Source organism: Sus scrofa, chromosome 2 (genome assembly GCF_054392235.1).
Source record: "Sus scrofa isolate SSC_HxYL_T2T_F1_AM1 chromosome 2, Sscrofa_HxYL_maternal_Yorkshire_Landrace_v2.0, whole genome shotgun sequence".
Classification (NCBI taxonomy): Eukaryota; Metazoa; Chordata; class Mammalia; order Artiodactyla; family Suidae; genus Sus; species Sus scrofa.
The window spans coordinates 9,009,788-9,116,177 of record NC_139384.1 but is presented as its reverse complement, the minus strand read 5'-3'; the positions used below and the strand labels follow the sequence as shown (position 1 = coordinate 9,116,177).

General features: G+C 50.7%; 13 protein-coding genes and 1 non-coding gene across 48 annotated transcripts; 5 read left to right on the top strand and 9 right to left on the bottom strand.

Annotated features, from left to right (window-relative positions):
- Positions 1–1,177: 1,177 nt before the first annotated feature.
- Positions 1,178–18,869, bottom strand: GANAB (glucosidase II alpha subunit). 8 transcript variants are annotated; one of them, XR_014836466.1, is made up of 25 exons: positions 18,813–18,869; positions 15,398–15,502; positions 15,138–15,246; positions 14,761–14,888; positions 11,378–11,557; positions 10,843–10,908; positions 9,940–10,013; positions 9,680–9,763; positions 9,496–9,592; positions 9,083–9,263; positions 7,784–7,937; positions 7,340–7,575; positions 7,131–7,257; positions 6,951–7,030; positions 6,577–6,720; positions 6,380–6,476; positions 5,997–6,098; positions 5,577–5,820; positions 3,727–3,873; positions 3,554–3,652; positions 3,168–3,242; positions 2,876–2,989; positions 2,640–2,752; positions 2,371–2,471; positions 1,178–2,254 (listed from the first exon to the last, which is right to left on the bottom strand). XR_014836466.1 is itself a non-coding variant. In XM_085009646.1 (25 exons), exons 4-25 carry the CDS (start codon positions 14,847–14,849, stop codon positions 2,145–2,147), a joined length of 2,610 nt encoding a protein of 869 aa, XP_084865772.1. In that variant the 5' UTR covers positions 14,850–14,888; positions 15,138–15,246; positions 15,398–15,502; positions 18,708–18,869; the 3' UTR covers positions 1,178–2,144.
- A 236-nt stretch (positions 18,870–19,105) lies between these two features.
- INTS5 (integrator complex subunit 5) lies at positions 19,106–23,919 on the bottom strand. Of its 2 annotated transcripts, none has more exons than XM_085010856.1 (2): positions 23,370–23,919; positions 19,106–22,261 (listed from the first exon to the last, which is right to left on the bottom strand). In XM_085010856.1, exon 2 carries the CDS (start codon positions 21,886–21,888, stop codon positions 19,282–19,284), a length of 2,607 nt encoding a protein of 868 aa, XP_084866982.1. In that variant the 5' UTR covers positions 21,889–22,261; positions 23,370–23,919; the 3' UTR covers positions 19,106–19,281. The 2 variants fall into 2 exon arrangements, with proteins under 2 accessions (XP_084866982.1, XP_003353871.3); XM_003353823.5 differs by having other exon boundaries at positions 23,795–23,919.
- Positions 23,920–29,914: 5,995 nt separating this feature from the next.
- On the bottom strand, positions 29,915–35,676 carry C2H11orf98 (chromosome 2 C11orf98 homolog). The gene is made up of 4 exons (XM_013994207.3): positions 35,599–35,676; positions 35,320–35,444; positions 30,981–31,078; positions 29,915–30,896 (listed from the first exon to the last, which is right to left on the bottom strand). The coding sequence occupies exons 1-4, from the start codon at positions 35,635–35,637 to the stop codon at positions 30,787–30,789; spliced, it is 372 nt and encodes a 123-aa protein (XP_013849661.3). The 5' UTR covers positions 35,638–35,676; the 3' UTR covers positions 29,915–30,786.
- Positions 35,677–35,758: 82 nt separating this feature from the next.
- On the top strand, positions 35,759–40,434 carry CSKMT (citrate synthase lysine methyltransferase). The gene is made up of 3 exons (XM_021082916.2): positions 35,759–35,795; positions 36,085–36,401; positions 36,563–40,434. The coding sequence occupies exons 2-3, from the start codon at positions 36,335–36,337 to the stop codon at positions 37,216–37,218; spliced, it is 723 nt and encodes a 240-aa protein (XP_020938575.2). The 5' UTR covers positions 35,759–35,795; positions 36,085–36,334; the 3' UTR covers positions 37,219–40,434.
- Positions 35,860–36,008, top strand: LOC146405079 (small nucleolar RNA SNORA57). The gene has a single exon (XR_014839236.1). It is a non-coding gene; the product is annotated as a small nucleolar RNA SNORA57 (small nucleolar RNA).
- Positions 38,107–40,048, bottom strand: LBHD1 (LBH domain containing 1). Its single transcript, XM_085010291.1, is given in 6 exon segments — positions 38,107–38,143; positions 38,145–38,286; positions 38,289–38,318; positions 38,321–38,392; positions 39,693–39,754; positions 39,756–40,048. Coding segments are annotated over 6 exon segments (636 nt in total).
- Positions 40,435–41,400: 966 nt separating the features above from the next.
- Positions 41,401–45,166, top strand: UQCC3 (ubiquinol-cytochrome c reductase complex assembly factor 3). Of its 2 annotated transcripts, XR_014836895.1 has the most exons (3): positions 41,401–41,590; positions 41,670–43,481; positions 43,747–45,166. XR_014836895.1 is itself a non-coding variant. In XM_003353827.4 (2 exons), the coding sequence occupies exons 1-2, from the start codon at positions 41,471–41,473 to the stop codon at positions 41,817–41,819; spliced, it is 270 nt and encodes an 89-aa protein (XP_003353875.3). In that variant the 5' UTR covers positions 41,401–41,470; the 3' UTR covers positions 41,820–45,166. The 2 variants fall into 2 exon arrangements, 1 of the variants encoding a protein (XP_003353875.3); XM_003353827.4 differs by having other exon boundaries at positions 41,670–45,166.
- Positions 44,347–46,941, bottom strand: UBXN1 (UBX domain protein 1). The gene is made up of 10 exons (XM_005660790.4): positions 46,908–46,941; positions 46,722–46,809; positions 46,529–46,582; positions 46,332–46,438; positions 46,176–46,245; positions 45,757–45,948; positions 45,613–45,664; positions 45,375–45,494; positions 44,657–44,849; positions 44,347–44,485 (listed from the first exon to the last, which is right to left on the bottom strand). Exons 2-10 carry the CDS (start codon positions 46,778–46,780, stop codon positions 44,436–44,438), a joined length of 897 nt encoding a protein of 298 aa, XP_005660847.2. The 5' UTR covers positions 46,781–46,809; positions 46,908–46,941; the 3' UTR covers positions 44,347–44,435.
- A 4,288-nt stretch (positions 46,942–51,229) lies between these two features.
- LRRN4CL (LRRN4 C-terminal like) lies at positions 51,230–53,306 on the bottom strand. Of its 2 annotated transcripts, none has more exons than XM_085010896.1 (2): positions 53,211–53,306; positions 51,230–52,745 (listed from the first exon to the last, which is right to left on the bottom strand). In XM_085010896.1, the coding sequence occupies exon 2, from the start codon at positions 52,646–52,648 to the stop codon at positions 51,947–51,949; it is 702 nt and encodes a 233-aa protein (XP_084867022.1). In that variant the 5' UTR covers positions 52,649–52,745; positions 53,211–53,306; the 3' UTR covers positions 51,230–51,946. The 2 variants fall into 2 exon arrangements, with proteins under 2 accessions (XP_084867022.1, XP_003353868.3); XM_003353820.5 differs by having other exon boundaries at positions 51,230–52,653.
- Positions 53,307–53,994: 688 nt separating this feature from the next.
- BSCL2 (BSCL2 lipid droplet biogenesis associated, seipin) lies at positions 53,995–66,463 on the bottom strand. Of its 12 annotated transcripts, none has more exons than XM_085007917.1 (13): positions 66,383–66,463; positions 66,041–66,118; positions 63,981–64,199; positions 62,191–62,507; positions 59,886–59,967; positions 57,038–57,181; positions 55,863–55,997; positions 55,580–55,677; positions 55,011–55,152; positions 54,795–54,861; positions 54,532–54,612; positions 54,350–54,439; positions 53,995–54,232 (listed from the first exon to the last, which is right to left on the bottom strand). In XM_085007917.1, exons 3-13 carry the CDS (start codon positions 64,068–64,070, stop codon positions 54,090–54,092), a joined length of 1,389 nt encoding a protein of 462 aa, XP_084864043.1. In that variant the 5' UTR covers positions 64,071–64,199; positions 66,041–66,118; positions 66,383–66,463; the 3' UTR covers positions 53,995–54,089.
- Positions 64,579–66,094, top strand: GNG3 (G protein subunit gamma 3). The gene is given in 3 exon segments (NM_001435340.1): positions 64,579–64,817; positions 65,211–65,310; positions 65,571–66,094. Coding segments are annotated over 2 exon segments (228 nt in total). The 5' UTR covers positions 64,579–64,817; position 65,211; the 3' UTR covers positions 65,700–66,094.
- Positions 66,464–70,287: 3,824 nt separating the features above from the next.
- On the bottom strand, positions 70,288–84,812 carry HNRNPUL2 (heterogeneous nuclear ribonucleoprotein U like 2). Of its 2 annotated transcripts, XM_005660783.4 has the most exons (14): positions 84,234–84,812; positions 82,177–82,312; positions 81,813–81,889; positions 81,341–81,480; positions 80,116–80,206; positions 79,916–80,028; positions 79,429–79,692; positions 79,133–79,255; positions 78,635–78,763; positions 77,123–77,291; positions 74,625–74,825; positions 73,496–73,569; positions 73,125–73,232; positions 70,288–73,008 (listed from the first exon to the last, which is right to left on the bottom strand). In XM_005660783.4, the coding sequence occupies exons 1-14, from the start codon at positions 84,772–84,774 to the stop codon at positions 72,931–72,933; spliced, it is 2,244 nt and encodes a 747-aa protein (XP_005660840.3). In that variant the 5' UTR covers positions 84,775–84,812; the 3' UTR covers positions 70,288–72,930. The 2 variants fall into 2 exon arrangements, 1 of the variants encoding a protein (XP_005660840.3); XR_014836884.1 differs by lacking the exon at positions 73,496–73,569 and having other exon boundaries at positions 72,396–73,008.
- A 98-nt stretch (positions 84,813–84,910) lies between these two features.
- TTC9C (tetratricopeptide repeat domain 9C) lies at positions 84,911–95,020 on the top strand. 5 transcript variants are annotated; one of them, XM_085010903.1, is made up of 5 exons: positions 84,911–85,183; positions 85,392–85,469; positions 86,315–86,747; positions 91,262–91,444; positions 92,928–95,020. In XM_085010903.1, exons 3-5 carry the CDS (start codon positions 86,510–86,512, stop codon positions 93,020–93,022), a joined length of 516 nt encoding a protein of 171 aa, XP_084867029.1. In that variant the 5' UTR covers positions 84,911–85,183; positions 85,392–85,469; positions 86,315–86,509; the 3' UTR covers positions 93,023–95,020. The 5 variants fall into 5 exon arrangements, with proteins under 5 accessions (XP_084867029.1, XP_005660843.2, XP_005660844.2 ...); XM_005660786.4 differs by having other exon boundaries at positions 84,921–85,469; XM_005660787.4 differs by lacking the exons at positions 84,911–85,183; positions 85,392–85,469 and adding an exon at positions 85,786–85,898.
- ZBTB3 (zinc finger and BTB domain containing 3) lies at positions 94,194–101,428 on the bottom strand. Of its 9 annotated transcripts, none has more exons than XR_014836892.1 (3): positions 101,230–101,428; positions 96,701–100,951; positions 94,194–96,230 (listed from the first exon to the last, which is right to left on the bottom strand). XR_014836892.1 is itself a non-coding variant. In XM_085010892.1 (2 exons), the coding sequence occupies exon 2, from the start codon at positions 100,910–100,912 to the stop codon at positions 99,374–99,376; it is 1,539 nt and encodes a 512-aa protein (XP_084867018.1). In that variant the 5' UTR covers positions 100,913–100,951; positions 101,230–101,428; the 3' UTR covers positions 94,194–99,373. The 9 variants fall into 9 exon arrangements, 4 of the variants coding, with proteins under 4 accessions (XP_084867018.1, XP_003353866.3, XP_084867017.1 ...); XR_014836890.1 differs by having other exon boundaries at positions 101,292–101,428; XR_014836891.1 differs by having other exon boundaries at positions 101,389–101,428.
- Between the last annotated feature and the right edge of the window lie 4,962 nt (positions 101,429–106,390).

Genomic DNA, 106,390 nt, shown 5'->3' with positions numbered 1-106,390 from the left:
CCCGTGGCCGGCAGTTAGAAGCCAAGTAGGGTGCATGGGAGTGGCTTTGAGACCCTTCCCTTCATCTCCAGCCCTTGTGCGCAGATTTTCTCCACATATTCATTCATTCATCCATCAGTCACTGGCCGCAGCAACAGTAGCTCAATAAGTACTTGCTACACGAATGAGTGACATCTAGGGCCTGTCATGTACCAAGCCTGAGCTCTGGTCTCAATCTTCACTATAATCTTTTGGTATAGTCCCCATTTTATAGATAACTTCGGTTGCCCCAAATTATTTAATTCCCACTGTGCAATTTTCTACGTCCCTTCTAGATACCTGACTCCAGGATCTGTACTACTTCCTCTGACCGATTATTTTTAAACATGACAATAGGGGTGGGGGGGGGTGGCAAGGCAAAGAGCTAGCTCCCTGGAATTAACTGGAAGTATTACAAGCTAAAGAATTCTATGAATACATCCCCTAAGTCCTCATATGAATAAGCCATCCTGAGCATTTTCCCCCAAAACCAAAAAAATTAGTTTCTTGTATAATAATCTCTAAGACTTGCAGTCTACAGAATGGAGGAATTTTATTTCCTGTCACTAAAATACTAGGACTTTTTTTTTTTTTTTTTTTTTGTCTTCTTGCCTTTTCTAGGGCCACTCCCATGGCATATGGAGGTTCCCAGGCTAGAAGTCAAATCAGAGCTGTAGCCACCAGCCTACACCAGAGCCATAGCAACACAGAATCCAAACCACATCTGCAACCTACACCACAGCTCATGGCAACCGGAGTCCTTAACCCACTGAGCAAGGCCAGGGATCGAACCTGCAACCTCATGGTTCCTAGTCAGATTCGTTAACCACTGCGCCACAACAGGATCTCCAAAATATTAGGACAATTTTTAAAATGCTGCAAAGAGCAGCAGGCATTAGTGTGAGAACATCTGACATATAGCTATTTCTATTCAAGAGGGATCCCATCAACTTTGGTCTGCACTATTAACTAGGTGTAAAATCTGTTGACTTTGTGGGCTCCTCTATGAAAATACTGGCATCAAGCAAGCTGAAGAACGCTTGTACTCACTCATTTTACTGACTCAATAAGGCTTCTGCTGAAGCTAAATGAAAATGTCAGGCCCTAGGCTTTTAAGGGTCTGTGGTTCAGGCCAGAACTAGAATCCAGACAACAGTTATTTATGGTTTATCTCTTTTATTGTTTCTCCTTTTATCAAAACCTGTCACGGCTGGAGGCCAAGAGGAAGTAAAAAAAATTCCCACAAATATTCCCCCTCGCCCCCAGTTAGTCCTTGCCCACCCCACCCCCTACCCAGGGCTTTGGGCCACCCCTGGGCGCACATGATCATCTCTCCCCCACCCTCAGCCTTCTCCCAGCAATAAATACAGATGACCGTGATTCGATGAAACCACAACTGATTTCTCCATCTTGAATGCCCCTCAACGGGACAAAATTTTAGGAGGCAAGAGAAGTTTTGTTTATCCCCTCTCAGGGAGTGGAAACTTCCTTCCCCCAAAGGACAGGGGAGGTAGAACTGCCCCTGTCAGAACTGCAGCAGCTCTAGAAAGAAGCGGGGAGAGGAAAAGTTGGGAGCCAGGGAAGAGGACGTTTTCCAGCAACCTCACTCCTGTGATCCATTCATCCCTCATCAGGTAAGGGGTGGTCCCAGTGTATCGATGGGGCATTAAAAGGGAAGGGCTGACAGAGGAAGAAATAAAAGGAGGGAGAGCAGTTCGGTGGGGAGGGAAGGGGAAGGAGAAAAGCAGCCCTAAAGCTCACTGCCCTTATCTTCTTCCAAGAAATGGCATCAACACACAAGAGACATGAATGGAGAGGGTCTGGAGGAGATTCAGGGCCCCCAAAAGAAAGAAAAGAGGAGGGAAAGCAAGGGCCCTATGGTCCCCAGGTCTTCACAGGTGATTGTGCTCCAGTTCGAGCAACAGAGTACTGGGAGATGAAGGGAGATCTGGTGTCAGTGGGGTGGGAGAGATCAGGTCACAAAAGGAATTCAAGCCCAGGGACAGCCCTCTCACCCTGCCCAGACGTCGGCATAAGAAAGGTGAAGTCTGGGGAAGGTCAAACTCCAAGGCAGAAGGAAGTGTAACTCTCAATCACCACCGCACCCCATCCCAACATCCCATGGGTTATCGCAGGTGAATGCTCCAGTCGGATGCCACATTGACGCCAGGCTTGCGCAGGATCAACACAGAGGTCTCAGGGTCATGCTGGAAGGACAGGCGGCTTTCAGGAGATCCTGGTGGAGGAAGAAGAAAGAACGCCATAGTCGTAGCAACTACTTTCCCTCATCTATAGGCCACAACCCTGCCCCTGCTTTCCCCGCTGCCCTGCGGGGCCAGATCCCTCACTCACCTTTTGTCTGGAGTACCACAGTTGCTGGCTTTCCAGCCCCTATTATCACCACCCGCTCAATCCAGACAGGTGTCTCAAAGTGGCCTTTGGAGTCTGCTGAGCTGGAGAGAACAAAAATGGATACCCATCAGGGAAAAAAGATGTCAGAGCAGAAAGAAAAGAGGGAACAACAAGGTCACGATACAAGAAAAGAACACAATGGCTCTAAGCCTCCCTGAGGCCAGCCTTCTCCTTCAGAGGCTGCCAAGGAAGAAAGGGGACTGCCATACCTGGAGACAAGGGTGTTGCCAGAGAATGAGAATCGACGCAGCAGGAACTCATGGCCAGTCTGATAGTTGAATGTGTGCCCATCGTCGAGAAAGAGCTCTCCTTGGGCTGTACCCTGGGCAGGAAATGGGGTAGATGAGACCCTGAGCCCAAGGAGCAGTGAGGGGCACAGCCCCAAGGGACTGAATCCTAGGGAGGTAGGCAGACAGTCGCAGAGGCTCCCTGCCTGTGCGCTCACCTGGGGACTGAGTGCAACGAAGAGAGTGATGGGGTCGTCCTTCATGCAGTCTGAGGAACGCCGCACTCGCATCCATCGGGGCACAATGGTCCCTCCGCGCTGGAACACAGGGATCTAGGGCAAGAGCAGTGCGGGGATGAAGCAGCCCTGTTGCTCAATCCTGGGCCCTGCAGCACCTTTTGCTCCTGCATATCTGTGCCCCGCTTAGGAACTGGACTGCAAAGCATACACGCTCTCCCCCTCTGGAAACCTGCAGGCAGACGGAGCTGGCAGCGGGCCCAGGCATACTTACGCTGCTTAGAGTTACAGGCAGGTACAGGGTCTGCGGACCATGATACTTCTGGTAGCTGTGAACATCGTACCACACCTGTGGGTGGCAGGAAATACACCCGGTCACTCACCACACACAGGGCCCCCATTCTCTGTACCCTCACTAACCTCCACCACGTCTTTTTTCTTTTTAAGGGCCACACCCAAGGCATAGAGAAGTTCTGAGACCAGGGATCAAATCCGACCCACAGCTGCAACCTACACCACAGCAACATTGGATCCTTTACCCACTGTGCCAGGCTAGATATCAAACCCGTGCCTCAGTGGCAACCCGAGCCAGAGACACCAGACTCTTAATCCGTTGCACCACAGTGGGAACTCCCCCACCACGTCTTTTCCTTAACTCACCTCCCCTTGGCCCGGCAGATAGACCTGCACGCCATGTGCCTCAGAGTCCGTTACAGGGTGAACCAGCAGTGCATCCCCTGAAACACAGCAGAATCAACTCTGAACTGGGGAGATCAGTTTCCAGAGAGAGAGCCCCGAAGCACATGCTCCCTCGTACCACAGGCCTCACTCACTCCTTCCTCCCTGGGCATCCACAGACACATCTCCCACAGTGCCAGCTTCTTCCCACCACCAACTGTCCTCCCTGGTCCTCACCAAGCAGGAACTCGTCATCTATACTGAAGGTCGTCACGTCCTGAGGATAATGCACCCACAGGGCCCTAGAAAGGAAGCAGGACAAGAAAGGAAGACACTCACTGTTTTGGCAGAAGTCAAAGATGCTATTCCAGCAAGTGGCAATACGAACAGCACAAGGGTAGGAGTTCCCGTTGCGGCGCAGCGGAAACAAATCTGACTAGTATCCATGAGCACAGGGGTTCGATGCCTGGCCTCACTCAGTGGGTTAAGGATCCGGCATAGTTACTGTGAGCTATGGCATAAGTCACAGAAACGGCTCAGATCCCACACTGCTATAGCTGTGGCGTTCGCAGCTGTAGCTCCAACTGGACCCCTAGCCTAGGAACTTCCATATGCCCCAGATGCAGCCATCAAAAACAAACAAAAAAAGAGAACAGCACAAGGGGAACACCCAGCTAGACAGGGCTGGCAGCTAGACAGCTGTGGGCTTAAAGCCTGAGCTATGCAATCTAACCTTGGTCTAAACATTTAATTTCCTAACCCATCTCCCTGCCTCCTCCTCCCTGCCTGCCCCCTCTTGAAACTGTTTTGCACAGTGACCTTGCAGCAGCCACTGCATTATCCTGGCCTGAAAGGCCCTCCAGGATCAGATCGAACTTCCCATCCCAACGTATCTCTCCTTCTAGTTCCTGACCCCTGAGATGCTGTTTTTTTCCTACTCCTGGAACACAACAAACTCATTTCTGTTTCATAATTTTTTTTTTTTCTTTTTGTCTTTTGTCCTTTTAGGGCCGCACCCGTGGCATATGGAGGTTCCCAGGCTAGGGGGCCTAATTGGAGCTGTTGCTGCAGGCCTGTGCCAGAGCCATGGCAACACCAGATCCAAGCTGTGTCTGTGACCTACACCACAGCTCAGGGGAACACCGGATCCTTAACCCACTGAGCAAGGCCAGGGATCGAACCTGCAACCTCATGGTTCCTAGTCAGATTCGTTTCTGATGTGCCAGGACAGGAACCCATAATTTTTTTTTCATTTCATAATTTTTTCACCTGCAGTCTCCCCTCCTGGGAACATTCTTTCTTTAGATCACAAAAGTGTCTTACATATCAATCAGCCCTCATCTTTATTTATTTATTTGTTTGTTTTTCTTTTTGCCTTTTCTAAGGCTGCTTCCCGCGGCATATGGAGGTTCCCAGGCTAGGGGTCTGATCGGAGCTGCAGCTGCCAGCCTACACCAGAGCCACAGCAACGCAGGATCTGAGCCGCGTCTACAACCTACACCACAGCTCATGGCAATGCCAGATCCTAAACCCACTGAGCAAGGCCAGGGATCAAACCCGTAATCTCATGGTTCCTAGTCGGATTTGTTAACTACTGCTCCATGGCGGGAACTCCAGGCCTCATCTTTATATGGCCTGTTTGTGGAACCTAATTCCATTACCCTGTTCAATTTTTAAACAACTCGTCAGCGTTGGCAATATTCCTATTTACATATTTGTCTACACGTACATCTCTCTGTTTCCCTCCCAAGGGTAGGACACTTGTCTGACTTGTTTCGGGCTCTGGGGATGGTGATGAGTAATGCCTGGCATGTTAGTTATAAGCACTCAGTAACGTCTACTGCTATTCACCCCCACTGGTCTCTTTTTACTCTTATCTTGAAATCAGATTTCCCTTCGTTACAAGGCCCTGGCCAGTGAAGAGGCCCAGAGGTGGATGGGGACCAGTCCCCAGTGTCTCCCAGCCACCTGAGCCCACTGGACACAGACCAACTGAATGTCTCACCTCATGACAGGAACGCCTTCGCGATGGGCCTGATAGAAGAGAGTGTACCAGAAGGGCAATAAGGAGTATCTCTGGCCCAGGGCATCTCGGATCATGTCCTGGTACTGAGTCGGTAACAGCCACGGCTCTCGCCGACCAGTGTCCAAATGGGCATGTGCCCGGAAGAATGGCTGGTAAGCACCCATCTGGTACCAGCGCACAAGCAGCTCTGGCTCTGGATTTTTGAAGAAGCCACCCACATCCGCTGGAGAGGGGAGGGAGGAAACAGATTGCAAAAGAGGGTGAAGGAGGGCTGCTGCCTAAGGAGCCCCCCAAGGCTCCACCCTGGACTCTCAGCTGTCTGTTCATGCCTAGGTTTCATACCCTCTACCAGCCCCTCTCCCGCCAAACCAAGACCCCCCAACCCCCCCACCTCCTTACCTCCACAGAAGGAAAGTCCCACCAGCCCCAAGCTGAGACACATAGGGATAGAGATCTTCAAATGGTCCCATTCAGCAGTGTTGTCCCCAGTCCACACGGCTCCTAAGGAAGAAGACAGGGAGGGAGCTTGCAAACAGGGAAGGGGCGCCACCTTTTATAGAGCTGACCTCTCTGACCGGCCACATCTGCTCTGGGGTCCCGGGTCCTGCTGAAGACGGCAGAGTTCACAAGAGCACTTGGACAGGGACTGACCCTCCCACTCCTTGCCCCCTCTGAAGTGCACAGGTGGAAGAAGCGCACAACTCAGAGGATGGCTGCGGGGACACACTTCTCCAAGATCCAGGCCCGGGTCCCTTTGCCACGGCTCTTTCTCCAAATCTTACCAAAGCGCTGGGAGCCAGCGAAGAAAGCCCTGCTCAGGACAAAGGGCCGTTCTACACCCCCAGAGCGCAGCACCAGCCCGTCAGCAGTTGCCATGTGCTGCGTGGGAACAAGAGAAAAGAGGGATAGTGAGGAACAGGAGCCAGGTGTCACTGGTGCAAGTTCCCGGCCCTCAGTCCCTCCTCTCCCAGTCCCCTACCACGTAGAAGCCATAGATGTTGTGCAGGTCTCGGTGCTCCCAGCCCCCATAATGCTGGGCATCCTTGAGCATGGTGACCTCAGGGCCATTGAACACGGACGGTTCGTTCATGTCATTCCAGACATAGAGGTTGGAAGATGAGCCCTGAGAACACAAGGCAGAAAATGGGGACAGAGGACAGAGCGGAAGAAAACAAACAGCGTCAGAGAAGAGAGCTAGGAACCCAGAAAGACGCATTTCTCAGGGCCCTCCCAGGATCATCAAGGCCCCCTGATAGCGTCTAAGCAACCAGCCTAGCAGAGCTGACCAGCAGAGAAAGATTCCAGGAGGTAGAGTGGGAAAGACAGAGGCAGGTTCGGGAGGGGCTGCCATACCTCGTAATTCTCAAAGCGAAACATGTCAGCCCACCAGGCTCTCATCTTGGGATTGGTAAAATCAGGGTAACTAGCTGCACCTAGAAGTCAAGGATGGCTTTCAACCCCGATGGGCAAAATGGGCTTCATTTTTACCTCCCTGGTCTCCCACTAGCCTACCTCAGTTCTGGGTCCACCTACCTGGCCAGCACCAGCCCTCATAGTCAGAGCCATCCCGGGTTTTAACATACAGACCCAGGTTCTGCAACTCTTCATGTACGCGGTAGCTGGAGTCCACCTTGATATGAGGGTCCACAATGGCTACCAGCTGGGGACAAGGAACACGGGTGATCTCAGTTCTCCGGGGTTATCATGCCTAAGAAACCCCACTATGGCTGCAGTCTTCTTACCTTGCGCCTCTTAGAGGCCAAGTGCTCAAGCATGGTGCGGGGCTGGGGGAAGCGGCTGGGGTCCCAGGTGAAGTACCGCTTGCCATCAGCATGCTCGATGTCCAGCCAGATGAAATCACAGGGCAGGTTGTGATCATCAAAGCCCTGATTAACTTCCAGGACATCGGCCTCATCTCGATAGTTCCAGCGGCTCTGGTGGTAGCCGAGGGAGAAGAGCGGGGGCAATGCCTGGGTCCCTGCAGGTTCATTGAGGGGTGGGGGTCACAATGGGGTCAGGCTCAACCTGGGGCCGATGAGGGATGCCCAGAAATTAAAAGAGGTAGAAGGGTTTAGGGCGAGAGAATAGGGTGAGGCACAAGACTTCTGAAAATCCAGGCGCCCCTCTCGAGAAGACAAGGACCATAAAAGGAGGCTGCAGGCTGACAAGGTAGGGCCCCTGCATACCAGTGAGACTAGCGTACTGCCGGAAGACATCGAAGACGGAGGGCCCAAGGAGCAGGAAGACATCGATGATGCCGCTCTCCGACATCCAGCGAACATCTGTCTGTGGGGTCTCCCCAGAGCCCTGTAGGTAGTCCAGCATCTTCCCAAACAGGGTCTACAGAGGGGATCAGAAAGAGGTCTGATGCCACCCTCCTGCTTCCCACGCCAAACACAAAGCAGCAGTGTTCTCCCCAGAGTCTGCACATAGCTGGTTTCTTATTTTTTTTTTTTTTTCTTTTTTGGCCACCCTGCGACATATGGAGCTTCCCAGGCCAGGTATCAGATCCGAGCCACAGCTGCGACAACAACGGACCCTTAACCCACTGTGCCAAGGTGGGGATTGAACATGCATCCCAACCCTGCAGAGATGCCGCCTATCCCATTGTGCCACAGCAGGAACTCCACACACAGCCGAATTCTCTTTTTTTTTTTTTTGTCTTTTTAGGGTCGCACCCTCAGCATATGGAAGTTCCCAGGCTAGGAATCAAATTGGAGCTGCAGGTGCCGGCCTATGCCACAGCCACATGGAATCAGAGCCTTGTCTGCAAACTACACCACAGCTCACGGCCACACCAGATCCTTAACCCACTGATTGAGGCCAGGGACTGAACCTGCGTCCTCATGGATACTAGCCAGGTTTGTCACTGCTAAGCCACAACAGGAACTCCTTGCATTTCTCGTAGCACTTAGCACCACTGAACTCATCTTGCCCTTGGCCACGTGTTTAACCTCTGTCTTCCTGAGAGTGAGGGCCTTTCCCACCCCAATGAGCAATATATCCCCAGCATCTAGAAAAGGGTCTAGCTCCTAATGCACACTCAACTGCAAAGATGCTGATAATAAAAGCAGAACAGGAGGAGTTCCTGCCATGGCACAGTGGGTTAAGAATCCAACTGCAGTAGCTCAGGTTGCTATGGAGGTGTGGGTTCAATCCCTGGCCCGGTGCAGTGGGTTAAGGAACCCAGAGCTGCCACAGCTACAGCTCAAATTCAGTCCATACGCTGCTGGAGCAGCCATAAAATTTAAAAAAAAAAAAAAAGCAGCAGAGAGAGGAAATAGCTTCCCACGAGGGTGTGTCTGCTCGGAGTGACTGGAGAATTCCTATGCTGCTCCTAAAGCCAGGGCCCCTCTCTCGCCCAATCCCTGCAGTGCTGGAGGGCTACCCACCGAGGCTCACCAAAGCCAGTGCCCCACACACACCCATTTGTCTTGAGGCCTGACGACTCCCTCCTGTACTGTTCCCGGTACCTGTGCTCTCACCTTCCCTGCAGTGTTGGAGGATATGTCAACCCAGGTCTCTGCAGCGTTGAGCCAGAAGATGCCCAGGTCCCTGTGAGGGCTGTGTGCCAGGAGCACAGGCACGGAGCCGTACAGGGCCATGGGGTTGTACAGCTCATACTGGAACACGTCCAAATTGTAGAGGCGATATGGATCCCCACCCCTGCAGGCAGACAGACAGACTGGCCCCGGACCATGGCACGCACAGCCCCCACCCCGTAGACAAAAATGACCCCACTGCCTTTTCTCAAAGCAGAATTTTCTGATAGCCAAAGGTGCTCTGAGCATAGGAAGTGATCTGTGCTTGTCCGGAGTATCTGACCTGTGTGCACATCTCCCTCAGCCCTTCCGACCACTTCCCTCCCCCTACATCCAGATGTCACCATGGGACTCACTCAGTGACTTTTAGCCTCAGGCTGTCTGCATGCTCGGGGATCCCATACACATGTTCCATGCCTGGCAGAGAGAAATCCAAACCCACAGACGTGGGGCCTAGAAGGAAAGCAAAAGATGAGCTCCAGAGCTTCCGCTTGGCAAGGACTCCCTGCGCCCCTGCCCAAGGCTCTCCCAGCCCCTCACCATAGGGCTTGCTGTCAGAGTGAGTTTTGAATGTCTCTTCCCAGGCTCCTGGCTCATCTTTCTCTGCCTTCCCCTGGATCTCCTCTGGCTGAAAGGAGGAAAGGAGACCACTACCCGATCACACGCCCGTCCTCTCTCTTCCCTCGCCCGTTTTCTAAACCCCATCCCTGATGGCGAGACTAAGCTCGACTTTCTTGTGGGCCTTTCCCCTCCAACCTCCCAGCCAGCCCTGGGCTCCGGCCATGCCCTCTGCCCTCGACTTGCCTTGTCTCCATCCCCAGGTGCTTCCTCGGGCTGGGCCCCATCGCCCTCAGCTGGGTCTTTTGATCCTTGCCTGGAAGGTAGGAGAGCTGTCTGCTCCAATCCAGAGGGGGCAGGGACGAGGGGCTAGTGGAAGGAGGGGTGAGGGAATAGAGAGCCAAGGGTCCAAAGGAACGAAGGCATTGGAGGAAGGGACTGAATGTTAAAGCTTGGAGAGGGACCCCCCCCCCAGTGAGCAAGTACGTGTGCAAAGAACAGGGAGAGAAATGAGAAAGGGAAATGGGGAGTAACCGCCAACAGGAAATGCCTTCCAAATATGGGCCCAAATCACCAGCCCCTGCCAGCACGTCAGAGGAGACAGGCAGGCAAGTTCAAGGGCCTGGGTTCAGAATGCTAATCCTGGCCCTGTAGCCTCCACCACGACACTGTCGCCCCGACTTCCCTCACCGGGCCTCAGCCTCCTGGCCTGACACAGGGTTTTGCAGAGGTAAGTAGGTCATAAGCCTCTACGGATGGTCAGGCCTCTACAAACATTCCCAGGGACTCAAACAAGAGGTCCTGCCAAAGATACTTTTGAGGGCAGCTGGCAAGCAGCTCTGCCCAGAGCCCCAGTGCACCCCAGCTGAGAGCCAGGAACCTCAGCAATAGGCAGCATCTCTCCACCCCTCGGCAAAGCAAGAAGCTCCCTACATTCCTCAAGGACTTTCAGCATTTCATCTTCCCTCCCTGGGGGCGCTCCCAGCCAGGGAATGGGGAACAGGGACCAGAGACCATACAGCTGGAGAAAGAGGGGTGAGTGAAGGGGAGGACGTGGAAGGGTCCGGGGCACCTTCCCTGGGGGCCAGAAAGAAGGGCGGGTAAGGGCAGAGGGTCAGATACAGTACCAGTGGCCATGGATTTACCTAGAGAAAAGGTTCTTGATCTTATCCCAAATGCTACCGAGCGTGAGACTAACTTTATCCGAGAAACTGGGGCAGGAGGAGATGGGGAGGGAAGGGGAAAAGGAAGCACAAAACCAACACAAAAACAGAAACATAAAAGTGAGTTTCAGTCGACAAACTTCCAGAGATGGGGTGGGGGAAGAAATCAAAAATAAAAAACAAAACAAAACAAAACAAAAAAGGAAGAAAATAAATCTGGGAAATGTGATGGTGTGAGAGGGGGGGGAGAGGAAAAGGCAGACCCAGGCAGGCCTCCTAGAGGAGGCGCCCAGGGTACAGCTCAGGGGCAAAAGTGACTGCCTCCTGGTCTGTACAGGAAATGGAGAAAACGACCCAGGTCTGCTTCCTACCCTCCGTACAGTCAGCTTCTCCCAGCCCCCAGCCTCTACCTGGCTGTACTGCCACCCTCTCTCCTCCCAGGGACCCAATGCCAGGCCCTCCTACACCCCTAGGTTCTTCCACACAAGGTCCCCTTTGGTCCTGACCCCGTACTCACGAGACCCTGGGGGCCCTCTGGTGCTCAAAATTTAAGAGTCCTCGGGCATTGACACTGAGCAGAAGGCTGCGGTCCTCCAGCAGGTCCAGCCGGAATGGCCGCGCGGTCAAGATGATTTTATAGGGTCCCTCAGCCACGGTTACCTCCACGCTGTTGTCATCCTGGCCAGAGACAGAAAGCCTGAGAAAGAGATCAAAAGGGATATAAGGGAGTGCAAAGGGCCAGGAGCAGTCAGGACACTTCAGAAGAGGGCAGGATCTGCTACAATCCACACAGGCGGTGTGGTTAGAGTGCAGTAGAGACAAGATGGTCAAAGGAACCAAATGAAGAATCCGGAAACCCAAGTATACTGAGAACTTTGAAATGCAACAGGTGGCATGGCAGCTCAGCGACAATTCAATAATGGAGAGGAAAAACAGACTTTTCTGCACAGGAGAAAAGTGTGATCACATTCCCAACTCATACCTGATGCAAATATCAACTCCAGACAGATTACGATTTAAACTTTCAAATGAAACCTTTAGAAGAAAATATAAAGACATATTTTTCTGACTCTGAGGTAGAGAAGGATTATTAAAACACAACTTGGAAAAAACACTAATACCAGCAGGAAGGAGACTGAAATACCTGAAAACAAAAAATTCAGAACTTCAATTTGGGAATTCCCTTCGTGGCTCAGCGGTTAACGACTAGGATCCATGAGGAGGTGGGTTCGATTCCTGGACTCGCTCAGTGGGTTAAGGATCTGGCATTGCCATAAGCTGTGGTGTAGGTCACAGACGAGGCTCGGATCTGGCATCGCTGTGGCCATGGTGTAGGTCAGCAGCTACAGCTCCGATTCGACCCCTAGCCTGGGTACCTCCCTATGCCGTGGATGGCCCTGAAAAGCCAGAAAAAAAAAGAAAGAACTGCAATTTATTGAAAGATATTTTTAGGGTCATCAAAAACAAGAAAAGTCTGGGTGTTCCTGCTGTGGCATAGTAGGTTAAGGATCTGGCATTGCTGCAGCTGTGACGCAGGTCTCAGCTGTAGCTCAGATTCCATCCCTGGCCCAGCATCTGCCATATGCCACTGGGGAAGCCATAAAAAAAAAATAACAACAAACAAACCCCCACCCCTACCCCACCCCCACCCTTTTTTTCTTGAGGGCTGCACCCATGGCATATGGAGATTCCCAGGCTAGGGGTCTAATCAGAGCTATAGCCACTGGTCCACACCAGAGCCACAGCAACACCAGATCCAAGCTGCGTCTGCGACCTACACCAAAGCTCATGGCAATGCCAGCTCCTTAACCCACTGAGCAAGGCCAGGGATCGAACCTGAAACCTCATGGTTCCTAGTCAGCTCTGATTAGACCCCTAGCCTGGGAATCTCCATATGCCATGGGTGCAGCCCTCAAAAAAAAAAAAAAAGACAAGAAAAAAAGAAAGCTACAAGGATACGTTGTATAACACAGAGAATACAACCAATATTTTATAATTACTATAAATGCAGTATGATTTTTTTAAATTTATAAATCACTATATTGAACACCTGTAACATATGATACTGTACATCAATTATACTTCAATTTTTAAAAAATATGGACTGGGAGTTCCTTGGTGGTCTAGTGGTTAGGACTTTGCACTTTCATTACTGCGGCCCAGGTTTGATCCCTGGTCCAGGAATCGAGACTGCACATAATACAACTGCACATTGTGGCCAAAAAAAGTTTTTTTAATGTTATATTATACAGCAGTAAAAATGAACATCAAAGCTATATCCAACAGAGTTAAATACAGTTAAGTGAGAAAAGGAAATCCTGAAAGAACACATTCACTAAGATACTGTCCCTATAAAGCTCAAAAACTTATAAAACCACATAATTTATTGCTGAGGCACATGTACACAAGTATATATACGTATGCGTTTATATACACACACACAATGAAACTATAACAACAAAAAAAGAAGGGAATGAAAAACTTCAAAATAACAACCTCTCTGAAAGAGTTGGGTTATATATTTGGGTTGGGTGAAGGGTTTATCATGCTATTTTCTAAGTTAAAAACTTAACAGAGGGGAGTTCCCGTCGTGGCGCAGTGGTTAACGAATCCAACTAGGAACCATGAGGTTGCGGTTTCGATCCCTGCCCTTGCTCAGTGGGTTAAGGGTCCGGCGTTGCCGTGAGCTGTGGTGTAGGTTGCAGACACGGCTCGGATCCCGCGTTGCTGTGGCTCTGGCGTAGGCCAGCGAGTGCAGCTCCGATTCGACCCCCAGCCTGGGAACCTCCATATGCCATGGGAGCAGCCCAAAGAAATAGCAAAAAGACAAAAAAAAAAAAAAAAAAAAAAAAAACCTTAACAGAGGGAGTTCTCTGATGGTCTGCTGGTTAAGACTCTTGCGTTTTCACCCCTGGGGCCTTTGTTCAATCCCTGGTCTGGGAACTGAGACCCCACATCAAGCCATTGCAGACCACAGCCAAAAAAAACAAACCAAAAAACAACCCAAAAATCTTAAGAGGAGTTCTCACTGTGGCGCAATGGGACTGATGGCGTCTCAGGACACAAGTTCAGTCCCTGGCCCGGCACAGGGGGTTAAGGATCCAGCGTTGCCACAACTGAGGCTTAGGTTACAAGTGAGGCTGAGATTTGATCCCTGGCCCAGGAACTCCACATTGCCACGGAGCGGCCAAAAAAGAAAAAAAATCAAGAAAATTTAACAGAGAGCCAAGCATGAAATACTGCTGTGGAGCAACGGGTTAAAAATCTAACTGCAGCAACACAGGTCACTCACAGTGGTGGTGGGTGGTGCGGGTTTGATCCCGGGCCCTGTGCAGTGGGTTAAAGGATCCAGCGTTGCTACAGCTGAGGCTCGGATTCAATCCCTCACCAGGGAACTTTCCATATGCCGTGGTGCAGCCACTAAAAAACAAAACAAAACAAAAATAACAACAACAATGTGTCATGACCTAAGATTTTGAGCAATCCTATCCTGAATATCTGAGGAGAAAGAGAGGAGGGAGGGAGGATGGAAGGGAAGGGAAAAGACGGGAAAGGGGGAGGGGACAGGACAGAACTGGACAGGAAGGGAAGGGAGGAACAAACCACAGAGACACTGTGCTCCTGGAAGGCCAGCTCCAGGGCCTCGTGATTTCCTCTTGGATGGCCAGCACCTAGCCTCGGCCTGGAACAGAGGAGGAAGCAGTACCTGTTTGCTGAATGAAGAGAAAGGATGAAAGAGGAAACAAGTGAAAACAGAGAAGAGAGGAGGAAAGGCTGAGGAGAACAGCGAGGTGCTCGTCAGCCATCACCCCAGTGTGGAAAAGAAAGCGAGCCAGGACCCAGAGGCTTATCAGGAAGGAGAAAAGGGCCGTGGAGGTGTGCTTCTCAGGAAAAACCTACCGAGCGGTGGGGGGCTCAGCCACCAACACGTCTGGCACACGGTATCGGGGCCGTCGGGGCTCTAGTTCATCAATCCGGATCCGAGTCATGTTCTTTTGAAGCCCCTGGAGCTCCAGCACCAGCAACACCTGTGGGGACAGAGGTCTGGTCTGGAGAAAGGAAAGGGCCACACCATGGAATGCCCTCTGAAGCCATGTCCCTCCTGAAAGGTCACGTCTTTCTAGCCCTTTGCCTAAGGGATCTGAGATCTGAATGTCTCATAAAGTAGAAGTCTCAAGATCAGACGGCACAGAATGTCGGCTGCAGGTTCTCCCTTCCTGAATGATCCCTTAGCCATTGCCCCACCCCCACCAGTCTCTTCCTTTTTCGCCCCTGACCTTGGTGACTTCGTTGATTAGATGGATTGTGAGGGTATCAGGACCAAGCTGCAGAGAGTCCAGCAAGGCTCGGTATGGAGACTGGCCTGGCCGTATGCTTCGCTGCCTCCTGCCAAGTGAAATGATTGAGAAGGTAGTGGGAGGGTTCCCCAAAGCCCCTAGGTCCTTCTGTCAGCTGCAGTGACCCAGGCTACCTCATCTGCCGCAGACACCTCCCACATCACCCTACTTCCCAGTCGAGTCTCCCAGAAATATCATACTTGCAGAAGGAACTCTCTTCACAGGTCTTAAAGTTGCTTCTATCCACAGCAAGGGTAAGTCCCAGGCAGACCCCTAAACAAGCCAGTACCAAACCCGTCCAAGACCTAGGGGGAGAGGATAAAGAGGGAACAATCAGCACAGGGTCAGAAAGGGCCCCGCCTTCAGAGGTGAAGGTCTCTTCCCACCACAACCCTCAAAGGGGAGAAAGAGTCCCATTAACAAGAAAAGGTAGAGAGGACATGGGGTTAAGTGCCAGGCCTGAGGAGCTGGCTCACCCACACCTTCCCTTCAAAAGGCAGAGGAAGTGGACAAAGCATCTTTGGCCTTTAGAGGCCCTGGTATTGACTCAAGTTACATCAGCCTCTCAGAGGAAAGGAACAGTAACAGCCAGTCCCAGGGGAAGTGGTGGTACCATGTGTGTGGAACAGAGAAAGTAAGCCATGCCGTTCTGTGGGCAAGACAGTGGGTAGAGCTACAGCGAAACTGTTAAAGACGGATGCTCAGCTAGCCTGCTGGTCACAGTTCCTAGGGTCCTAACATCCCCACCACTCTATCTTTGTGACAAGAGTCACCATTATCCCCCTTACACTTGTAAAGAATAATCACACTTAACCTGTACTGAGTCCGAATACACCCCAGAGGCCTGGCTGATTTCTTCAGACCCCTAGTTTTCCACTCTGCCTATAGTTTTCAGTAGTGTCAATGCCCAGATCTCACCCAGAGATTCTGATCTAACTGGTCTGAAGTGGGATCTGAACATGAGTTTTTAAAAAGTTCCTCTAGGAGTTCCCTGGTGGCTCAGGGGGTTAGGGACCCGGTGTAGTCACTGCTGTGGCATGGGTTCCATCCCTGGCCTGAGTACTTCTGCATGCCACAGGCACAGCCAAAAAATAATTTTTTTTTTTTTTTTTGTCTTTTTGTCACCACACCCGTGGCATATGGAGGTTCCCAAGCTAGGGGTCTAATCAGAGCTGTAGCCGCTGGCCTATACCACAGCCACAGCCACGCCAGATTCAAGCCCTGTCTGCGACCTACACCACAGCTCATGGCAATGCCGGATGCTTAACCCACTGAGCAAGGCCAGGGATCAAACCCGCAACCTCATGGTTCCTAGTCAGATTGTTTCCACTGTGCCACAACGGGAACTCCCAAAAAATAAATTTAAAAAAGCTCCCTTAAACAACTCTAACAGGCAACCAGTGTTCAGAACCAATTCTTCATATGCACTCTTTTCTCTTTCTTTTTTTCTTTTGTCTTTTTGCCTTTTCTAGGGCCGCTCCCACGGCATAGGGAGGTTCCCAGGCTAGGGGTCGAATCCGAGCTGTAGCCGCCGGCCTACACCAGAGCCACAGCAACGCGGGATCCCGAGCCGCGTCTATAACCTACACCACAGCTCAAGGCAACACCGGATCCTTAACCCACTGAGCGAGGCCAGGGACCGAACTCGAAACCTCATGGTTCCTAGTCAGATTTGTTAACCACTGTGCCACGACGGGAACTCCTCTTTTTCTTTCACTGTTTTCTCAGTGAATGTAGGACGGGGGTTTTTCACAGATGGGAACACTGAGGCATAAAAGGTTCAATAACTCATCCAAGATTGAGGAGCCAGTGTGAGGTGACACTGGGGTTGAATCCAGTTCTGCCTGGCTCTGGGGCCCATGTACTTCATGACGTACAACACAGCGCACTAACCACCAGCAGCAGGGCCGTCCTCACTGCGGACCACCACCCCAAGTTTACCACAAACTCTCACTTCCCCAGCATACTATCAAATGCCAGACAAGGAACTAACAGGCTCATGAAACAAGTTAGTTTGGAGAATAGAGTCATCCATTCAGAGTAAATCCTAAACAGAGGTTCTCAAACTTTAGTGTCTGTTAAGGATTACATGCAGTGCTTATAAAGGAAGATTCCCAGGCCCCAAGGAATCTGCATTTTAAACACGTTCTCCCAGTGCCTGATGTAAGGAGGCAAGGAGCACACTCTGTGAGAGCGTTCCAGAGAGGGGCGAGAACACAAACACACAGGCTTCTTCTCAGCATTAAAACTTTGCTACCTGCTCATAGGGGAACCAGAGAGTAGGGCCTACTACACATATTGTATCCGGCTTTTATCTCGGTATCGGCTTGAACGCTAAAGGTAAAGAAAATGACCAGAGAGATCAGAAAACACAGTTAAGCTCTCCAGTTCCAGAAGAATGTGCAAGGCAAGCCAGGCCAGACAAAGTGAGGAAAACACTAAGCTCCGCAGTTTAATAGGCCAAGCAGGAACAAATAGTAGCAAAACCAGCAGAAGAAAGGTTACCAGAAAATTCGAAAGCAAGGCATGTGGCCCAAGTCCTGAGGAGTGACTGACTGCAGCATCACAGTGAGCCACTGACCCCTGTCTACCCGCTCAAAGCAGCAGTAATCAGATGCACAGTGAACTAAATACCCTCTGGAGTCCTATTTGCACAATCTATAAAATGGGTTTGGAGAGAAGCCAATGGGGATAGGATTTCTGTACGATTTTTCAGAAATGACCTGTTGGAAGGCCCTAGGAACTCAGGGATGCCTTGAACGCCCCTGAGCAAGAGGTGGTCACAAGCCAAAGTCAGGAATGAGTCGCAGGGCAAGGTGCACCCATTTATTGTTTCAGATCACAGGCTTCCAGAGAGTCGAATTTACCACACAAGTTTTTTCCACTGCGGCGGCCAGTGCACGCCTCTCCCACCCCAGTACATCTGTTAGGTCCTGGTAAATACTTTGTGGCGCTGGTGACTTTCTCGAACCATTTTTTCAGTACTATAAACTCGAGAACGCAGACCAAACCATTGTTGTGTTTGAGCAACATCATCCAGGCCGGCTGTGAACTTAACGGCATCCTGGCCCAGCCGTGCCCAACGACCGTGAACACCGAACAAGCCAGGGCTATTATCCACGTGAAGACAAGGGCAGGAGAGGGTCCGGGGCTCTCGGAGGGGAGGGCAAGAAGGGCAAGTGGGACTGCCGGCCGAGGTGCTTCCCGCCCGGCTGAGGGGCCAGAGGGCAGCAGGCTGCGTTCCCGGAGGCCGAGCCGCGTCTCGTCCCCCGCCCTGATGGCCCCGCGCAATGCAGGAAAGAGGCGGCAGCGTTAACTGCCGCAAGCTGCCAGGGGAGGGCGGCGGCAGAGAGCGGCCAAGGCCAAGAAGAGCGCACGGCTGCGGCCTTCTTGAGCGACCTGGCCGGAGCGGAGAGCCCAAGAAGCAACGGTCCCCAATGCCGCGAGGATCTACCGCGAGGAGACTGGGGGGCATGTGAGGCCGCCTCCAGAGAAATAAAGGGTCCTCACGAGGCCAGGGGCAGCAGTCTCAGGAGAACATACAGGAAGGAGAGATACAAGACTTAGGGGGTCTGGGGGCGTCCGGGGCGCGCTCCCGGGATCCGGGCTCCTCACCGCCTCCTACGCGCCGCCACTGCCGCTACCGCCGCCATCTTGTGCCGGGTTTGCTCCTTGACCCGGAGCTTCCCCTCCCCCAGCGCGCGTTGAGCCACGTATCTTAGCTCCCGCCCCTTCCGGCCTCCTGATTGGCCCGGCCACACAACGGGCCGGGCGTCCGTCCCATTGGCGGAGTACGTATGCTAAATGCTCACGGGGGGCGGAGCCAGAGGGATGGGGCGGGACTGTTCAGAGCCAGGCGCTGTCCGACTTTGCCGGCGCTAAGCATCAGACAGAGGCACTGGACTCTGTTTTTCGCAAGTCGGCAAATTTTATTTAGAAAAAAAGGTGGGGTGGGGGAGGAAAAAAGTGACAGCGCTCTTTTAGGCCAAGGCCTTAGAAGAAGAGGACCTTCTACCTTTCTGCAGCACCTTAGCCCCCCGTCTCTCATGGCTCAACATCTCTCGACTTCTGGAGCTTGAAAAGGTTATGTCCCTTGCCGAAGGAGAGCGGGTGGCGATGGTGCCTGGAAACGGCCAGAGAAAAGGCCCAGGCGGTCAATGTTGCGGTGAAGGACACTGTGCAGCACAGCCAGATGGGGTCCACCCTCACCCCCACCCTCCCTGGAGAAGTCCCGGATGAAGCGGCCACGCTCTGACTGGAAGATGAACTTCTGGGGCAAGGGCCCATGCTCCCGAAGAAAGCCCCAGACACTGAGCAGCAGCAGTCGCACTTCGAAAGGTGCCAGTTGGCTAAATACCTCGTGCATGTTCCCCAGAGCTGGTGGCAGGAGGCTTCCCTCAGCCATGACAGCCACCAGGGTGCAGGATGCCTCCAGGTGCCAGGGGGACTGGGCTGTATCAGGGTGGCGAGAGGCTTCCCAATGGCCCAAGAGGGCGGCCAGCAGCCCCCGCAGCAGCACGGAGCAGTAGCACAGGGCTGGGGGAGCAGCTGCTACCAACTTTAGCAACTCAAAGAGCAGAGGCTGTTCCCGGAAGCGCCGGCCGATGCGGAGATCCCGCTCCACAGTGGCCCGCGCATGCTCCTCAGGAGGCCAGGCTAGCTCAGCACCCGCCGCATCAGGACACACACTCTCCACCAAGGTCACTGCCACAGCTTTGGCTGCCTCTGGGCTCAGGGTGGGAGCCCCCCAGCAGCCCACACATTCAGTGCCCCCTGGGGCAGTGCAGCAGTGCACAAGGAGGCTGAGGAGGCTCTGGGTGTTATAGATCACTTCCTGCTGATTGCGTGACTGGACAGACTTGGGGGGCTTTAGGCCACTGCCGATGACTCCAGCGTGGAAAACAGACCAAATCCCTCCAGGACCTGGCACAGCTGCGGTGTGTCGCCGGTTTGTGTCCAACAGGGAGGCAGAAGCCAAAGGAGCTGAAATGACTGAGAGAGTCTCATTGTCCCTATCCACTTCCCCGCCAAACAGTTCTGTGTTGCCCCGATGTAAGGCTCCCTCCACTAGCAGCTGCAAGACAGCCTTGAGCCCAGCGGGGGAGGTCTGGGAGAGGCGGGTAAGAAGCTGGGAGGCCGAAGCCACGCCTGGGGGGCCATGCAGCCTCAGAGAGGCAAAGAAGCGATGCACTCCAGCTCTCACCAGTCCCAGGAGTTGGGAAGGGGACAGGGCTTCCGGAGGAAAAGGACAGATGGCCAAGAGGGAGGCAGCGGCTTCGGCTACTTCCTCCTCAGGATGTAGCAGGAGAGGAGCCAGGTCAGACAGATGAGCCGAAGCAGACTCCCCAAACCGGGCCCCCAGCGCTGCAGGACCTTCACCACCCTGCTGTTCCCACCCCACTAGCAGGGCCAAGTTGCGCAGGAACCGGGCTGTGAAGGGAGGTTGCAAAGTCCCTGCGTGTACCCTGGCCAGGCAGCTTCGGAAGGCCAGGGGCAGGAGGCCAGAGAGACTGACCACCAGCCCTGCATATAATTGAGTGGCCAGACTCAACTCTTCAGGGCTTCGGGCCCGGCTCAGGAGATGGCCCAAGGCCTCAGGTCCACAGCTAGGCCGGGTATAGACGGAGAGCAGGCCAAGGAGCTGGTGTTGCCAGAGGAAGCGTTTCCGTTCCAGTCGTAATGTCTCTCCACACAACTCTCCAACGTGGTTTCTTAGCGCGTCGAGAAAGGGCACAGGGCGGGGGGGTGGGGGTGGGCCCAGCACCCCTTCCCCAGGAGACCCTCCCCGGTGATGAACCAGTTTTTGCAGGTGCAGCAGCAGCAGCTGAATCAGCCGGTCACAGGCCTCACGCACAGTGTCTGGCACAGCCAGGCCCTGGGTGGTAATGACTGAGGCAGGCATGGCTGTGTCCACCAGGAACTGCAACAGGCGGTAGGCACCTGCCCCAGAGGCCTGGCTCACCAGGTGCACGGCCAGGTTCAGCATATTGTCCAGCTCCTCCCGGGGGAATCCCTGCAGGTGTTGCTGCAGCTGGCTCAGCACAGCTGGAGGCTTAAGGCAGTCCACCAGCTCGCCAGAGACCGTGCCCAGCAGAGCTGGTGACATGACTGCCAGCTGCAAGAGGAAGGGAACTGTGGCCTGAAGGGAGGGGTCCCCACTCCGGCCACCAGTGCCACCTGCCAGGCTATCATGAAACATTCGCAGGAGCTCCCGTCGGATGCTGTCTCCATGGCGGGAGGCCAGGTGCCCGAGGATGCCTACAACTGAGGCAATTTTGGGCACCCGTTTCTCCCCAGGGAGAGCAGGAGATCCTGGGAAGGGGTCTGTAGAAGGGGTTTGAGACGAGCCTCCACCACTGCCACCGACTCCACCTCCAGCCCCACCATGAACACAGAAGTCCTTTAAGCCACAGGAGAGAACTCGGGAGATGATGGTGCCAGGAAAAGAGGAGCCAATATGCGCCACAACCCAGTCAAAGTGTGGGGAATGCTGGACAGAGGTATCCAGCAAAGCATCCACGCAGGCATCTGGGCAACTACCAATGAGAGCCGAGAGGCACTGAACATAGATGTCCATTAATGTGCGTGTGGCCCGACAGCCCATCCACAGCTGCAGCAACTCGTTGAGAGAGCCAGTGGCATGGGGCACACGCTGGTGCTGGCCCGAGTAAGTGCTGCTCAGTTGTCCCATGAGGTCAATAGACCACGCACTAATCACAGGTGCCCAGGCCTTTGGGTTGGCCCGGATAAACTCGGACAGCACCTGCTGCACTTCCTGTACCACATCCTCTAGACCGGGTCCCCCAGCAGGGACATGGGAGGGTGGGGGTGGACGGAGGTGAGGTGGGCCAGCCACAGGGCTTTCATCCAGGGTAGCCAGGTGGGCCCGGACACTCTCATCAAAGACGCCTCGCAAGTGGTCAAGCACGGCAGCCCGAGCAGGTGGCAAAGAGCGGAGCAGGAGAAGCCCACAGCGAGCATGTTCACGAGCCGAGAGCTGGTGGCCCAGAATAGGGTCTACGCCAGTCAAAAAAGCCTTGATTTCCTGGGACAGCTCCTGAGCACTATAAGGAAACAAGAGAAGCAGAGTTAAGTGTTGGGACCTGTTGAGCAAGTTACATTCCCTCTGGAGCTTCAGTTTCCTTTCTACGTAAAATAGGGATAACTGTACCTCCCTGATAAGATAATGTTCATAAAACACTTAAGCAACATATCTAGTTCTCACTAATCATTCAATAAATGCTATTATTTTTAATAACAGTATCAATATTCGATAACTCTTGGAATGTGTCAAGTTTTCTTTTAAGTACTGTACATGTACTACTTCAATCCAGACAACAGCCCAACAATAGGCTTCATTTTACAGATAAGGAAACCAAGGTTAAGTAATCAGACTATAAACTCCAAGAGGGTAGTTAAGATTTCTGTGCTCTTCAACACTAGATCCCCTTCTACTGAGGTGCCTAGAATACAGAAATAACTCAATAAATATTTCTTGACTTGAATAAGTTTATTTTGTGTTCCTACAACATCTGCCTTTTTTTTTTCTTTTGAGGGCTGCACCCGCAGCACATGGAAATTCCCAGGCTAGGGGTTGAACTGCAGCCACAGCCACTGGCCTATGCCACAGTCATGGCAACACCAGATCTGAGCTGCATCTGCGACCTTTGTCACAGCTTGCAGGAACACTGGATCCCTAACCCACTAGGCAAGGCCAGAGATCGAACCTGCATCCTCAACAGATACTGGTCAGGTTCTTAACCCAGTGAGCCACAACGGGAACTCCTGGATTTTGCTCTTAATGGAGAGAAAATCCTAACCTCAAACTTGCCCCTTCTTAAGGGCTTTCCCTCCCCAAACCTGTTTCCTCCCATACTCTGCAAGCATCCTAACCATCCACCATATCAACAACAATTATACTCCCAGAACTCTGTGTGCCCCAATAATCAGGGTGTCCCAAGCAGAAACAAGGCAATGCCTTTCAACCCTTCTCCTCCTGAAACATAAAGGTTCAGTCTTAGAGGTTCAAAAGCCAGAAGTATGGGAAGAGGCAAAAATCCCCTCCCTCTCATTGCCTTTTCTGCCAAAGAAGACAGCATCCTCCAGGGACCGATAAAGCTGACTGTGCCATTCCTCTCTGGTTCCCCACCCCACCCCCCCAAAAAAACCCACCCTAAGGTGAGTGGAAGGTCTCCGTTGGAGGGCAAGGGAAAGGCTAGAAGGAAGCATTCTGCAGGTTTCCGGGCCTGGGTGCTCAGGAAGTCTCCATGAAGTCAGGGGACCCTGGGTTCCCTCGGGTCTCAACCCTTTCTCAACAGGAAACCTAGGTTCCCAAGAGTTCTGATATTTCCCAACTCTTGGGAGAGCAAGGCCAGGATCTGGGGTAACTAGGCACTGCGGAGGCAGTACCTAGATCTTGAGAGTGCGGCACTGGAGCCCAGAGTTTTGAGGCAGTCCCTGAGTTCTGGGAAGACCCGACCAGGAATCTCTGAGAACCCTGACACGAGTTCTCGAGGTAGGATAGGGATTTCTGCCGAGAAGGCTGGGGATCCTCGCGGGGTCGCGGGGTGGGGGAAGATGCCAGGGGCTCTGACTACCTGAGCGGCGCGGGACCGTGCGTGACCGGGGCAGGGCCTGGAGGCCCTGGGGCCCCGGGAGGGTCGCACAACGCGGACATCCCGGAGCCCTAGCCGGAGCCCGAGGCGGGAGCGGCGGAGCGCAGGCAGCGCATGCGCGCTGATGAAAAACCCGAAAGGAACCAGCGGCTAGGCCTCTCAGATAAACCAGTCCGGCGACGTCTGTGACTCTTACACATTGGTTCCGGCCTGAATCAGCGTCCCAGAAGGAGACGGCCCCCGTGACAGCGGGAAGTGGACCCACCCTCAATGCAATCCTTTTTTGCCCCTCCCAAGGCCATTGACTCAGACGAAAGCTAGCTACGAGTAGTTAATTGGATTTAGTTAATTTTTCTACAGCCAAAAATACAAAGTGTTCAGCTCTCGAGGTTTTGATAAATGAAGCAGTAAGAACCATTTTAATCAATAACCAATGACGACGATATAAAAAGCAGCTAATTAGAGAGAGGAAGAGGGAAAGCGGAAAGGAGCCGGAAAGGAAAGTCCGTAAGAGAAGATGAAGAGAGAACAAAGGAAAGGCAGGGACAGGAAGTCCAAATAAATTGGGCTGGCTAGGCTGAAGGTGTTCTCCAGTCCTAGGTTGACACACAATCATTATCAGGATCCCCAACCTCCCGGTACAGGGACCTTCCCCGACCTCACACATCCCATAGCTGCAGAGAGCTTGGTAACTTTTTTTTTTTTTTTTCCTGCTTTTTAGGGCCACACCCCGCGGCATATGGAAGTTCCCAAATACCGGGTCCTTAACCCACGGAGAGAGGCCAGGGATCAAACCCACATCCTCATGGGTTCCTTTCCGCTGCGCCACAGCGGGAACTCTGAGGGCTTGGTAACTGTATGAGGAACTAATACACCTCATCAAAAGCCCCCACTCCAGTGAGTCTGTCTAGATCTAGTGCCAGCTATTCCACTAACCATCTGTGTACTTTACTTAACCTCTCTATGCCTGTTTCCTCTTATTCAAATGAGGATGGTAACAGTACAACTTCCTCAGGGGGTTTTTGTGAAAATCGAAACCAGGTCATATGGTAAACATATAGCACTTTGTGCCTGCAATCATAGGTAAGTGCTGCATAAGTAATATAGCTATTTTTATTATAATTGTTGAATGAACTCCAGAAAATGAGCTCTTTGACAACAGGAACTTTGCCTATTTTGTTAAAGGCTATAATCTCATCATATGCAACAGTATCTATCTGACATGTTGCAGGTTCTTAATAGCTGATTGGATGAATAAAAAAGAAAATATGTTCTGAGGCCTTTACTAACCAGAGGCCTGTATTAACCTCTATTAACTATTCTCAATAGAAGTGTGAGTGACAATAACATCAGGTCCTAAAGCTACCTTTGAAGTGATTGTGTTTTAAAAGCTAAATGATTGATTATGGAGTTCCTGTCCTGACCCAGCAGAAATGAACCTGACTAGTTTCCATGAAGATGCAGGTTGGATCCCTGGCCTCACTCAGTGGGTTAAGGATCTGGCATTGCCATGAGCTGTGGTGTAGGTCACAGACGCAACTGAGATCTGGGGTTGCTGTGGCTGTGGCGTAGGCCAGCAGCTGTAGCTCTGATTCCACCCCTAGCGTGGGAACTTATGTATGCTGCTAGTGCAGCCCTAAAAATAATAATAATTATATATATATAATAAATGATTGATTATGATGGTTCTGTATTTGTTACGTTTTAGAAGTTCAAGGAATTCCCGTCGTGGCTCAGTGGTTAACGAATCCGACTAGGAACCATGAGGTTGCGAGTTCAATCCCTGGCCTTGCTCAGTGGGTTAACGATCCAGCGTTGCCGTGGTGTAGGTTGCAGACGAGGCTTGGATCCCGCGTTGCTGTGGCTCTGGAGTAGGCTGGCAGCTACAGCTCGTATTAGACCCCTAGCCTGGAAACCTCCATATGCTGCGGAAGCGGCCCTAAAAATGGCAAAAAGCCAAAAAAAAAAGTTCAATCGCTCGTGAAGTTTATGTGTTCTAGGACAATAAATATGAAAGAATTTCTGCTCCTAGCTCTGCCTCAAACTTGGACCCAGTGCTTCCCTTTTCTGGGCCTCAACTTTTGATCTGTGAAAGTGGGCTTTGAATCAGATAGGTTCTTCCAGCTATGAGACCCTGATGTGGTCCTTGTCCTTAAAGATTTCACAATCTAAGAGTGCTTGTTTTGTAGTTACATAGATCTAGATTCATGTCTACTATTTATTTGCAGTGTAACCCTGAGCAAGTGACTCAACTGTTTGGAGCCCCTTTTCTTACTTGTAAAATGGGTATCCAGTTCCCACTGTGGCTCAGTGGTAATAAACCTGACCAGTATCCAGGACATGGGGTTTGATCCCTGGCCTTGCTCACTGGGTTAAGGAACTCTATGGCACCCAAGGGAAACCCCCAAATGAGATTTTTTTTTTTTTTTTTTTTTTTTTTTGGTCTTTTTAGGGCCGCACCCACAGGCATATGGAACTTCCCAGGCTAGGGGTCAAATCAGCTGCAGCTGCTGGTCTACACCATAGCCACAGCAAGCGGAATCTGAGCCGCCCTCAGATGAACTCAGGATGGAGGAAAATCATTAACCACTGGAGCTGTTCCCAGCAGTACAGCCTGAGGGAATTCAGGAAGGAAAAAAACAGGATACTGGCCATAGGTCGTTAAAGTATGTATCAAAGGAATGATTTCAATGAGCTCAGCCAGACTCTTGCATCTTCCTATATGTAAAAGCATTAATTTCATTAGCTTGAGATATCTAGCTTTCTTGAATTAATAATACTCCAAACTCCCCGGTTTTTGTTACAAAAGATCCTCCGTATCCTGGGTCCTCTTGGAACCTGCCCCTCAGAGGTCTCTGAGACGCTGTCTTCCAGGCTTACGTCTTCAGCAATTCTGCCAAATAAAACAGAATTCTCAACTTTTAGGTTGTGCATTTTTTTCAATCAACACAGACGCGTGCTTCCTGATGCAATGCAGGAGGAAGTACACAATATCATCTATGTAGAATTGTTCCAAGAAGTGCTTAACCTACATCTAATTGAGGAAAGGCGGAGTTCCCATTGTGGCACAGCGGAAACGAATCCCACTAGTATCCATAAGGATGCGGGTTTGATCCCTGGCCTTGATCAGTGCATTAAGGATCCAGCATTGCCATGAGCTGCGATGTAATGAGGCTCGGATCCCTCGTTGGTGTGGCTGTGGTGTAGGCTGGCAGCTGTAGCACCAGTTCGACCCCTAGCCTGGGAACTTCCATATGCTGCCGGGTGTGGCCCTAAAACACAAAAAAATAAAAAATAAAAATAAATAATTGAGGACGCATACAGAAACACTCAGACAAACCCAGATTGTGAGATGTTCTTTAATTAGTTAATTAAGGCTGGACTCTTCAAAAACACCAAGTTATCTAAGACAAGGTTAGGGGTACACCAAGTTATCTAAGACAATCTAGTGTCCTGGATTGAAGGACACTAAAGAGACACGACAATTAAATGCAACACACAATCCTTAATTGACTCCTGAATTGAGGAAGAAATAAACAGGTATAAAGAGGAGTTCCTGGAGTTCTCCTCATGGCTCCGTGGAAACAAATCTGACTAGTATCCACAAGGACACAGGTTCGATCCTTGGCCTCGATCGCTCAGTGGGTTAAGGATCCAGCATTGCTGTGAGCTGTGGTATAGTTTGCAGATGTGTCTCAGATCTGGCATTGCTGTGTCTGTGTCATAGGCCAGCAGCTGTAGCTCTGATTCAACCCCTAGCCTGGGAACCTTCATATGCCTTTTTTTTTTTTTTTTTTTTTGCCAAAAAGATGAAAAAAAAAAAAAAAGAGAGAGATGTTCCCGCTGTGTCGCGATGGGTTAATGATTCAGCTTGTCTCTGTGGAGGCGCCAGTTCAATCCCCAGCCAGTCACTGTGGGTTAAGGATCCAATGTTGCCTCAGCTGGAGCTGAGCTACAGGTTGCAGCTCTGGCTCAGATTTGCTCCCTGGCCCAGGAACTTCTCCCTGACCCAAGAACTTCCATATGCCAAGCAGGCAGCCAAAAAAATAAAATAAAAACAAAAATTAAAAAAGCTGTAAAGACTATTAGAGGAGGAGTTCCTGACATGGCTCAGTGGAATCTGACTAGCACCCATGAGGACACAGGTTTGATCCCTGGCCTTGATCAGTGGGTTAAGGATCCAGTGTTGCCATGAGCTGCTGTGTAGGTTGCAGACTTTGCTTTAGTCTGATGTCACTGTGGCTGTGGTGTAGGCCGGAGGCTACAGCTCCTATTCAACCCCTAGCCTGGAAACCTCCACATGCCTCGGATGTGCCCCTAAAAAGACAAAAAAAAAAAAAGAAAAAAGAAAAAGGGAGTTCCCATCCTGGCACAGCAGAAACAATCCAACTAGGAACCATGAAGTTGTGGGTTTGATCCCTGGTCTCACTCAGTGGGTTAGGGATCTGGCATTGCTGTGAATTGTGGTGTAGGTCACAGACACAGCTCAGGTCCTATGTGGCTGTGGCTGTGGTGTAGGCTGGCAATTGTAGCTCCAATTTAGACACCTAGCCTGGGAACCTCCATATGTCAAGAGTGGGGCCCTAAAAAGCAAAAAAAAAAAAAAATTACCATAAAAGAGTATTATTACAACTGAGGAAATTTGAATGTAGAAAACTGAATTTTAGCTAATCCGCCAATTTTTTTTTCTTTTTTTTTTTTTTTTTTTTTTTTTTTTTTTTTTTTTTTTTTTTTGTCTTTTGTCTTTTTGTTGTTGTTGTTATTGTTGCTATTTCTTGGGCCGCTCCCGCGGCATATGGAGGTTCCCAGGCTAGGGGTTGAATCGGAGCTGTAGCCACCGACCTACGCCAGAGCCACAGCAACGTGGGGTCCGAGCCGCGTCTGCAACCTACACCACAGCTCACGGCAACGCCGGATCGTTAACCCGCTGAGCAAGGGCAGGGATCGAACCCGCAACCTCATGGTTCCTAGTCGGATTCGTTAACCACTGCGCCACGACGGGAACTCCAATTTTTTTTTCTTATTAGGGCCACATGGGTGGCAAATGGAAGTTCCCAGGCTAGGGGTGGAATTGGAGCTGTAGCTGTGAGCCTGCACCACAGTCACAGCAATTTGAGATCCACACAAAATCTTTAACCCACTGAGGGAGGCCAGGGATCAAACCCTCATCCTCCTGCATAGTAGTAGGATTCTTAACCCGCTGGGCCACAAGGGGAACTCCTCTAACACCAATGATAAATGTCTTGGGTATTTTGGCTCTAAAGAGGTATGTCCTTAGGGATAAAGGACCTTGCACTTGACTTTCAGATGAATCAAGACAACAATGATACATACTCTCCAACATACATACGTATATGGAAGTGGGTAGGAGATCCAATATAGCAAAATGTTAAAAACTGGTAAATCCAGGTAGAAGGCAGATATAAGAGTTCATTTATGCTACTCTCTCAACTTTCCTGAAGGTCTTTAATTATTATTTTTTTTCTTTTTTGGCTGCCCTGTGGCATATGGAGTTCCTGGGCCGGGGATCTGATCCAAGCTGGAAATTGTGACCAAAGCAGCAGATATGGCAACACTGGATCCTTAACGCACTGTGCCAGGCTGGGGGTCAAATCTGCATCCCAGTGCTCCCAAGATGCTGCAGATCCTGTTGGACCACAGTGGGAACTCATGAAATTATATTCCCTCTTCCAAGAAGCCTGCCTTGATTAACTAGAGCAAGGAGGAGAATATGTTTCCCCGGTTAAGCACATCTCTGTAAGGCAGGTTCTCACTTTATTTTATTTATTTATTTTTTTGTCTTTTGTCTTTTTAGGGCCGCACCCGCGGCATATGGAGGTTCCCAAGCTAGGGGTCCAATGGGAGCTGTTGCTGCTGGCCTATGCCACAGCCACAGCAATGAGGGATCCGAGCTGCGTCTGTGACCTACACCACAGCTCACGGCAACACCAGATCCTTAACCCACTGAGCAAGGCCCAGGATCGAACCCGCAACGTCATGGTTCCAAGTCGGATTTGTTTCCGCTTGCACCAAGACAGGAACTCCCATCTTCTCACTTTAACCATCCCAGCCCTGGCCGCCAACAAACAGAATTTCTGAATGTTCAAAGGGAAAAATAATGTTCACTTTATTAAGAATAATGTCCAGCAAAGGAAGCAGAGACAAATGCAGTCAGCTGCCCACCCTGCTCACACGCGGGAGGTGGCAGGGCTAGTATCAGGACCCTTACCTCCTTGGCCACCTCTACAATAATCCTTATTTTTGTCAGAAATGGAAAGCTGGCAGGTCACTCACTAGGGAGAAAAGGCCATCATGGAGGGAGGCTGGCTTCTTGCTGCCTTTGCTCAAATGAGCTGTTACTGGAGTTCTCATCGTGACACAGTGGTTAATGAATCTGACTAGGAACCATGAGGTTGCAGGTTCGGTCCCTGGCCTTGCTAAGCGGGTTAAGGATCTGGCGTTGCCGTGAGCTGTGGTGTAGGTCGCAGACGTGGCTCGGATCCCGCGTTGCTGTGGCTCTGGTGTAGGCTGGCGGCTACAGCTCCGATTTGACCCCTATTAGCCTGGGAACCTTCACATACCATGGGAGCGGCCCTAGAAAAGGCAAAAAAAGACCAAAAAAAAAAAAAAAAAAAAGAGAGAGAGAGAGCTGCTACCCAATTGTCTTGTTTCCTCACTCACAGCCCCTTCTCATGGCCCATCCCTCTTCCTACATTCAATCACAGGCATCTCGGTGAGAACTCTAGGGCTTTATTACAAATGGAGTGGACTCATCAGGAAGCCCCCCTCTCCAATCTTTCTTTTCCACTCTTTCCCTCTCCATACATCCCTCCAGGTCAGGTCACTAAGCCATCAGGGAAGAGGAATCTGGGGAGAGTGAAAAGGAGCAACGCTTTCTCCCAAGTCCTTTGAAACAACCATCGAGTCTCCTCCTGGCTCCAGCTGAGAATCTTCTGGTGCGAGGGGTGTGAAATTTAGCTCTGATTTTCGAGGTCCTCCATGTCTACATCCTGGGGGGGCTTTGGCTTCTTTTTCAATTTTGGCTGTGAATTACTAGTCCTGGCTGGCTTGTAGGGGGCTTCCACTGAGCAAAGGGAAAGAAGAAGCAATAAAGAACCCAAATGAATCCAGGCTGCGCCCTCACCCCACTCCTATGCCTGAGCCTCACCTTCCATTGCTGCTTTTTCTTTCTGGGCAAGTCGGATCTGCTGGAGGAGTTTTCTGCGCTTCTTCCCGGATAGAGTAATGTTGGCACGTGCACTGGACCTGAGGGGTTGGTAATGGCAAAAATGTCCAGGTTAACCTGAACCAAAGAGACCACACACTGGTTCTAGTTATTGAAAAGGTGTTTGGATCCAAGTCAAAGAACTTTAAAAATCTGGGCTCTAGGAGTTCCTTTTGTGGCACAGTGGTTAACGAATCCGACTAGGAACCATGAGGTTGTGGGTTCGATCCCTGGCCTCGCTCAGTGGGTTAAGGATCCGGCGTTGCCGTGAACTGTGGTGTAGGTCGAAGACACGGCTTGGATTCTGCGTTGCTGTAGCCCTGCTGTAGGCTGGTGGCTACAGCTCTGATTGGACACCTAGCCTGGGAATCTCTCCCCACCCCCCACACTCCCCCCAAAAAATCTGGGCTCTAAGTTTAATTTCTCTAACATTAGACATTAACATACTTTAGTGAAAGTAAATCTCAACATATAAAGTAACATTAATTGCTGGCGTTCCCATCATGGCTCAGCGATAACCAACCTGATTAGTATCTGCGAGTATTCACGAGGATGCAGGTTCAATCCCTAGCCTCGCTCAGTGGGTTAAGGATCTGGCATTGCCATGAGCTGTGATGTAGGTGGCAGATGTGGTCTGCATCTGGCATTGCTGTGGCTATGGCATAGGCCAGCAACTACAGCTCTGATTCCTAGCCTGGGAAGTTCCATATGCTGTGGGTGTGGCCCTAAAATTCTTAAAAAAAAAAATGATTAATTACTAATATTTAGTATATAGTAGAAACTTGTAAGAGAAAACCCTTTTTCTCCTTTTTTTTTTTTTCTTTTTAGAGTTGCACCTGTGGCATATGGAAGTTCCTGGGCTAGAGGGCGAACAGGAGCTACAGCTGCTGACCTCAGCCACAGCCATTTGGGATCCCACTAAATGAGGCCAGGGATCAAACTCAAATCCTCAAGGAACTTCATGTGCCACAGATGCAGCCTTAAAAACAAAAACAAAAACAAAAACAAAAACAAAACCTGAAAAAAAAAAAGTTGGATTCTTAATCCACTGAGCCACAATGGAAACTCCTCTCCTCTTTTTCTTTTTTTTTTTCTTTTTTCTTTTTGCCATTTCTTGGGCTGCTCCCACAGCATATGGAGGTTCCCAGGCTAGGGATCGAATCGGAGCTGTAGCCACCAGCCTACACCAGAGCCACAGCAACTCAGGATCTGAGCCGCGTCTGCAACCTACACCACAGCTCACAGCAACGCCAGGTCCTCAACCCACTGAGCAAGGCCAGGGATCAAACCCGCAACCTCATGGTTCCTAGTTGGATTCGTTAACCACTGTGCCACGAAGGGAACTCCCTCTCCTCTTATTCTTGATACTTCTGACTATAGATGTATGGGGGGTTGGGTGGGTGGGGTCTTAAGTTTCCAAAATGAAGCAATTTTCCAAATTCTCAGTGAACACTGACTGGATATCTTAACAATTTAACTCAATTTGGAGTTCCCAGCATGGCGCAGCAGAAATGAATCCAACTAGGAACCATGAGGTTTCAGGTTTGATCCCTGACCTTGCTCAGTGGGTTAAGGATCTGGTGTTGCCATAAGCTGTGGTGTAGGTCGAAGACTCGGCTCGGACCTGATGTGGCTGTGGCTGTGTCGTAGGCCGGCAGCTATAGCTTCAATTAGACCCCTAGCCCGGGAACCTCCATATGCCCTTGAGTGTAAAAAAGCAAAAACAAAACCAATAAATAAATAAAAATTAAATGCAATTTGGATACTATCTACCTGAAAAGAGCAGCAGACATCACAGACTAAGGGCTCAGCCTCACAAGGCTTCCTCCACTTTATTTATTTTTGCTTTTTAGGGCCGCACCTGTGGCATATGGAGGTTCCCAGGCGAGGGGTCTAATTGGAGCTACAGCTGCTGGCCTACCCCACAGCTCACAGCAACACCGGATCCTTAATCCACTGAGCGAGGCCAGGGATCAAACCCGCAACCTCATGGTTCCTAGTCGGATTCGTTTCCGCTGTGCCACGATGGGAACTCCCAGCTTCCTCTACTTTAAATAGCAATCACAAACCCAGGTTGTCACCTATATTTTCGATCGACTAGTCATAAACTGGAGGTCTCATGATCCCTTTTCCAGATTCAATAATTTGCTAGGACAGCTCACAGAACTCAAAGGAACATTTACTGATTTATTAGAAAGTGATACAACTCAGGAACAGCAGGTGGAAGAGAAGCACAGGGCAAGGTATGGGGAAGGGGCCAGGGCTTTCCATGCCCTCCCCACATGGGCCAACCTCCCAGCACCTCCAACGGTTCACCAATTAGGAAGCTCATCAAGAGCTTGTTCAAGAGGTTTTTTTGTCTGTTTGTTTTTATGGCCTCACCCACAGCATGTGGAAGTTCCTGGGCCAGGGACTGAATCCTAGCCACAGCTGTGGCATCTGGGACTCTTAATCCACTGCGAAACTGCAGGAACCCCCAAGAGTTTTTACAGAGCACCCACAGCACCCATGCCCCTTCCCACAGGCTGCGTGGGTAGGGCTTATTATTTCCTTTTCTTTTGTTTGCTTTTCAGGGCTGCATCTTTGGCCCATAGAAGTTCCCAAGCTAGGGGCAGAAGCGGAACTGTAGCTGCCAGCCTATGCTACAGCCACAGCCACGTGGAATCCGAGCCTCGTCTGCCACCTACACCACAGCTTACAGCAACCCCAGATCCTGAACGCACTGAGCGAGGCCAGGGATAGAACCCTTGTCCTCATGGATACTAATTGGGGTCATTACCACTGAGCCATGACGGGAACTCCCAGGGTTTTAATTTCTAATCCTCTAAGCACTTCATCTTTCTGAGGATCAACACCATCCTAGTCATCATAGCATAAACTTAGATGTGCTCAAAAGGGGATTCTTCTGAAATAAAAAGGCACTTCGGGCCAAGAAGGTAGCTGTGAAGTATGAAGCAGCTGCAGCAATGCCACATCCTTTAACCCACTGCTTAGAGCAGGAGATGGAACCCACACCTGTGCAGCAACTGGGGCTGCTTGCAGTCAGATTATTATTTTATTTATTTATTTTTTTGGTCTTTTTAGGGCCGAACTCTCGGCATATGTAAGTTCCCAGACTAGAGCTAGAGCTGCTGGCCTTACAAGACAGCAACAGCAACCTGGGATCGGAGCTTTGTCTGCGACCTATACCATAGTTCATGGCAATGCCAGATCCTTAACCCACTGAGCGAGGCTAGGTATCAAACCTGTGTCCTCATGGATACTAGTCAGGTTCGTTACCACTGAGCCATGACGGGAACTCCTGCAGACAGGTTCTTAACCCACTGTGCCACAGCATGAACTCCCAAAAGACACTTTCATTACTCAGGAAATCCTGCCAGACGCCGGAGACAAAGATCAAATATATCCATTACACCACATTATAAACTAGATATTTGTACTAAATAAATCAATGAAAGGATGGGATTGGAACTCCTCCCCAAGACTCAGGGGGCCTTAAAACTTGGATGCAAAATCCCATGTGCGCCTTCCTAGAAATTCATCGAATTGTTTGTTTACCGCACTTTTTCTTTGGGAGGGGGTCTTTCCTGGGGCAAGTGGAAGTTCCCTGGACAGGGATGTAACCTGCCCATCAGCAGTGACCAAAGCCACAGCAGTGATAATGCCAAATCCTTAACATGCTGAGCCACCTGGGAAATCCCTGTCTGCAGTCCACCTGTATGTGTGCTTTTAAATTTACTCATAAAAATAAAAATCTACGTGAGGAGTTCTCCTCTGGCGCAGCAGAAACGAACCCCATTAGGAACCATGAAGTTGCGGGTTCTATCCCTGGCCTCGCTCAGTGGGTTAAGGATCTGGCGTTGCCGTGAGCTGTGGTGTAGGTTGCAGATACGGCTTGGATACAGCGTTGCTGTGGCTGTGGCGTAGGCCGGCCAGCGCAGATTGGACCCATAGCCTGATGAACCTCCATATGCCTCGGGTGCGGCCCTAAAATGCAAACAAACAAACAAAAACTACGTGAATATACGATGTTACTTGGGGAGGTGGAGTGCGCAGCTCTCCTTATATTTTCACTGGGGTCCGATACCCAAAGACAGGTTGAGAGCTCCCGTTACAGTGAGAAGCTAGCAGCGTTCAGGCACAAACACAGTCGACAGCCGTGGACGTGTGGTCCCAGGCATAACCGTGCGAGCACAAGGAAAGCAGAGCGGTGTTAGCTGCTCCGGAATCCGACAGGGAGAGTCGGTGGAGCGGACCAAGGGGGAGAGGGTCTGGCACTCACGCCCGCTTCTTGAGGTGGTGCCTTGTGATCAGCCCTTCGTCTATCACGGCTCCGACCACACGGTGCCTCAGTCGCCGCTCCCTGCTCAGCACACGCCGTCGCTTGAACAGCTTCTTCTTCAGCTCCTAGGGGGGAGGAACATGCTCAATTAGAGGGCGGCCGCGCACCGCGACCCGGAATCCCGCACCCAGCGAAACTGTCCCATCGACCCCCATTTGGGGCGAGATTAAAGAGCTCCGGGGTGCTCAGGAAACAAAGTCGGGGCTCCCACATAGTCACCGTTCGCGGCCGGTTGATTTTTCCGCCCGGAGCACCCATGGTTGAGCAGCGGTATCCGCATCCACGTTTCCGCTCTGCGCATGATCCGTATAGGCCCCGCCCCTCAACCCCGTTAACCAATAGAAGGCCGAGGGCGGGTCCTGGGCTATATAAAGGAACCCGGTCCCTTCACTGGTCTCTCGTAGGGCCGCGACCAGGTGAGTTCCTTGTTGCCGCGTAGGTCTGCGGGTATGGCGGGGATTACGTGCGGGGCCGGCGGACCCTCCTTTTCTTGGCGGGGTTCGGGCGTGCGGTCCCGGCACCCGTAATGTACGGAGGTAGAGGGAAAGGGCTCTGGCCCCCTCGGCGTCATGTCTTCGGTACCCGCAGCTTCCAGTCCGCGGGTTCTATCCTCAAGCGCCGGGACACAGGGCTCCAAGGAGCAGGGCAGAACCGAGATTACTAGGCTCCTCCCCGGTGTGCTCACGTCTTCTCCTTTGATTTCAGGTCTGTGGGGCCGCCCAAGGAGCCGAAGCTGTCTTTCATCTTCCACCTCCAATTGCAAACAATAAAGGCCGGTCATACGATAGCAAGTTTGTGTCCGCGTTCTTTTTCCCCCAAGGCTGGAGAGATAGGCTGTATGCGTGGTTCCGCTAGACGGATTTTGCAAATCTTTCCTTGGACCTCAGACCCTGCCCGAGAACGGGCGACATTTTCGCGGAAGTTTCTCTGGCCGACCTTGCCGGCACTTCCATAGATGGCAGCCCTGCGCCGAACCCTCCACGTGGCGAGCCTGGCGGCGGGAACGCACCGCGCCTTGGCGGGTAGGAAAGGTGGACAAAGTGGGAGGTCAAGGGAGCTCGTCGTTAGCCGGGAGTCTAGTCCCTAAATCTGTGACTCAAAATCCCAGGGTATAGAAACGCCGATTTTGCAGCCGTTGATAGAACTGGGCCCTGTGTGACCTGTGTCCTCCACTCGTCCACAGGCTCCTTGGCTGACAGCTGCCTGGCGGATCGCTGCCTCTGGGATAAGCTCCATGCCCAGCCCCGTCAGGGCAGCGTTCGCACCTTCGACTGGTTCTTTGGCTACGAGGAAGTCCAGGGGCTCCTACTGCCGCTTCTGCAGGAGGCACGGTCTGCCTGTCCACCGCGGGTGTTGGACGTAGGCTGTGGGACCTCGAACTTGTGTACAGGCCTCTACACCAAATGCCCACACCCCGTGGACGTGCTTGGGGTGGACTTCTCTCCTGTGGCCTTGGCCCACATGAACAGCCTCCTGGAGGGCGGCCAAGGCCAAACACCCCTGTCCCCTGGACATCTCGCCTCCCGCCTCCATTTCCTGCAGGCTGATGCCCAGAACCTGGAGCCAGTAGCTCCCTCAGGCTCCTTCCAGCTAGTACTGGACAAGGGCACCTGGGATGCTGTTGCCCGTGGTGGTCTGCCTGGGGCTTACAAGCTGCTGTCAGAATGCCTGAGGGTTCTAAGCCCCCAGGGGACCCTGATTCAGTTCTCAGATGAGGACCCTGATGTGCGGCTGCCCTGCCTGGAACAAGGGTCCAGAGGCTGGGCTGTGACTGTGCAGGAGCTGGGCCCTTTCAGGGGCATCACCTACTTTGCTTACATGGTTCGAGGCTGCAATTAAAAGACTTTTTAGGCCTGGCCCTAGTGTTTCTTTTGGGTGAAGAGAGTTGGAGAGAGCTTTGTCTTTGCAAGATAACTGGAAAATAAGGAAATCTTGGCATTTATTACCTGAGTGCACATAGTATTACATTTCCGTGCCCCAGTTTACTCATCTGCAAGGTTAGAGTTATGGAGACTACTTAGAGTGATAGGTGAAACACTTAGCAGTGCCAAGATGAGTGCTGAACAGAGACAGTTCAAGTGGATTATTCCACATCTCCAACTGAACTCTTAAGAAGCACTGAAAGGATTTTTTTTTCCTTTTTTTTTGGTCACAGCTGCAGTATATGGAAGTTCCCAAGCCAGGGACTGAATCCCAACTGCAGCTGCAAACTATGTCACAACTGTACAACTGTGACAACACCAGATCCTTAACCTACTGGGCCAGGCTGGGGATCAAACCCATGCCTCTGCAGTGACCTGAGCTGCTGCAGTCAGATTTTTTTTTTTTTTTTAAGGGCTGCATGCACAGCATATGGAGGAGGTTCCCAGGCTAGGAGTCGAATTGGGGCTATAGCTGCTGACCTATACCACAGCCAAAGTAGCACTGGATCTGAGCCACATCTGCGACCTGCACCACAGCTCACCACAACACCAGATCCTTATTAACCCACTGAGTGAGGTCAGGGGTCAAACTTGCATCCTCATGGATACTAGCTGGGTTCATTAACTGCTGAGCCACACCAGAATTCCTGCAGTCAGGTTTTTAATTCGCTGTGCCACAGCGGGAACTCGTAAGAATTCTTAATCCAAGCCCTTTGGATATGACCTGATGGCATAACCTTTAAGCCTTTTTCTCACTTGTAAAAGGGGAAGTTTGGGAAAGGATGAATAGAAGGGCTTCACAAATCTATAGGTGAAATGTTTGAAGGAGAGAGTGATACTTAAAAGGTCCTGAGAGGCAGGGAGTGGGAATATTCCACAAAGCAGCTTCTGCACACCCAGAAGTCTGATGCTGGGTCCCAGACAGAACAAGGATTGGGGGCTTCCTCCCACCCTCTGTCCTCTGGAATCCAGGATACATCTTCTCTAGCTGTTCCTACCCCCAGCTGAGTTCTGGTTAAAGATTCTTAAGAGAGATCTAGGATCTAGCCAGCTCCAAGCCCAGCTTAGTGCGGGAGCAGGAGTTAAAGAGCCTATTAACAGTAAAAAATATACCTCACATGTTACTGGTTGGTTGGGGTTTTTGGCCACCTCCGTGGGCATGTTGAAGTTAATTGAGCGCAAGCCGTAGCAGCTCCCGTGCTGCTGTAGTGACAAAGCCAGATCCCTACTCACTGTGCCACAAGGGAAATCCACGAGGCTTTTAAAAAAAATGAGATCAATTCATGTATTTTTTTTGCTTATGAAAATAATACAGCAGGAGTTCCCATCGTGGCTCAGGGGAAATGAATCTGACTAGCATCCATGAGGATTCAGGTTTGATCCTCTGGCCTCGCTCAGTGGGTTAAGGATCCAGTATTTCTCTGAGCTGTGGTATAGGTCACAGATGTGGCTCGGATCTGGCATTGCTGTGGCTGTGACATAGATTCGACCCCTAGCCTGGGAACCTCCACGTGCTGCAGGTGCCGCCCTAAAAAGACCCCCCAAAAAAAGGCAAAAGTAATACAACCTACCTTCACAGTCTGTTTCTGCATGAGGAAGAATAATCCTTCCTCACTGGGTCCTGAAAATCATGAGTTAAAAGTGTTCAGCACATGGAGTTCCCGTCATGGCTCAGCGGTTAACGAATCCGACTAGGAACCATGAGGGCGTGGGTTCGATCCCTGGCCTCGCTCAATGGATTAAGGATCCGGCATTGTCATGAGCTGTGGTGTAGGTTGCAGACACGGCTAGGATCTGGTGTGGCTGTGGCTGTGGCACAGGCCAGCAGCTTTAGCTCCAATTCGACCCGTAGCCTGGGAACCTCCATATGCTGCCAGTGTGGCCCTAGAAAAGGCAACAAGACAAAAAAAAAAGTGTTCAGCACAGTGACACATAGTAATTCTGTGTCCCTCCCCCCCAAGCAGCTTAACAGTATATAGACATGAGAAAAAGAAGATATAAAATGTTAACTCTGAGTAGTTGATTTGGGTGATTTTATTATCTTAACCCTTGACAAAAAGATTTTAAAATATTAAAAATACGTATTAAAAGTTGTCACTTGTTTGATACCACAACTGACCTTTAAACAGGTCAACTTTGCCAAACACCTTGACTCTTATCTCTCACCTCTACATTTTTCTTCACTAATGTTTGCTGAGCGCCTACTCTGTGCTGCTGAATGCAAGGCCCAGGATCCGAGCCACATGTGCAACTACAGCTCAGGGCAATGCTGGATCCTTAACCCACCGAGCAAGACCAGGGATCAAACCAGAGTCCTATTCAGGTTCGTTATTACCAAGCCACGATGGGAACTCCACAACAGCCCCCTTAAGAACCAGCCACCTCCCTCACAGGGCTCTTCACATCCGTCCTGGAAGACCTAAGCCTCCTCTTCCTCATCATCACACATCATTGTGTGGCCACCAGAGCTCCCCACTCTCTTTGCTCACCTCAGAGGCTTCCATCACGATGGAGGGGAAGCAGGTCTTTAGAGAGACAACCTGGACAGACACAGCAGGGGGCTTGGCCCAAACTGGAGGATGAGCCAGCAAGAGATCCGAGGGTGAGGAAGTACTAACCCGAACAGCCGGCTGACCTTCAACTCTGCCAATTTCTCCTCTCCCCTCCCAGCGAGTGCTGGGCAGCCTAGGACTTTCTGGATGCTGGGTGGGGCCTGGGCTAAATCCAGGCCAAGGCTCATTCCTCATTCTCTGGCACAAAAGCCATGGGTACTGATACTTATGATGGTTGAACTCAGAGTAGAGAACCCCTGCTCAATGCACCCCACAGACTCCCTTTAATCTGCTTTGGAGCCCGGCCCCTTAATCACTTCTGAGGAGAGGAGGCTGACATGGCTAGGAGATTATGGGACCTCCAGGGGAGGGGACAATCCCAAGAGGTAGAATCGGAGATTTATTTCTACTCGCTAGCTGATGACACTGGGAAAGGCGGGGACGGCATCTGGATTAAAGCCCTGGAAGTGAAGAGCGTGGTTAATAGACTTGGAATTTCCTGATTCTTCCATTTACTGGATCTCCCAAATTGACATGTTTCTTTGTATCTTATTTAATAAATGTTTATATGGTGTTTGCTATTTGCCAGAAGCTATTTTATTTTTGTCTTTTTGCCATTTCGTGGGCTGCCCTCGCGGCATATGGAGGGTCACAGGCTAGGGGTCCAATCAGAGCTGTAGCCGCCAGCCTACATCCGAGCCGCGTCTGCAACCTACACCACAGCTCACAGCAACCCACTGAGCAAGGCCAGGGATCGAACCTGCAACCTCATGGTTCCTAGTCGGATTCCTTAACCACTGCGCCACAACGGGAACTCCAGAAACTGTTTTAAATGCTTTACATATGAACCTAATTATCCTAAGTTTATATTGTTATTAGCCTCATTTTCTGATGTAGAAACCAAGGCACAAAGAACTTCAATGACTTGCCCACAACTAAGAAGTGTTTTCTTCTCCAAACTCGCATTTGGGATGTTACGCAAAATCCAGTTTTCATGATTCAAAACAAAACAAAACAAACAAAAAACATGCTAAGGGAAGAGAAATGTAATGTTTGTGTTGAACAAGAAAAAAAAAACGAAATATATAAATAAAAAAATATCCTTTCCGCCACATGGTACACTAAGCTTTGAATTTTTGCTCAAGAGTTGAAGGGATTGAAGGGCGTCAATAGATTGACGTTTATAAGTATTTGGATGTCCATTATGTACTGTATTGTAAAAGCATGAGTTATTGTAGGAAACTGCAGAGCACAGCTCTAGCCCTCTATCAAAGACATTGCGGAGCTGGGCAACTGTAAAACCCACAGTAACCACGAAGACACACATCCTCCCCTTCGCAATCCCACTCGGGATTTCACGACACTAAGCCCCCACGCTCGGTCTTGGGTGTCATCCCCTCCCGACCGGCTCGGCCTCCTCAGCTCAATCCAATCTTCCCTCGCAGGCGTTGTGGATTTGAAACGTTTCCCCGGCCGGGCCTTCTCTAGCCCAGCTTCGTCTCTATGGTCCCCTGCCGAGGGGCGCTCTAGCCTGCGCCGGGGACGGTGAGACGTCGCAGCCGCCTTGCTGGGCTCCGGGCGGCTCCGGAGGGCGCCTCGCTGATCGCGCTGTCGGTCATGGAGCCCTTGCGCAAAGCGCTGATCGTGGGCGCAGTGCTGGGCGTGGGGGCTGGCGTGGGCTCTGCGCTGTTTGTCCTCGTGACCCCGGGAGAGCAGCAGAAGCAGGCGATACTAAAGGTGGGAGCAGGTGGGTAGGCGGGCAGAGAGCACCGCAGGGCTGGGGGCCCGGACCGCAACCCTCCCTTCCTCCCGGCAGGAGATACCGGAGCAGGACCCGCAGCGCAGGGACGAGGCAGCCAGGACCAAACAGCTACTGCTGGCCACTCTGCAGGAGGCAGCGGCCACACAAGAGAACGTGGCCTGGAGGAAGAACTGGATGAGCGGCGGCGGCGGGAGGTCAGCCTGAGCCCGGACCTGCTCCCGTGGGCGCCGTGACCTCCGCTCCCACGCAGGAGTCCAAGGCAGCCTTTCTCCTTTGTGGGCCGGCGAGGAGTCCAGACCCAGATGCCACGCGCAGGCCTCTCCGGGTCCTGGGGAGCTGCTGCTGGGTGAGCACGTTACCCCCCGCCCCCCAAACCCTGTACTGACTGTGTTTTAACGTCTACGTTGCGGGCCGGGGCGTCGGATGCGGCTTAACTGAAGGAACCAATAAATCATGTTCCTTCATCCAGAGTGACTCTGCGGTTTGGATGCCGGTAAAAGCCTAGAGTGTTTTGGGGGTCGGTGCTGCGAGCCCGAAAGACTGCAACTTCCGCCTGCCCCGCCCCCCATGTGAAGCTGAAGCCCAATAGGCAGAGCAACCACGTTTTCAAAACACCACTCAGGTCATGTGGTCTTGTGTGGAGTGTTCTTTGAGGATAACCAAGTGACATTCTTGAAATCATAGGTATCCTGGAAACTCGTGTGCAGTAAATGCCGGTAGAGGACACCTTGGGTTCCTTTCCTTTGAATGAGGCGAGGGGCTTTTAGTAATTAACTTGTGCCATGCTGCCATCTGTGGTCTTTAACCCTTGGAGGCCCCACCCCCACCCCGTGGTAGGACTAGTAAGAGGAGGGTGCTTGGAATCCAATCTCCTTTCAACTCCTGCGTGTCCTAAAACCTGAGCCTCAGTCCTGTGCCATAAAAGGTGAAAATTATCTTGCAGGTTGTTGTAAAGAAGGTGAATTTAGGAATGTGAAGTGCAGTGCCTGGCAGAGGGCAGCCTCTCCCTAAATGCAATGGGGTTGTCCTCCCTCCAGGTTTTCACTGCAGTGGTCGTCAAACTCTGAATTGGGTCATAGGATCTATTGGCGATGCCACTGAAGGGATGAGATAAAAGCTGTCAGTGGGGTGACAACCCCATAGCCAGACCAACCAGTTCACTTCCCTTTTGTCTACCTTATGTCCTGTGGTTCCAAACAAGATTGGTGGTGGTGGTGGGGTGATGTGGGGGGGGGTGGCAGCACCCTCGCTTTTATTAAATAAAGCTAGAACACTAAATAAAGCTTGGTGACACTGAGGTGTAAAGCCAGATATGGGCATTGGTGCAGTTTTAAGTTACCTGATGGTGAAGTCATAAGTGGATGTATTTGTCAAGTGTGATCCTCACTTATGGCCTCTTTCCCAGCCCAGGGGATGAGAGAAAAGAGGTCAGCAGCCATGTGAGGGAACACTAGGATCAGGTGATGGGAAGCAGCAAGAGGGGCTGTGTTGAAGGAGCTTGGCAGTTTAGAGCCCGAGGCCTAGTCGGGCTCCCAGGTGGGTGTCTGTCTAGGTTCTACTACTTGCTACCTGTGCCGCTTCGGGCAAGCCTGCACGTTGGTGTCCCAATCTGTAAAACGGGATAATTGGAGTTCTCTTGTGGCACCGTGGGTTAGGGATCTGGCATTGTCACTGCAGTGGCCCAGGGGTAACTGCTGTGGTTCAGGTTTGATCCCTGGCCTGGAAACGTCCACATACCCTGAACGTGGCCAAAAAGTAAAATAAAATAAAATGGGATAATGCACCACAACAGGAACTCCCTTTTTGGTTTGTTGTTCGTTTGTTTGTGTTCTGCTTTTTTGGGCTGCACCATATGGAAATTCCCAGGCTTGGGGTCGAATTGTAGCTGCAGTTGTTGGCTGACATAACTCATAGGAATGCCGGATCCTTAACCCACTGAGTGAGGCCAGGGATTGAACCCACAGCCTTACGGATACCAGTTGGGTTCATAACTGCTGAGCCACAACAGCAACTCAGAGATGCAGTTGTGAAGAGCACACTAATACTCCTGTTTGTGAAAGGCCCTATTTTTTTTTTTTTGGTCTTTTTGGTTTTTCTAGGGCCACTTCCTGTGGCACATGGAGGTTCCCAGGCTAGGGGTCTAATCGGAGCTATAGCCGCCTGCCTACACCAGGGCCACAGCCACGCAGGATCTGAGCTGCGTCTGTGACCTACACCACAGCTCACGGCAACGCCGGATCCTTAACCCACTGAGCAAGGCCAGGGATCGAACCCGAAACCTCGTGGCTCCTAGTCAGGTTCATTAACCACTGTGCCAGGACGGGAACTCCAAGGCCCTATTTTTTTAAATTACCCCTTTCGGTAGCTAATACTTATTGGACACTTATTAGGTGCCAAGCACTGTACTAAAGCACCTTGTGTCAGTATTATTTAACCCTCTACAACTCCAATTAACAGATACTATCATCTCTGCTTTACTAAAGAAGAAACTAGGCTTAATTATAGAAGGCGCGTCGCTAGTAAGGATTTCAGGCTTCGGCCCTGCCTTACCCACAGCAGCAAAAGGTGCTCCCCAGTGGACTCCCCATACTCCCCCTCCCCCTCAACCTCTGCACAACCTCTCAGACCTAGAGATTAGAAACCAGTTTCCCTTGGAAACATAAAATGAGGAATAGGGTCTATTCTAAATGTCTTCCTTCCTTCCTAGCCATTCAGGAAGGAGTCAGGCACATACAGAACTCAGAGGGTCTATTTATTAGGAAGATGTCAGTGCTTTATCAAAGATGGAAAAGTCAGAGAGGGATGGTGGGAAAAGGCCTCTCAGCTGGGACATTTCTTGGCCACAATGAGGACAGCAGAAGGCACAAGTCCTGAAGATGGAAGAAAACAGGTGTGAACCACAGCGATACCTGCTTCTTGCCTCCCCCAAGTTCCTGGCCTCGCACCATCTCCACAAGGTCCCTTCTCTTTGCACCTCCCCTTCCCTCCTCATGGATGCCTCCTATCCCCCAAATCCTGGTTTCTGGTGCCACGTGTCATACCCAGCTCCTGCAGAGGCCGCTCCATGTCAGCTTCTGAGAAGGCCCGCCGGGGGAAGCCACTGAGCAACTGCACAGGGTCCTGGCCCCCTCCTAGCTCCTCCCCACGGTGGAGCTCCACATAGAGCCTGACGGCCGCCAGCTGTTCCCGTGCCCGGAACGTCTGGGTCAGGGAAGTCCCATCTGGCAGCCTGACCTAGAGAGCAGGAGAGACAGTACTGTGAGCGTCAAAGCTGAGTAGGGGGCCTAGGTAAGGAGAAGAAGAGCAATGATGGCTTCTCTTCCTCTCCGAGACTGAACCAGCAAAATTACTATTTAAAGCATCTAAATGGCCAACCACTGAGGTTCAGCTTTACTGAATGCTGGAGAGAGACTCCCGACTTATTCACAGTTTAAGGAAAACAAGGACAAGATTATACCATATACCTGGACAGATCCCACAGCATGCAAACAGCTGTATAATAAACCAAATGAAAACATTATGAACAAATAAAAAGGTAAACTGCTGAATAAGAGATGGGTATGGATTTAAATAAGACTGGGGCGAGTGAAATTTGACACCGTTCCTAAGAGCAGAGGAGATAGGATTGCAAAAGTCATTTACAAAAAAGGGAGAGGTTTGGCAAAGGGGAACATAACTGAAAAAAGCTCCGGGCTGAGTTGGGTCCCTTAGAAACCAACGAAGGGATCCCAGGAGCATGACAGGAATCAGAATCAGTACCTGGATGCGACACTGGTCATACTCCCGCTTCGTGGGAGGCTCCTGGCTGGGAGAGGCGGGAACAGGACCTGGCTCTGTCGTCGTAGGTGGGGGTGGCTGAGAACCCACACTACCCCCATACTGGAGGACAAAGGAGATAAAACAATCAGGCACCAAGGCCACCCTTTCCTCCTCTGAAGCCAGAAAAGCTTCCTGACCCACCCACTTCATCATCCTCAGGCTCTTCCCAATCACCTACCTTCTTGGCTCTCTCTGCTTTGTCCCTTTCGATCTTTTCTCGGACTCTTTGTCTGGAACGCAGACAGGAACAAAGCAGGTCAGACACGGACAGAACAAATCCTGATTCCTTCCTCATCTCAGCCAACAGTCCCAGCACCCAGACCTGGCCGCTAACTCTTCAGCCTTTTCCCTCCGCCGCTCCTCAGCAGCCCGGCGCATCTCATCCTCCTGGAGCCGCTGTCGGGCAGCTGACAACTCCTGCCCTTGTCTCCGGCGCTGCCGTTCGCGTTCCAGGGCCTCCCGCTCCTCTCTCTCTTCACGTTCCCGCTGCTTCTGGGCCAGCAGCTCCAACATCCTGTGGCGCAGCAAGTTCAAGAGAAATGAATGTAAACTGGGAGTTTATGACGGCAGTCTCAGGAAAACAAAATCTGCGAACACGGTCCCAAAACAGATGGAAGACTCAAAGAGGAAAAAGCCAAGAAAGAAAGAGGGAAGGCGGAAAGTTCGAGGTTCTTTGATCAGACTTGTGTACTGGGGAGAAGTGGGAGGTGACCCTCAGGAATGTGGGCTTGTTTCTCACACCTCTTAGTCTGTTCCTGTCTTTCCTCTTCACTCAGCGGGGGTTTGCCTTCTCCGGCAGCAGACCCAGGTCCTGCAAAGAAACAATCAGTGTTATTACTCGTTCAGCCTCCTCCTCGGGCCCTCCTGAATAATCACGCTGTGTCCCTCAGTCAGGACCTTCGGGGCTACTTTGCTCCGAAGGGGTGGGTTCCCGTCCCAGGACATGTCCAAGGGGCGTCGCTAGTGGCTCGTCCACATCGGGGTCGTCTTCGTGCTCCATCAACCTGGCGGGGAAAGTCAGGAGGAAGGTCATAACGTTGAGACTGCCCCTCCCAGCCGCCCCCAGGCCCCTTGCACCCGGTCTCAGCTCTCACCAGTCCATCGCAGCCTCGATGCCCTGGTTCCCTGTGAGGGCCAGAGCCTTCTCCCTGGGGGCAGAAACACCGTGAATAGCGCCCACCAGCCATGGCGCTCATCAGGCTGGGGCGGAGAGCCTGAGGCCAGGCTGGGGCAAAGGCCTGGGCAGGTCCGCGACCCCCGCGGTCCCGCGTTAGGGGGCTCCCTTACGCGCGTCCCCTGGGGAAGCCCATCTCGATGAGACTCTCCAGAGCCGTCAGCTCCGCCATGACGCCGCCACCGCCGCTTCCGCGGGGACCTGGAGGGACGAGGAGGGTGGAGGGGGTCGGCGTGGTGCGCCCCCCACCGGCGCGCAACCCCGCCTCCAAAGCCCCAGCCGGGCGCTCGCTTACTCACCGGCAGCGGCCCGGCCGCGGACACTGACGAGAAGAAAGCCCGGGGGAAGCGGAAGTGCCCGAATCTGTTTGGGTCACGTGGAGGCGGCCGTGGACGGGTGCCGCAGAGAGCCAGACCACGCGGGCCCGGCCCGGCCGCCCCCGCCCAGAGCGGACCCCGACCGGCGGCGCGTGGGAGTCGCGGACGGGAGGGGACGCCACCGCTCCACATCCTCAGCCGAGGCGCCTTGGCGGTGGTGGAGAGGACGGATGCTGCCCCCCTGAAACCCATGGGCCCATGAAGCCAGTTCCCGATACGACCCCTTAGCGAAACCGTTTGGAAAGTTATAGAGCAATGTCCATAGAAATGCATGCGCTCTTTGACCTGCTCATCCTCTGGGGGGAGTTGAGCCATCCTCCGCCCCCACTGCCAAAGCGATCTTTGCAAAACACAATATCTGATTAGATCCTGTCATCACCTCCCTGATTAAGACTTCTCCATGAGGCGTTCCCATCATGGCGCAGTGGTTAAGGAATCCGACTAGGAACCATGAGGTTGCAGGTTCGATCCCTGGCCTTGCTCAGTGGGTTAAGGATCCGGCGTTGCTGTGAGCTGTGGTGTGGGTCGCAGACGCAGCTCGGATCCCAAGGTTGCGGTGGTTACAGCTCTGATTGGACCCCTAGCCTGGGAACCTCCATATGCCGCGAGAGCGGCCCAAGAAATGGCAAAAGGACCAAAAAAAAAAAAAAAAGCAGAAAAAAAAAACACTTCTCCGTGAGAAGTTCCTGTTGTGGAGCCGGGGAAACTAATCTGACTGGTATCCATGAAGATGCCGTTCGGTTGGTGGGTTTAGGGTCTGGCATTGCTGTGAGCTGTGGTGTAGGTTGTGGCTTGGATCTGGCGTGGCTGTGGCTGTGGCTGTGGCTGTGACCGGCAGCTACAGCTCCTATTTGACCTTTATCCTGGGAACCTCTATATGCCATGCCGTGAGTTCGGGTCAGAAAAAGACTTCTCTGTGACACCCCAGTCTCCCAGGAGGAAACTTAAATGCCAGTAGTCTGGCTTCCTCCTACCCCATTTTTTGTTTGTTTGTTTGTTTGTTACTGTCCCATTTGTAAAGCGAGGATAACCATAGCACGAACCTAAGGCACCAGACAAAACTGTACTGTGTAAATGTTGGTAGTTAGTATTGAGTTCATCCCCCATCACTTGAGGTTACCTAGTGCAGATTGCAAAACAGGCCTTCTAGCTCTTCCTGGCTTTTGCACATACCAGTCCTTCTGTCTGGGTTTTCCCGCCTCTTCTGTGGCAGGAAATAACCCCCAGTCATTTTTGGACTGGACTCTGGGTTTGCTTTCTGAGGGAAGCCTGCTTTGACCACCCCCTCTCCACCTCCTAGCTCCAGTATTTACTCCATTAACATTTAGCCCCCTGCTATGTAGTCTTGTTGACTGCTTAGCCTCCATCGCCCCCTAGGCTGTTAGGTCCCTTAAGTTAAAGGTCACTTTAAATATTTATTAGGAGGCAGAGTAATAATAAGTTACTGGTATCAATAATATATGCACCAGAGATTGTTATAGTTGATGTATATTTAGTCATCACAACAGTCCATGTGCTATAGAAACTATTATCGATCACAGGAAATAGGCACAGAAAGATCATTTACTGAAGGTCACAGAGCTAGTAAGGAGTAGCACAAGGATTCAGACCTACTGAGTGTGCATTCATGAGACTGCTATGCTATGCTGCCTCTCTGTGGTGGAGCAAAGAGCATCAGCTTTGGAGTTGGGCAGTTTGGGCTGAAATCCCAACTCAGCGCCTTACTTGTGGTTTCAAATCCGTTAGAACCTTAAACGTCTCATCTGTGAAAACGTGAAACCATCTTTTGGAATGATTTGTGATAGAGATCAAGTGAGAACGCATGTAAAACATATCTTTAAATAATGAGATAGTAGGCCCTCATTATTTGTAAATGAATAAATGCTGAGGAAATACAGGGTCAATTAAAAAATTTTTTTTTCTTTTTCTGTCTTTTTTGCCTTTTCTAGGGCCGCTCCTGCAGCATATGGAGGTTCCCAGGCTAGGGGGTCTAATCAGAGCTGTAGCCGCTGACCTACGCGAGAGCCACAGCAACGCCAGATCTGAGCCGAGTCTGCAACCTACACCACAGCTCACAGCAACGCCAGGTCCTTAACCCACTGAGCAAGGCCAGGGATCGAACCCAAAACCTCATGGTTCCTAGTCGGATTCCCGCTGAGCCACAACGGGAACTCCCCCCCGCCAAAAAAAATTTTTTTTTCTTTTGGGGGCTTCACCCTTAACATCATGCAGAAGTTCCAGGGCCAGGGATCCGACCTGTGCCACAGCAGTGACAATGCCAGATCCTTTGTGTGTGTGTGTGTGTGTGTGTGTGTGCGCGCGTGTGTGTGCGTGCGCGCGCGCGTGCCCACACCCACACTTTTTAGGGCTGAACCCATGGTACATGGAGATTCCCAGGCTGGGGTTCAAATAGCTGCTGGCCTACACCACAGCCACAGCAACACAGGATCCCTAACCCACTGAGCAAGGCTAGGGATCCAACCTGCGTATTCATGGATGCTAGTCAGACTTATTACCCACTGAGCCAGGACAGGAACTCTGGCAACGCCAGATCCTTAACCCACTGAGCCACCAAAGAACTCTAGGAATTAAATTTAAAAGTCACTAAGTATTCACTGCCATGTGATGAGTGTTCTAGGTAACAAATGTATTCTAAGTTTATTCCAGAGGGCCAATAATAAAATAATGATTAAATAGTATAGTACTGCCTCTCTCACCTCATTTCAGATGGGTACCCTATAGAAATACACAAATAAGGGAGTTCCCGTCATGGTGCAGTGGTTAACGAATCCGACTAGGAACCATGAGGTTGCGGGTTCGGTCCCTGCCCTTGCTCAGTGGGTTGAGGATCCGGCGTTGCCTTGAGCTGTGGTGTAGGTTGCAGACGCGGCTCGGATCCCGTGTTGCTGTAGCTCTGGCGTAGGCCAGTGGCTACAGTTCGGATTGGACCCCTAGCCTGGGAACCTCCATATGCCGCAGGAGCGGCCCAAAGAAATAGCAAAAAGACAAAACAAACAAACAAACAAACAAACACAAATAAGGATGTCCACAGCAAACGCTGAAGACAACTACAGTGTTCCAACAAAGAGGAATGGCTACTGCCAGTTTAGAAGCATCCTCCTCGGGGAAATTACGCAGCTTTTAACATAATTAAGGAGGTTGTTGTTTACCAACATGGAACATTGTCCATAATGTATTGAATGAAAGCAGAAAATACTGGCATTACATAGAGAAAAATTTGTTCTGATATAGGTACTTACCTCTTGAAGAGGAAGGGAATTTCATTTTATCCTCTTTACTATTATTTCAATTTGTATAAGTGTTTTTTTTTTTTTTTTTTTGTCTTTTTTTTGTCTTGTCTAGGGCCGCACTCACGGCATAGGGAGGTTCCCAGGCTAGAGGTCGAATCGGAGCTGTAGCCCCCAGCCTACGCCAGAGCCACAGAAACACCAGATCCGAGCTGCGTCTGCAACCTACACCACAGCTCACGGCCACGCCGGATCCTTAACCCACTGAGCAAGGCCAGGGATCGAACCGGCAACCTCATGGTTCCTAGTCAGATTCGTTAACCACTGAGCCATAATGAAAACTCCTGTATAAGTGTTACTTTTATAATTAAAAAAAAAGTTATAAGAGCAGTAAAAGTGAGCAATAAGGAGCAACTTAAAGACTTTTCTACATCCGGTTAATTTAAAAATAAACTCAGGAGTTTTTTCTGTGGCTCAAAGGGATAGTAGGTGCCTCAGGAGCACCAGGACACAGATTCAACACTCGGCCAGGCATAGGGGATTAAGGATCCGGTGTTCCCAACAGCTGCCTTGTAGGTTGAAATGGCAGCTGGGATCTGATGCCTGATCTGGGGCTCCGTATGCTGGAAAAAAAGAAAAAATAGGGAGTTCCCGTCATGGCGCAGTGGTTAACGAATCCGACTAGGAACCATGAGGTTGCGGGTTCGGTCCCTGGCCTTGCTCAGTGGGTTAAGGATCCGGCGTGGCCGTGAGCTGTGGTGTAGGTTGCAGACGCAGCTCGGATCTGGTGTTTCTGTGGCTCTGGCGTAGGCTGGGGGCTAGAGCTCCGACTCGACCCCTAGCCTGGGAACCTCCATATGCCGCTGGAGCGGCCCAAGAAATAGCAAAAAAAAAAAAAAAAAAAAAAAAAAAAGAAAAAAAAATAAACTCTGAAGGATTTATACTACCCTGGAACATAGGTGTGTCAGCAGGGAATTGGAAAGGATGTGACGTGCAGTCCTTTAGGTTTCCTTTAATGTCGTTACGGTGGATATACAAGAAACACAAATGGGAGGGGGAAGCCCTTGTTATTAGCATATTATCATGTTTTTACCGGAAAAAACACAAGCTTGTCCCAGACAGCAGCTTTGGCAATCCTTCTCTTCCCCAGCCCAGATCAGTACTTATTTCCACCCGCCTCAGACACAGCTGGATTCTAACCCCGGGCACATCCTCACTATCTTAACAAAAGGCAGAAGGGGGATTGGCCTCTAGCCCCAAATTCCTATCTTGCAGCAGCTTATTCTCAAAACCCCACTAAAGCCACCCATAGTGGCAGAGCCCTTTCGAGGACGTGTGACAGGGGTGGACGAGCCAAGGAGCGGAATTTGGCCGGGGTCTGAATTGGAAGGAGCTAAGAATGACTTTTACATTTTTAAATAGTTACGTGGTTATAGAAGTACCTACATGATACCTTGTATTTTATCCCCTGGACCCATAAAGCCTAAATTATTTCCTTTCCAGTCCGTTGAGAAAAAACGTGCCAACGCTCTCTCCTCCTTCTAAACCTCAGCTCTCGGAGCAGAGCGGCACGTCCGGGACCTGAACCGACGCAGCGGGGACCCCGCGCCCGGCCTTCAGTCCTGCCCTCCGCACTCCGCAGGGGGCCGCCACCTCCCCCAGGAGGGGCGCCGGGCTTAGCTCGGCCTCGGCCGGAGAGGCCCCGGGGCGGCCTCAGAGCCCCGCTGGGCTCGCGCGGCCGCGGCGGGGGCAGCCCCAGCGCTCGCGCAGGCAGAAGTGCCAGACCAGGGCGGCGCCGCTGATGAGCGCCAGCGCCGAGCCCACGCCCACGGCCGCGTGCAGCAGCGTGAGCGGCCGCGGCGGCACGCTCAGCCGGCCGCAGGGACCTAAGGTGGGGCCGCCCGCGCCGTCGAGGCCCTCGGCCCCGGCCGGGGGCACTCCGCTCTCCCCCGCCGCGTTGGCGGCCACGACGCAGACGATGTACGCGCCCCCGGGCTTCAGGCCGTTCAGCTCGGCTCGGCGGACCGTCGAGTTGAGGGGGGGCCCCTTCTGCGGAGCCCCGCCGCCTTCCCAAAGCAGCAGCCAGTACTGGTGGACCGGGGAGGAGGGGGCGCACCAGTGCACCACGGCGCGGCCCTCCTCGGCTTCCACGCGCACTTCCCCCAGGCGCGGCGGGTTGGGCGGCTGCGAGGCGCTGGAGAGGCCGGGGCACAGGCAGGCCGTCGGGCTGGCCCTCTGCAGCTCCTGGCAGGGCACCTGCAAGTGGCGGCAGCGGTCGTAGTCACAGAGGACAGCTGGCAAAGGTGTCTCATCTTGCTCTTCTTCCAAGTCTCCCGCGGCCAAGGGCTGCACTCCGGGAACCACGGAATAGGTGACAGCCAGGAGCCACAGAAGGCAGGGAGAGCCAGGCGGCATGGAGTCTGGAAGGGAAGGAGGTGGCGGGGTGAAGGCTGTTCAGCCCCCGGGTCTTGCAGTCTTCCCTCAACAAAACCCTAGGCACAGGGAAACGCAACTGGGGACCAAGAGGAGAACAGGAAAGAGGTGGGAATGAGACACCCGCGCATGTGTCAACCAACTTCTGAACAGCGTATGTGCTCAGTTTGGGGCGAGAAAAGAATAAAATGTGGTCTCCCCCGACAGAGAAAGGTGTGCGGCCAGCAAGGCAAGAAGCGCTACAAACAGTTAATGGATAAACAGCGCTGGTGAGGAGAAGGGGAGGGGCTGATTCACACAGGCTAGGGAGCAAAGGTGCAACAGTGCCCAAAGGCCACCCAGAGAAACCGAGGTAAAACAAGTGTCAGTCAGTGACACACGCAGAAATCCAGGAAGGAGAGGGAAGCGAGAGAGAAGAGATGGGACACAGGGGCCCTGGCACCCTCCCTCCCTCCCTCCCCACCCGCTCTTCGGCTTCCCCCACCTCCGGCTTCCCCCACCTCCCGGACTCCAGCTCCTCCGTGGCCCACAAGCAGCCCCTTACCGGGATAGGCCTTGATGTGGTGAGTGGCAGACCGAGGGCCCCCAAAGGTCCCCAGGAGCACAGGCTGCGCAGTCGGGATTTGTCAGAGTCTTCTTCAATTTCGTTTTGCCTCAAAGCTTTTATACCCCAACTGTGATGTCACCACCTGGCTCCCCCTTCCCCTGCCCCCCTCCCCGGTGAGTGCCAAGAAGAGGGTTGGTCCCTTCAGAGGGCCTGAGTCACGGGGCCAGGCTGGGGGTGAGGGAAGCCACATGCAGTGGTTTCAGCTGGAGGCCAGGATGCCTGGGTTCTGAAAAAGCAGTGGAATGTGGAAAGCGGCCAGGAGCTGAGCGTCCAAAGGCTGAGGTCATGCGAGGGGATGAGGGGAACGTGAGAGACAGGGCCACCTGGCTGGCATCAGAGAGGAAGGGAGCTGTGGGCGGCACGGGGTCTGGGCTCCAAAATGCTGTTTCGGTAAAAATCGCCGTACCACATCCATGGCAGTCATTTCCTGCCTTCTGCCTCCCGGTGGACAGAGAGAGGGAGGGGTGCGGAGGCCAGAGTGATGTATCCCAGCTCTCCAGCCCCGCCCTGGTTATCCCCCTCCCCAGAGGGAGAGGAGAGTCACGAGGCAGGCGAGGGGGCAGGTTTTCACTCCCTGGGCTTCCTAGGTTGATGAATGGAAACAGCTGGGCCTGAAACAGTCCGGGGTCTGGAGGCCTCCCCATCGCAGCCCCTGAGAAGCCCTCCCGCCTGGAGAGCGCCAGGTTTTCCAATGGCCCTGAATCCACCGCAGAGTCAGGGAGGCAGCTGGCACGAAAATAGTTTATTCGGGGAGCCACGGCACGGAAAAGGGGTGGGGGGGGAGGGCTGGAAGGTGGGGACGCTGCCCCGTTCTCTTCAGGAACTGGAGCACATAGGGCGCTGGCGGACGGTGCCCGCGGAGGATTCGGAGCTGCCCACGGTCTCCGGGGCAAGGGCAGGGGCAGGAACTGGCAGGCTGGTCTCTGTCAACAGGGTTGCATCTTCCCAGGAGCCTGAACCTGGGCCAGGGCAGCGAAGAACAAAATCCCAAACGGGAAGTTCAAGAACCAGGGGCTCCTGCCCCCACCCGGCGTGGCCTCCGCCCTCCCCCAGGTCCCGCTGCAGACTGCCCTCACCGTCACTGGCCTCGGGCTCTGGCTCCTCCTCGCCACTCAGGGGCTGCTGCTGATCTGGCTTCTCCTCTGGGGACAGCTGGCCCTCTGCAGCTGGCGGGGGAAGAGGGAGAGAGGTCAGACTGGACGAAGCCAAGGGGAGTTCTGAGGAGGAGTCAGGAAGAGGTGGGGCTGCTGCGCCTTACCTGTCCCCGAGGGGGCTGCAGGGCTCTCCCTGTGCTCTGTGACCTGTGACAGCTGAGGGGCCGCCTCCTGGCTTTGGGGCCCTGTGCCTCCAGTGGGGATAGAGGACAGGGCAGAGCTAGGGCGGCTGCGCCTGGACGGCAGTGCCAGCTTCACCCCGCTCGGCCTTTCCCTTGACCTTCGCATCAGCTCAGCACCTGAGTGCCAGAGCCTCACACACCACCACAGGGCACAGGAGCCCCCCACCATCGCCTTGACCCGGTACCTGGCTGGCGGGCAGCAATCCTTCGCTGGACTTTCTTTCGGGAGCCGTCTCTGTTTTGGACGTTTACCTGCGGAGGGGAGACTCCTGAGCCGAGAGGCCTGCCTTCCCTCCCCAGGGATCGGGGCCCTTCCACCCCAGCCCCCAAGCCCACCCCTGCCCACTCCCCAGTCAAAGAAGGGTCACGAAGGGGTGAGGAAGGGGGGGGTCCTTTGCGACCTGCAAAGAGAGGCGGTGTCGGGGCCAGACGCCGCCCCACACCCACTGCATGTAGCTGAAGAGCACGATGACACTGAGGAAGGTGAAGTTGCTGGCGACGCCGACGAAGGCGCAGGTCATGGGGAAGTTGTACAGCAGGTACCTGGGGATGCGAGTGGGGGCGGGGCAGGGGAGGGAGTCGCAGCTATCGGGGAGCACCAGCCGCCCCCACTTCTCAGAAATAACTTCCAGAGCAATGCATCAGAGTTTGGCTAAAACGGGTCTCCTCCCTTGGCCTCCACCCTCGGCCTCCCACGCGCTGAGCCAGCAGTTGCGGACAGCAGGTCCTGACCCTGGCTGCGCATGACGTTTCCCTGGGGTGCTTTCAAAAAGACCAGATATGAAACCTAATAAATCCTTGTCTTGGGGTGGGGCCCAGGCATTGGTATTTGTGAAAAGCTCCCCCAGGGAGCTGCTATGCTGATATGGAGCCAGGATGGAGAATCTGTAGCCTAAGTAAAACCTGCCACCTCTGCTTGGGATCCTTTTCCCCTGAGGACAGCCAGGAGGCCACTCCAGCGCTTCCTCACCTGAGCCCAGTGAAGTGGGCATGGATGCGGAGGTAGGCGCCGTACAGCTGGATGCGCTTGCTGTGGATCTCGATAATGGCCCCGGTGGTCGGCACGTACTGTGGGCCGGGAGGGGGAGGTGGCAGCAGCATCAGCCCGGGATCCTGCTGCTGTCACTCACAGCCCGATCTGAGGCCCACTTCCAGCCTCTGGAGCTGTCCCTCCTGACCGAGGCCAGGAGCTCTTCAGGTCAAATTCTGGGCTTGTGGGCAGGGCTGGCTCCTGGCCCTCCTGCCCCGCTTACCGAGTTCTCTCTGTATTCCGGGTATAGCTCCACCTCCAGGATCTGCTTCTGCTCTGCAAAGCCGAACAGCAGGAGGCTGGAGAAGACCAGCGTGTCAAGCATCTGGAGCAGGTCTGAGCGGTAGTGCAGCATCACCTGCCGAGGCCAGGAGGGAGAGGCTGAGGACTGGTGCCTCCCCAGGCTGCTTCTTCCTCAGGCCCCCTGCTCCCTCCCTTGCACTTCCTACCACGCCCCCAAACCCAAGTCGTGACCCAACCACTGTGAAGGCTGGCGAGACATCCCTGCCTGGCCCTACCAAGTGTCTCTATTCCCAAAACAGCAAAGCCCCTTCTTCTAAGAAACTGTCCAAGATGAAGCCCAGCACTGTCTCTGATCTACCTTTCCCCCAAATGGTTGTAGAATCCAGAAGAGAATGTATGTCCCAGTGCACCAGCGGAAGCTTTTTTCCCCATATGGACATTCAGGAATTTGTTTTCGTCATGTCCTTCTGTTGACAATTAAGAATGGAGTCTAGGGAGTTCCCGTCGTGGCTCAGTGGTTAACAGATCCCACTAGTAACCATGAGGTTGCGGGTTCAATCCCTGGCCTCGCTCAGTGGGTTAAGGATCTGGCATTGCCGTGAGCTGTGTAGGTTGCAGATGCGGCTCGGATCCCGCATGGCTGTGGCTCTGGTGTAGGCTGGTGGCTACAGCTCCGATTAGACCCCTAGCCTGGGAAGCTCCATATACCGCAGATGTGGCCCTAAAAAGAAAAAAAGAAAAAAAGAACGGAGTCTAACATTTATTGAACACCCACTATTTCTTCATCAAACCTAAACTAGGCTTACTATGAGGAGTTACTGCTATATGGACTTATAATACTTTATAGCCAAGGGGCTAAGTAAGTTGCCCCTCAGCTGGCATGTTTCCGAGTAAGGATTTGAGGCCAGGCCTGTCTGGCTCCAAAGAAGCCCGTTTTCAGGGCAGCTCCACTCTTCAGGCTGTACCCCAAAAGCTAGACATGCTCATCAGATATCTGGGGGCGATCGTCTGGTTTGGCAAACGGACACCTCTTGCCTATCCTGATGTGTCTGTGACCTCAGAGCTAGGATGTCTGCTCCTCGAGCCCCACCCAGACTCTCTGACACTGGTCATCCTTCTCCTCCACGCCCTCCCAGACAGGCCGGGAACACTTACGGAGCGGGAAGAGGTGGAGATGATTCGGCCACCTCTGGTGTAGCAGGAGATGGTGACCAAGAACATGCCCAAATCTTGGTTCACGCGAGACTCTGGCAGCTCGAGCTCTAAGGTGACGCGGTACGGCTGTCCATACATCAGCACCTGCCCAAGGGAGCCCCCAACTCTTTCAGAAAGAAACAGTTTAATCGTCCTATCCCTGTTCCACCTCCCTGTCCCTCCAGATACTCTGCCACAACCCCCTCAGCTAGCAAAACAGGCCTCCCAATCTCTCTCATCCTGGGAAGGTGCTGCCCCCTTCTGGTGGCTGGATCCCGCCCACTTCTGAGATCTTAGCTTTACCCTGTCAGCACTAGGTTTTGAGCAAGGGTATTTTTATATATTTTTATTTTTTGTCTTTTTAGGGCCACACCCGTGGCATATGGAGGTTCCCAGGCTAGGGGTCTAATCAGAGCTGTAGCTGCTGGCCTATGCAACAGCCACAGCAACGCCAGATCTGAGCCGCCTCTGCGACCTATACCACTGCTCACGGCAATGCCAGATCCTTAACCCACAGGGCGAGGCCAGGGATCCAACCCGCAACCTCTTGGTTCCTAGTCCGATTTGTTTCCACTTCGCCATGACGGGAACTCGGCGAAAGGGTTCTGAGAGGGTTGTGTCATATTTCTTTTCCAAAAGTGAACCGTCATGTTGCCAACTGGGCCAACTGTGACTCAGGCCTCTCTGTCTCCATGAGGCCATCCCCCAGGGCCCAGCCTGCCTTCGCTGACATTATTAATTAACTAAGTGCCAGAAGCGCTCACTGTTTCCCTAGCCAGCTCTCGAGGTCACTGTTGCTCCAGACCATCTTATGTCGTTACGGGCCCCATACCTTGGCTCTGCTGGCAGAACCCGGAGACCTTCACTGGGATTAACCTCCAAGGGTTAAAGATTTGCCACCAAACATACCCTGGTTTTTCCTAACCATTCCTATATTCCTCTAATTCTATATTCAATTATGCTTATCCTGTAGCACAACCCTCTTAAGATGATACATAAGGACCACAGGGGTGATAGGAAAGACAGAATGGAAGAGACCCCCCCCCAAAAAAAAGAGTTCTCTTGTAGTGCAGTGAGTTAAGGATCCAGCATTGTCACTGTAGTGGCTTGGGTTGCTGCTATCTATGGCTCAGGTTTGATCCCTGGCCAGGAAGTTCCACATGCCATGGCCAAAAAAAAACCTTTTTTTTTTTTGTCTTTTCTAGGGCCACACCTGTGGCACATGGAGGTTCCCAGGCTAGGGGTCGAATCGGAGCTGTAGCTGCCGGCCTACACCACAACCATAGCAACACCAGATCCAAGCCGTGTCTGCAACCTACACCACAGCTCACAGCAATGCCGGATCCTTAACCCACTGAGAAAGGCCAGGGATCGAACCTGCAACCTCATGGTTCCTAGTCAGATTTGTTTCTGCTGCACTATGACGGGAACTCCAAAAAACCATTTTTTTTTTTCTTTTTGGCTGCGGCCTCAGCATTCAGAAGTTCCAGGGCCAGGGACTGAACCCAAGTCACAGCAACAATGTGAACTGCTGCAGTGACAATGCCAGATCCTTAACATACTCTACCGCAAGGGAACCCCTCATTTTTAAATTCTTAGTAAATCTGACCACTAATTACTTCTCATGAAAACTCAAAAAAAAAAAAAAAAAAAAATCTGGTGATCAGAAATGCTGCTGATCTTCCAAGGTCCTTCTGAAGTGTTCTGGACGCCTACCCCTTTTTCAGAGCCTCCAGCAGCTTGCCTAATAGAGAAGGACAAATCCCATTCTGCATTTCCTAGGGTTTCCAGCTTTCTTTTTTTTTTTTTTTTTTTTTTGGTCTTTTGTCTTTTTGTCTGTTGTTGTTGCTGTTGCTGTTGTTGCTATTTCTTGGGCCGCTCCCGCGGCATATGGAGGTTCCCAGGCTAGGGGTTGAATCGGAGCTGTAGCCACCGGCCTACGCCAGAGCCACAGCAACTCGGGATCCGAGCCGCGTCTGCAACCTAAACCACAGCTCACGGCAACGCGGGATCGTTAACCCACTGAGCAAGCGCAGGGACCGAACCCGCAACCTCATGGTTCCTAGTCGGATTCGTTAACCACTGCGCCACGACGGGAACTCCTCCAGCTTTCTTGAAGTCATAGTGGCATCTGACCCAGTCTCTGACACAGTACCCTTTGTAATGGCAGGTTACAAATACCTGTCAATGGTTTCATAATTTAACATATTTTCAAAACTCATGGGTGGGTTCCAACCTAGTTCAGTGAAAGAGCTGATCTGTAAATTGAGAGGCATTCAGATCTAAAACACACCTCATCTAGTAGACATGGCCTGGCTGAAACAATTTAAGAAGGAGAACATAGGAGTTCCTGTTGCGGCTCAGTGGTTAACGAATCCAACTAGGAATCATGAGGTTGCAGGTTCAATCCCTGGCCTCGCTCAGTGGGTTAAGGATCCGGCGTTGCCATGAGTTGTGGTGTAGGTCGTAGACGTGGCTCGGATCCCACATTGCTGTGGCTCTGGTGTAGGCTGGTGGCTACAGCTCCAATTGGATCCCTAGCCTGGGAACCTCCACATGCGCCGGGTGTGGCCATAGAAAAGAAAAAAAAAAAAAAAAGAGAGAGAAGGAGAACATTGCTAAAGTTTGCTGAAGGAAAGAATAATGCACACAATTTGTTTGGACTTTCATTTTTCTTTAACCTCCCTTTCCTTGAAAGCCTTCCTCTTAGCCTCTATTACTCAGTCCCTGATCACCAGGTTTTTCTCAAGCCTTCCTATTTCAAGTCGTCAGAGCTCTAATGAAACCTCTCTTCAGGTCCCACACTCACCCGATCACGTCCACCCTTAGCCAGTGAGACGTTGGCAACGGGGAAGGAGCAGAGTAAGGAGGAGGAAGAATCGCAGTCGGTCCTAAATGAGAATGAGGATGACACTCGGCTGAGTTAGGGTCTGTCTTGCCCTCACGCCTCCTTAGCCCCTAGGGCTCCCCTTCCCATTCCCCACCCCTTCTTCCAGAACAGGCACCCTTCTCTGTCATAAAGAGAGATGCAGACGAAATGCAGCCAGGAGATTCCAGACACCAGGAATGTTCTTTAATTCTCTTCCTGCTACTTCAGTTTATTTCTTCTTGTTAGGGCAGACATTCTTTTTTTTTTTTTGGGTGTGCCCATGCATGCGGAAGTTCCCAGGTGAGGGACTGACTGACCCGACCTGCTGCAGTAACAATGCCGGATCTTTAACCCACTGCGCCACGGGCGATCTCCAGGGAAGAGATTCCTTTGTTTTTGTTTTTGTTTTTTTGTTTTTACTTTCTAGGGCCATACCTGTGGCATATGGAGGTTCCCAGACGAGGGGTTGAATCCGAGCTGCAGCTGCTGGCCTACACCACAGCCACAGCAACACCCTATCTGAGCTGCGTCTGTGACCTACACCACCACACCACAGCTCATGGTAACGCTGGATCCTTAATCCACTGAGCGAGGCCAGGGGTCGAACCCTTGTCCTCGTGGATATTAGCCAGGTTTGTTACTGCTGAGCCACGATGGGAACTCCCTCAGATGGTCTTTAGGAGGTTCATGCACCCTCTCATAGTGTGGGCAAAACTGCACATGGCCACGTACAGAGGATTTTATGGCAGGAGGGGCCAGAGCTTTCATGAGATCCATGTTTCCTAAAAGTTTAAGCAGCTCTGCCTTGGAAATTACAGCTTAAGACCAGGGACAAAGGACAGGGAAAAAAAAAAAATCCACTTTGCACCATTAATAATAATGCCCTTGTCGGCACTTCTTGATTGGTCCTGTGGTCATTCTTAAAAGGAGAGAATCTGGGAGTTCCCGTCATGGCTGAGCGGTAACAAACCAAACTAGTATCCACGAAGACTAGTATCCATCCCTGGCCTCACTCAGTGGGTTAAGGATCTGGCGTTGCAGTGAGCTGGGGTGTAAGTTGCAGATATGGCTTGGATCTCGTGTTCCTGTGGCTGTGGTGTGGGCCGGCAACCTCAGCTCTGATTTGACTCCTAGCCTGGGAACTTGCATGTGCTTTGGGTGAAGCCCTAAAAAGACCAAAAAAAAAAAAAAAAAAAAAAAAAGAAGACAATTTGGCGGGATTTGTAAAATGGAAAGGAACTGAGGCCCCAGGCAAGAAATAGGACTCTGGGAGTTTATGTGTTCATACACCTGTGTCTCCATATATTCTCTTGCAGCAGACTGTCGTGAGTGGGAGGAAGTCATGCAAAAGGTCAACTGCTGCTTTCTTTTTTTTTTTTTTTTTGTCTTTTTGCCATTTCTTGGGCCGCTCCTGCGGCATATGGAGGTTTCCAGGCTAGGGGTCCAATCAGAGCTGCAGCTGCCAGCCTATGCCACAGCCACAGCAACTCGGGATCCGAGCTGCGTCTGCGACCTAGAGCACAGCTCATGGCAACGCCGAATCGTTAACCCACTGAGCAAGGGCAGGGATCGAACCCGCAACCTCATGGTTCCTAGTCGGATTCGTTAACCACTGCGCCACGACAGGAACTCCTACTGCTGCTTTCTTTTTTTTTTTTTTTTTTTTTTTTTTTTGTCTTTTGTTGTTGTTGTTGCTATTTCTTGGGCCACTCCCGCGGCATATGGAGGTTCCCAGGCTAGGGGTTGAATCGGAGCTGTAGCCACCGGCCTCCGCCAGAGCCACAGCAACGCAGGATCCGAGCCGCGTCTGCAACCTACACCACAGCTCACGGCAACGCCGGATCGTTAACCCACTGAGCAAGGGCAGGGACCGAACCCGCAACCTCATGGTTCCTAGTCGGATTCGTTAACCACTGCGCCACGACGGGAACTCCCTTTCTTTTTTTTTTTTTTTTTTCAACTGCTGCTTTCTTAATACCTCCTCTACTGAGATGACCAGAGGGGTTGGGCTGGCTCAACAGTCTACCCTGGCTCAACAGTTGGGCCCTAAGAGAGGTCTGACGCATCCTACCCAGAACTGACCCCTCGTAATGACAGTCTAGGGGAGAGATTTTTTTTTTCTCCTCTTTTAAACCAGATTTCAGTAACCAGAGACAGGTAAGCGGGTTGACCTGAATAAACTCCAAGGATCCTTGCAGCCATTCCCTCTCAGGATTCTGCTACTGTGATAGAGGCCCCCTCTCACCTGTAGTAGAAATGCACGGGGCTGAGGTGGCTGACTGTCGGCATGTAGGAATAGTAGAAGGAGCCGTAGAGGAAGACAGACACCCAGAGCAGGAGGAGGATGGTACAGAAGAGCACCCCAAACTGCAGCAACAGCTTGCGGGCACGGCCTGCCAGGACGTGGCCCATCTCCTGAGCCCACAGTAAGGCGGGTACTGGTGGGTCATTGACCATGTTAGGGAGTGCAGGGGGTCTGACCCCGGGTTCAGGCCTTGAGTTCCTAGGTGCTCTGCCACCTGGACGCCACCCCTGGCCATGGGATGCAGCAGCTGGTGGTTCCTGGAAGAAGACAGAGAGGGGGAAAGAATGGCTCCTTTCATCAAGGAGGTGGGGGAAAAAAAGGACAAGCTTAGGACTGTCTTTGAGGAACTGGAGACACCAAGACATGGCAAAGTCTTTGTTTCATATGGCTTTTTTCCAATTGACTGCCTTTCTCAGCCAACCATCCCTTCCTTTCCTCCACAGGTGCTTTCTCTCTCTGCCACCAGTGCTAGAGTTCCTCAATTGAACTCGTTCTCTGGTCACCTGATTCTGGGACGGGAACACCTTGATACTCATTCGCAGCAATACATGACATACAGAGGAGGCGCACCTTAAAGTTCTCTTTAAAAAAAGGCGGTTTTAAACACATGATGACACTGATTCCCCACTCCGAGGTGGTTGCAAGAAGAATGTGGTACTTGCCTAAGGTCGCACAGCGGGACTCAGAGCGAGCAGCCTCAGCGCAGCCACAGTGGCCTCCCGAGTTTCTCTTCTCCGCCTGCAACTACGCTCGCTCCCAGACCGCGCCACGCCCCACACCGGGCAGGACATCCAGCAGCCAACGGCCGCTCCCTGCCAGGCCCCTCCGGTTTGGCAGTGGGCGCGGGGCCCGGTGCCCCCATCCAACCACACCACCACAGAAAGCAGCCCGCCGGCCGCCGCAGCTCCGCAGACTCACCAGCAGCGCGCTGCCAGGGAAACCGCGAGAAGGCACTTCCGCCTCTCGGGGAAGCCCCGCCCCCTTCCGCCGGCTGCCTTTGTAGCCCTGGGGGGCGGGTCCTCGTCAAGGGGCGGGGCCCGGAGCAAGGGGCGGGGCCTTCCGGGCCGCCTGGTTCCCACCTCCTCGACCTCCGCACCGTCCCTCCCAGTGGTCCGTTACCCACCCGTTACCAGCACCAAAGGGGACAGGCGCCTCCTTTCAAGCCCCAAGATATGCCCCAGACAAGCTATGAGTCAGCAGCATCCCTCTCGGCCCGCCTCTCGAGGCCGCAATCACGGCCCTCTGCCCAAACGTTCACTACCCACTATTTAAACCCCGAAAAGGGGGAGAGGTGGGCATCCACCTCCTTGGAGCTGTAGGCATTCGAGGCAGAGAGCATGCGCCCCGAGAACGTTGTGATCTGCGGGGACCTGTGCATCTTGCGCGTTGCGCTGGCGGGCTGGCTGTCCCCTGTTTTACAAGAGTGGTAGCATTTCAGGCCCGTGTTTGGTCTCCAGCTTTTTTGATGCGTAATCGACCTCCTCTGACCCTAACCAGACTTTCCCACAGAGTTCCCGCAGCGCATTATCTAGACTAGTCTTGACGAGTGGCACCCTCTATTCTGTATATGTCCATTCACCCCAAAAAAGATCCCTTCGAGGGTAGGGTCAGTGTTGTGTACATCTTTGCATTCCTCACAGCACTAAGCACAACGCAATCTCCCGACCAATACACACCCACCCCCAGGAAGCCCATCTATTTCCAGAAACACCCACTGAACTCTCCCCTACCTCTTCTTTGTCCGATTCTTTGATCTGGTCTCTGCACACCTCTTTTTCCTTAGCTTCTCCTTCTTTTTGGTCTGCCATTTCTTTAGACATCTTCCTGATGGACCTCGCTGCCCCTAGATTTTCCACGCCAGTCACTTGTAGCTAGGTCATTAAGTGGTGATCTAGAAGTTGATACCTGTAGCTCATCACATTTTCCTGGAAATTGGGAATGGAGGGTCCCTGGGAGAGAAACGAAGAGTCAGGTGCTAAATGCTGTGTCAGAGTAGAGGGAGGAGGGGTGGAGTGGGGGGGGTGACTGCCCAGCTGATGTCAGATTTTCAAATGAGCAGGGTCTCCCAGCAGCCAGTACTGACTCCAATGCAGGGGCTGTCACAGGTCCAGACCACCCCATTTGAGGGGGGGAGTCTGCCTGGGACTCAGTTACTTTCAGCTCCTTTGGGGAGGGCTCTAGCCCAGACTCAGGATGCCTGCAATGGGGGAAGGGCAGGTTGTGAGACAGTAACGGTGGGGGTGTGCACAGGGGCTGCAGGCAGAGCAGCTAGGCTCCCCCACTGGCCAGACGATTGGTATGCGCCAGGATCTGAGCAGCTCCTTCTAGCATCCTTCATCCTTCAGGTATTTGGGCAGTGCTTGAGCTGGAGAAACGGGGACCAGTCAGTCCTCCACCAGCCTCTGACCCGACCCTCCCCAGTGGCCTTCTCTGTATTAGTTGCTTTGGCTGCTGCGTCAGATACTCTCAGCTGCAACTCCCTGCAAGGTGGGGCACCCATCTCAGGCAGAAGGTTTTGGTGCACCCCAGATCCCACTCCCCAGGACTGACACTGCCTGTGGCCTCAGGTGAGTAGGGAACATCCTGCTTTTCTCCCTTTGGGGCTCACGGGGGCGGGTGGGGGTTATGTGCTCTCCTCATCAGGGCGGGGCTCCTGTTTCTAGCTGGGGTTTTCCAAGCTGGCAACACACAGAGCTTGAGAGCTGTAAGCCTTGAATCATTAGTACGTTTAATGATCTGAGGCCCAGGCCATGTAGGAGTTTGGGGAGCTTCTCATCCCACCTCTCCATTTCCTCAGCTTTGGAAGACAGGGGTGGGAAAGACCACTGGAGGTTGGGGATAAGAGGGAAGTAAAATACGGGAGCATATGACCCAGCCTCGTAAAGGCTGATGAGCGGGGGGCCTTCAGCTGAGACTGTGCAGGGCCCCCTATCATGCTCTGAGCTGTCTCTCTTTTCCAGGATGAAAGGGGAGACCCCTGTGAACAGCACTATGAGCATTGGGCAAGCCCGCAAGATGGTGGAACAGCTTAAGATTGAAGCTAGTTTGTGCAGGATAAAGGTGGGTGGGGCCCTAGATCCCAGTTGGCAGGGCTGTACTGTAGACTGCCAAACCTCAGGATGAGAGATGCTTTCTTTTCTTGAGATCAGAGGAGGAGTCCTGGGATCGGTAAGGAGAGCTGACCCCAAGCCTCCGTGGGTGACGCGGGAAGAGAAAACTGTCCTAAGGAGCCCTAGCGATGGCAAAAGAAAACCTATTTGGAGAGGGAGACTGCAGTCCAGGGTTTCTGGCTAACAATTGTCCTCCTGGCTGTGCCCCAGGTGTCCAAGGCAGCAGCAGACTTGATGACTTACTGTGATGCCCACGCCTGTGAGGATCCCCTCATCACCCCTGTGCCCACTTCGGAGAACCCTTTCAGGGAGAAGAAATTCTTCTGTGCCCTCCTCTGAGCTGCCCTGTCCCCTCCTCACAACTCTTCACCTCTCCCACTCCCTGGCCTTTTCTTACTTAGGTCAGGAATTGTCCTGAGCCCCTGAGGGTCCCCGCATCTCATCTCTAGCCCTTGCCCAACCCTGTGAAGTTATCTGAAGCACAAGACCTTCTCTCACCTATTTGCTGACCCCATTTCTTCGCCCACTCTGGCCGACCCAAAGCTCCCCGTGACTCGGGGCACCTTTAGCTCCTCCCACAGAAGGGCTGTCAGACTCTGCCGGGGTCCCGCCTGCTTCCCTCTGTGACCTGCTCAGACAATGGAGAGAGGGATGGAGTGGGTGCCTGCTGTCAGTCTCACCTGGAGCTGCTGGAAGGTAAAGCCTTTTGAAGAATAAAGTCATCCAGAGTCTCAGAGGGCAGCTTCTGTGTTAGCGTTCTTGGGGGAGAAGATCATCAGTCAATAGTTTTGGTGGTTAGAAAGGCGTGTCATAACCAGGGTCAGTCAAAGCAGGTTAGACATTGTCTAGGATCAGAGATCCTGCGACGTTAAGGGGAGGGGGAAACGGATGGCGGGCACGGCACGTGTCTTAAGTGGAAGAATTAAGTTACAACAGACACTCAGGCGATGGAGAGCGCGCGCAAACACACACACACACACACACACACACAGGCAATGAAGAAAATGAAAATGAAAACAGACCAAACGGGGTAGATTTAGGGAGGGAGCCGGAGGGGAGTCGTAGACAGAAGGAACCCAGTGAAAGGGGAGGAGCTTGGTTTCAGTCCCAGCGAAGGGGCCGGTTTTATTTCTAACATGGCCGCGCCCAGAGCAAGTCTCCTTCCAAGATGGCCGCTGCCAGGGGAACCTGCGCCAATATGGCGGCCGCACGTCACAGCGTTTCACCGTACACGGCTTCTCTGGGCCCATACTTAAAATGGCGGTCCTAGGCGCTCAGCGTGCTCAATATGGTCCCTTCCGTGTTCATCTACCTCAAAATGGCTGCCCCTGCTGTCGCCAACTGGATTCCCACTCCTGCCCACTCTGGAGGCTGGAGGCCGACGTCCACTCGATTCAGGTGAAGGCGTGCGGCGGCTATAAGCCAAGGATTAAGGGACAAGGGGACCCCAGCAAGCACGCGGGCAGTAGGCATAGGTTTCCACAGTCTGCCTAACAGACGGTCCCGTTGGAGCGGAAACGTGTGAGGACAACGCCCGGCGCCGTGTATTTCAGCGCGCTGCTTCTCGGTCGCCTCCCTAGGGGTTGGTTAAGCCCCAAATTGTTCAGTCTGGGCTTCCTGGTGGAACTGGGGCGTGCTGTTCCCCACTTCCCATTATTCAGGCCCATCCGCCAGGAGCAATGTCCCCGCCCCGCGTGTGCCCGCCACCCCTCGGAGCGGCCCAGCGAGCTGCCGGGTCGGAGGTTCAGCGTCTCACGAGTGTCTGCGGGACTCAAATTTTGGACGCAAACTTAGCGGAGGTTTTGTAAGAGCCAAAATGCCTTTCTAGAAGCCTCTTCCTTCCAAGGGAAAGACAGATATGGAAGTGGGACCGGGGCCAAGGCAGAGACCGTGCGAGTCTCAGAATGTCTGCTCCTCGCGGATGGTCAGATTCCTCCCCCACCCCTCAGTTCAGGGGTGCATCCTTGGGGGAGGGAGGGGAAGCCTAGGTCAGTTCGTGCTTTGTCCCGGGACACACTTGGGAGAAGGGGGCTGCCTTGCGGTGAGAGGGGGTGACCTGTATGAGAGATAGCAGGTCACCCCAGCTTCCCCACGCGTTCACGCAGGAAGACAGCAGGGGGAGGGGAACAGACAGGAAACCTAAGGAACTGAACTTAGTTTCCTAAGATGTCTCCGCAGGCCCCAGGGGTGCCCAGTGAACTTGGGGCACCTTCAGGAATAGCACCTGTCCAGGTGTTGATGCATTCTTGAGCCCTCCTAGGTTATGGGGATATATATATATTTTATTAATGAATTTATTACATTTATAGTTGTACAATGATCATCACAATCCAATTTTACAGGATTTCCATCCCACAACCCCAGCGCATCTCCCCCCCCCCCCCAAACTGTCTCCTTTGGAAACCATAAGTTTTTCAGTCTGTGAGTCAGTATCTGTTCTGCAAAGAAGGGTTCTGGGGATATTTAATTAATCCCCTCATCCCTGAGAGAAGGAAACAGGGAAAGTAACCTGGCTGCCCTCCTGAAGTAGGGACTTGGCCTCCTTTTGTTCAGGAGTCTGCTTAGTTCTTTCTTGGTGCTGATGAAACAAAAGCAAGTCTGGTTTTTGGTGGTTTTTTTTTTTTTTTTGGTCTTTTTAGGGCCACACCCACGGCACATGGAGGTTCCCAGGCTAGGGGTCCAATCGGAGCTGTAGCCGTCACAGCAAGGCAGGATCCAAGCCTCATCTGCAACCTACGCCACAGTTCATGGCAACATCAGATCCTTAACCCACTGAACGAGGCCAGGGATTGAACCTTCATCCTCATGGATGCTAGTCAGGTTCATTAATGCTAAGCCATGACGGGAACTCCAAAGCAAGTCTGTTTTTGTTTAGTTTTTTCTTTTTATGGCCACACCTGTAGCACATGGATGGAAGTTCCTGGGCCAGGGGTTGAATTGGAACTGCAGCTGCAGGCCTGTGCCACAGCCATGCCGGATCTGAGCTGCATCTGTGATATGACCTATATCACAGCTTGCGGCAATTCTGGATCTTTAACCCACTGAGCAAGGTCAGGGATGAAACCTGCATTCTCACAGACACTGTCAGGTTCTTAACTTGCTAAGACACAACGGGAACTCCAAGTCTGCTTTAATCTCTGCATCCTGTCAGTGTCTGGCATATAGCAGACATTCAAATACCTGATGATTGAAGTTCCCTTTGTGGCACAGCAGAAATGAATCCGACTAGGAACCATGAGGTTGCGGGTTCGATCCCTGGCCTCGCTCAGTGGGTTAAAAATCTGGCGTTGCCATGAGCTGTGTGTGGTGTAAGTCATAGATGCAGCTTGGATACTGTGCTGCTGTGGCTGTGGTGTAGGCTGGCAGCTGTAGCTCCAATTTGACCCCTAGCCTGGGAACCTCCATATGCCGCAGGTGCAGCCCTAAAAAGCAAAATAAATTAATAAACAAATACCTGACAAATGGATTGTTCTATACACGCTTAAATAGCAGACAGCATAAACGGCACTAAAAGAAACTTTTGCTTTTCCTACAGTATCAGTGTTGGGCAAATGCCAGAGGAGTTAAGTGAAAATTTCCACATTAGTTCAGACATGGTAAAAAGCCACAAGTGCTCAATAAATGCAGTCTTTTGTGTGTGTGTGTGGCATATAGAGTTCCTGGGCCAGGGATCAGATCTGAGCCACAGTAGTGACCTAAGCTGTGGCAACGCTAGATCCTTAACCCACTGTGCCGCGCCAGGGATCAAACCTGCATCCCAGTGCTCTCAAGATGCCATCAATCCCCCTGCACCATGGCAGCAACTCCACATGTAATCTTGACATTAGGTTATTTTTTAAGGAAAAGCAGCCTCTGGAGTTCCCACCATGGTGTAGTGGGTTAGGAATCTCACTGCGGCAGCTCAGGTTGCTGTGTTGGTGTGGGTTTGATCCCTGGCCTGGTGTGGTGGGTTGAAGGATCTGGTGTTGCCTCAGCTACATCTAGGGTCTCAGCTGTAGCTCAGATGCAGGCCCTGGTATGGGAGGTTCTACATTCTGCAGGTGCAGCCATGACATTAAAAAAACAAACAAAACAAAACAAAACAAAAAGCCTCTGCTCAATTTTTCTGCACAATTTTCATACTCATCAGATTAGAGGTGAATGGCTGAAACCTTAGTTGGGGGAAAAGGGGAGCTTAAAGTTGACTAGAGACAAGGCATGAGCTATAAATAACCATTTAAAATGATTAGCTGTAACACTGAGTAACTTTCAGTATCCTCGAGAATGGGCAGACCCTGAAAATCGAGGATAGCCTTTGGGCCCAAAGCTCTAAGTCCGTGGGGTAGGAATCTGTGTCATACACAAAGGCGGTAACAAGAGTCGTAACTAGATCTGTATCACCCCTGCTTCAGAACATTAGATGTCAGGAGCCTGTGGCACCCCGGCCTTAGTAAGCCCCTGTTTATTAGAAATTACAGTCACCATCAGTTAGGTGCTAGTGATACAAGAGTACTTTTGTTAAAGTTACTCTTTCATTCTACAGATTCCCTAGGAAAGAATCCCTATTAAACATCTTTTGTTGAATAAGTGGGCCTTTCCTCCTAAGCGGTCATTACTTACAGGTAAACTTTTTTGGCTCCTAATTGGAGCCCTATATTCAGTCATCCCACTGGTTTTAGTATAAGCCAAATACACACAGGTCATGTGTTGTAATTTACTTTTCTTCTACTCCAATGGCTCAAGCTCTTAGTAGTAAGCCCTTAAGAAAGCCGACAACCCCTGTGTGAAGGTATGGCTGGTTCCCAAGTGAAAACATGGCAGGATAGGAAGAGGAGAGCCCTCGCTGGATGGAACCAAGTACAATGTGAGGAGCAGCATCGGAAATAAATAGATAAAGCCCCCAATGACACACTCCACCCAGTCAGTGCAGCCACAGAAATAGGGTGAATTCAGTTCAAATGGTTATTTATTCTAAAACTGGAAGCTACTGTGCCTACATTTTGCCAGAATGTTGTAATGAGAACAGGGGAAGAAGAAAGAGTTACAGATGTAAACAATGACACAGTTACATTTTTTTTTTAAATGGTAAAACCCTTTTTACTGGCCACTTCCAAGAATGCTTTACAGGTTGTGCAAAGACATTTACAGGCTCCATGTGGTGTTTGTTTTTCTCACAAGCTTTTCCATCTACAAGAAAGAACTACAACAGACGTCTGATAAAACACTAAACAAGTCTTCTAAGGAAAACAAGGCTAGGGATCCCCTCCTGTTAATCCATACTTCCCCCCTTAACATTGTTTTTTTCAAAATAAAAAGACAGACAGAAACAAAACTCAGACATCTACTGTTGTTTCGAGTGATCTCTTGGACTAAGTCGACAAAGACGTGGCAGTTTCACTCTTCACCCACCTAGAAAAACAGCTTTCTTTAAAAAGATGACTTTCTAGTGTCAAAAATTAACAGCAAGTACCTTGCCTAGCCCCACCCCCACCCCCCAAAAAACCCTGAAGTGGCTTAAGCTTTGTCCCCCGGCCCTGGAGGCCTAGCATCCCCAAACCATATCTTAGACGATAAAAAGATGCTGTTTGCTGGAGGACTAAATGTTGGAAGAGGGGTGGCAGCTTCTGCCTCAGATTCAATTTTCTGTTATAACATAATCTTGCCCGAAGGGAATTTCGTTGGGCTCTGGTTTTTACCTCCTTGCCCTGACACTATGAGCAAAGCTTTTTCAAAAACCCCCTTAACAGTAATGTTAGTGGGTTACAGAGAAGTTCATGCAATCACTTCACCCACTGCCACACACAAATCCATCTGACGGCACCACAGCAGAAGGAGGTGCCAGAGAAAGGACATCATTATGAGCAAACAAACGTATTGCCGACCAGTGCCCCCATTCAGGCCTCCGGTACTTGTGGCGCAGAAGAGTGTGTGTGTCACAGACAGACGGGCGACTAGAGGGCCAGGATGAGGGCCTGCACACCCTCCTGGGCAAGGCAGTACCGTGGGAGAGGGAGATCAAATCTCAGCACAAAATTTTCAACAGAGACCTGCCCAGGTGAGGAAATGGGAGGTGCAGCATTTTCTAGTAGCACAACCCAGGGCTCCCTGCAACCCACAAATGCAGCAGCGCGTGGTATCCGCTGAGTACGCTCTTGCCTGACACGATGCTGAGCAGGAAGGTGAGAGTTAAAACTGAAGCTCGGCATTGAAGGAGCATTCCTGTGACCCACCCGTGTTCCTGAACCAGCAACCTGAAGCCGTCTGTCAGGAACTGGGAGGGTGTCGGTAAAGCCACAAGCAAAGACCATCCTGACTGAGGTCTCTCGGCTAGGCCGCCTCTTGGGGGACATGCAGGGAAGGCGCCCCAGGAGGAACCCTGTTTCAAGAAGCAGGGCAGGGGTGCTCCCTTTCACACACACACCACACACACACACTCAACTCACACTCTTCCCAAGTTCCAGCAGCCCCACTGAGCTGCCTCCCCCCCCCACCCCCGCTCTAGTCACTCTCTACCTGCGTATCAAAACCCCAGCAGGGCCCGGGCCCTCCACACTGTATAAAATAGTTGCTATTCTCAGCACCTGGATTCACCTATATACATATCCTGCTGTAGGGAGAGGAATCCTGCTTCGTTTCTGTGTGAGCTGAAACCCTGAGAAACGTTCCTTCTCTCGAGCTCTAAGGGGGCAGATTCTCTGAGAGAGATGACCTCAGAGACTTCCAACCTGTCTCAACCTTGGAAGACAGAGAGTGGAGACCAGCAAGCCACCGTCTTCAGGCTGAGGGCGGCAACCCCGACTCTTGCCCAAGACGGTACATAATCCACTAACGGGTACACAGAGGCCGCAAGCTACTCTGCTCTGCCATCAGGAACAGTCCCCACGCCTCCTTGGCCTGGGGATCCTATGTAACAGAACCGCCCAGACTGGTGGTCTCCGTGCCTCAGCCCGACAGCACAAAGGCACAGGAAGGTGGAGTCAGGGACACGAGGCCTCCCAGCCCACCAGACCACATCTCCCAAGAGGGAAAGGTCGGCAAAGAAAATACAAACGGTTAGTTGGTGCAAGTGATTGATAAGAGCCAATCGTTTATTTTCACTGCCCATCACAAGCTCTCCCCCTGTCCCCACTCCTGTCTGCTACGAGAGTGGCCCTGCTCGCTTCCCCGCCTGCTCCGCACCACCTCGCCGTCACGCTCCCTCACTCGGCTGCCAGTCCAGCTGCCTTAGAATGTCAGAAGGGTGACATGTTCAGTTCTCTTCCTGTCCGACCGCAGGGTATAGGACAGGCAGCCCTAAGTGCTGCTTTCTGCGCAAATGTTTTTTGATTACAAATATCTAACTAGGTTTGAAATGTTTTATAGAATAAGACAATATTCTTTTCAACAAACTTTAAAAAAAATGTACAGTTTTGTTGTTTTGTTTCCGCCTCCCCCCTCCCCCACCCCCGCTTGCGCACCCTCCCCCCTCCGCCCCTCCCCGGCAGCTCAGCCCCACCCCGACAGCCCCTGTTTTCCTTGGTTGTGTTTTGGGGGGTGCTTGGCACCCCCAGAGATTCAGCTTCATGGCTGACAGGCGACAATGGCAGGGGCTTCACCGATACCCTTGGTAACCGTAGTAGTTCCTGTAGTATCGGTCTCTGTCCTGGGGGTGGTAGTAGTAATTCTGCCACTAGAAGAAAGGGGAAACCCCATCACTTGGAGCCACGGTGGGCTGAGGATGGAGAGGCGTGACAGTCGTGCCCCTGTCCTGCCCCCTGCGGCCCTCTCTCCCCAGACGATACTTACATCCCGGTTGTATTGTCTGTAATAGTCTCTGTATCTGTTGTACTCATAGTCTCGCCCGTAGAATCGATCATAGTCTCCCCTGTATCGATCGTAGAAATTACGGTAACCCTGAGAAAGGAGAAAGCGAAGGAGTAAAGATTTACGGGTCTTCAGCATCACAATCCACTGCTATCCCCCGTCTTAAATGAGAGACATCTTAGCTTGATGTTATCAACAGCTTAATCGTCCCAGGACAAGTTCTTCCAGAGGAACAAATTAAATGGGCAAAACCCTAAGCCCTGAGAAAACAGCCCAAACCACTCTGCTCCCCCAAGCCAATAGGAATGGCTATCACGGCCCAGAGGGAGGAGCAGAAGGAGAGCTGCACTCACCCCTCTGTTTCCAGACTGCCCCCAGTACTGCTGCCCGTAGGCCCGGTTGTCGTAGCCTCGGCGCTGCCCGCCCACTGGAAGAGAAATGGAGAGCGCGCTCAGATAGCTGGCGTGGGGTCCTGGCTCCACATCTGAGTGGAAATCAAAATTCGGAGCCAAAGGCAATTCTGGGGGAGGAGGAGGCCTGCTTCTGTCAGGCTCACACAATGTTAATTAAAGCACTAGCCAGGATCTTATAAAAAGTCTGAGGGGGGAGGGCAGAGGAATGAGTAGAGACACAAGAAAACCAAGCCACCTTGCTTTTGAAGCTCCCCAATTCCTGCAAAACATTTAAGATGGCAAAAGGATACATGGCAGAGTTAGAAACATGAGTAAAAACTGCCACTCGTGAGTCACAGACTTTCAGCCCTGGAAGGATCTTGGCTATCGTGTAACCCAGACCCATCATTTTATACAAATGAACAGTTTCAGTAATAAGCTCTTCCAGGGTAGGAACCGTTGGTATCCTCAGTGCCTGACACAGAGCAGGCACTCAAAAATTTTGTTGACTTACACTTATAATTACACACACACACACACACACACACACACACATTTTTAGTGGGTAGTGAATGCACATAGTGGCGGGGGAGAGGATTTAACTGACAAACTAGACATTCAGAAGGGAAACTAATTCTACTAACAATCTAACTCACTTTGTAACCCCTCAAATTACTGAATAATGTATTCAACCTTCTGGTCCATAGAGTTGGGTTGACCCAACAGACAAAGCAGTAAGAAAACTTAAGATGAGAATCTGATTTCAGTGTAGAGTCCTTCAGATAAATTACAACAGTGACGGGGGAATCCACATGTAGAAAATGAAAACTGAGAAAATGAGAAGGCTCCTGCATTGCTTTTTCAGGAAATACATATTTCTGCTGAAAAATAACTACCATTTGTTGAAGGATTATGGAAAAAGCACAAGTAGTTGAGGATAAAAGCCCCAGGAAGAAATACGCTCCATCAAGAAGGGACTTCCTCATTGTCAGTGACTTGACTGGCTGTGCCTCGCCTTTCCTTGTGGACTCTGCTGCACTCAGCACAGAGGACGGACTGAGGCTGGGGCTGGCAGCTCCCCAGGACTCACCATAGCCTTGGCCTCGGCTTCGGTTCTGCCGGTTACGCTTGTTTCGATTATTTCGGCGGTTTGTCCGCTTCTCGGAGGGGGGCAGCAGCTTCCTTGCCTCCTCCTTGTACTTAGTGACAATGGGCTGAGCTTCCTCCTTCTCCAGCTCCCCGTATGTCACCTCATCCATATAGTCGCATTTTTCAGGCAAAGAGAAGTTGGCTAAAACAGTAAGAGAGAAGCTTGTGGGCCTCCAAGTACATGGGTGGTAAGATCACAGTGTGAAATTCCACTATAGGAAGGCTCACCTATGAATGCACAAAACCGTGCTGGGTTCACTCTACAAGTTTTCCCTACACTGTAACAGCCCCAGGCAAGGGGCTACCTGCAAACTGTAGATTTACAAGGTCTCAAGTGATTCATAATAAATTAAGAGTGAACCGGATTAAGGTTTCTTATCAGGACAGAAATAGGCAGCCAGAGGCTAAAAGTAACTGAGAAAGTTTAGTTTGGATTAGATGAAATGCTAAGAAATACACTTTAAAAAAAGACTCAAGGAGGAGTTCCCGTCGTGGCGCAGTGGTTAACGAATCCGACTAGGAACCATGAGGTTACGGGTTCGGTCCCTGCCCTTTGTTCAGTGGGTTAAGGATCCGGCGTTGCCGTGAGCTGTGGTGTAGGTTGCAGACGCGGCTCGGATCCTGCGTTGCTGTGGCTCTGGCGTAGGCCGGTGGCTACAGCTCCGATTCAACCCCTAGCCTGGGAACCTCCATATGCCGCGGGAGCGGCCCAAGAAATAGCAACAACAACAACAACAAAAAAGACAAAAAAAAAAAAAAGACTCAAGGAGAAACTGACTCAAGCCGAAAGGTACTTACTCATCTACACAAGACCTCGGGATGGGCTAATGACCATGAGGGGCTCATTAACCACCTACGTGTGATGGCCCCGCACACTTGCCAGTCTCTAGACCTCAAGTGCAGAAGCTGAGTCCCAGTGGAATTCATTCAGGTCAACAAGGCTCTCCTGATTCTTAGATGAATCCAGTTAGTGTTCACTTTTTTGGGGGGTGGGGGGCCATGCCCGCGGCATGTGGAAGTTCCTGGGCCAGGGATGGAACCTGTGACACAGCAGCGACCCGAGCCCTAGCAGTGACAATACCAGATCCTTAACCTGATAATGGCACCAGGGAACTCCAGCCCTCAGTTTTATAAAATTGAACTAAATTCCTCCAAGTGCCTAAATATCAATTATGGACTTGTACAGTTCATTGAGTACAATTAAGAGAATCTGACTCTTAGATGTGTAACCAGCTCCCATGCTTGGGCATTATCAGAATTCCAAGAGCCAACAGTTGCCAGGCAGCACAGGGAAAAATAAAACTGAAGTGAACAGCAGGAAAATGGATCAATCGAGACAGTTAATTTTAGGGTTTGTTGGGTTTCTTTTTGCTTTTTTAGGGCTGCACCCAAGGCGCAAGGAAGTTCCCAGGCCAGGGGTCAAATCGGAGCTGTAGCTACTGGCCTACACCCCAGCTCACAGCAACGCTGGATCCTTAACTCACCAAGAAAACCAAGGATTGAACCTGTGTCCTCATGGATACTAGTCAGGTTGTTACTGCTAAGCCACCACAGGAACTCCAAGATGGTTAATTTCACCTTCTAGGGGCCTTTATAGTGTATATACCAAAAACCAAACCAAACAACAAGATAAAAAACAAGCCCAATGTTATACTAGAAATCAAACCTACTGATGAGATTATTCACGCCAACCACATTTTTTGGCGATCCGTGCTGTGGCACGTGAAAATTCCCAGGCCCGGGACTGAACCCGAGCCACAGCAGTGACACCACCAGATCTTTAACCCACTGTGCCACAAGACAACTCCTGACTACATGTTAATTTGAACCACAAGAAGGTCCTACTTCCAAAACAGAAATTCAAGGAAGGCAGGGTGTCATTTCATTCACTACTTCCCTACGTCTAGAACAGTCCTGGACAAAACGCAGACACTCTAAGCATTTACTAAACGAAGACCTAACTCACTGAAGCCTCTGCCTTGAATTTTGGGGGCTTTATTTTGTTTTCTTTTTAGACTGCATCCGTGGCATGTGGAAGTCCCCTGGACAGGGATCAAATCCAAGCCGCAGCTGCGACTTACACTACAGCTGTGGCAACGCCAGACCCTTCGCACTGCGCCAGGCCAGGGATATAACTGGTGCCTCCACAGAGACAAGCTGGATTATTAACCCACTGTGCCCCAGCGGGAACTCCTGCCTTGAGGTTTAATTATCCTGTGGTCTATCACCACTTCCCTTTTCGTATTTTATCAGAACAAGTCAAGAGATTATTGCTTCTCCATTCACTCTGCTCATTCATTAATTTACAAGTGATCACACCCATTAATCCACTCCTGAGATTTACATTTTACATGTGAAGAATCCTCCAGGTCCTAAGAGGCCCTAGTAAGATGGGCAGGGACAAAGGACGGGATCCCTAACTCATATAGCTTGGCCCACCTTTCATCTCCAGCATTATAGACTCAGGCACATCATCTCCTTCCACTTCCTTCCTCAACTCCAGCCTCTTCTTCCAATCCTCCTCATTGGGGACAACCACCACCACTTTCCGAGAGAAAGTCTTGAACAGCAATAGCTTCCGCCGTTGGCCAGAGTTGTACACATTACACTAGGGACAAGAGGAACAATAGACATTTTAGGAATAAAAATTTAGCTCAATCTCAATCAACACTTACTGAGCAACTTTTACAAGTGAGGCATCAGAGTGCACAGCAGAAATGAATCTGACTGACTAGGAACCATGAGGTTGCGGGTTCAACCCCTGGCCTTGATCAGTGGGTTAAGGATCTGGCGTTGCCATGAGCTGTGGTGTGGGTCGTAGACACGGCTCGGATCCCGTGTTGCTGTGGCTGTGGCGTAGGCCGGCAGCTATAGCTCCGATTAGACCCCTAGCCTGGGAACCTCCATATGCCACGGGTGTAGCCCTGAAAAAACAAGACAAACAAACGAACAAACAAGTGAGGCATTGGATTAGGGGGTCTTATTTATACACTCTATTTATTCATTTACTCATGGCTGCACCTGGGGCATGCAGGTTTCAGGGCCAGGCAGAGAACCCACACCATAGTGGTGACCCAAGCTACAGCAGTGGCAATGCCCAATCCTTAATCCGATGAGCCACCAGAGCACTCCTATACAATCTCTTTAAATTTTTCAAAAATTGAGACTCAGAGAGACCAAGACTTGTCCAAGGTCACACCTAGTAAAGTGGTAGAACCATGAATCCAGAGCTGGATTGCCTCTATAGTCTGGCTCCATCTACTCTCTGGTAAAAATACTAAGAGGTGCATCTCCGAGTTTAAAAGACATTACAGGGAGTTCCCGTCGTGGCGCAGTGGTTAACGAATCCGACTAGGAACCATAACGTTGCGGGTTCGATCCCTGGCCTTGCTCAGTGGGTTAAGGATCTGGCGTTGCCGTGAGCTGTGGTGTAGGTCGCAGACGCGGCTCGGATCCTGCGTTGCTGTGGCTCTGGCGTAGGCTGGGCAGCTACAGTTCCGATTAGACCCCAGGCCTGGGAATCTCCATATGCTGCGGGAGCGGCCCTAGGAAAGGCAAAAAGACAAAAAAAAAAAAAAAAAGACATTACACCCAAAGTTCCCTCTGTGGCTCAGTGGTTAACAAACTCAACTAGGATCCATGAGGTTGTGGGTTCGATCCCTGGCCTCACTCAGGGGGTTAAGGATCTGGCGTTGCTGCAGCTACGGAGTAGGCCGGCAGCTGTAGCTCCAATTCGACCCCTAGCCTGGGAACCTCCATATGCTGCATTGCAGCCCTAAAAAACAACCATTTGGTTGTAGTTAGGTAAGCTTATTGTATGCCTTAATTCAGTCTTTCTCTAATATGTACTATATTTTGACTCTAAGCAATTTGTCAGATTAAATAAACACTGAACTTTTCATTTCTGGACCTACTGTCAAACTAGGTTTCTTTTGAATGTTTGACCAATACCTGATCAAGAATGAAGTTCCTCTTTGTCCGGGAAGCAATCTGGACCAGCTTACTAAGGCACTGGGAGGCTTGCTGAACTAAAAGGTCTCGGCTTTTGGGGTCCATCTCTGGCTCCTCGAGCCCCTTCATCTGATGAGTTCGAGAGGAAGAGAAACACAAGAAGTTGTGCAGTTAAGTTAAAGCCCAAGAGTCACTGGTGAACGCCACCAACGCCATTACATCAGTTCACTGCCATCCCTCAGTGGGGTGAATGTTGTCCGTTTCCTACAGGACTCACTTCCAGTCTCAACCCGGACATACTCCAGACCATCAGCTTTTAGAAATATGACAACAAAGCAAAGGGGAAAAAATTACACCTCAAACACATATTGAGAACTCATTTCTTTATCTGGGGGGCCCCTGTTCTCAGACACTTAAAGGACCAACTCCACGGAAAAGATTACATGAGTCTCTCGGTACCTCAAGACCAAACACATGTGACTCCGCCCAGCAACTCACCCTCATTTGATTGAGCACAGTCTCAGCTCCCAGGACATTGTATCTTTTCTCAGCGTTTTCCTTGGCGTATTTCAGTGCCCACTGGGTCTTTCCAGAGCCAGGGAGTCCCACCATCAGGATCACCTGCAAGTAAACAGAACCAGGAATGTTGTTAAAAAAAACAACTGAGGGTCATGACTACAAAGCCCAATTTAAGAACATCCTCCCCTGCCCCAGGTGGGTAAAGTTTTGAGAAGAAAAGCTACCCACCCACCATGCCAAGTCGGAGCAGCAAGGTGAGCAGACTCCCGGCATACCTCACACTCCTCTATGGTCTTGGGGGGGACTGCAGTGCGCACGCGCTCCTCAACAGGCACAGCATGGATGAACACAAACTCTTCTGGTGGTGGGAAGAAGGGCTCCTCCTTCTGACCAAAGTTTAATTCTACAACACAATTTTTGCAGAGGACATGGGGTAGGAGGGCCCGGTCTGCCAGGGATTCCTTGCTGATACGGAATGCCACACCTAGGTCTTCTCCATTCTTGGAAAAGGAAAGTTCTACTTCTTCAGCTTCAAAATTCTGCAATGACAAAGGACAAAAGCATTTATGAGCACACATGGTCTGAGGGTGATTAATCTTACAATTTAACCCCTTTTTGTAAAAGCTCCAACTGCTACACAAAACAACTTTGTAAGCAGTGTATCAAATGCAGAAAAGACAATAGCTGATAGGAAGCAAAGTGATGCCCCAGTGCCCTCTACCCACTCTTCGCTACAAATCCACAACTTTCAGGAGCACTTACAGCAAAGCAGCCAATGACATCATTCTCCCCAAAAGTCTGGCCAAATTCCTCAAACTGCCCATTCTCTGCCTTGAGTCCTCGTCCATCGAAACCATAAGAGAATTCGTCCTCACCTACAATAGTGAGAAAATTAGATGCCTACACTTAAATTTCCCACAGAGTAGCAAACACTAAAAGGATTAAATTAAAAATAACTTTACCAAGCTGCGGATGGGAAAAATCAACAGACCATCCAACTCGAAGAAGAGAAACCTCTGTGCAGCCTTCTTTCATTGGGAGATTCTGGGTTACCTGGCCAAATCAGAAAAGGAACTTTCAGACACTCTGACCAATTCAAGCAAAGCCCGAGTTAGGAAAACAAGATTTTTTTTTTTGGTCTTGTCTTTTTAGGGCTGCACCTGCAGCATATGGAGGTTCCCAGACTAGGGGCCCCATCGGAGCTGTAGCTGCTGGCCTGCACCAGAGCCCCAGCAATGCAGGATCCGAGCCACATCTGCGACCTACACCACAGCCCATGGCAATGCCGGATCCGTAACCCACTGAGCGAGGCCAGGGATCAAACCCACAACCTCGAGGTTCCTAGTCGGATGTTTCTGCTGCGCCAGGAAGGGAACTCCGAAAAACAAGTTTTGATACAAACTGAAAATGAAAACTATCACAACACAGTATCAGAAAAACAACTATCGGGAGTTCCCGTCGTAGCTCAGTGGTTAACGAATCCGACTAGGAACCATGAGGTTGCGGGTTTAATCCCTGCCCTTGCTCAGTGGGTTAAGGATCCAGCATTGCCGTGAGCTATGGTGTAGGTCGAAGACGCAGCTCGGATCCCACATTGCTGTGGCTGCGGCATCGGCTGGCAGCTACAGCTCTGATTAGACCCCTAGCCTGGGAACCTCCATATGCCATGGGTGCAGCCCTAGGGAAGAAAAAAAAAAAGAAATAATGATAATTTAAAAAGTTAAAAAAAAAAAAAAAAAAAGAAACAAAAACAACTATCAGTGAACTTCAACCAAAGCCATGGGAAGTGATTTCTTGGTTACCTGGTTATCATTATAGCATGGTACCTTTTTCTGCACTAATAAATCAGTAATGAGCCTGAGTTCAGTACATAATAGTGTTCTGTAGTTTTTCCGTTTGTTTGCTTTTTAGGGCCGCACCCCTGGCACATGGAGGTTCCCAGGCTAGCGGTCAAATCAGAGCTACAGCTGCCGGCCACAGCCACAGCCACACCAGATCCGAGCGGCATGTGTGACCTATACCACAGCTCATGGCAACACCGGACCCTCAGCTCCCTGCGCAAGGCCAGGGATTGAAACCACAACCTCAAGGTTCCTAGTCGGTTTCCTCTGGGCTACGACAGAATCTCCCCAGTACACAGTAGTTTAATTTAACAAATGAATGGTTTTAATGAGCCGTGTGCACTACCTTGGCCTCAAAGCAAACTTTCCCCTTTGTCACTCCATAAGTGCTCCTTGCGCCAGACCAAAGGGTGGGGAACTTCTCTGAGAAAAGCGGCTGCCCTCCATAGCGGTCTTTGCTCACTTGAAAATGGAGATCCGAGGTATCTGTTAAGAAAGAAGCAATCCGTTTACTCAATGCCCCAAACTTGAAGCTACCAACAGAACACACATATACCCAGTTGTCAAGAAGGACTACACAGGAGTTCCTGCTGTGGCACAGCAGGTTAAGGACTCGGTGTTGCTAGCACCTGCGGCCTTGAAACTTCCATTGGCCACATGTGTGGCAAAAAAAAAAAGAAAGAAAAAGCATGGATACAAAGTCTAAAATCTCTTACAAGCGACAGCCCATAAAGTTTTATTAATCCTCAAAATCACATTTCCTCCCCCCAAATCACTTTTGATTGGTTAAAACCCCCACCAGTGTGCTTTATACATACATGTGTCCAGGTTCACAAGAGTTTGATCCTCTTCCTCATCTTTTGCCTCTTCTTCTGGGGGTGGTGGAGACTTTGAGCTATACATATATGAGAGAAAAGCAAATACGATGTAACCAACGTCCTCCAATCTGAGAGGCGTCTGCAGGTCTGCTTAAAGGATCAGTGGATATATATAATTCCAGCTTCTTTCAACAAATGAGAAAAGGACAACAGGATGTTTCAGGGTAGATTCCATCTAAAACTTAGGCCGATAAAAACCTATTCCATTCTTAATCCACCCCTCTTTCCAGACTGTCCAGTCAGCAGCAGGTAGACCAAAATCAGAGCAGACACTCCCTTCAATGAAAGGGACTGTTTCCCTCACCGGCTGTGGTAAGCCTCCTCTCGGAATTCATAGTAAGCTCGGCCATGTTCATCCTTCTCATCCCGCTGTCTCTTTACCCCCCGCCGCTCACCATCTGAGCCTGCTGGTTTTGACTTTTCACTATCTTGGTCATCTCCTACAAAAAGGAGGGAAAGAAAATCAGCAGTTTTCATACTGGAGTGTAGAATAAGCTCAGAACCAACAGAAACTAAAGGAGGCCCTGTGTATCTGTCTGGTCAGAAGAGCCAGGTTATTCCCGCTGCGTCCACAGAATGTTTTATTTCCAAAGATCATCTTCCTGTCATTGGCTGGGGTTTTTTAATTAAAAAAATGGGGGCGGGGGAAGGAAGGGACATTATGGGCTAATTACAGTCAAAGTAGTAGATAAAAACAGCAATTTTTTGCATTCTAAATTTATCTGCTTGAATCAGGTCAAACTTGCAGATTTCCCCACCACTATGACATGAAAGAAATATCCCATAAGTTTTTAAAAAAACTTCATAGGTTAATTTAATTTTAGTTCTTGACTATTAGAGCTGGATTTAAACTAGACAATATATATTTCCCAACACTTTCCCACAGCTCCATGTTACAGAAAGCCTTGTTTTGTTTTTTTTTTTAAAAAGAGTTTGCCTTTCCAGCTTTAAAACACATAGCCATCCACAGCTTTACTTATGTAGCAAACGGACTCAGGTGCACACAGCTGTATTTTTATCATGGATTTTTACTGAAACTTGTAAGAGCAAACCATTAAGTCACAAGAGACCCATAAATAATACTGCAACTTTCCTGCACATAATTTGGGGCAGAAAGGTGTTGTCATATATTTAGCAACATTCTTTACAAGAGAGAAAAAAAAAATCAGAATTTTTCCTTGGACTTTTGTGGTTTGCAGAACTAAGGTTTTCAACAATAACTTCTTTAAACAAGTCCTTTATCCCTCAACCTTTTTATCTGCTATTTGGGGTACACATTAAGTCAAAGGTTATGTAATGGGATTTCTGTTCCAGGACACAGGACAAATGATCTGCAAGTTGCATGTGACAGATGTAGCATGGGTTCCAATTATACCCTCATAGGAGAAGCAGCCTAACAAATGTATTAGAAAAGGAACTAAGCCACTTCATAGTATGGCTTGAAAGCAGCTCCCTACTCTGACAGATAGTTATGGATCAGCTCTAACCACCCAATCACTTCAAAGGAAGTGAGAGGTCACTAACCCCCTGGGGGAACTATACATTCTATTCCACAAGGTTACTCAATGGACACATCAACACCCCAATCATTTCAAGTCAGGAAGTCAGGGACCCAAAATGCAAAAGGCTAAGTGTACACCAAATACACAAAGTTGTCCGTCCATCTACTAAGAGGGAAGATTAAAATTTAATCATAAGCATTCAGACAAGGTAAAACTCCTAGCCAAGTAGCATTAATTAATTTATCCTAAAGGCTCTAGATCATGATTTTCTCTTCAGCAGTTAACTATTAAACTTGACACCCTCACACCACAGGCTGCTGAAGCGGGAGCTGCTGCTAAAGCAGGAGTAAGGTTAGATTTCCCGATTTCCTGTGTGGCTCAAACTCTAGTAAAGAGCTTCTAGGATGGAACGAACTTTGACGAACTTAGCTCATTGCTTAATATTTTTAGGACGGAAAAAAATCAATAGTTAGGTAGCCCAAAGGCCGAAGCCTCCAACAGTCGGTCTGGCTGTCCGTGTAATCAACAATTCCTCGGCGCACACTCGGTTTAGAAAAGATAACCAGCGCCGCGGGAGGCTGCTCCACAGGTAGCTCGTAAACAGTTCGCATGCAAAACCTCTTACTTGCATCCACTACCACCAAGCAACCAAGTCAGGCAGGAACCTCCCTCCTGCAGAGAGAGGAGCCCCAAGAGGTAGCCAAGCCCCCCAGAAAGGTGGGCTGAGAGAATGAAAGCCACCTCCCCTGGGGAGTCCCACCAAAAGGCGATGGGAATTGGACCCCGCTGTGCCAGGCTTGGTGCTGGGTCAGGGGCGCACCCGGCAGGTTGGAGCCGGGCTCCGCTGCCAGCTCCTCACCCTGTTCCTCCGCGGCCTTGTCAGCCGGCGCCTCGGATCCCGGCGTCTCGTCCCCGCTCCGCTCCTCCGGTTCCTCTTCCTCCCCCTTGACGGTGCCCTGCTCTTCGCCACCATTTACCCCACCTGACCCGGCCGTGGCCTCCTCCGCTGGTTTCTCGGAAGCATCGGACTCGGCCACGGCCTCTGTGGCTGCGGCCTCCGGGGGCTCCGGCGGCGGCTGCGCGGCCTCGTCCGAGGCCTGGGCAGGGGGTGGCTCTTCGTCCTCGTCCTCAAGCAGCGCCTCCTCGTCCTCCTCCTCCTCCTCTTCGTCCTCCTCCTCGTCCCCGCCCGGGCCGCCGCCCGACGCGGCCACAGGCCGAGGCTCCGCCTTGCAGGCCCCACCGGGCCCGGCCCCGCCACCGCCGGCCTCGTCCTCAAGCATCTCGGCGTCAAGCGCCTCCTGCAGCCGCTGCGCCAGATCCACCTTGAGGCCGCGCGAGTCCAGGCCCCGCCGCTGCAGCTCCGACCGCAGCTCGGTCACTTTCAGCCGCTTCACCTCCATCGCCGCCGCCGCCTCCTCCGCCTCCCGCCGCCTCCTCCCCTGCGAACCGTCGACCGAGCCCGACCGCGCAGGCGCCGCCGCCGCCCGCCTCCGCCTCACGCGCCAGCACTGAGCCCGCGCGGGCGAGCGCACGCACGTACGCACGCAGGCAGCGAGGACCTCGCGCAGCCTCCGCTACGTAGTGTTTGTTTCTTCCGTGTGCTCCCTCCCCTTTACAGCCCTCGGAGCCCAAAACAACGCAGCAGGAAGCTGCTTCCTTTCCAGCCCCCTCGGTTCCCCTCCGGCGGGTGGGCGCGCGCGGAGAACCACAGACTTCCCTTCTCCTTTACCTCCCGCCCCCTCTCACCCCTGAGCCAATCGCCGCCGGTGTCTTCACAGCGCAGCCGCACCGGAGCCGGAGTCGGGAAAGGTTGGCTTTGGCTCAAGTGCTTCGTAGCACTCAGGCGTGTGCCCACCGGTCTCACCGTACTTTCAGCCCCGGGCTCCGCGCAGTGGGCGGGAGCTCCCTCGCCACATGGCCCTCACACCCTGTCGCCACCCTTACTCCCGTCTGACCCGATCACACTGTCGTCGTAGTGCTTGTTCTTTAGTCTGTGTCCTACTGTCTATATGTGCAGCCACTTCTTGAGACAAAGGAAGAAAAGGCAGAAGGGAAGCTCTTGCAACGTGAACTCCTACTAGCAATTATGTTTCTGGTTAGTCAACGCAAGGGCTCTCCAAAACCGAGGAATATAGTAACCTCGGGCCCTCGTCTTATTTCAACTCTTAAACTTCTACCTAGCAACAGACACCCTAGCCTCGCCTTATTGGCCAACTTGAATCGTCATCTGCAATTCTGATTGGTCATCCGTGATCGTTCAGCTTTTTTTTCAATTGGCGAAGCTGACGGGAGATTTCCCCCCACACACACCCTCGGGTTGGTCGGCCAGGGAGGCTGGGGAGGCGGGGTCGTTTATGCAGGATTACTTTTCCGAGGCTGCTCCTGATTGGGCGGCATGGCGCAACGCGCGCGACCTTTACACACAAACTATCCGGAGACCAGACCCTGTCCTCTCCGTGCTCCGGGATCGTAAACCGAAGCTCGGGGCGTGGGGGGGCAGGAGAGACTTTGGGCTCGGCCATTTGTAAGGAGCGAGAGGCTGGCCGCGGGACCTGGGGCACTTGCAGCTGAGCGGCGCTGCGGCCGCGTCACCGTTGGCTTGTGGTTACGGTGCACTGACCGCATTCACCTTGGTTCCCCAACTCTTGGCCCAGAGGCCAACAGCTGCTGGTGCAAACAAAGAGCTGGGAGGGAGGCAAGCCCCCTAGACCTCTTTTAGGAGTTGTCTCCGCCCACTCCCTTCCACTTCCAGGTCGGGGGGGCGGTTGTTCAAAGGAAAGGAGGAAGTAAATTCCGCCGGCGTTCCCACGCTGGCCACAATTCCTTAGTATGGCTTTCGCTAATTCATGCAATCACTTCGTCCCGGAATCACCTCTTTAGGAAATCAGTTTATCTGTGGCTTTACTATTTCCACATCCTCTCCCTGTCCTTCATTTCTAGAGATTGAAAAATACCTGCAGAGAAGAGAGGAAGAGGCTGCAGTAGAATCAAGCAAACCTCATTCCCTGAGAGGCCTCCGGGAGAAAGATAGTTTCCTGCTTCTTCAAGTCGGCTACTAAAATCGGTTATTTCGCGCCTATCCCCACAGCTTCGGAATTGCTTCCCCATTCCGCAAGAGCACGGGGTGACAAAGTTATGGAGAAGCGCCTGCAGGAGGCCCAGCTATACAAGGAGAAGGGGAACCAATGTTACCGGGAAGGGAAATACCGGGATGCTGTGAGTGGATACCATCGAGCTCTGCTTCAGCTGCGGGGTCTGGATCCAAGTATGCCCTCCCCGATTCCTAATCTAGGACCTCAAGGCCCGGCCCTCACACCTGAACAAGAAAACGTACTGCATACCACCCAGACAGACTGCTACAACAACCTGGCTGGTAAGAGCAGGGCGGGAGGGTGGGTAGAGTGTCAAAGCAGCCGCATGAAAATCTGAGAACATTGGGAAAAACACTGACGTGCTTTTCTGCTCACATCTAGTTATTGTGCCATGAATTGAGATATATTTTCAATCTGTAGGACTTTGAGTTTCTATAAAGCAGTGCTTTGCAGACTTGTAGCTTGTAAAACACAGCTATGCCCACGTTCACGATTCCAGTTTTATGGGTCTGAGGTGTTTGTGTGGGGCTACCAGTTTACATTTCTGATAAACTTATGGGGGAATGCTGATAGATTTAGGGCATTTTGCACGCCATAGAGAAAGTACTGAGCCTGTGTTTAGGGCTTTGCTTCTTTAATATTGAAAATGTAGGGAAGTTCCCGTCGAGGCTCAGCGGTAATGAACCCGACTAGTATCCATGAAGACACGAGTGTGATCCTGGCCTCCCTCAGTGGGTTAAGGAACTGGTGTTGCTGTGAGGTCTGGTGTAGGCCAGCAGCTACAGCTCTGATTCTACCCCTAGCCTGAGAACTTCCATATGCTGCCTGTGCAGCCCTAAAAAGACTATGTGTATCTAGAGAGAGAGGGAGAAAGGAAGGGCGTTCTCTTGTGGTGCAGTGGGTTAAGGATCTGGCATTGTCACTACAGCAACTTGGGGAGCTGCTGTGGCACCGGTTCTCTCCCTGGTCTGGGAACTTCCACATACCTCAGGAACAGCCAAAAAATAAAAGAAAGAAAGAAAACATAGGAAAGAAGGCATTTGCTTCAACGGATGGTGTAAGTCATCTTTCTTAGCTGTTTTGGATAACTTTCCTTCTTCCTGTAAATCAGCTGGATAGTAACTTAGATAACTAATATCTTCCATCTCCAGCTGGCCTTGAATGAAGAGATAAATTCCAGAGTTAGCACTAGGCATAATCTACTAGAAGAAAGAGACTTCTGGAGTTCCCGTTGTGGCTCAGCAGGTTAGGAACCCGACATAGTGTCCCTGAGGATGCGTGTTCGATCCCTGGCCTTGCTCAGTGGTTTAAGGATCTGGCGTTGCTACATGCTATAGCATGGGTCCCAGCTGCAGCTCTGATTCTACCCCTAGCTTGGGAACTGCCATATGCCACCACTGTGTTAAAACAAACAAACAAAAAAGAGGAGTTCCCATCATGGTTCAGTGGTTAACGAATCCGACTAGGAACCATGAGGGTGCAGGTTCAATCCCTGGCCTCGATCAGTGGGTTAAAGGATCCAGCATTGCCGTGAGCTGTGGTGTAGGTTGCAGACTCGGCTTGAACCCCGATTTGCTGTGGCTCTGGTGTAGGCTGGCGGCTGCAGCTCTGATTAAACTCCTAGCCCGGGAACCTCCATATGCCACAAGGGCGGCCCAAGAAATGGTAAGAAGACAAGAAAAGAATAAAAAAAGAGAAAGAAAGACTTCTTAGGTCTGTTCCATGGTAGGCTAATTAAATTATTTTGAAGTATATTGAAATATTCTAATGGTCCCAGTTGAGGCCATAGAAATTATTAGGAGTAGTTTTTTGTTCGTGGGTTTGTTTTTTTATGGCTGCACCCGAAGCATATAGAAGTTTCGGGGCCAGGGATTGAATCTGAGCCACAACTGTAGCAATGCTTGTTCCTTTAACCCACTGCACTGGGCCTGGGATCTAACCATGCCTCCGCAGCGACCAGACCCACTGCAGGCGGCCTCTTAATCCACTGCGCCACAGCAGGAACACTTTAGGAGTATTTTTATACCTTGTAATAGTGGTTTAAATGATTTTTTTTTTTTTACTACAACCGTCATCAGCTATGATTTGGTGAAAATCTAGCTTTTTTTACCGTCTCTGTCCAGTCCTACTCTTAGATTCAAGTAACAGTAACAGTAATTATAGTAGCCAATATTTCTATTCATTCAACAATTATTTATTGGATACTGAGGATACTGCAGGATAGTAAAACAGATAAAGGAGTTCCTGTTGTGCCTCAACAAATTAAGAACCTGACTAGTATACATGAGGATTCGGGTTCAATCCCTGGCCTCGCTCACTGGGTTAAGATCTACCATTGCTGCAAGCTGTGGTATAGGTTGCAGATTCAGCTCGTATCTGGCATTGCTGTGGTGTAGGCTGGCAGCTATAGCTCCAATTCGACCCCTAGCCTGTGAACCTCCGCATGCCACAAGTGCAGCCTTAAGAAAAGAAAAAAATTAAAATAATAAAAATAAAATGAAACAGATAAAGATCCCTGCTCTTAAGGAACATAAACTCAAGTAAGGAAAATGGACAGTTAACAAAAGAGGTAACATAGAAGTTCCCCTTTGTGGCTCAGCAGTTAACGAACCTGACTAGGATCCATGAGGATGCAGGTTCCATCCCTGGCCTCACTCAGTGGATTAAGGATCCTGTGTTGCCATGAACTGTGGTGTAGGTCGCTGACGCATCTCGGATCCCTGGTTGCTGTGGCTGTGTCATAGGTCAGCAGCTGTAGCTCCAATTCAGCCCCTAGCCTAAGAACCTCCATATGCCAAGAATGTGGCCCTAAAAAGCAAAAAAAAAAAAACAAAAAAACAAACACAAACAAACCCCAAAACCAAAAAAAAAAACCCAAAGAGGTAACATTAGAAAAATATAAGTAATAAAGAAAAGAATAAAGCAGAAAATGAAGGGATGGGAGTGTTAGATAGTCATCAGGAAAGGCTCATTTATGAAATGCCATGGCCATGGAGTTTTCTTGTGACACAGTGGGGTTAAGGATCTGGCATTGTCACTGCATCAGCTTGGGCCACTGTCATGTCGCAGGTTCCATCCCTTGTCTGGTCTCAGAACTTCCACATGCTCTGGGAACAGTCAAGAAAAGTTGTCTATGTCTGTCTTGTTCCTTTTATCCCCTGCTCTTAGCTCCACTTAGCACACAGTCAATGCTCCATAGCTAGTTGTGGAATGAATGAAGCTACAGTGATGGGTTAATTGAACCCTGGGGAAATAATACCTAAGTATAAACCATATGACCACTTGGTGGCGCTGTTGTAGAAGGAATACAGACGTTAGCCCTGCTTCTCCTTCTCAGCACTGTGATTTAATAATTCTGTGTTCAGTCCCCACTGTTAGGAAACAGGGAATGCATTTCCCTTCTTGATTACAGAAAAGCAAAACATTGGCCTGAACATTGCATCCTAATAGATTTGTGTTTTGAAGTCCCATTTTTTCATCCAGGGGAATAGGGAAGTATTACATCACATTCAGAGTGATGATGATTTTGTTTTTGGGTTTTTTTGGTTCAGCCATGCCTGTGGCATGTGGAAGTTCCCACCTGAGCCACAGTAGTGACAACACTGAATCCTTAACCTACTTCGCCACAAGGGAACTTGGTGGGGTTTTTTGAGGGGTGGGGTTGTCTTTTTAGGGCCACACCTGTGGCACATGGAGGTTCCCAGGCGGGGGGTCTACTTGGAGCTACAGCTGCCGGCCTGTGCCACAGCCGCAGCAACACCAGACCCAAGCCTCGTCTGCAACCTACACCACAGCTCATGGCAGCGCTGGATCCTTAACCCACTGAGCAAGGCCAGTGATCAAACCCACAACCTCATGGTTCCTAGTTGGATTTGTTTCCGCTGCGCCACGATGGGAACTCCCATTGTTTTTTTGTTTTTTTGTTTTTTTTTTGAAATTGAAGTATATATAGTTTGTTTACTATGTTGTGTTATTTTCTGCTGTACAACAAAGTGACTCAGTTATACATACAAAAGAATGATGATGCTTTTTGAGTTAGAGAGTCCTTGGTTCAAATTTCTTACTCATTCCACCTAGAAGCTATGGGATCTTGGACAAATTAAAGACTTTTAAATAAGGAGTTCCCTGGTGGCCTCGTGATTAAGGATCCGGTGTTGGCACTGTTGTGGCTCAGGTTCAGTCTCTGGCGTGGGAATTTCTGCATGCCGCAAGCACAACAACAAAACAAAGTTAAATTTTCACTTATGTTCTTTTCAAGTTCTATAGCTGTGCCTAACCCACACTATGTACATAGAAGGCATTTGATAGATATTGAATAAACTAACATGGGTTAAGCTTTGATTCACTGCTGCATCTTCTGCAATAGCTAGAATAATGTTTGGCACATGGTGGACACTTAAATTTATTTATTGGGGAGTTCCTGTCATGGCGCAGCAGAAATGAATCTGACTAGGAACCATGAGGTTTCGGGTTCGATCCCTGGCCTCACTCAGTGGGTTAAGGATCCAGGGTTGCCATGAGCGGTGGTGTAGGTCGCAGACACGGCTCGGATCCTGCGTGGCTGTGGCTGTGGTGTAGGCTGGCAGCTGTAGCTCCGATCAGACCCCTAGCCTGGGAACCTCCACATGCTGCGAGTGCAGCTCTAAAAAGCAAAGCAAAAAAAAAATGTATTTGTTGGATGAGTGAATGTTGTTGATATCACTCTATGTTTGGTGCTGCCTTGAGTTAGGCAGCAGAACTTAGTATAATAAGGCCCTCCTTGCTCTTCTCTCTTCCTTCTCTTTGGCCCTATTAGCCTGTCTCCTTCAGATGGAACCTGTAAACTATGAACGGGTGAAAGAATACAGTCAGAAAGTCCTGGAACGACAGCCTGATAACGCCAAGGCCTTGTATCGGGCCGGAGTGGCCTTTTTCCACCTGCAGGACTATGACCAGGCTCAGCACTACCTCACGGCTGCTGTCAACAGGCAGCCAAAAGGTGAGAGAAAGGGGGACTGAAGTGGTAGGTACAAAACATTGTCCCCCTGGGGACATCTGTCGGAGAGTGTTCTATTTTACTTTTGCAATGTACTGAATTTTTAAAATAGGTAATAATATTTTCACGAAGTATAAAATTCAAAATGTTATGAATTCAAAAAGCATCGAAAGGTGTATGACGACCAGGGCTTCTTCTACGCTTGTGTTCTTGCCTCCGAGGGAAAGCAGCATGGGACAGATCCTCCAGAAAAACTCTCCCCCACCCCCTGGTGAAAGGTTTTCAGGTATTTTTCAAGGTTCAGGTCTTAGATCGGGACTAAAGTAGGATCTGGATTCCAAGGAATGAACTCTCCAGCTGGGGTCTGGCTTTTGCTTAACTATCCATTTGTCCTTTGGCTCAGCTAAGGCCAGATGTGACCTCGAAGAAGGACAGGCCTATTGAGAGAGGATTTGAGGCTGGTTTCCAAGGCAAAAAGGATACAGGGAAGAGGATGACACTGTTGGTGGTTCAGCCGTGAACACTGTCTCCCATTTTGCATCCTGGCTTGGAGCAGCTGCTGAAGTAGAGGGTCCCCAAACGTACAATGACTCAGCAAAATCTCTCTCAAATGAATGAGAAAGCCATTAGGAATTAATAAAGATATAACATATGAGGCACTGTTCTTTCCTGTGCCTTACTTTCAAGTCCATGGATGAACTGCCACCCATGTCCAGTAGCTTTAGAGGCTGTGCACTAATAATAACTATTTCTTCAAGCTCGTTTTCATTGTTAAATTAGCACCCAGCCCAGCCCTGCACAAGAGTTTTAAAAAATACAACGGTAGGAGTTCCTGTCGTGGAGCAGTGGTTAACGAATCTGACTAGGAACCATGAGGTTGTGGGTTCGATCCCTGGCCTTGCTCAGTGGGTTAAGGATCCAGCACTCCCGTGAGCTGTGGTGTAGGCTGCAGACGCGGCTCGGATCCTGCATTACTGTGGCTCTGGCGTAGGCTGGCGTCTACAGCTCTGATTAGACCCCTAGCCTGGGAACCTCAGTATGCCGTGAGTGCGGCCATAGAAAAAACAAAAAAAAATATATATATATATACAGTGGTATTCATGAATGAGATTTACTATTGCATGGAATAGTTGTAATAGGAGTTCCCATCGTGGCTTAGCGGTAATGAACCCAACTAGAATCCATGAGGATATGGGTTTGATCCCTGGCCTCACTCAGTGGGTTAAGGATGCCCATTGCCATGGGCTGTGTGTGATGCAGGTCGTGGACGAGGCTTGGATTCCGTGTTGCTGTGGCTGCGGCTGGGAACTTCCATGTGCCACGGGAGGGGCCCTGAAAAACAAACAAACAAACAAACACAAAGAATAGTTGTGATAGATGCAGAGCTTAGAAAGCTTTTGAGAAATGGAAGTGTGTTCACCAGCCTCTCCTGCCTGGAGGTGCAATTATGGTCTGTCTCTCATTGCCTTCTTTGCCCTGTTCTCAGATGCCAACGTCCGGCGGTACCTTCAGCGAACACAGTTGGAACTCAGCAGTTACCATCGGAAAGAGAAGCAGCTCTACCTGGGCATGTTTGGTTAACAAAAGAAGAACGCGACACCTCCACTTGAACTTGAGGGAACCATTAAAGACCCATCAAGGGGAAACTGAGCCTCGGCCAGAGAAATTAACCCCATACCTTGGACTGAGGTGGACCTCTGTTTTGTTTCTAGTTCTGCACATGCTCTTTATTGCTTATATAGTCTGTGTCTGTTGTTGTCTATCCATCTATGTATTTATACGGCTTTTTCGGGGGGTGGCCTTTTTAGAGCCGCACCCATGGCATATGGAAACTCCCAGGCTAGGGATCAAATCCGAGCTGTAGCTGCCGGCCTGCACCACAGCCACAGCCACAGATCTTCGACCTACACCACACCTGATGGCAACGCCAGATCCTTAACCCACTGAGCGAGGCCAGGGATCGAACCTGAATCCTCAAGGATACCAGTCAGGTTTGTTACTGCTGAGCCATGATGGAAACGTCTATATGGCTTTTAATACATAGTATTCTTGGGGACATTTACCTTGAGAAATACAACCAGAAAACACTCATCAGCTGCGGGTGGAATTAGTCATATCTCTGGCATAGATTTTAAGGATAGATGTTGTCGGATATAGTCACACACACACACTGGAGGAGGCCAGCAGAGGATTAAGTGATACGGACAGCAGGAGGGAGTCTCTTCCTTCATCTCCTCAGATGCCCAAAGCCAAGGTTACGCAGGCCACAAACTGGCAAATATATATATATTTTCTTTTGTGAAACTAGACAGTTATAAATTATACCCACATGGCTCAAAATGAAAGATTTGAAATTAATCATTCAACCACTGGGGAGTTCCCTGGTGACCCAGCAGTTAAGGATTTGGCATTGTCACTACTGTGGCTCGAGTTTGATCCTTGGCCTGGGAACTTCTGTGTGCCATGAGGGTGGCCAAAAAAAAGGAAAGAAATTAACCATTTTGATTAAATTAAATCCTTTCTCAATGTTCCATATACTTTGAGATTCTTCTTCCCCCACAAAAATATCTAGTTCCTCTTGTTTCTCTTGGTAATTTCTAATCCCTGCTATTGTTCAGATTTGAATCATTAATATCGTATAATTATTTTTTTATTAAACCTTCCCATCTTAAAACCTCTGAAGCCAAGCATTTAAATGTATATTTAATAGCCTTTTTAAAGCCCTCATGCCAAAAAAAAAAAACCACTCGAGTAAACATTTTAATTTTTAATAGGTGCATATCTGTCGTATGCTCATTTCTCTAAAAAACATAGGAAAGACAGTTTACCAAGTCTTGTAGAAACAATACTATAAAAGAGCAGGATAAAAACAGAGGCCTGTTCTTTACCTGTCACCATGGATTTTGTAAGACCTCTGTTCCTACAGAGGAGGGAAACAATGAGGAAGGGCTCTCTTTCCTTAGTGCCTTTTAAGCACCGATTGAACTTTCTGGAAGCTTTGTTGGGCATGATGCAGGCTGCAGATCTGGTGCGGTTGTGGCTCAGCAGGAGGCTCCACCAGCTGGGAGGTCCTTTGTCATTCTGCACACGTGTGAGTAACAGCTATAATCTATGAGTTGTACAGAGTAGGTGAAACCGTACAGCACCGGCTCTACCACTATGAGTGAAGATAATAAGCATGTGTCGTTACCCAACATAGAACCACAGACAGGTTTCAGAAGAACACCAAACCCTTAATCTTGCCAAGCGTACATGAGCTCTTCTCCCAGTGAGCTAGGCTGTGTCTCCCTGTATACCCTTAAACAATACAACCGTAAGCTTATAAGAAAAAGTTCCTATACCAAATAATCTTATGAGTCCAAGGACAGAAGCAACACAAGTAGAATCATTTATTCCTCTTCTAAGCTTCTGAAATTTCTAAGCTAGATTGTTGACAGAACTGTGTCATGGTTGTGTGTTATGTTTGCTGGGGGCTGGTTTTGCTTTCTGATTTTTTTTTTTCCCCCTAAACCTTGATGTTACAGTAACCTATGTTCTGCATCAATGAGGAAAAAATAAAGCCGATACGTAAAAATTGTAGAACTGTATTGCACTCATCCCTTTACTAGTGCTACTAAGAGACAAAGTGGTCACACTTACATTTTGGTCCTTCATTTGAAGGCCAGCTCCCAACACAGATGTTATGAACGAGAAAGTGGACAAAAGCCAGCAGTCAGAGGTGGGTCTCGAGGAGGAACCCACATGCTGAAGGAATCAGCCAGAGGAACCTAAATCTCTGGACTCAGAAGTTTGTGGAAGGGGAGGCTGCTCACCATCTTTACAACTTTGCCAAAACCACATGCTACTTATACTACTTTTTAGTCAATATTTTATTTAAATATATCTTTTGTCTTTTTTTTTTTTTTCCTAGGGCCGCTCCCATGGCATATGGAGGTTCCCATGCTAGGGGTCTAATCGGAGCTGTAGCTGCCGGCCTACACCACAGCTCACGGCAACGCCGGATCCTTAACCCACTGAGCAAGGCCAGGGATTGAACCTGCAACCTCATGGTTCCTAGTCGGATTCGTTAACCACTGCGCCACAACGGGAACTCCTTAAATATATCTTTTAAAAGGATCTTTTGGACAGAGGAACATATTAAACGATACCATGGGGATGTAATAAGCAAACTCCAGACTGAAACCGTAAGACAAATAGACCCAATTTCTTCAGTAAATTTCAAGGAAAAAGAGAGGGAAGCCTATAGATTAAAAGAGGCTTAAGAGACATCAACCAAATAAATGTGACTCTACTTTGGATTGTGATTTGAAGAAAGTAACTAAAAGTTTATGAGACTGTGATAATGAAGGGAAAAAAAAAAAGTATATATATATATATGTCTCTTCCCAGATCCTGGCACAGAACTCTGAAAGCCCTTGGAATTTGGATTCTGATTTGAAAAAAATAACTAAAAGTTGATGAAACAATCAGAGAAATTTGAACAAGAATTACTATCAATTTTGTTGAGTGCGATCATGATATTTGGTCTTTTTTTTTAAAGAGTTTCTTTTAGCGCTGCATGCTGAAATTCCTTACCGATAAAACCGGGGAAGGGATTCTAGAGAACCTCACACATCATTTGCCAAAAACAACAAACCAAAAAGCCACCCAACCACAAAAATAAATATATTTTCAGTTTAAAAAAAAAAAGTATTAGGAAGTACCTTGTGGTGCAGCACATTAAGGATCTGGTGTGGCCACAGTCGTGACATAGTCTGCAACTATGGTTTGCCCCAGGAATTCCTTACGCCTTGAGACATCCAAAAAAAAAAAAAAAAAAAAGGTGAGTTTTGTGAAGCTAAGCTTCCATTAGACACCAAGTGAAGTTCTACACTTATAATACAACCAATTAAGAAATGAAATCCTAAGCTAGGAATATATCTTTAAAAGGGTGACTGTCTGAAAAGGAAAACTGGCTTAGAGCTCAAAAGTAACTGACGTCTCAGGGTTAAACTGGATAGCCTGGGGCCCGGCCCATCCCACTATAAAATGAGGCCGATTTTTGGCTCAGTGGAAGGAAGCATCCCACAATTAGGGTTGTCCAACCGCAGAATCGGTTTCCTCTGGGGAGTCTTCTCTTTCAAGCAGAGGCTTAACAATGGGCGAGGGAGGACCCAGTGTTGGACTAGAGGGTAGATGAGCTGATCTGTGGTTCCTTGAATCCATGAGTGGGACCATCAAGAGTAGTGGAAACGAGAGAAAATTCTCTATTGATCACACCTCTACAGACAGGCATAAACTGTTCCTGGTGTCCAGCAGATGGATAAGGTGAGGCGACCATGGCCATGACTGTGTGGGCTGCCGCTTTAAACTTGTTGCAGATTCCTGGCTGCCGTGTCCAGTGAAGAATGCATTCCATGCCGGGAACTGGAAGCAGATGCTTGCGCTTCAGGAGAATCTTGCCAAGTAACAGCTCCTCTTTAGCCAGGTATTGCACCTGGCCGAGACAGTAACAATGGTTCCTGTGTCGCCCAGACTGTCCAGAAAAATTATATACATTATATATACACGTACACATATTTATTATGATGCCTCACTTTGAGAAACTGATGTTCTGAGACAGCCAATTTCTTTTCCTCCCCTGCCCACCCCCCCATGTCTTTTTCAAAAATTAATAGATAATTTGCATACCATAAATTTCACTCTTTTAAAGGCAACTGATTTTTATAGGCATTTTGCCTTGGTATTTACTCTGGGAAAGACTTTGGAAAAGGTGCTCCACTCAGCTAAAATAGCTCTTCCTGTGTTTACGTATCTCTTGCCTTGTTTCACCAAGGAGTTAAGGCAGTAATGTATTTGCATAAATAAAATTAGCCTTTTGAAAAGTAAAATAAAAGGTTATTCCAACCCAAGGAAAATGAAAGGTGCAGAATTCTCTCTCTCAGGCTTAAAAACGTTAAGCATTGACTTTTGCTTCCCCTAATGCCCCAGGTGAGGAGCTTTCTTTGGCCAAATCTTTTTGTTTGCTTTTAAGGCTGCAGGTGCCGCATATGGAAGTTCCCAGGTTAGCGGTCGAATCAGAGCTGCAGCTAGCTACCGGCCTACATACACCACAGCCACAGCAACTCTGGATCCAAGCTACATCTGCGACCTACACCACAGCTCACGGCAACGCCAGATCCTTTAACCCACTGAGCGGGCCAGGGATCAAACCCACGTCCCCATGGATACTAGTTGGATTCGTTACTGCTGAGCCACAAAGGAAACTCCCTGGCCAAATCTTTGATGCTCAGCTCTGTCTCCCTATGCCTCAAAAACAATAGCTTGCCAGTAAGAGTTCACAGTGCTGAATGTGACAGATCCAAAAAGAAGAAATTCAGAAAATTTCACTCACGTTTTCATCTTTTTCTAAATTTTCCTTCCTGCTTTTTTGTACTCAGTCCTTTAGGTAAGAGGGTTTCTGGGGAGCCCTCTAGCCCATCTGACACCACCCTTCCCCACAGGTAGGTCCAGACCTTCTCTTACATTCCTAGAACTCTTCTTTTTTTGCCCTTGACACATCAACACCCCAAAGTCCTACTGCTTTGCTATTTCTATCGTCAGTAATCACCTGTGTACGCGGTTGGCACACCTTTTAAGTGAGGGCGTTAGACCAGATGAACGCTAAGGTTCTCTGAGAGTTTTTTTTTTTTCATCTTTTTGCCTTTTCTAGGGCCGCTCTCGTGGCATATGGAGATTCCCAGGCTAGGGGTCTAATCGGAGCTGTAGCCACTGGCCTACACCAGAGCCACGGCAATGCGGGATCTGAGCTGCGTCTGCAACCTACACCACAGCTCATGGCAACGCTGGATCCTTAACCCACTGAGCAAAGCCAGGGATCGAACCTGCCACCTCACGGTTCCTAGTCGGATTCGTTAACCACTGCGCCACGATAGGCACTCCAAGAGCTCCTTTAGTTTTCCAAGAACCTATTACTTCCATCCCACAGGCCCCCACATCTACCACCATGGAGCCTAGCGTCTTTCTGCCTTCTAGTTTGTCATCTTTGGAGATCTCAATTCACATTTACAACACGTAGGCCAAAATTGCAAATCATCAACACAGTATCTGTTGCTGAAACAGTCCACACAGGTCTTTCTAGGTGGAAAGCAGAGGTAAAGGGGTAGAGCAACAAAACCCAAACACTCAAAAGGTCAAAAAAAAACCAACATCTAGTTCGCAGTTAACTATCTTCAACAATGTCGTCTGAAGCCACAAGCCAGGGTTCCAATTCTGGCTTGCCCCCTTAACTAGCCCTGTGACTTTGAACAAGGTCACACTGCTTGTTCAGTCTCAAGTGTCCTTGTCCGTGGGAAAAGAAAGTGGGGAGAAGGATAATTCCTCATCAAGTTGTTGAGGATTAAGTGAGTATTTATGGGACGTCCCCAGTACAGCCCCGGACACGGGCGCTCAACTGCAACAACAAATCCTGATGGTGTAAAATTCCCTAATTTGTACACTTTTCCTAGTAAAGTCTACATTGCCCTCTGCCTGTCTCGCTTTTTTTCCTCATGAGCAGCCTGACCTGTCTCTGCCTCAAGTACAGACGTCAGATTCCTAAAAGATCTGGAGGGTGGTATAAAACATCAGGAGGCATGCAGGTTTGTGGGAGAAACCAGCCAACACTCATTTAAAGAGACAGTTTCACCGCTCGCTTTATGGCCCGGACTGCAGAGTGAGGAGCGATTACACCTCAGGAAAATTCCCAGTGCCCTTGCTGAAGGACTGACTGAGATGCCATGCCCCATGAAGTCCTGCAATCTGGTCGGGAAAAGGAAAGGGTAGGAAGCTTCAGCCAGAGCAGAATCTTCACTCGGTCCCCAGCAGGGAAAATGAGATGCTTTCAACCTTCGGTGCTGCGCCCTCCAACAGTAGCAAGCGCAGGCCTAGCATCAGTGCATGTGTACCCAGATGTCAGTTTTTGGGGCCAAGTACAAAATCCTTGGGTGGCCCTCCACCACCACTGCTGTTCTGTTTATCTGCTGCCTGTGGGGAGCCAGGGAGAGGCTGCCCTCCTAGAAGGGGGCCAGCCTCCGGATCCGGTTTGCTGCGTTTGGCCAGGTCCTCATTGTGAGCCTTGCGGATGTGGCGGTACAGGTCCCCTGACTGCGTGTAGCTGCGCAGGCAGTAGCGGCACTCGTAGGGTCGCTCCCGGGTGTGCACGGTGGCATGGCGCCGTAGCGTGTAAGAGCAGGAGAAGGTCTTCCCGCATGTCTTACAAGTGGGGACATCCTCAGTATAAACCCCAAAGCTTCCTGGGGCTGCTTCATACTCAGAAGGCAGGTAGAGGGGCTCATGCAGGGCAGATGGCGCAGGCAGGGGTGAGGTCACCAGTCCTCGATGATACTGCCCTGGACCTGGCAGCAAATGGTAGGATAGGTGAGGATCTGGTGACAGGAAGTGGTCACTTGGCCCCACTTCCTCCAGTCCTGCCACCCGTGGCTCCTCAAAAGCCTCTGGCTGGGGGGGCTGTCCACCATACATTGCTCCTCCAGGTGGGAGCAGTCCCTCAGGACCCCGAGGCTGTTCCTCTGACACATCAGCCTCCTCATCAGAAATCACAATAGCTTCGACTTTCACCTGGACCAGCTCAGCTTCCACTGGGGCTGGGACTGGGGCTGCAGCTGAAGCTGGGGGATAAAAGCCTTGCAATGGTCCTCCAGTACCCCTTGGTTCCACCACCCTCAGACTCTCTGAACCCACATCAAGGGGAGCCAATGGCTCTACTGAAACTGTTGGAAGGCTGGAAGAGAAGTAGTTTGCAGGGTTGGTCTCTGTGGAGCTGCTGGGGCTGGCAAGAGAGATGTCAACCACTGGAGGAGGAGGTGCCCGCAGATGCGGGGAGTCCACCTCCACACCAGGCTGTGTGGTGTCAGCCCCAGCTGGCATCGGTGACTCATCTGGAGGGCAGAGAGTAGGTGAAGGAGCAGTTGAGCCTTTCCACTCCCCTTTGCTCCAGTGGCCTGATGTCTCAGCAGATGCCAAAGAAGGCTGGGGACCACGGGAAGTGCTGGATAGGAACTCCAAATTAGAAGGCTGTGAGTTGGTTTCCTCCTCCTTCTTGGTACTGTCTGCCTCTGCCAGGGCCCGGGCTTGCAGCCGCCGCTTACACACCTTGACGATATCATTCATGTGCAAGTAGCTGGCAGCTGCCAGCACATCCTCCACAGGGGTATCTCCCCTCAGGACCAGCTGGCCAGCATACATAAAGTCCAGAAGCAGCCCAAAGGCTGGGGCTGTGACAATCTCGTTGTGGATACACACCAGATCCCTCTTGTCCAGTTCCCGCTCTTTGTAGAAAAGCTGGAAAAATGGGCTGCAGGAGGCCAGCACTGCCCGATGAGCCAAGAACTGAGTGCTACCCACCATCACGGTGCAGTCACAAAGAAAACCCTGGGACCGCTGCTCTCGGAGGCTCTGCAGCAGCTGCTGGCTGTGTTCTGGGAACTCCATAGCAACCCAAGAAGGAAAAGGGACCCTAGGAAGGTCCCCCTGGGAAGAGAGGACAGTGAGTTAGGGCAGGTAACCTCCCCCAGAAACCTTAACGTAAGCTCTGAGCTATTACTTGCCACCCCAAAGCCTCTGGCAGCACGGTCATGACCCCAACACGCTCTCGTAAAGTACCACCCTTCTTCCTCCTAGGTCGCACCCAGCGGTCTACTTTTAGCTCCGCCCCCTCGCCCCAACCTTAGCTGCAGACCCCGCCCCATCTACAAAGTCCCGCCCCGGAAGTCCAGCCCCTAAGCAGCCTCCGCTTCCTCGATGCCCACCCGGTAGATTCCAGCAGGTCCTCCGACTAAAAGTCTCGCTCCCAGGCCTTCCCGGGCGATACCTCTACACCCCACTCTGGGAACTCCCTGAGCCCTTCTTGCATTCCAGAGGCTAAGAAGTCCTAGGGTGGGAAGTAAGAGGGAAAGCCGATCCCTCACCTACCACCCAGCAGCCACCGGGCGTGTTCCTCCACTCCTCGCCTTCTCAGTTTTAATTGGCTCGAATTTGCCTTCTCTCGTCACCGATTGGTTCACTCCCCACTAACCCGCCCCCTGGCTCAGGACGGCGTCTCCAACTGGGTACTGATAGCTGTCGTTCAGGCAGCCAGACGCCCGATTGGTTGGCGCTCCTGTCCTAATTTTTTCCTTCTCGTCCCACCTTCTTTGCCTTAGAGCCCTCGGGATTGGCTAAGCTTCTCCATCTACCTGAGGAGGGCGGGGACCTGGCTGTAAGGGGCGTAGCGAGATGCCCTCGGGGCTAGGCCGGGAAGAGCTTGTGTCTTATCCGACAGCACGTCCGTCACCTCTCGCTGCAGAGTGATCAGGAAGAGGAGGAACAACAACCTGATGTAGTACTCAGAAGGCCCACTCTGCCAAGGCAGTGGGTGATAGCTACATCTCTCTGCACTGCAGTTGTCTTTTGTAGGTCCCTTCCTCCCTCAGAAACTTCAAGATGCCCTCCTGCTTCACTCCCTCCGGTCTAATGGTTCCTGGTTCCTGGCTCCTGGCTCAGCAATGGTGGTGTCCGAGAACTAGCAGCTGCGCGAATGCCGTCGTAGTGTCCCTAGCCTGAACTCTACAGCCAACTTACAATGAAGAGATGAGTGTCCTCTGAGTGGAGGTAGCGGGCATGTGCTGATAGGAAAGGAAGGACTGAGCTCAAGGCCTTCAAATGTCTGAAGGTAGGAGAATAAAGAGCGTGGCCACATCTGAAGAATTCGTCAGAATCCCTAAGACAACCAGAGGAAAGGGATGTAAATTGGGAGTCAGTGATACCTGCCTCTTCTCTAACAGGCACTAGCTGTTGACAAGGTTACCAGAGGAGTAACTGCCTTTTATCCACTCTTCACCTCTTCACCCACCCACCACTCTTTGTATATCCAATTTGTTCTGTGGTCAAACCCTCCGATCAGATCTAACCAGAATTAGGGACAGTTCATCTTTCTACCTTCCATCCTTATACTATAGACATGCAGGCCACACTGACCTCGGCTTGGGACCACCTCTTCAAGATATTGTTCCAAGCCATACAGTATTTATTGTATAGGAATTAAAACTAACATAAGCAGGAGTTCCTGCCGTGGTGCAGCGGAAACCCATCTGACTTGTATCCATGAGGATGACTAGTATCCTGGCCTTGCTCAGTGACTCAGTGATCCGGCTTTGCAGTGAGCTGTGGTGTAGGTCACAGACACAGCTTGGATCCCCTGTTTCTGTGACCGTGGCGTAGGCCAGCAGCTGCAGCTCTGATTTAATTCAACCCCTAGCCTGGGAACTTCAGTATACTGCGAGGGCAGCCCCCCCACCCCAAAAAGAGGTGTATGTAAAATTTAAAGCTAAAATGAAAGAACTTAATGGCAGTAACTTTTTCCAAGGAAAAAGGTGGAAACACTTTGCTTCTATGTGTTTGTGTATTAGTAGTAGTTAGAAAAATACCTATCATGTTATTTAATAGTTGTTAAAGTGCTAGCGATGTGCCAAACATATGACTTCTAATTGCATAATAGCCTTTCTTATCCCCATGAGACAGAAGAAGAGACTGAGGTTCTTCTAAAACATGGTTAAGTAACTTGGCCAAAGCCATACAGCTAATAAAAGGCAGAGCTGGAGTTCCCCTGGTGGCTCAGCAGGTTAAGGATCCAGCTTGATACTACTATGGTTTGGGTTGCTATGGTGGGGGAGGTTCCATCCCTGGCTTGGGAACTTCTACTTGCCGAGGGCAAGGCAGGAACATAGAAAACAGGAAAAAAAGAAAAGGTAGAGCTGAGAATGAATCTAGGTCTGTCTTCAAAGCCACATCCCTAACCACTTTGTACGTCTGTCTTCCTAGAGTGTCCCCAAGATGGTCCTCGGGGTTGTGGTAGTATCCACAGTCAGAGGATTCAGACTCAGCTGGGGCAGGATTATCCTGGCTATTGGAAGAACTGGTGGCACAGAAGCAGGAGACTAGAACCAGGGAGAGTTGGATGGATGACCCTTGCTCAGAGATGGCCCTCCAGGAGGTCCCAATGTGGCTCAGTGGAAATGAATTTGACTAGTATCCATGAGGACGCAGGTTTGACCCCTGGCTCTGCTCAGTGGGTTAAAGATCCAGCGTTGCCTCAAGCTGTGGTGTAGGTTGCAGATGCAGCTTGGATCCTGAGTTGCTGTGGCTGTGGTGTAGGCCTGCAGCTATAGCTCTGATTCAACCCCTAGCCTGGGAACTTCCATATGCTGTGGGTATGGCCCTGAAAAGAAAAAAAAAAGAGCAGTTCCTGTCGTGGTGCAGCGAAAAAGAATCCGACTAGGAGCCATGAGGTTGCAGGTTCGATCCCTGGCCTAGCTCAGTGGGTTAAGGATCCAGTGTTGCCATGAGCTGTGGTATAGGTTGCAGACGTAGCTCGTATCTGGCCTTGCTGTGGCTCTGGTGTAGGCCAGTGGCTACAGCTCCAATTAGACCTCTAGCCTAGGAACCTCCATATGCTGCAGGTGTGGCCCTAGAAAAAAGACAAAAAGACAAAAAAAAAAAAAAAAAAAAAAAAAAAAAGGAAAAAGGGATTGCCCTCCAGAGGCTGGACCTAATGCTGTGTTTGAATCTTTGGGAGACAGGTGACAGACATCATGACAAGGGCTCCTCTCTACTACCTAGCTGGGCAAGACCTACTCTTGCAGCAGATTGTACTCTCCAAGATGGTCTGAACAAGACCTTCCCTCCCACATTTTACAAGATGACATTGATGTTCCTTCCATTGAGTAAAACCTCTCACCTTGAGTCTCAAAGGGATTGTGACCTTCAGAGAAATGTGGAGTTCCCATCGTGACTCAGGGGTTAACAAATCCGACTAGGAACCATGAGGTTGCAGGTTCGATCCCTGGCCTCGCTCAGTGGGTTAAGAATCTGGCATTGCCGTGAGCTGTGGTGCAGGTCGCAGATGCGGCTTGGATCTGGCGTTGGTCTGGCTGTAGTGTAGGCTGGCAGCTACAGCTCCAAGTGGACCCCTAGACTTGAAACCTCCATACGCCGTGGGAGCGGCCCTAGAAAAGGCAAAAAGACATTAAAAAAAAAAAGAAAGAAAGAAAGAAAGAAATGTGATGCTGTGTGACTTCTAAGTCGTAAAAAGGGATAGAGGAGTTCCCGTCGTGGCGCAGTGGTTAACGAATCCGACTAGGAACCACGAGGTTGCGGGTTCGGTCCCTGCCCTTGCTCAGGGGGTTGGGGATCTGGCATTGCTGTGAGCTGTGGTGTGGGTTGCAGACGCGGCTGGGATCCTGAGTTGCTGTGGTTCCGGCGTAGGCTGGTGGCTACAGCTGATTCAACCTCTAGCCTGGGAACCTCCATATGCCGCGGGAGCGGCCCAAAAAATAGCAAAAAAAAAAGGGGGGGGGGGATAGAGTTTCCATCTCTTGGGATACTTGCTTTTAGAACACAGCCACCATGGTGTGAAGAACCCCAGCCACACAAAAGAGGGCATGTGTGTTTCAGGTACAGCCACAGCCAGGCTTCCAGCTAACAGCCCGCTTCAATTTGCCAGCCACGTGACTCAGCTGTCACAGAAGCGGACCCTCCTGTCCCCAGCTGAACTGCCCCAGCTGGTGTTGCATGGAGCAGGTGTAAGCTTACCCCATTGAGTCTTGCTTAAATTGTAGATTTGTGAACTAAGTAAATTACTGTGGTTGTTTTAAGCCACTATGTTTTGGGGGAGGGTTATTGTGTAGCAAGATAAATGAAACAATCCTTCAGTAAACTTTCTGGGAACTCCTCCAGAGCTATTTTCTTTCTGTTCTAGCTTGTCTCTGATTTTGTAGTTTTGGAAGTAAGGAGATCGGGGCTTGGGGAGAATTTATCATGGCCAACCCATGTCTGGGGAGCTTGAAGATATACTAATAGATTCATTATGAGAATGAGGTTCAATCAACCCATATTTCTTAAACTCCATTATTTGCCGAATGCACTGTTAAATGCTAGAGATTCGCTTAGCGATGCAGCTAGATCCTGAGCACCTGTTCTGTTCCAGGCACCATTCTAGGCATTGGGGATATAGCAGAACACAATAGACAAAAATCCCTGCCCTTCATGGGGTGGGAATAGGCAAAATGCACATGTATAAGTTAATAATGTATTCCCATAGTGGCGCAGCAGAAACAAATCCGACTAATATCCATGAGGAAATGGGTTTGATCCCAGGCCTCACTCAGTGGGTTAACAGTTGTTGTGAGCTGTGTTAAGGTGGCAGATGTGGCTCGGATCCCGAGTTGCTGTGGCTGTGGCCAGCAGCTGCAGCTCCGATTTGATCCCTAGCCTGGGAAATTCCACATGCCACAGGTGCAGCCCTAGAAAGGCAGAATAAAATAAAATAAGTTGATAAGATGGTGGCATTCCTGCTGTGCCACAGCAGGTTAAGGATCTGGCATTGACACAGCTGTGGCATAGGTTGCAGCTGCTGTGGCTCAGGTTCAGTCTTTGGTCTGAGAACTTCCATATGTCTCAAGTGAGGCCAAAAAAGGGAAAAAAAAGTTAATAAGATGATGCCAAGGGGTTCCCTTTGTGGCTCACCAGTAGTGAACACAACTAGTATCCTTGAGGAGGCGGGTTCAATCCCTGGCCTTGGTTAGTGGTTTAAAGGATCCGAGGTTGCCATGAGCTGTGGTGTAGGTTGAAGACTCAGCTAGGATTCCATGTTGCTGTGGCTGTGGCGTAGGCTGGCAGCTACAGCTCTGATTCAACCCCTAGCCTTCTATATGCTGAAGCTGTGCCCTTACAAAGAAAAAAAAACAAAGATGATACCAAATAGGGCAAAATTCTATGACGAAAATAAAACAAAGCAATACAATAGAGGAGTGATTGAGATGCGGCAACTTGAGTCTGGCAGTCAAGGAATGCCTCTCAGAAGTGGTGACATTAAACTTATACCTGTAAAATGAGAAGGAGCCCTCCTCATACCCCTCAGGTGAAACCCAGAGC

Coding starts and splice junctions, on each gene's coding strand:
- GANAB (XM_085009644.1), bottom strand. CDS start 18,850: ATGGCGGCGGTAGCGGCAGTGGCGGCGCGTAGGAGGCG. Junction 10,909..11,377: donor CAGAGGGCCCCCAGGGTCTC/GTGAGTACGGGG, acceptor CTCCTGCCCCAG/TTTCTCGGATAAAGTTAGTC. Junction 2,472..2,639: donor GGCAACACCCTTGTCTCCAG/GTATGGCAGTCC, acceptor TGTTCTCTCCAG/CTCAGCAGACTCCAAAGGCC.
- INTS5 (XM_003353823.5), bottom strand. CDS start 23,874: ATGTCCGCGTTGTGCGACCCTCCCGGGGCCCCAGGGCCTCCAGGCCCT. Junction 22,262..23,794: donor CACGGTCCCGCGCCGCTCAG/GTAGTCAGAGCC, acceptor GTTTCCTTATAG/TGCTCAGGAGCTGTCCCAGG.
- C2H11orf98 (XM_013994207.3), bottom strand. CDS start 35,637: ATGGGTGCTCCGGGCGGAAAAATCAACCGGCCGCGAACG. Junction 35,445..35,598: donor AAATCAACCGGCCGCGAACG/GTGACTATGTGG, acceptor CCTCCCCCCTAG/GAGCTGAAGAAGAAGCTGTT. Junction 30,897..30,980: donor AGAAAAAGCAGCAATGGAAG/GTGAGGCTCAGG, acceptor CCCTTTGCTCAG/TGGAAGCCCCCTACAAGCCA.
- CSKMT (XM_021082916.2), top strand. CDS start 36,335: ATGGCAGCCCTGCGCCGAACCCTCCACGTGGCGAGCCTGGCGGCGGGA. Junction 36,402..36,562: donor AACGCACCGCGCCTTGGCGG/GTAGGAAAGGTG, acceptor ACTCGTCCACAG/GCTCCTTGGCTGACAGCTGC.
- UQCC3 (XM_003353827.4), top strand. CDS start 41,471: ATGGAGCCCTTGCGCAAAGCGCTGATCGTGGGCGCAGTGCTGGGCGTG. Junction 41,591..41,669: donor AGAAGCAGGCGATACTAAAG/GTGGGAGCAGGT, acceptor TCCTCCCGGCAG/GAGATACCGGAGCAGGACCC.
- UBXN1 (XM_005660790.4), bottom strand. CDS start 46,780: ATGGCGGAGCTGACGGCTCTGGAGAGTCTCATCGAGATGGGCTTCCCC. Junction 46,439..46,528: donor ATCGAGGCTGCGATGGACTG/GTGAGAGCTGAG, acceptor TTTCCCCGCCAG/GTTGATGGAGCACGAAGACG. Junction 45,665..45,756: donor GCTGAAGAGTTAGCGGCCAG/GTCTGGGTGCTG, acceptor TCTGCGTTCCAG/ACAAAGAGTCCGAGAAAAGA.
- LRRN4CL (XM_085010896.1), bottom strand. CDS start 52,648: ATGCCGCCTGGCTCTCCCTGCCTTCTGTGGCTCCTGGCTGTCACCTAT.
- BSCL2 (XM_085007896.1), bottom strand. CDS start 64,070: ATGTCTAAAGAAATGGCAGACCAAAAAGAAGGAGAAGCTAAGGAAAAA. Junction 55,998..57,037: donor TCTCCACCTCTTCCCGCTCC/GTAAGTGTTCCC, acceptor TGGCCTCGGCAG/GTGATGCTGCACTACCGCTC. Junction 55,678..55,862: donor CGGAATACAGAGAGAACTCG/GTAAGCGGGGCA, acceptor CCCGGCCCACAG/TACGTGCCGACCACCGGGGC.
- HNRNPUL2 (XM_005660783.4), bottom strand. CDS start 84,774: ATGGAGGTGAAGCGGCTGAAAGTGACCGAGCTGCGGTCGGAGCTGCAG. Junction 81,890..82,176: donor GAGGAGGCTTACCACAGCCG/GTGAGGGAAACA, acceptor ATATATGTATAG/CTCAAAGTCTCCACCACCCC. Junction 79,256..79,428: donor AGACCATAGAGGAGTGTGAG/GTATGCCGGGAG, acceptor GTTTACTTGCAG/GTGATCCTGATGGTGGGACT.
- TTC9C (XM_085010903.1), top strand. CDS start 86,510: ATGGAGAAGCGCCTGCAGGAGGCCCAGCTATACAAGGAGAAGGGGAAC. Junction 86,748..91,261: donor CTGCTACAACAACCTGGCTG/GTAAGAGCAGGG, acceptor TGGCCCTATTAG/CCTGTCTCCTTCAGATGGAA. Junction 91,445..92,927: donor TGTCAACAGGCAGCCAAAAG/GTGAGAGAAAGG, acceptor CCCTGTTCTCAG/ATGCCAACGTCCGGCGGTAC.
- ZBTB3 (XM_003353818.5), bottom strand. CDS start 101,333: ATGCAAGAAGGGCTCAGGGAGTTCCCAGAGTGGGGTGTAGAG. Junction 100,952..101,291: donor TCCCAGAGTGGGGTGTAGAG/GTATCGCCCGGG, acceptor CTCTCTTCCCAG/GGGGACCTTCCTAGGGTCCC.